This window comes from Podarcis bocagei (genome assembly GCF_964188305.1).
Source record: "Podarcis bocagei genome assembly, chromosome: 2".
Classification (NCBI taxonomy): Eukaryota; Metazoa; Chordata; class Lepidosauria; order Squamata; family Lacertidae; genus Podarcis; species Podarcis bocagei.
In genome coordinates this window covers 91,724,891-91,845,518 of record NC_138126.1, presented here as the reverse complement: position 1 = coordinate 91,845,518, position 120,628 = coordinate 91,724,891, and the positions used below count along the sequence as shown (strand labels likewise).

The 120,628-nt window shown below is 44.2% G+C and overlaps 4 protein-coding genes and 4 long non-coding RNA genes across 16 annotated transcripts; 6 read left to right on the top strand and 2 right to left on the bottom strand.

Moving 5' to 3' along the window:
• Positions 1 to 7,534: 7,534 nt before the first annotated feature.
• On the top strand, positions 7,535 to 43,701 carry PIK3R6 (phosphoinositide-3-kinase regulatory subunit 6). The gene is made up of 22 exons (XM_081184463.1): positions 7,535 to 8,226; positions 18,881 to 18,956; positions 19,803 to 19,979; positions 20,799 to 20,928; positions 21,757 to 21,840; positions 22,418 to 22,509; positions 23,299 to 23,367; positions 24,558 to 24,690; positions 25,599 to 25,668; positions 25,783 to 25,966; positions 27,667 to 27,814; positions 28,975 to 29,067; positions 29,845 to 30,304; positions 31,510 to 31,609; positions 31,724 to 31,846; positions 32,520 to 32,630; positions 32,766 to 32,856; positions 33,243 to 33,313; positions 33,783 to 33,873; positions 35,460 to 35,530; positions 37,759 to 37,871; positions 41,278 to 43,701. Exons 4-22 carry the CDS (start codon positions 20,916 to 20,918, stop codon positions 41,432 to 41,434), a joined length of 2,274 nt encoding a protein of 757 aa, XP_081040589.1. The 5' UTR covers positions 7,535 to 8,226; positions 18,881 to 18,956; positions 19,803 to 19,979; positions 20,799 to 20,915; the 3' UTR covers positions 41,435 to 43,701.
• On the bottom strand, positions 21,149 to 23,395 carry LOC308581807. The gene is made up of 3 exons (XR_014005294.1): positions 23,258 to 23,395; positions 22,898 to 22,986; positions 21,149 to 22,602 (listed from the first exon to the last, which is right to left on the bottom strand). It is a non-coding gene; the product is annotated as an uncharacterized lncRNA (long non-coding RNA).
• A 665-nt stretch (positions 43,702 to 44,366) lies between the features above and the next one.
• On the top strand, positions 44,367 to 53,495 carry MFSD6L (major facilitator superfamily domain containing 6 like). Of its 6 annotated transcripts, none has more exons than XM_081184468.1 (2): positions 44,367 to 44,473; positions 48,676 to 53,495. In XM_081184468.1, exon 2 carries the CDS (start codon positions 48,710 to 48,712, stop codon positions 50,654 to 50,656), a length of 1,947 nt encoding a protein of 648 aa, XP_081040594.1. In that variant the 5' UTR covers positions 44,367 to 44,473; positions 48,676 to 48,709; the 3' UTR covers positions 50,657 to 53,495. The 6 variants fall into 6 exon arrangements, with proteins under 6 accessions (XP_081040594.1, XP_081040590.1, XP_081040591.1 ...); XM_081184464.1 differs by lacking the exon at positions 44,367 to 44,473 and adding an exon at positions 45,767 to 46,317; XM_081184465.1 differs by lacking the exon at positions 44,367 to 44,473 and adding an exon at positions 46,328 to 46,507.
• Positions 53,496 to 58,686: 5,191 nt separating this feature from the next.
• LOC308581804 (bMERB domain-containing protein 1-like) lies at positions 58,687 to 80,535 on the top strand. Of its 2 annotated transcripts, XM_081184501.1 has the most exons (7): positions 58,702 to 58,772; positions 58,844 to 59,052; positions 64,266 to 64,386; positions 75,296 to 75,369; positions 77,378 to 77,492; positions 78,309 to 78,382; positions 79,523 to 80,535. In XM_081184501.1, the coding sequence occupies exons 2-7, from the start codon at positions 58,974 to 58,976 to the stop codon at positions 79,639 to 79,641; spliced, it is 582 nt and encodes a 193-aa protein (XP_081040627.1). In that variant the 5' UTR covers positions 58,702 to 58,772; positions 58,844 to 58,973; the 3' UTR covers positions 79,642 to 80,535. The 2 variants fall into 2 exon arrangements, with proteins under 2 accessions (XP_081040628.1, XP_081040627.1); XM_081184502.1 differs by lacking the exon at positions 58,844 to 59,052 and having other exon boundaries at positions 58,687 to 58,772.
• A 341-nt stretch (positions 80,536 to 80,876) lies between these two features.
• LOC308581816 lies at positions 80,877 to 85,825 on the top strand. Its single transcript, XR_014005305.1, has 2 exons — positions 80,877 to 82,006; positions 84,830 to 85,825. It is a non-coding gene; the product is annotated as an uncharacterized lncRNA (long non-coding RNA).
• A 2,856-nt stretch (positions 85,826 to 88,681) lies between these two features.
• LOC308581810 lies at positions 88,682 to 94,896 on the bottom strand. Of its 3 annotated transcripts, none has more exons than XR_014005297.1 (5): positions 94,835 to 94,896; positions 94,029 to 94,140; positions 91,889 to 91,959; positions 90,259 to 90,443; positions 88,682 to 89,643 (listed from the first exon to the last, which is right to left on the bottom strand). It is a non-coding gene; the product is annotated as an uncharacterized lncRNA (long non-coding RNA). The 3 variants fall into 3 exon arrangements; XR_014005298.1 differs by having other exon boundaries at positions 94,445 to 94,885; XR_014005299.1 differs by lacking the exon at positions 90,259 to 90,443 and having other exon boundaries at positions 94,445 to 94,885.
• Positions 94,897 to 94,944: 48 nt separating this feature from the next.
• On the top strand, positions 94,945 to 104,105 carry CCDC42 (coiled-coil domain containing 42). Its single transcript, XM_081184775.1, has 7 exons — positions 94,945 to 95,161; positions 97,219 to 97,324; positions 97,750 to 97,854; positions 98,884 to 99,081; positions 100,228 to 100,449; positions 102,151 to 102,309; positions 103,808 to 104,105. Exons 1-7 carry the CDS (start codon positions 95,085 to 95,087, stop codon positions 103,898 to 103,900), a joined length of 960 nt encoding a protein of 319 aa, XP_081040901.1. The 5' UTR covers positions 94,945 to 95,084; the 3' UTR covers positions 103,901 to 104,105.
• Positions 104,106 to 104,977: 872 nt separating this feature from the next.
• Positions 104,978 to 113,248, top strand: LOC308581981. The gene is made up of 3 exons (XR_014005429.1): positions 104,978 to 105,062; positions 107,990 to 108,080; positions 112,965 to 113,248. It is a non-coding gene; the product is annotated as an uncharacterized lncRNA (long non-coding RNA).
• The last annotated feature ends 7,380 nt before the right edge of the window (positions 113,249 to 120,628 follow it).

Here is a 120,628-nt window from a genome sequence, read left to right as displayed (position 1 = left end):
TTTTTAAACAGGATAGGAAAATCGGTTTCCAAGTGGAGAAATCAAAACTAGAGACCGAATTGCTAGAACCCAATACTAAGAATTTATCTAGAATGTATAACTTGCTGTTGAAATGGAACACACAGGATGAAACAGTTAAATCTGCTATGATTAAGTGGGCGCAGGATGTTGGACATAACATTATGTCAGATGACTGGGAATGGTTATGGAACACCGGTATCAAATTTACGGCATGTAATGCCTTAAAGGAAAACATTATGAAAATGGTATACAGGTGGTACATGACCCCAGTCAAGCTGGCAAAAATCTATCATTTGCCCGATAATAAATGTTGGAAATGTAAAGAGACTGAAGGTACTTTTTACCACCTTTGGTGGACATGCCCGAAGATAAAGGCCTTCTGGGAAATGATCTATAATGAAATGAAAAAGGTACTTAAATGTACATTTTCCAAAAAACCAGAGGCCTTTCTCTTGGGCATTGTCGGCCAATTGGTGACAAAGAAAGATAGAAATTTCTTTATGTATGCCACAACAGCAGCAAGAATACTCATCGCAAAGTATTGGAAGACACAAGATTTACCTACTCTGGAAGAATGGCAGATGAAAGTGATGGACTATATGACACTGGCTGAGATGACAGGCAGAATCCGTGACCAACGTAAAGAGATGGTGGAAGAAGAATGGAAAAAATTTAAGAGCTATCTTAAGGACTACTACAAACTCAACGAATGTTAAAATGTTGTGGTTGCTAGAAGTAACAGGGTACAGGGATACAAGGTTAGATAATAAAGGAGGACTAAGATGACAGAGATTAGAAAGTAACAACTGGGAGTTGCTAGTTCAAATATGGACACTGGGATGCAGAGAGGGGGGGTATGGGGAAGTCCAAGAAAAGAGGTTTATGAAAATATCTTTGAAAGTATTTTGTATGTTTGTTTTGTTTTGTGTTTGTTTGTTCTTTTTAAAAAAATGCTGTAAAACCAATAAAAATTTATTAAAAAAAAAAAAATGAATGCAGCTTTTGTGCTTATGCTTTGCTGCCATTCACAAATTGCAGGGATTGCGGTATGTTGCACCTTGGGTTTTTCTTTGTTAAAATTGCCTGGTGCTCAGTCTGTTAAGAGTCACCAGGAGCTGGAATTTGGAATTTGGTGGCCAGCAGGGGGTGGGCAGTGGCAGGAAGCGAGCAAAATGAATGAACATGCACTGAATGAAACTGAAGGGCAGATTGGAGCAGGGTGTGCTCTCAAATGGAACAGAATGGTTTGATGACAAATGTTAGATGAACCAGAGTGCTTCTCTGTAAAAATAAGATCGGAGAAGAAAACACTAATAGCCATCTATGGTTGTCAGTGGATGCCCTGCTTCTCTGCAGGAGAGCCTTTGGAGCAAACCTGTTCTATTTGCCTAACTTCCTACAGAATTGGATGGCTTTGAGCTGTTACTGGCAAGCAATGCTTTTATTCCAGGCATAGGAAGCCCATGTTCCTCCAGGTGGTGCTGGACTATGCCACCATCTTCAGCTGGGTATGGCCAGTAGTCAAGGATGATGGGAGTTGGGAGTTCAACAACATGCAGATGGGTACTTTTCCCCCATTCCTGGTATCGAGGAATGCAGGGTGTTATATGCTCTTGTGTTGCTCCAGATTTGCGACACCCAGGTGGAATCATTTTAGGAGGCACAATTGCAGAATTTATGAATGAGCGGTTGCTGTAGCAAAGAGGCAAAGAAGCCTCATAACAGAACTGGAAAAGAACTATCATGGTTTCTCTTGTTTTGTAGCAGGGATGGCCCTCTAGATGATGATGAACTCCCACCTTCCCTCGTCATTGCCCATGCTGGCTGGGGCTTGATGAGTGCTGGAGTCCAACAATATATGGAGGACCTCAGGTTCTCCATCCTTGGTATAGAGTGGGACTCCTTTCCCCCCTGAAGATGGAAACAAAATGTTAACCTGAGAAATGTAGGTAGCACTGAGGTCCATTTTAATTGCCTTCTTACTTGAATTAAGCCATTTTTACATGAAAGTTATAATAATAATACATGCTGTTTACTTGCTTGCTTTTGAGAGGAGAATGCAAATGGGTGAAACTGATTGTTGATAGTGGGAGGTGGTGACTAAAGGGGCATTTTGAACTCCCAGTTGCAGGGAGTGTCTGTGTGTGTGTTAGTGTCAGCAGAATGTGGAAAGGAAAAATCCAGGTGAACAGGGTCCTCCTACCTTCTCATTCCACTTTTTATTCTTATTGAACACACACACACACACACACACACACACACACACACACACACATATTTTGCATGGGCAATAGTTGCATATTCTTTTCTCAGGGAGAGGAACAACCTGGGGTCAGGTGCAATGCAGATTTCTCAAAGTATCAGCTAGTAGTTCAATGATCAAGAAACTGCTGGGTGAAGAATTGAGGACAAGGATGTCAAGTCTCAAATTCTTCCCTAGAAAGCTTCTGGAAAGGTGCACACACAGAAGCCATGGGATGCCACAAAGTGGTGCTTTTAACAGCTTTTGTATGCCCTGTTTTTTGTTTTTAAAGCACTGATTTTGTTCCTTAAAATGAGCTGTTTGCCCTTGGTTTCAAGTTGCAATCTTAACACCTTACCCTCTCAAGACCACTGCCACAGACCTGCCTGCAAAAGCAATTTGTGGCAATAAAGGCAGAGTGATGCGCTGTGGTTTTCAGAAGCTGTTTGTAAGAAGCTTTGGGAAGGGAGGGAGGGAGGGAGGGAGGGAGGGAGGGAGGGAGGAAGGAAGGAAGGAAGGAAGGAAGGAAGTGTGTACATTATAAATGCAAACTTTTCTACTGAAATTGAGTACCTTTTGTCTGTTGGCGCATTTCCTTAATAGATGCAGGAGTTGCTTGCTTTTGTACATAAACCCACTGTGTAAATTTTATATTGTGACCTAATTTTATAAAATATTGTTGAGATATTTTATTGTAAATTTATTTGAAATAAAGCCACATTTTCATAAATCAAGACTCTACATGTTTTAAAAACTGCTGCGTTGTTTTTAATATGCTTTCTCATTTGCTTCCTTCTAATATTAAGGCTGCTTTTTAGCCAAGGGAAGGCTGTTGCATAGTTGAACCACTGGATGGCACCAAAGAATCCTACACAATTAGCATCAATAAAGCCTTGTCCATCAGCAAAAAAGTGATTATTTGATCCTCCTGCACCTGCTCTGTGTGTCTTCTACGAAGTTCAATACAAAACCAAGGAGGCAGACTAGAACTTGGGTGACACAGGTTCAAATTCCCACTCAGACATGAATTTCACTGGCTAACCTACCTCACAGGGTTGTTGTGTGAATGAAATGGAAGGGGGACATCATATGGCAGGAGGGATGGGGTATATCAGGTCTGCCGCTAATTGTTTGACTCCAGCTTCTGTTATTTCTGACCATTGGCCACAGTGGCTGGGGCTGAAGGGAGGCAGAGTCAAACAACATTCCTGCAATACACACTGCCTGAGCAAAACCTCATTGAATATCACCCATCCCATCATGCCACAGAGTCTCCAATAATTGGACAGTGCTATTTGACTTTGTCATGTGAGTTCACTTTCAACCTGAAAATAATAATAATTAATAGTAGTAGTAGTAGTAGGAAATTGTGCAGAAAGAAGATTGCTCAAAGGTTCAGGGTGAGTAGCATTATCTTACACCAGTTGCAAACTTGCACTTTGGCGTGCTTTCAAACTGCTAGGTGGGCAGGAGCTGGGACCGAACGACGGGAGCTCACCCCGCCACGGGGATTCGAACCGCCGACCATACGATCGGCAAGTCCTAGGCGCTGAGGTTTTACCCACAGCGCCACCCGCGTCAGTGTACAGTACACTAAAACTAAAATATAATAAAAAACCACAAATTTGCAGACTTGGGCACCAAATTGGCTTATTTCGACAACTCTAGATGGCTAACATGCAATTTCAAAAAGCGATGAAGTAGACTGTTCAATAAAACCTGATGTTAAAAGAACTCCTTTGTATCTCTTGAGCCTAGTCAGTGTAAAGGTAAAGGTAAAGGTACCCCTGCCCATATGGGCCAGTCGTGACCGACTCTGGGGTTGCGCGCCCATCTCGCTTAAGAGGCCGGGGGCTAGTGCTCTCCGGAGACACTTCCGGGTCACGTGGCCAGCGTGACGAAGCTGCTGTGGTGAGCCTGCACCAGCGCAGCACACGGAAACGTCGTTTACCTTCCCGCTATAAAGCGGTACCTATTTATCTACTTGCACTTAGGAGTTTTTTCGAACTGCTAGGTGGGCAGGAGCTGGGACCGAACGACGGGAGCTCACCCCACCGCGGGGATTCGAACCGCCGACCATACGATCGGCAAGTACTAGGCGCTGAGGTTTTATCCACTGCGCCACCCGCATCAGTGTACAGTACACTAAAACTAAAATATAATACAAAACCACAAATTTGCAGACTTGGGCACCAAATTGGCTTAGACCCCAGCCTAGACCATCTTGCAGGTACCTGCAGTAACCAGCTGCACTTATTTCCAATAGCTTCACTTCATGTGTTTAAGGTTGTTTTTTCCAAACATGTGCAAAAACAATCTGTAGTAATCTAAATTGCTTCTGGCACTCATGTTTTCCTGTGCCACAGCTATCATTATATGTCCCTCTTTTCTCCCCCACCATGCAAAAAAAGTTGCTTGTTTAATGCTTTAAAAATCCTCCCTGCTCTTAGCATTCTCAAATGAAGAGTGAAAATTAAAATCTGAAGTCCTTTTGTGTGTTTATGGGCATTCAAACATCATCCAAACTATCCCCTGCTGGGCACATAGTGAATTCCTTTTGAAAGACTACAACTTTCACCCAGGAAACCCTTTAAGTCCGAAGCTGTTGTCTCGTGAGGAACCTTGCAGCTGAAATGTTCAAGTATTATTTGGTCTTTGGGGGAAGTTTTGGCCTTATATGGGGGGTTGAATGTTTCAGTTGTGAACTATTGGCTGTCAACAGGAATTCAGATGAGAAACTTCTGAGATGGTTGTTGACAATTCAGGATTTTCACTTTCTTACATTAAGGGAAGCGATAATGTCATTGTGTTTGTCACATTTATCACATCCCTATCCAGCTGATGAGTAAAATTAGCTTGTTTTTATCTGATTGCACCCTCATCTGACCACTGGTATGGTGTACGTGAGTTTAAAAATAAAGTTTGTCATGAGATCTACTTTAAGAGAAATGAAGGCAATGATTTGGATCAGCAAAATGGCGAGGGAGTGGTTAAGACACTGTTTCCCCACTATTATTAACCTAATCCAATTCTCTCCTCACCCTGCTCCCCAAAATCTAATCAACGAATATACTCAACATTTCATCTAGCTTCCTGCTTAAGGGTGGGTTGTGTGCAGAGTGGAGGCAACAGATGGGAGACAGCCAGCAAGCAGTTGGTCTCCCTGCCTTCTGCCCTACCAGCTCCATGGACACCTGCCACCACTGGATGATAATTTCCTGCAGAAATGGGAGTGAGATTGTGTAGTGTGTGTGCCAACCCATGTAGTGAAATTCATTGTCCTCATCTGTATGAATTATTTCTTGCATTTTAAACCAGTCTTCAATGATCTGCTGGATATTTATTTCTTTAACGCATTTCCCCCCCATACCCTTCAGCCAAAGCAGAAACACTGAGGTCCAGCGCTGAGGGCCTTCTGGCGGTTCCCTCACTGTGAGAAGCCAAGTTACAGGGAACCAAGCAGAGGGCCTTCTCGGTAGTGGCGCCCTCCCTGTGGAACGCCCTTCCACCAGATGTCAAAGAGAACAACAACTACCAGACTTTTAGAAGACATCTGAAGGCAGCCCTGTTTAGGGAAGCTTTTAATGTTTGATGCATTACTGTATTTTAATATTTTGTTGGAAGCCATCCAGAGTGGCTGGGGAAGCCCAGCCAGATGGGTGGGGTATAAGTAATAAATTATCTCTCCCAGATCAGCTTATAAATGTCAGGTGATCTGCCCTGAGGTTTACAGCACAAAAGGCACAGCACAAAAGGAAAAGGAATTGGGAAGGAGGAGGGGGAATAAATCAAGCTGCATGCATGAGTTCTTAGTTACAGAGTTTGTTTAACTTTTAGAAATCAGATACTGCAAGTACTCTCTTGAAAGGCTTCCTGCTTTGCATCTGCAGGAAAGTGCCTCTGGTAAACATTTAAACCCATGGGGGTTCAGATCTTCCCATATAAGGATCCTGTTGTCCCTGCACTTTTGCCATGTGCTTGCAACATGCTCTGTTAAATCAGGATGATTCTGTCACAGACCCCTGAACATATGATCTGGAATAAGGCTGCACATCTAAGAAGAGATGACCCTGAAGCCTCACTTGGACCTGAGCCTGGAGTGAACTGAGCCTCTGAGGAGCTGAGGAGCTGAGGAGCAGCTGTGCACAAAGGTCCTTGAGAGGGAGATTGGATCACTAAACCCAGGCTTCATACACATAGCCTATTCAAAGGACATTCTTTCTCAAATAATTGTGGGCACTGTCATTCACCCTCAATTCCCAAAAACCCTTAACACACCAATTATTGGGAAGAGGGGGGTGTTTTCTAATGTGCTTTAAAGGTATTGTGCGTTCTCAGCCTCAAAGATGGTGGAATTTGGAAACTGGAGCAGCTTCAGAGGTTGGAGAATCATTCTCTACTCCATGATCATGACCAGTTGTCTTTATTGAATGTTATTACATTTTTAAAAACCCCACTCCTCTTCAAAACAGCTCAGATGCCCCTCTTCAGAATAGAGTACTCTGTTCCCCTTTTAGATTCACAACAACCTTGCGAGATAGGTGAGGCTGAGAGGTGCCCACTGGCACAGGTCCCCCAATAAACTTCATGGCTGAGTGGAAATTTGAAACCAGATCTCCCCAGGATACGTCCTTACTACACCCTACGCCTACTACACTTGCGTTCAACAACCTTGAGTCGCCAAGTGGTGTTGGATTACAACTCCCACCATGCCCAGCCAGCTTAGCCAATGGGAATTGTAGTCCCACACTATCTGGTAGGGTGCAAACTTGAATAAAATATTGGGGGGGGGCAGGTAAGCCCTGCCCCACATAATCGATCACAAGACGTGGCACCCCCCCCCATTTGAATGACAAGGCCAATTAACTTGGGGGGCAGCTCCCTCAAATATTTTATTGGGGACCAAAGGGATATAGGTTCCTAGGAGTTGGCTCCTATGCTCTGGGAACCTTAGTTGAAAGAACCTCAACTCGCCTGCCCACGTTTGTTGTATGGATTGTCCATTGACTGATGGGCCTTTGGGATGAAGATTTGTTAGCACACTGCCCATCTTTGGTTTCTAGCTTGAGGAGTTGCTCGGAAGTGGTGTCAAAACAGAACTTTGGGGTTCAGCTGTGCGCCCCACAAAACAAGGATGTGCGTCTGTGGTTGTTGGTTAGTACATACAACTTCTTCTTCTTTCTTTCTTTTTTTAAAAAGTTTTTTTTTTTAAGTTTACCATTTCAGAAGGAGGAAACTGATGAACAGGAAACACGCAGAAATGCTGAAAGGGGGCCTGAGGACGAGTGATTGAGTGGGGCCGCCATGCGCTGTGCCCACGAGATCGAGATCTTTTTCTGCTGCCAAGAGATCTTGGGAGGCCGGCTCAGCTGCTCCCGCTGCCGGGAAGCCCTCGGAGCGGGGCAGCACCTGCCCGCTTTCCTCGTAGCAACCTTGTTTGTGTCCGTCTCTTTATTTAGCCGAGGCCTCTTCCTGTTGGAGGTGCCAGGGCAGAGGTGCCCAGCGCAGCCACCTCTCTCCTCGGACAGAGGCACCCACGCGCACATCTCCCGGACTGGGCAGGGCGCAGCGCGCCGGGCGAGTGAGTCAGGCGCTCCTTAGTGTAGCTGTTGGCAGCGGCTGCATCCGCCGCCGCCGCCGTCCCCACTTGACTTCTGGAGCTGGAGAGGTGGCGGCGAAGGCCAGCGAAAGGTTGCAGCTCTGCGATTCCTCGGCGCCGAGAAAAAAACCAAGCAGCAGACGCCGCGGAGGCGATCGGCGCGGTCGCCTTGCGGTTGGGCGAAAAAAGGAAGCTTCTTTTTCGTCCTATAGTAGGACGCGCCGTCGAGTTTTGCTGCGCACTCTGCTGAGCGAGCGAGCGAGCGAGCGCCCGGCGACTTCCTGAGCAGCCCGAGCCAAGGCGGCGAGCGGCGAGGAACCAGACGGCGCTAGACCTCCGGAAAGGAGCGAGCGAGCTCCCGGAGGTAAGCTGAGCTTGTCTTGAGACGGCGGTTGCCGCCACCACCACCGGCACCGCTGCGCTTCGGCTTTCGATACCTGTCTCTTTCCGGGTTTGTTTTCTTTTGATGTGCCTTAAGTAGATCTTTGAGCAATACGAGCCGAAATGGAAAGAGGTCCCGGGAGTTAAACAGCGTTCTTTGGAGGTTTGCGAGGAGATGTTGGAGGAACGTTTTATGAAACGTGGCTTTCAAAACGCGCCCTCCAACAAGCCCTGCTCTAGAGTCCGGGATCTGGGCAACCCTTTCCAAAATCTTTCCAGAGAGGGCCCTTGTGAAATTGCAGGAAAAGACCCTGGTAGTATATGGGGCTAGCAAGGGACAAATTAGTACATACTGTATTATGATGAGCAAGGAGAGGGGTGTGTGTGTGTGTGTGTGTGTGTGTGTGTGTGAGAGAGAGAGAGAGAGAGAGAGAGAGAGAGAGAGAGAGAGAGAGAGAGTTCTATTTCTGCCAAGAAACAACTTAGGAAGGAAGCTACTCCAACAGGATATCGATGCTTCCTTTTCCTAAGTCAATTTCATTTGCAAGGGAGATGGTGATTATTCTGGGAAGGGTGGGCCGGAGAAGGGCATCCGTGCAGAATGGATCCCATCAAAACAACTGCAGAGGAAGCCTTTAAGCCCAGATGCTATTCAACAGGTGTTCCCAAAAAGTTTCAGTGTGTCAACGCAGAGAGTCGTCTGGCCCCCTTCTGGCTTCCCAAGGGCAAGGAAGAGCTGTTTATCTCTCTTGATCTGCCCTCTTATATTGCTGGTAAAGACTTTACAGGCTTTGTCGTGGGAGAGGCACAATCTGGAAGAGAGGCGTGGGGAAGTTCGCAGATGCCTTTTGGGAACAAGCACTCCTCAAATACTTGCGCAAACCCTGTCTTGTGTTACAAGGAGGTTTTTCCCCCCTCTAAGCACATTTTGTTGGAATGTTGCCCTCTTGCAGCCATGCCCAGATTGGCAGCTGCTTGTCCTCCTGGCTCAGTGCTATTTATAATATATTATGGGCCTGTTTGCAAATGCACATCCATCACTTGATTGGGCAGCCCTTGATTCTTTGCAGGTGAATGTGTCAATAGAGTCCTTCCAACAGCCTGGTGTTGGAAGCGGTATAACAAAAATCTGTTTCTGGTACTTGATCTGTGACGGCTGATTCCCATGTGCATATTTAAGGCACACCCACACAATCCCGGGAACTGTAGTTTGTTAAGGGTGCTAGCAATTGTAGCTCTGTGAGGGATAAACTACAGTTTCCAGGGTTCTGTGGCAGGAAACCATGTGCATTAAATGTGCGTGATGTGGTTGTGACTATGGTTGGCTCCACAGCCTTCCACATGATCTAGAGCAGGGGTGAACGTACGTGTGGGCCAGCCAAAGTTGTTGAGCTTTTTTTTACAATCTTACCCCCAACTTCTTGAGGTTTTTAGGATTGAAGCTTTTAGGCTTGAAGTTGCTGAGCTTTTTTTTATAGGATTTTACCTCAGGACATATAATGCCACGGGGGCCAGATTAAATCAACTGGCGGGCCGAATTAGGCCCCCAAAACAGACTTTGGACATGCCTGATCTAGAGGAAGCACAGTAGTGCAAGATAAATGGAAGTATCCTAAAGCCCTTTCTGTTAGGATCCGATTCAGTGCATGAGAGCAGCCAGTGTCCAAGATGTACTAATGTACAAGGCATTCTTTCCCCATGGATAATTTCAGTGCAGAAAGGGCTCTGGGAGATCAACACATGATATCTAGCAACTGCAGGTTCCTTACACAGGACAAAGGTACTGAACAAGAGCTGTCTATAGCATGTGGTGAGAGATGGAGTGTGTGGCTTGGCTCCTTTATCATATTTTTTCATGTGCTGTCTCACTTAGTGTCTGCTTTTTCGATGAACAAATTTGGCAACAAGTGTAGGAATTTCCCGCCCCCGCCCCACCTCACCCCCAGGTTGTTTTTCTGAAACCACCGGTGGAAATGGGAGGGGAGATGCTAAAGTTTAACAGGCTGTTGCTTCCTGAGGGCCATTTTCTTTTTCCAAAAAGTAATTAAATATGACGTGCTGGAGGAACTCTCCAAAGAATCATTAACATCCAGGAACTGGTCTGCACATCCTCCTTCGGCTATAAGAAAGAGTCCTTGAAAAGCCTGTTTCGCAGACAGAGAGCTGGCCTTACATCTCTTTGAAAGTTCCACAAAGAAGGAAATTTCTTAAAATGCCAGTGCTCCTGGTATTAGAACTTGGTGCTCCCTTGATGCCTCCTCACCCACCTGGCAATGGATCTGCTGCTTCCTGCCAGCTCCCAGTGGGACTTCTTTCATCTCTTATTTAAAGGTTCATAGGTTCCGGCTGTCAGTCAGCTGCAGATTGAGCAGCTTCAGAGCCCAATAGGCTGTTTACTGGTTCTGTTCAGATACTGCCTCACTCCCTGCCACCCCCGCACCCCACCCTAGCTTCACAGCATGTCTTATGTCACTCTAGTTTGCCTCCTCAGCTCGAGAGAGCAAGGGAGGAACTGGCAGCAGACTGACACTAGCTTTTGGCAGTCCTACAATGAACCATTGTGCTTCAAATGTGGCATGTGGTCCTAAGGCAGGGCCCTGCATTGTGAGAAAGATTCCTGCATCGCAGGGGGTTGGACTAAATTACCCTCGTGGTCCTTTCCAACTATATGATTCTATTATTATTATGGTGTCCTCCATATGCTTTGGACTGCAGCTCTCTCGCCATCCCTGACCAAACTGGCTGATGGAGGAGGAGACCTAGGACAGGGTTTCCCAGACTTGGATCCAGTGCTGTCTTTAGCATATATGCTGCAGGGGTGCAAAGATCCACCCAGCTCTCCCAAATTTAGTTTAGCCCCCAAATTAACTTTTATTATGCTTATGTCAGCCACCACGCTTACGCCTTATCTCGTTTATGAAAGAAGGGAGGAAAAAGAAACAAACAAGAAACAGATAGCATAAGCATGTATTTCTGCCTTGTCCTTATTAATGTCATCACAGGAAAGAGAAAGTACAAGGCAGAATTAGTAGTGTACTGATTTTGCTTCTTTTGCTACAGCCAGGAATTATGCTTTGTTCTGGTTTCCTAATAAATCTTATGTCAGCCATTATAACCTGTTCTGCCACTGGATTTTGAACCATTTAAGGTTCACCTGCTCTGGTATTTTAGATTACTGTTACATGTACTATTGTTGCAGGGAATTGGGTCCTGGGAAGAAGGGAAAATTACCTGAGAAACAAACTCCCTTACAGCCTGGAGGGTTTTAATGTTGCTAGTTGGGCGGCTTTCATCATGATTAGAGTGAGCTTTTAGATAAAAGTAATTTTTTGTATCCAGTTACAGATGTACTTTGGAACTTTTGATCTTGTACAACCAGAGTGTACCTTTTTAAAAGGTTGGTTAAAGAACAACAACTCTCCTTTTGCCTCTTGTTTGTAACAGTTGTTGTGTTGGATATACTTTGATATTATAAAATATGTGTATGTCGCAACAATGAAACAGGGACTGGCGACACTTGTCTCCTGATGCATTTAGCACCATCTGCAAGAGTTCATCCAATTGCAGAGTCCCTTAGCTGAGCATTGTAAAATCAGTTAAGTTTAACCCCAAATTTCTTTTTAAAAATGTAGTCTTCAAAAATGAAATAAAAGCAACTCAATACATTACAATGGATGTGGGGAGCACTGTTTCTGACATTAAACATCTCTTGTGCACATAAATATGCGCAGATCTAGTTTATGTGCACTGGGTAAGTTAGGTTTCCTAAACACGTGTTCCCAGACATATTAATGTCTAAAGATACACAAAAACCACAGTAACACTTGTGGCACATTGACAAATTCATTATCACACGAGCATTCACATAGTGCGATCCATTCAATCAGATGAAATGTCCTAGGTTACTGCTGTGTGTGTGCATTACCCACTTGGGGTTGTAAACAGCAAGGTCAGAGAGAAATGAACTGCATAAAATACAGAGACAGCGATAATTACATAATTAACAGTGGTAATTCACAAAACACATGTTGATAACGTAGACATTAGGCCATTGGTAAGCCAATTAACATATGTAGTATAATAAAAATCCAATTCAATCCACAAGTGATAGCACTGACTCTCTTGATGATTTCACATTACAGTCTTTCTTTAAAGTTCCTTTGTTCAAGTACAGCCACTTACAGACTGTCCTGAGAGTCTGAGGGGTCCTGCCCCCCCCCCCGCTGATTTTTTGAATATTACCATTTGTCAGTTGCTTATGATGTTCACACATTGCAAGAGTGCTGCCGGAAACTCAGTGCTTACCGTATGTTTCTTTCAGCAACTGTAATGGGTAGAGCTGTTCTAAGATGGTGAGTAAAGAGCCGATCCCCTCCTTAGTTCAGAGATGGGAAACCTGTGGCTCTCCAGAAGTTGTAGGAGCACACTTCCCATCATCCCTGACCATGGGCCATGCTGAATGAGGCTCAGCCACCCCTCAACCTCATCCCTGCCACTGAAGTTCATTCTGGTTTGGCAATATAGCCATTCAACTATTGATTGACTGATTTTTTAAACCCCTCTAACCATCACAGTAAGTGGTAAGAAATATGAACTCAAAATGTACCTTTCATGAATTCCAAATGCACCAAAGAGCTCTATGGGCAGTGATGACTTGCATAACTGTCGCTGAGCAGAGCCATCTGAATGTTAAGATGGCAATTAGAATGTATTAAAAGAAGGGTAGTTTAGATGGTTCCTACTGGTCTTTAGGCAGTCTACAGAGAGTGTCCTGAAGTGGCCAAACAGAAGAACATTGCACTTGCGAGGAGCAACTGAAATGCACTGGCGTAAATTGCAAAATTGTACCATCACCTGTTGCTTATTCATCCACATAAAAATCAGCTAAGTTTTACAAATGACCATTGAAATGAGCTAGAAATGAGCTGGGATCTGGCACCCTCATCCACAGGCCTCAGAATAAAGCTTTTTCAAGAGACTTGCCATTCCGAATGACAGTGAGGGGGTGCCTTGAGAAGATTGCAGTATTCCTGAGGAATTGCCTACAAAATTTGCTGCCTGCTGCATCAACTGAATTCCCAAATGACCATCAAAATGCTGGGAGACTGTTTGGATCTTTCAAAATAGCCTGCAGGTTTTGCTGCCCGCCATGCCCATGAGCTGAGCTGCTGAATACACTGAAATGGCTGGGAGAGACTCAGCGACGCTTTGCATTGAATGTCAGGAACCCCAGTGCGTGTTGCAGATGCACATAGGCAGCCCCACCCATGCCCAAGACTTTCCTGTCACTGTTTTGGTACTACTTAGAATACCTTATTCAAACAGATCGTACAACAAGCCTGTGAGTCAGGCTGCATAGTTGCCTATTAGAAATATCAGTAGCTCTCCAAGGAGTCACCTTCAGAATGAGAATAGGAACCCCACTGCCACCCAGTAAAGCATGGGTAGGCAAACTAAGGCCCAGGGTCCGGATCCAGCCCAATCACCTTCTAAATCTGGCCCACGGACGGTCTGGGAATCAGCGTGTTTTTAGATAAGAAGAATGTGTCCTTTTATTTAAAATGCAACTCTGGGTTATTTGTGGGGCCTGCCTGGTGTTTTTACATGAGTATACTGTATCCTTTTATTTAAAATGCATCTCTCGGTTATTTGTGGGGCATAGGAATTTGTTCATCCCCCCAAAAAAAAAATATAGTCTGGCCCCACACAAGGTCTGAGGGGCAGTGGACCGGCCCCCGGCCCTCTCTCAGTCAATCTTTAAGAATTAGTTTGAACCTCCAGAATTTTGTGCTATTCTGGTCCAGACATAGATAAAAATGCTTCACCATGGAGTGTGAAGCCACATCTACTCATTGCATGTGCAAACTGCAATAATAATGAGTGAACATAAGAAACATGAGAATGCCCCCTCCCATGTATTTTCTGCATCTGTTTCTGGAGGCAGGATAACATAATTGAAGCCACACATTTGCACTTTCCTAGAACCTCATCTTTCCAACACACATTACATTAACATACACATTCTAACGGAAAATGCACATTTCTGTACTGAATATTGGAACAAACCATGAGCCGCTCCCTCAGGACAAAGGAAATTTTGCAAGTATACATCAGCACAGCAAAGGTTGCTAAAAGTTCCTGGCTGCACAGTGAAGGCCTACATGGTGCTGGTAATATAGTCATAGCAAGCCATTCTGTGGCCAGCCTGTCTTGGTTTTATGGATGATAGAGACCACATCCTCTTCCACACTGGGATATATGTCATGACAGGTTAGTTGGCAAAGGCTAAGCTCCCACAATTATCTGTCAAAACAATTATCACTTTATTTGGGGGCAACTATCGCAGAGTTTCCTACACTGTCTTCATGACTCTATATCATAATGCATTCCGTTGGGCACTTAGAAGGACATATATTTGCCTGGATTTATTCTGAAGTTGTAATTGCGGCCTTCCTCACAGGGTTGTTGTGAAGCCTATTCAAACAATGTATGCCAAGCAGCATCAAAATGGTGGTGTGGAGAGTGGAGTTGTATGCACCTTTGGGTTGGATAGGTCTTTTGTGTGCACGGCGGTGTTCCTGACATTTCATATCAGTCGCTGGCCAGCCTCCCACCTCAATGCATTTCTACAATCAGCCCCAATCCAGTTCATCAGCAGTAAAACCTGCTAGCGATGTAGCAGGATCCAACCTTTCCACAATAGCTTCTCTATGGTCTTTTAAGAAAACCAGTTGATTAGCACAGCAAGACAGCAAAGCCTTCAGACAATTTAGCAGGGACAAAGGTATCTCAGTACAAAGATACAACAGTAACTTTCTGTCATTTGGAATGGCAGGGGGCTTTATTATGAGGGCTGCAGCTCTAGGTACAAGCATGAAATCCAGAGCAAACGTTGTGCTAGCAGAAGCTGGTTGTACAACAGAAAGTATCAGGGCTACAGAGATCTGTTGAGCAACCAGCCATGAGAACCAGGCTGGATTCCTGCGCCTTTTCTTGCACAAGCCATTTCACTAGCGTAGCTAGTACAGTGCTAAGGGAGTTCAACTTAGCATTACATTGGATTCCTCCCTGTGTGTGTGTGCATGCACAGATGCGCAGACATATCCGTCTAAAGGATATCCCTTATTGGAGCCAATCAGCTATTAATATGGTAATAGGTAGAAGCAAATAGGGAATTGTTAAGTTTGCTTATTCATTTACACTCCCACCCCATTCATACGTTGATTATGGAACTACAGCCCCCTAGAGCTGTCTCCCCTCATTCCAAATTAAAACACAATCCAGAGATTTCTGATTTCCCTCCTATTCATTTTTCAACGACAAACTTTACAGGACCAAGTTTATTTTTCTTGGAATGCTTGGAAGATAGTTTGAACTTAGGTATCTCTCATTTCTTTTTGCCCTCCCATAATCGATTTCTGTGAAATATGCTGAGCTTTAGGGAAAGAGCTGGGAATCAGTTCCTGTTGCCTCATGCTTTCATGAGCACACATCCTATTTTTGTTTTGTTGAAGTTCTTTATTCTTCTATTTTTATTAGGAATAAATATGCCTAACTTAGGGGTTTGTTTAACCGTAGTGAAGCTCTACATTTCCCTCCACCCCTTTGTTTTGTAATGAATGTGTACTGTAGCACATAGGCTTGTCACCCAATCCTTATTTCAAGGAATGGTCCCTTACTTATGAGCCTTGTTTGTTTGTGAGATGCACCCTAACTGCAAAAAGCAACTTCAGTCTCATGTTACAAAGACAGTATATTCCAATGAAGTTCTGTTCTGACCCACAAAATGGATCACTTTCCTACGGTCTCACAATGCGTTCCTTATCTTTGAATTCTTCAGGTGGCAACGTTCAGGTGCAGACCGTGGCAAATAGAAATGTCTGCTTTTCAGTGGGCTGTTCTTTCTTTAAAAGAATTGTGTGAGAGCTAATTGTGGCTGAAATTGTCAGCTAGCTGTGTGCTATGCTGATGTATTCATGCCACTAAAATGGCTTCTCTGTGCCTCCTGAAAAGAATGACTTGAGCCCTTTTCTTCTTACTGTGACAGTGGTGCATCACAGATGTTTGTCTCGAAAAAGCAGGTCAATTGTAGTAAGTGGTGTAATGGGCAGGGCTGGATTAAGACATGCTGCGGCTATAAGCAAAATGGAGTTTAAGAAACCCCACAGCATTACTCCAAAATGTGTATTATTCTAAGCGAAAGAACAATGAAAACATAAATAAGAAGCTTTTATATTTGCATATATTCCCGTACGTAGGCGAGCATACAACTGACAATCTAATAGAAACACATATCTTGCAATAAGACAATTTGTATATGAAATACCTTTACATTAAAATACATTGTGATTTCTTACTTAAAGGTAAAGGTAAAGGGACCCCTGACCAATATAAAAACTATATTGTAGTTCATGCTACACAGTTTTATAAACAAAGGGTAACAAATAAGTGTGTGGCCATTAAGTACATTTTTGTCATACCGGAATGATAAAATCTGCTTTAGAGTCTACATCCCATTTCATTTATTTTTGATCAGCTATGTAAAACTTTAAATTGGTGTATTTAGAGCTCCCCCCCCCCCAGATCTGAGGCCCTAAACTGTAGTTTACTTAACTTGTGTATAAATCTGGCACTGGCGATGAAGAACCTGATTATTGTTGGACTGCTGTTCCCATCAGCTCTAGCCAACCAAATGGTTGGAGAAGCTGGGTGTTGCAGTCCAACACCTAGAGGCCCACAGGGACTTCTAGAACATTCTTCATTGTCGGAGGTCATATATATATATATATATATATATATATATATATATATATATATATATACCAAAATGTCGTATTTTCTATGAACTGAATGGCTTAGCTAAGAATAGGGTCCAATATGGCTTCCCTCACAACACATATAGTTCCCAGTGAATGCTGGGAAATGCTCTCCTCGCTGCTTTGTTGCTTGCTCTTTGACAGCACTATTCAGGCCTGATGGAGAATATGAAAAACCTGAGGCAGGTTAGCGTGACTCTTTGTTGTGACAGAGCTGAACAGCATGAGAGCCTTGTGGGTTGGGGTTCTTGTAAGCTCAGCCGTCACTGTAGGGAAGGTGTGAAGAGGAAGCTAGGCTGTCTGTAATCACTTCTGCCTGAACGGGGTCTTAAAAATAGAACGGCGGAAATGGCAAAGTGGCATAGGCCCCTTGGGGCTGCTTCTATGAATGACTGTGCCACTCTACAGTAATGACTGATGCTGACCATCTCTGATGGGAGAGAAAGCTTCAGGCTAGTAGGTGTTGACAGTACAAACAGGGGAGAACTGCTTTGAACATACATCAATGGTCAAAGGTGATCAGCCAATCCTGCAAACAGGTTTTATTTTTCAAACCTATTCAGTATTATGCACAAGTAGTCCAGTAATAATTTTAATGAACTGAATTCCTGAATGGAATTGGATAATTGAATGGAAAATGGGGGTGGGCAGGCTGAAGTCCCAGGTTCAATCCCTTGTGTGGAAATACTCCTGTCTGAAACCCTGGAGGGCCACTTTCAGTCAGTATTGACCGTACTGGGCTTGATGGATCCATGGTTTGTCTGATATAATTCCAAAAGAATGCTATTTTCTATTGGTTCAGAAATTCCAATTTAACAACTTGGCGCTGCTTGTATAATTGCAGGTGGGGTTAAAGGGTTTAATTATCTGGTGGAGCACTTCAAAGAGCTGTTTTTCTAAATCTGGATAAGAAAAATTTGGGTTTGTGAGTGAGTTGTGATGCAACTTTATCTCCTGGTGGGTAGCTTTTTGGTGGCATGTTACCCCAACAGCCTATCTATGTCTTCATACATCTGATGAAGATCCATCTAATGTCACAATAAATCTGTTAGTCTTTGAGGTGACCCAAGACACTCTGTTAAAGGGACACGGGTGGCGCTGTGGGTTAAACCACAGAGCCTAGAACTTGATGATCAGAAGGTCGGCGGTTTGAATCCCTGCCACAGGGTGAGCTCCCGTTGCTCAGTCCCTGCTCCTGCCAACCTAGCAGTTCGAAAGCACGTCAAAGTGCAAGTAGATAAATAGGTACTGCTCCGGCGGCAAGGTAAACGGCGTTTCCGTGCGCTGCTCTGGTTCGCCAGAAGCAGCTTAGTCATGCTGGCCACATGACCCGGAAGCTGTACGCCGGCTCCCTTGGCCAATAAAGTGAGATGAGCGCCGCAACCCCAGAGTCGGTCACAACTGGACCTAATGGTCAGGGGTCCCTTTAAGACACTCTGTTGTTTTTGCTGCAACAGACTAACATGAGCGACCGCTCTAGAACAAGAGAAGCCAAAGTGGTGAGACCTCCAAATGTTGTTGGACTCCAGTTCCCATCAGCTCCAGACAGAGTGGCCAATAGTCAGGGATAATGGATGTGGGCTGTTGTCTATCATCATCTGGAGAGCATCACATCATCCCCATGCTCTAGAAGTTGTTACTCCTATGCTTGTTCCTGAAGTGAGTCATTCCTCTGTGTACTTGGATGCAAGAGGGGGCAGGGGCTAGCATAACAACTACTGGTGTGACTCTACTCATGTTTCAAAGGCTGCAAAGATTACACTTCTGGTTCTGCTACTGAGGAGGAGAAACTAATCTTGTGTCTCTGGTTTTGCTCCTCAGCTTCCCTTTGAAGTGAGTCCTGGAGCACAACTGCTGGAATCTCTGCAGGGCAGCCTAGCCCATGTGCTCAGAGAAGGTGAGCATCATTTACTGCAGGGATAGACAAACTTCCAGCTTTTTGGAGCTAGTCTGTTGTTGTTGTTTTTACTAGAATCCCACAACGTACTAACTTGAGCCAGAAGCAAAGGACAAAAAGATTAGAATTTCAAAAAGCAGGGTGCCTCCGAGCACATTCTAGTTAGTTAGCTAGTTCCAGGACCAAAATGAGCTCACAGTTCTTTTGTGGGGGGTGAGGGAGCCCATTCCTGGTTTACTCAACCTTTCATAATTTCAGCAGTCTTAATTTAAGAGGGGAAAGAAGGCACCTTTTTGCTGCTGCCATTGTTAAATAATTGGGAGTCAGAAATCTTTGCCAGTCTACTGCAGATGACCCAGACACGCCAGTCAACTGTCTACTCACCTCAAAATAGTGCTGTGCAATGACCAAGCAATAAAGACATTTTATTATCTCGGCTTTGCACTAAACAGCATGGGCCAGTGGTCCTTTGATATCACCAGGAATCTCGGCAGAATATACAGGGGAGCTGGAACACAGAGGAAACGGAAGGCAGGTGAACCAAATAATATTGTGCCAGCCCACCTGAGCAGGATGCCTGTGGCTGCTGCTGCAGAATGTGTTATAACTGGCAGAGAGTACAATCAGAGAAAAGAGTTTCCTTTTAAGCCTTAGGAAATCACTTTGAAGAGAATAATGTTATCAGGGCAACTGTAAATACTAACAGAACTGTCCTTGTTTCCCTGGCTTTATCTGCAGCAAGTGAAACAAACGTGGTCATAGGCGATGGGGATCTATGGACAAAGAGGAGCCCACACATTCCTTTTTCTGATTTTCTTTCTCTCTCTCTCTCTCAAATATTTGCAGGTATTGGCTGGTACTGGTGAGGCAGGTAAAGCAAGTTTGTCTTGGGCGTGTTCCCACCTGACAGAGATTGGCAGCTTCCAAAGAAATCCGACAGCATCCCAGCAGGAGAGCCTGGGTGTGGTTGTAGAAATTGCTGTCTTGCCGCTGCCTGATGCCAAGGACGTTGTAGTATTCTGGGTAAGTGGACCTTCTTTATTTCTAGCAGAGTCATTGACATTCTGACCAAGCCCTTGTCCTGGGCATGTTTCCTGATGCTAATCATCTAGAAATTGATTTCCTATGTTGCCTTGGGGGGTGGGGGTGAAGATGAGATATAAATGTTACAAATATGTTGATCTGAGGATATATGTCCTTCTGGAAAGAGTTTGGCCAACTTCCTTAACAACCACACATGCCCTTCATCCAGCATGCACAATACCAGTAATTTATGGCAGCAGTTTCTCCAAGTTCTATGCCAGTATTGGGGAACCTGTGACATGCCAGATGTTGCTGACTACAACTCCCATCAGCCCCAGCTAAGATAGGTAATGGTCAGGGCTTATGGGAGTTGTAGTCAAACAAAAAATCTTCAGGGCCACAGCTTCCCCACCCATACTCTGTGCCATTGTGAATTATAACACTCATCTTCTAGATCCCTTTTCCCCACACCATCCAGTGGGGGCATGCTATAATGTAGCTTGTTGCTTCTTGAACAAGAGGTGCACACTGAATGTTGGAACTACAGTGTGAAAACCACGATGTCTCCTTCCCTCTTTTTTCATGGAGCCTTGTGCCCCTTGCACCAACAAATTTTGGGGTAAAATAAGCTTAGTGTGAAATAAGTGGGGCGTAATCTACAAAAGTGGATACAATAGCAAAACACATTAAGGTGCCATAAGTCTCTTTTTTGTTTTTGCCGCAACAAACTAACATGGCTACTTATCATTTCAGTGTCAGGTCCCTGGTATTAAACAGGGATTTCAAGCACACTCAACCGCCATCTTGTTTTTTTTGCAGAAGTGCTAGAGGATACTAGGTCATGCTCAGTGAAACTGGACCCTCTGGCCACCCAGTTCTCCCAGAAGTGCTGGAAAAGATAACCTCACGACCACCTGCTGTGACTTCCACCCAACCATGGATAACCCAGGTTACTGTTGTTATTATTATGATCATTAGTCTCATCTTCACAGAAGCATCTCAAAGTGCCTTATCGGCTTCTGCTTGCTCTCTGAGCATGAGGTGTTTAGGTGAAAAGAGTGGATTGTCTCCAGTTCCCCCACTGCACAGTTGAGAGAAAGAGATAAATAAAATTTGGAGGGGCAGCTATGTTAGTCTGATGCAGCAAACACACGAAAAGAGGCTCTTGATTGCTTTAAGTTGCACAGATTTATTGTAGTATAAGCCCATTTCATTAGATGGAATGTTAGACCTAGTAGGAACTTCAGTAGCTCATGGGTAAGGCAAGCTGTATTATTTATTATTCCAACAGGCAGACATAGACCTGATTAGCTTGTGCAACCCTACCATTGCCAGAATCCCACCTTCAGTAGGAGTATAACAACAATTACACACACCCCCTTCATCAGTTGTGTAAGCATTTACTGAGAGGTAATGGATGGGAATTATATATTATGGAAGCAAGTTTTTCACTGGTAATAACCAAAGGCAATGCCTATCTACACTCTCTTGTTTGGGAGAGTTAACATCAAAGCTGTTATAATACTAGTGATAACTGGTTGTATACAAGGAGACAGGGGTGCATGCACCTTTCGATCCATGAAAAGCTCATCCCTTATCTGCTGGCCATTATTCCTGTGCTACTTTATCATGTATTTGCTCAAAAAGGAGCTTGCAGCATTGATGGCAAACCACTAGCATTACCCTTTTGTTGGTAGGATTTGGTTTGTTAAGTACAAATAACAAGAAGACACTGAGTTATCTTGTTCTTCACACCCTGTTTTTCTCCTTTGTCAAGAGGTTGAGTCTGACTTCCTCCGAAGTGTGCATGCCCTCCTTCGTGAACTTGATGGCCACCACCCAGCCTTCCAGAGCGAGAGAGGTAAGAGCCAGTGACCCGTGTGCCCCAGCTCATCACTGAGCACTGAAGAGTTTTGCAGTGTGTCTGAGAACACCTCTCCCACAGCTAGAGAGAGCAAAAGGAAATGACTTTTTATGTTTGGCCAGCTGTGTTGGCATTTCCTGGGTTTTCTGGTCTTGTTGAGATACCTACCCATATGGATGCATATGACTGGGTGTGGGTACCTGGTTGATTCCAGACAAAATAATGTCACCAGTAAAACTCTTCCTTACTGGCAACAATTGTAGAGAGAAGGAGCCATAGCTTGGTGATAAAGAATATGTTTTCCAAGTACAAACTGCTGTAACCTGCCCTGGGACCTTAGGGCAAGTAAGAAATCAAATGAATGACCTAATAAATAATTAAATAAAATAATATGTGGAAACCTTGAGGGAAGAGCTGTTTTTGTTTATGGTTCAGTTCTGTCCGCTCCTCTTCTTCTATAAGTGCAACTCACTTTCCTTCTTTGCAATATTCTGCTCTTGTCTCTTGCTGATTCCTGACCCAGTGAAACATTGATAGCTGTTTTAACTTTGGTTCTCTTCCCACCTTCTTCCAGGGATGCTGAGATGGACTTTGCACAAGAAGATTGACAGGAATCCCAGCAATGGAGCCCTCTTGATCAAAATTCTGGTGAAAGAACTGGAAAGGGTAAGAATGTCCACAGAAGGAAACAAAGGGCTGGGAGTTGTCTTCACAGTCCACATGTAGCCTTTCTCATGAATATGAATCTATGGTTTATTGCTGTGGAAAAATGTGATTAAATTAATATACTGCTCTTCAAATTGAAGACACTTCCAAACATCAGATCCTCTATCAAGGCTCATTGGCTCAGTCATAAATTCAGGGTAGCCAATGCAGCCTGCTTCTGACATCACTCACAATCTCTCTAGTGTTTGTAGGGAACCAGCTGCCCCGGTGTTCCTTATTGTTTATCCTGCACCTTTCTGCCACTTCTGGTCCTTCTTACTCTCTCATTAGAAGCCATTCTTCCTGCAGAAAAACTGATCTTTAGGTTGGCTGAAGATAGTATACTTACAGAGCATTGGGAGGTCCATGATGTGTATGCTCATTCCACTATTTTTTCCCCTAAGCAGATGTTGCAGGATTTTGTAGTGTTCCAAAAACCTGCAAAATGCACATGACCAAAGATGTCACAGCTGCTTCAAGCTTTCCTCCTAGGCTTTATATTCATAGATTCCCCCCTCCCCCTCAAATCTCTCCTAAGCATGTCAAGGGTAAGTCTTTAACTGAACGCACAGTCCAGCTGAGGTCTGGCTGGTACCATGGCAATGTTCCACCTAGAGTTGTCTCTGCTATCAAATGCTCTGTTGTTCTAGCTGCCAGCCCTCCTCCCTCATGTGTTTTGTGACACCAGAGGATCCAAAATCAGCCTCACATTGTTGGAAAATCTTCAGCGTAACCGTTTGCTTTCTCTAGGCAGAAAGATGCAACTATCGGCAGTACATCATCCCTTTGCTTCACACGCTGATGTACACATTGATAAAGGTGAGAACTATAAATTCATGCGGCTGTGATAGCACAGGAATTCCATGCTGGGAGTTGATGTGAGGTGTCAGCTTGCACTATGGCCAACAGCTCTTTGGTTTCCATGGATACCACTCGAGATTCTATTTTGAATTCTAGGGATGTGTGAAATGTGCAAGAGAGGGTGCCTCTAAGCATGTGCAGCGTGTTTTTCCCTCCCTGCTGGGAAGACACAGCCACTTTGATACTTCTGGGGCTTTGGAGCAGAGTGTTTAAGGCAAAAATGGTCTGACTTCTAGTTAGATTTGAGCCCTAGCACCTCTCCCCTGTAAGAATGGGTAAGCACTGGATATTGTCAGAGTGTCAGACAACAGTCTGAAATGCATTTATGGATGTCCACGTTTTCTTGTGCTGCTCCATTCATAGTTTAAAAAGAAGTGACTCATTAAAATCAATGGTAAGAGGGGGGAAACACGACTCAACAACATCTCTGTGGTGGAATGCAGGTGATTAATGGTCTGTTTATAACCAGAGGTTCTCCAACTTTACCATATGCTGTCTGCATGCATAAAAGATGCATAATTCATGTGAATTGTGAAGCACATACATTAGCAGTGATGCTGTCCCTGCTTGCAGACACCTTGGGAGAGTTACATTTGCTCCCTGTGGAAAAATGGCGAAATACTAGCATAAAATCAGCTTAGCGAAAATTCTGGAGCAGAAAACACCCCCAGTTTTACTGAAAATGGAAGTCTGTAATAAGGAAATAGTGACAGTGAAAGACATTTTTATTTGAAGAAATGTTTAGTAGCTGTGGGCGTCTCAGGATAGCTGCATTTTCATACCCTGGAGAGTAAAACGACAGGGAAACATATGGTTATCTTAGACTTAGACACTGCTTTCTCCCCCCTCCCGTCTCCTTGTAATCATTCAAGATTCCCTGAGGTCACCAAATAAAGCAAAGAAAGTAACAGAAGCATTTATCCTTGTACAGCTACTCTGCAAAAGGAAACATATGAATCTTGATGAACTATCTTCTCAGTATAGTTGGAGTGCTCAGTCCAGATTCCACCAAACAGCAGATGCGAATAGGCCTGATTCCACTTATACCAGGGGTGAATTGGGCTGGTGATTGTCAGCCAGTGCTACAGGGTACTTCTCATATTTAAATAATTTTTACACCGAAGTTTGTTCTCCCATTGCTGCTCCAGACACCTTGCATCCCTGACGATTTGTATGAGAGAGTGTACGATTTCTGCAAGAAGTTACTAACTCTGCCCAAACCATACTGCACCATTGGCCTGGATTATGCTCGGCAGCTAAAACTAGAACGGACAATACCAGGTGTGCAATATTCCACACTCTTTTTGCTTTCTTTTGGTTTGTTTGTTGAGGAGCATTGGGGCGGTGGGGGGAAATTGGTCAAGCAGACGAAAAGCACTCATAATTGGGGTGGCAGGATGTGTTCATCCATCTGTCAGTTGGGTCCTGCTGCTGGTTCATTTCAGCAGGAAACCAATCAAAGTGGGATGCTCTTATCATGGTTCACACTTTCCTTGACACTGATAAGCTAACACTGGGCCAGAAACATTGCTTAGATTCCCCTGTTAGTGTGCTACCAAAACAGCTGTTCTTTCTGAAAGGCAACCTGCATTTCTTTTAACACACATTGCTTGAAGGCTGTGTAAAAACGCCCTGGCATGCTTCTTTGTGCAAAGGCTTATGTTCAGATACTGCAACCAACTTATTAATGAACAACTTTAATTGCTCAATAATGGATGACTACAGCTCACTTATCAGGTACCATAATAATGGATGACTACAGCTCACTTATCAGGTACCTACTTCATGAAGTAGAATGCTCCAAAGCTTTTTCGTAGCCAGGAGCCCATAGCAAAAAGCCACTTCAAATGTTCCAAATTTCCAGTTACTTTTGTAACACTTCCATGCAGGAAATTATATTATATTATATGTAGACTATTGCAAGAGATCTATTCATTGCATGTAAAAACTTTGGAAACTGCAGACAGAAGAAAAAGAAGCATTTGCCTTTCCACCTTTCTGTTGGGACTTCCTTGAAGATTTCTCTCCCCCCCCCCCCATTCATGCAGTTTGTAGTCTCACTTTTGGACTTGATTCCATTTCAAACCAATGTTATGACATCATTATCAATGGTGTGGTTAGTTATACCAAAACCAAACCACTGACCTTTAAACTTTGACTGATATTTAGATGCTTATTTTATTCATTAGGAGCATTATACCAAAGAATGGTTTCTGCAGAGCAAAGTCTCAAGAACGACTCATTCCCCTATCAGGAAAAGTAAGTATAGGGCCTCTCACCTGTCTTAAAGTGACATATTTATCACAAACACAAAAAAATAAATCTGCACTAATGTGTGGCTGTCTCTATATATGTTAACTCTTCATTCCCCAGGGTTTTCCTGTTTGTAGATCCAGAACTGCTGTCTGAAGCTGTATGCCGGGCACTCATTGATGAAATCAAGGCTGCTCAGATGTCCCAGTGTATGAAGTCCTGCATGCTCTGTGTGATAGAACGTGCCTTCCAAATGGTGCTGAAGGAACACGGTCACGTTAAGAACGTGCACAGCATTCTTCAGGTACCGTAAAGATTTCATTCAAATAAATGAAATTCCATAAGCAGAAATACCAGACATTCCCAGTCACTTGCCTCCCATCTGGAGGGCTGCCATTATACAGTTACTCCATAGACTATTATTCTCATACTGGGGATGGATGTGTGAGCAAAAGTTAGTGTTGCTTCAGATGAAAACTGCAGAAGGTAGAGATTTAAACAAAACAACTTGTGGGCTTAAGAACACCACTCCGTCCAGTACACTCTGGCATATATAGACAAAAAAAACACACACACAAACGGATCACCTTTTCCCCACTGTGTAAAAGGGTACATTAACTGATGGAAAGAAAGCAAATGAATCTTATGGTAAGTGGCTGATTCATGGGGTTTTGCTAGTCTTCTTGCAAAGCTATACATCCAGACAGAGACTTTGTTAATGCTGAGCCACAGACCTGATTAATTCCACCACCACCAAGACAGCCGTCTCTAGAATTTCTAAAGTTACCTGGGAGTGTGGCCAACTGAACTCATGGAAACGTATCAAAAAATAGGTTCCAAATTGTATAGAATGTTGCAAGTTTTTAATGAATGTTTCAGGCTCTGCATCCCCTCTAGCAATTGCCATGTTCTTGGTGACTTTGTCCATTAATAAGGGTTCCCAAAGCCTCTGAATTTGAACCCTAGCCTTGACAAATACACCAAACTTGACAGATACACCAAACATTTTCACTGATTGTAATTATTGCTCTTGCTGCTGCTGAGGAATGTGAAAACATTTTCTCATGTGTTGTAGACTATCAGTCCTTTGGAAAACAGTATTTCAAGTACTTGGAGACTTAAGGGTATTTTGTTTTAGTTATGTTATTAATTTTGTTTAAGATACTTCCCCAAATTTTCCTCCACTAGAGGATATGACCACCACAGGCAGGCAGATGTACCAGTTCCTTGACATCCTCTCCAACATTTATTTGAAGCTGTTTGACTATCTTTTGCTCCTTGACTTGGACTTTGTGCCAATGAGAAAGTCCTTAGAGGCTGCAGTCCATCCATTTACGTTGGAGAAAGCCCCATTGAACTCATTGGGACTTATGTCTAAGTAGACACATAGAGGGATTGTTCTATGAAAGTCAGTTCTCTTGCCTTTGGCGCTTATTGCCTTCCTTGAGCCAGAAATAAAACACTTATCCCAAATTGAATTGTCTGTTGGCATTTTAACAAGATTTGTTGGACTACAGATGGGGGAGAAGGGAAGCTTAGGAAACAGAAGGAAGGAAATTACTCCCAAAGTCTTAAAAGGTCAAGTTTTAATAAGAAATATTAGAAGCAAACAAAGTTTTAAGAATACTTTTAAGAAACCTGCTAGCTGTGCTGTCAGGTGCCGCATATCTACCCATTTCCCCATGTGCTCATACATGTCAATGACAAAATTGTTTTTGAGTTAGGGAGAGCTGAGTATTGTGAGTACCATACATGCGTAGAGTAATTTGCTATAAAGAAAAAAAGCTTGAATAGGTGTTTGCAGTCTGTGAACTTCATTCCAGCCAGGACTCCCCCCCCCCCAAGAAAAATAGGTGCCAGTACTCACCATGAAGTTGTTACAGTAAGTGCCCAACTTTTTAACAACAACAAAAAGAGGTGTTGGTACTGCGTACCCTTGAGTATCCCTTGAAAAAGAAAGCACTGATTCCAGCAATGATTCATTACTCCTTCCCTCTGTGACAGGCAAAGCCCTTAGATGTGACTGAGCACTATTTTCAGCAAGTGATGGCAGCCATTGAACATGCAGGAAGAGATATGAGTGCAGAATACAATCAATATGTTGAAGAATTGGGGAAAATCTACAGCACATTGATGAGCACTACAGAGAAAGGTAAGTGTGGCCCTACGAGGCTGGGATGTGAAAAAGATCCCCAGTCCCTGTGCTTCATCTGGGACTGAGTCCTGAGCCCTTATTGTAGTTGCTTTTGTGGGCTTAGCTTCCCACAGCACCCACAACAGTGTGAAAGGCAAAATCATTGATTTAGGTGCTGGAAGGACGGAAACTGATTTATGCATTCAAAGGGGATTGTGTCTTGTAGCTCTGTGCTTTGTTCAGGATCACCCCCTTGTATAGATATTTGCATGCAGTCCTCGGTACTCAAAAAAGACCAACTTCAAAGTGATTTCTGAGGAGAAGGAAATTTGTGTGTCTGTTCAGTAAGTGTGACCCTGTACTGGTCAGAGACAAGAAGGCTAAATGGGCAAAAGTGCCAAGTATAATTTGGGGGTCTGCTCAATGGTAAGAGGTGATATTACTGGTCACCCCAAATCAACGAAGAGGGATATCATAAGCTCCTGACACAATGCTTTATCTATTTATTATTGCATGTCTATGCCACCTTTCCTCCAAGGAGCTCAAGGTGGTACATTGTTCTCCCCTCCCCATTTTTCCTCACAACAGCCCCGTGAGGTAGGTTAAGGTAAGAGAGAGTGACTGACCCAAGGTCACCCAGTGAGCTTCATGGCTGAAGAGGGGTTTGAAACCCTGGTTTCTCAACTCCTAGTCTGACACTCTATCCATTACACATTGCATGTGAAACATCATTGATGTCATTTGACACTTTTAAATGTTAGTTATCACCCAGCAGGCAACTACACTAAATAAAACTTACACCTTTCCCCCACAACATGAAATATAATGGATAAACGTTTATTTCTAGCAATCACATGGCTTTTTCTGACTGTCTGGAATTGGTGCTGTTCATTGCCCTGAAGAAACTGCTATTTTGCCATGTATCAGCCTCTGGCTAGCTGCTTCACATTTTTCTACATTAGCTTAATTATAAGAAGGCTCTTCATCAGGCTAATGCAGGGCAAATGAGCCACAGTTTTGTTTTGTTTTTTAAAAAAGCCCATGGACTTCCACTTTCCCTTTACCATATGTTTCCCTCGACCTCTAGTGTAGTTCCTAGTCTCTGCTTTTACCCATCTGGCCTTCATTGTACTCCTTGAAATTGAAAGATTAACAAAAAAATTCTCTGTGTCCTACAGATGTGGAGGAGACAGGCGTAGAAAAAAGTTCAGGGATTCCTTTACCCAACCCTAACATCAGCTTCCACTTGTGGAGAGATGAAGACCAGCTTTGTGAGTGTCTGTTCTCATGGCCTGTATCTCACTTGGAAGCAGCTGTTGTTATCCTTTTTCACTCTGTGAGAGGGCAAGCAGGGCGGAGTCACTCCCGGGATGCAGTGTCCCTGTGGTCACTGCAAACAACGTGTCTTTGGCCCCTTCTGGTTTCCTTTTGGCTACCATTTATCCTCTGAGGTGTAGTTTACTGCAGACAGTTCTTTTGGGGGCCAATGGCAGCGAGGAGGGGCTGTTTCTCAGAAGAAAACCTGCACAAGGCCCTGATCCAGATTAGAAGCATATTCTACTTTGGGCGACCCTATGATTTCCCCCCTTTCTTTCAAAATAAAACTGACCAATTTAAGCATGCCTCTAAGTGTACTGATCATAACATGTGCTTATCCTTGCCATGCCTACTTTCTTTAAAATAAAGAAAGATAAGATAAATATAAGAGCTCTTATTTTCAACATGGGGAAACTACTCACCTGTATTCTGAAGTTGTAGAATCCCAGGAGGGAGGTAACATGTTTTTCCTCCTGAACATTTTGATTGGCTCTAACCATCTCAGGGAAAAGGTTTGGGAACCAATAAAGTAGTGTTTTCGTGTTAGGAGGCAGCCTACATTATATTAAAACATGTTGTGTATGTGCACATAGACTGAAGTAGTCTGGCCTATGAATGTGGGCAAGAAACTTTACTTTTGTAGTGTTGGGACAATGCCACACTGTGCCATGTGAAGATTCAAGAATTATGATGGCCTTCTAGGTATTTCACAAACCATCTCTTCATTTTAGGGAAGGAGTTGGTGCTATTCCTCCGTTCGCCAAGTCAATCCTGTGAACAGGATTCCCTGAGTCCAGAACTGGATATCTTTGAGTTTCAGGATATGGGGCCAGACTTTGACTGCTGTGAGCAGACACGTTTCTCTGTGCTCTCCAATGACAGCGGGATTGAGCGTGACCTGCCCAATCTGGGCGATGAAAATCAGTCTTCTTGCACTGCTGAGGCTGAGCACTCTCGGCTCCAGAGGAAAGGTTGCATGAAGAAGAAGGGGTCTCCTCTGGACAGCCTCGCTTTCCTACAGAGCGGCTCTAATGGGCAAGGAGCAAAGCCTGCTGGGAAGCTGCATCGGAAATCTGGGGGTAGCGTCATGGAGCCGGTGGCTCAGCTGAAACGGCTGCACACAGCTCGTGTCTTGGTACTGGGTGATGACAGAATTCTGGGGCGCCTAGCCCAGGCCTATTACTCCCTGAGGTAAGTGACTGTCATGATGACTTTGAGAAGAGGGAGAGTTTTGCTGTGTTTGGGACAGAGTTCCAGTTTCTGTGTGGTGGAGTTGCAGTATCTCCTTCTAGGCCAGGGAGGTCCAACTTTTCATAACAAGTGGGCTGCAAGAATACTTTGACATGGAACCCATGGGCCACACACTGCCCATACCCTCCAACATTTCTCTGAAGAAAATAGGGTCAGCCTATTCCATAATAATAATTTATACCCCACCCATCTGACTGGGTTTCCCCAGCCACCCTGGGTGGCTTCCAATATATATATTGTGTGTGTGTACACACACACACACACAACAAAACATTAAATATTAAGAAAACTTCCCTATACAAGGCTGCCTTCAGATGGCTCAGGGGTCGGATAAATCCATACCCTCCAATATTTTTCTGATTAAAATAGGGACATCCTAAGGAAGCACTGGACATCCCAAGATCAAACCGGAAACTGGGGCAGCTTCTGTAAAACCGGGGTGCCTTCTGTAAAACTGGGACTGTCCCTGGAAAATAAGGACACTTGGAGGGTCTGACACTGCCTTGTCGTGTCTGTGGGGGGGGGAGCAAGCCCAAAATTTGATGCTGCCCTCCCCCCAGCCCTCACACTGCCTTCCCAAAGTGAGGCACCAGGCTTTGGGAAAGGGGCATGAGGCTCTGGCAGGGTCCTAGAGCTCTCGCACCTCCTTCCCAAGCACTAACCAGGCTTTGGGGAGGAGCCTGGAGGAAGGGTGGTGCAAGGGCTGGGCCTGCAGGGGTGTCAAACATTGCCAAGGGCTTCCAGAAAGGTATTGAGGGCCACATTATGCCCTGGGGCCATGTGTTGGACCACCCTGTTCTCGGCACTGCTGATGTGAAAGCATGGTCATGATTAGGTGTTAGTACGAAAATGGCAAGGGCACAGGCAGGTCTCTTTAGGGTGCTCAGCATGACTTAATGGGAAGTTTTATGCTAGGCTAGGGACAGCGGGGGGAGGGGGGAGAGGGAGGAACATACCAAGGAGTTCCATGGGAAATAGTGGCAACCGTATTTTTCCTGGCTAGAGAATGACATGGATTCCTCCCCCTAATACCATTATTTGTGGCTATCAAAATACTATGTGTACAGGTCCACCTGTGTCCTCTCCACCACAAGAGATGAGATACTGGGATGACCTAAGAACAATTTTCCCTTCCTCATTTCCAGGAAGCGGGAGAGCAGACGTGCCTTTCTTACACCAAGGCTAAAAGTGCAATTTTACTATGTGCCTGTTGTGGAGGAACAACCCACATCTTCCCCCACCGAGGTGAGCAGCTCAGGGCCATGCAGAGGACGGCAGAGCTAAATTGTGGTCATCCCCTTCCTACCACGGTCCTATGCTCTTTGTACTGGTGAGCTTACTCTACTTCTTCTCTTCCAGGAAGCTGCTCTGCCTGACCAGACAGAGCCTTGTGAGTTGGCTGCTTACCTTGGAAGAGCTGATCCATGGTACGAGAGCAACATTAACACCCTCTGTCACATGATTCCGAAGCTGGCCACCATGGTAGGAGAGGAGCCCTTCCTTCTGCTTGTATTCCTTAGAACAGGGATAGGAACCCAAGGACTCCAACTCCCATCAGCCCCAGCCAGCAGGAGCAAATGGTCAGGGACTGTGGGAGTTGTAGTCCAGCAACATTTGCAGGCCCACAAGTTCCCCACTTCTGCCTTAGAAACAACAATGGGAATTTTTGGAATGTTCTTCAGATGGCAGAAGGAACTGTCACTGAGGTTGGTGCTCTGTCAGAAACAAGGGCCAAGTACTTCCAGATCTTACGTATACCTAGACCATGGGTAAACCTGAGGCTCCCATCAGGCTCAGCCAGCATGGTGAATCATCAGGAAATATATGCATTATAGTCCAACAGTTGGAGAACACCGTGTGGGCAACCCCTGATCTAGACTTACATCCATTTAGCATGCTGGCCAGTGAAAGGCTAGTTCTTCCTCTCCAACTTATAATAGAGGTAGAATAGAATGGCCAATTTTTAAAATTTATTTTTAGTATTTCACTTTCTTGGCTCTAGTGTTGTAGATACAACGTGAGTTGTGTGTATCATCCCTTGGCTGCCTAATTCACCAAGCAGGTGAAATATCAGGAATGATCAGGAAGCTAACAGAAATAGCAGGTAACTTGGCAGTTGGTTTGGACTGATGCAGTCATCTTTGATCCCACACAGCCCTCTTCTCCAAGCAAATCTACAGTCTCTGAGCTGTTCATCCTTGACGTGATTGCGTACTATGTGCGTCTGGGCTTGCAGCCAGTCTTCTTCCAGGTGTATGCAGTGAAGGTCAGTGCTCTCTTCCTGTTCTTTGAGCATTGTGAAGTTTACCACCAGGCTGCACAAAAATTATATTCATGCCACTTGTAACAGTTCACCCACTTGGAAGGAACCATGCTTTGAGAGCCTCTTTCTGCCTTTCAGCTTTTCTTCAGTAATACAGATTTGGAGCCTGTTGAGGACATTTTCTTGATTGAACTGAGTCTAATGCTTGAAGACTTCAACCCTTCCAGAGGTCTGTATCTCATGTCAGGGCTCCCTAGATATCGCAGAGCTCCTTTCAGATCTCTCCAGCTGGGGAAGCATTCGCTGGTCTTCAGCCAGGCTGTGTCTCAAGAAAATAAAAAGTTAAGAAAGGAGGCAGAAGGGTAACCGGTCATTGGGGAAAAAACACCAAGTTGTGTGTTCTTCTGTGATGCCATGAGTTGCAGAACTCATTGGCTCTTATTTTTCCTGTCACTTTTATACACATACTATTCCCACTCCAGCTGTACTTATAGGTCCTTATAAGGGAAAGTATGCCCCAATATTCATCCTCTCCCCTCCCCCTGTAAACTTAAATGGGAAGATAGCTGTGTCAGTATCCCAGCTAATTGAAATCTGTGGCTGTTTCTTTTGCAGACACTCTACCAACGAAAAAGAAGCTAGCAGTAGAAGTTCCTGGTGCAGATCTTACACTCATGTATAAGAAGGTGAGAACATTTATAAATAGTCGGCAAGAAGGGACAGGTACAGAGTCCTAGCAATCATCATGGCATCCTAGGCAAAATATTTCACCCACATTAATTATAACTGAGGCTATGAATGCTGGCAGAACCTGTAATTTGTTTTCATTAATGGTCCAGAAAATATGGATAGACTTCTAGAGAGAGAATTAACCTGCCCTGGTTTTTCTTCCTGCATATTTCATGCTTACCCAGAATGATAGGCTTCTTAGTTGCTGGATGGATGGGGGGCGTTCTCCACTGTTCTCTGTGCTGATTGCCTGACACATGACAAGCATAGGACAATGGTCTACTACAGTAAAAAGAAAAAAAGAGCATTGTTGCAAAATATAGAAACAGCAGTGGTTATACTGTATGGTTGAAATAATAACCCATTGTTTCCAATAAGGATTGATGCATTTTTTTTCACTGGGAAACAATGGTGATTTCTGTCTAGGTTTTGTTGAGCAACCGTGAGAAGGAGGAGACACTTTCACTGCGATCCACAGGCCTGGTTATTAAAGCCATTCCCTCAAATGAGACTGAAGGTAAAGGCATTGTATAGGTGGGGACAGCACACACTGGTTTTCTGGGCTTCCACTTTTCTGGATTCCTAGCTGGATTCCTGGGCGAGAGCTGGAGTTCTGCAGATGACAGGCACTCTTCTTCCAAAGTGAAGGAGCAGACTAAACTTGCTTCATGGTAGGTATACATTCTTTTTGCCAACTTGCTGCTGTCACAAAAAAATGAGGAGCGGTTAATATGTCCACTTCATTTCTGAAGAGAGGGACAGCTCAGAGTTAATCTAATGTATATTTTAGAAAGCTGTTTGTTCACTATGCATTTGGACTCTTCTTACAATATTGTAACCAAAGTATGCCTGATGGATCCTGAGATCAAACAGCAGGTTTTTGTCTATGTTTTGATACAGTTGGATACCATTTTGCACCAAGATGGTGGGCTGAAACTTTCAAAACTCTACTGATATTTTGGTTTCTTAGAATTCCTTAGCAACTCTAGGTATGAGGCTGCTAGTAATCAAATAAGAGAAACAAACAGGACCCACAGAATGCCAGCAAATTGGTTTGGGAGAGACACATTTAAGCAATCACATGGTGCCTGCCCGTCCCCCCCAAGAACCCAACAGTTGTTTTCTTATGCTAAAAAATGTTCTGTGAAATGAGTGCCTTAAGATGTTGCAGATACCCTATCAGTCATTGCTCTGCACAACTCCTTCTGCTTCAAATTTGATGAAGCTTGTTCCCCTCACCCCAGGCTCAGTCCTCAAAATGTTATGTAGGACAAACAATTAGTGAGGTTTCCAGAATCGTGTGACACCTGCTTTTATGCATGTCTGTTTTGTAGACACCCTGTTCCTGTGAGGGAGCAATCAGCTGCTAAATTACGGTTTTAAAAAAGAAATGATAACTGAATGGTGGGACTCGTGTTGGTTATCATCTGTGATGCTACATGCACCACCCAATAGGTGCCAATGAAACTCATACAACCACCTTCCATGCAGCAATGGAGGAGCTAAGCTGGGGAACAAATACACACATTTTCCCCAGCAATTTTGAACCTCGGGGAAATGTTTGTATCCCTTCAATATATCCTTTAAAGTCCTTCTTTAAGAAACACTTGGATCTTCCACAACAGGCATAGGCAAACTTGGCCCTCCAGATGTTTTGAGACAACAATTCCCATCATCCCTGACCACTGGTCCTGTTAGCTAGGGATGATGGGAGTTGTAGTCCCAAAACATCTGGAGGGCTGAGTTTGCCTATGCCTGTTGCACAAAAACAGAGTATGTTCATTGTAGCTGTATGTTCATTGTGTAGCCCCCCACCCTGCTCCCACAGCCCCCCGTATATCTTAAAAGGTCCTAGGAAGGGAGGACGAGGAGGAACTATAAAGTCTGAGTGAACTTCTCCATGCTGTTTCTCAGGGTAGGAGAAACAGTGTTCTGACTGTGTTCCAGAGCTCTCTTCTACTGCTGCATAGAACGATGTTAGTCATGGAGGAAATTTGGGCCAGTGCTAAACATGGCAGGGGATCATGCAAATGCATCAGTTGAGGCAAAAAGAAGGGGAAAGTCATGACCGATTCATCCATCTTTCTTCATTGTACTCTGCAGATCTGGTGTGCTTGAATGTGAATACTACTGAAGTTGTAAAAGTATCCAACCTCTCAGGACGATCATATTCTGTAAGTGACACTCTGATTCTTCAGAATTAGGAACCTAGTGGTGCTGCTTAGTATCTACAGGGGGTGGGATGTAGGATTTCCCACCTATTCTACAATACAAAGTAGGAGAAAATCATAAAAAATGTTACCCTCAATGGAACTTTATGAATCCACCTAGTATATAAGTTAAGTTTGCTCCAAACTTTTTCTGAAGCAAAAATCAGCAACCCTAGACCCATTAATGAATATTCATCATAGCTGAACATAAAAATTACAACCTCCTTTCCTCATTCTTCTGTTGACCATGTCTGCTGAGTCTCCATGGGCTTCTTTATTAACTACATCTTGCTAAAATCTCAAATTCCAACCAAAAAGACCCTGCGTATTTTTTTTGGAACGGAAACTTTCACACATAGCAGTTCTATGTCACTATGTCAGGTGCTGAAGCTATTCTGATACTTGAATCAGGATCCCTTCAAACTGTTTACTTGGGTTATTGAACCTTGTGCTTTCCCAATGAGGAATGCAAATCCTGCTTTCCCAGAAAAGAATGTTACATGAGTCCTTTGGGTTAGAAAGCAATCAGGTTTGCAAGAGTATGTGTGCACTTGGAATGGAAACTGTTAAGCTTCTTTGATGAGCCCCTTAGTAAATTGACTGCATGATGCTGACCTACATCTCAGATCACAGGATATGTGCAACACAAAGTGGCTTTGCCACAGGACAAACAGCTCGACAAGCATTTCATAATTTCAATTGCATAGTCAGCCTTGGTGTGATGCTGTCGCACAGATATTTTCTTCCTCTTTTCATCATGGCACTATTCTTCCAATATGTAGTTATTTACAATTTCATGTGGCTAAAATTGAAATGACAAAGAAATATCCATTTTCTTTCCAGAAGGATATATAAGTCACTAGGTTTGTAATCCAAAATATTAGATTCTAAATTACATTTATTCTTCAAAGGTTAATTTTATGCTGGAAGAAGTATTCTCCTGCACCTGTGAAAGAAAGGAAAAAGGGGTTCCATTTCAGGCTTATACATCGAATACACTTGCTTTTCACTTCAGATTCCCCCCCATTTCATCATCAATAATTCCTACTGAGCTGAAGATTTTTGAATAAAACAAACTTATATGCACAGTTGGAACAGCATTTCCATTGCAATTAGTATCAGTATCTGAAGTGAGAAATGAATTATCAATGATTTCTCCATTGCGTAATTTATCAAATAGGCTGATAACACCAGCAGTGAATATTTAAGTTTCCACTCTTGTCAATGTCAGAACCAAGCCACTATCTTGTAACCACTCACTTTGCAGGTTTCTAAATGTTTATTGGCAATACATAATTATCTTTTTCATTGGTGAACCTAAGAGCAACAGTAAAATGCCCAACAGTCATGATTAGAAACAGATTTTACCAAAATTATCTGTCACAGTACAAAGCTTGTGTAGCGATTTGCTTTGTGGAACCTGACACGGAAAATAAATGGCATTGCATTTTGGTTTGTTGAACGTGGTAATCAATGTTTTGTAAAAAAATGCTTTGCTAAACTTGTAGAAGGACTGATATCAGTAATGCAACCTTCAGAAGACTTATGGGTTGTACCTAACAAAGTTGTCCTGTTGTGCAAGGACTTGTGCAATAGAACTTACTCTCCCTGTGCCCCCTGCCCAAAAATCTGCTCTGGAATGTTGGGGTAACCTCCAGAACAGATCTGGGTGGGGTGCAGGGGGCTCCAGGAGAGAAAAGAAAAGTAAGACCCACTGTGCAGCCAGAGCTCCTTAGGCTAATGGGATGACTTCATTGGATACAACTGCATGTTTTTCCCACCAAGTAGCAAATAGGAGCTTTGAGAGAGTGGTGGGAAAGAGCACAGGGATAAGGGTTAACCCATCCTTCCCTAGTGCCACGGCCCCAGTCCAGTCTGCTCCCCTTGAGGCTGACATTGCTATTAAAGGCAGGAAATCCTATTCACAGATCTTCTGAATCATGTCTGGATGTGCCCTGAGAGACAGCTTGCTAGAGCAGGATTTGTTCTGTGCTTACCCACCCTTTGCACAATTCTATTGCCGGTTTTTGTTTTCTGTTGCTAAGGTAGAAACTTGAGATTCATGCCACAGAAAACAAAAAACTTGCTAATCCAGTAAGGCCATGTATTACATCACTTGTTTGCATTTGGCCTTGACAAAAAAAGCACCCACCCCCTGTTAAGCAGAGCATTTTGTTGCATTTTTGTTCCAGTTAGTGACAAACACTATTCGAACACGGAGCATCAAAATCAGAAGCACAGAACAAAGGACCTTCACTGTGTGCCTAGACAAGGACTCTAGGAGACTCTACAAGAATGTGACCAGGTAGGGCTCTCCAATAAACTGTATATTATTAACTTTTCACCCAGGTGTCCCTTCCCCATTCCTCAAAGTCAGTTCTTGAACATGGTGTGGGTGCTACTGATAAACACTGTCAACTCAAGAACTGCCTCCAGGTAAACTGAAATGGATCAGAAGCAGTGGAGGACTTTGGTCTTTCAGATTTCAGCAGTTTTATACTGCTTTATTTGTCATGGTCTGACATTGGGATATGCAATTTAAATCACTCTGAGGGCCACATGTATCTTGTTACTAACTCATGGTGGCTAGATGGAACCTACTGGGTGACAAATCAAGGCTTTAGTCCTTTACGGTATTTTAAAACTCTGTTGGTTTTTGGGCATACATCACTGTAAAATTTAGATGTTTGGGGCAGATATTTTCTCTCAGTAGTGGGGAAACTTTGGGGCCTGAGGACCAGAGCTTTATTTCCCTGCACCCCATGCATCAACTTTGACAGGTGAACGGGGCCACCCACCTGCCGATGATCTGATGCCATGATGACATTAGGTGCCTGATAGATGGGTATGGTGATAGTCTTGCTCACTGTCAAAATTGTTTGGAGGGTGGTGGTCTCCTTCCTCAGCATGTTCCCTAAGGGAAAGTAGCACCCAGCAGGATTGAACTTCCCATTCACCAGCTGATGAGTGCAGGGAAAGCACTGGTGAAGCAGCAGTCAGCAGGATTGAACCCCACTGCTCACCCATCAGCTGACATCACCTAGTGATGTCATCTGTCTAACATTGCATCCGCTAGCTCTCGCCCGGCACAACTTTTTAGAATAATTAGGTCAATAACGTCCTTAGGAGGACAACCAAATTTAAGCACAAATTCGACCCACAGCTGTGAGGCATTCGCGAGCTTTTTTGCGGAGAAAGTCCTGTTGCTCCGCCGTGACCTCCCTGCCAATTTAGATACAGTGACTGAACTGGAGGCCCCTCGACTGACTTCAGGTCCAGTGTTGGACCATTTCGATCGGATACTCCCTACTGATGTGGATAGATTCCTCCAAGTTGGTAGGCCCACCACCTGCCTCCTTGATCCGTGCCCGTCTTGGCTGATTAGGGAGTGTCCAGATGTTGCGCGGACCCCCCTGGTTGAAATTATCAATTTGTCCCTTGACACGGGGACATTCCCAGGGGAACTGAAGGAAGCAGTGGTGCGTCCACTCTTAAAGAAAACTTCATTAGATCCCTTAGACCTATCCAATTACCGCCCAGTTTCAAATCTTCCATACCTGGGTAAGGTAATTGAGAGAGCGGTTGCTGAACAGCTTGGTAGGTTTCTGGAGGAAACATCGGCATTAGATCCATTTCAGTCCGGTTTCCGTCCTGGTTTTGGGACGGAGACGGCTCTGGTTGCCCTAACAGATGATATCCGTAGACAACTGGATCGAGGCGGGTCAGGACTGCTGATCCTTTTAGATTTGTCAGCAGCCTTTGACATGGTCGATCATGATCTTCTGGACCATCGCCTTGCAGACGTGGGGATACAGGGCATAGCCCGTAACTGGTTGTGCTCTTTTATCTCTGGTCGGGGACAGAGGGTGGCACTGGGGAGGGAAATGTCGTCACGCCACTCCTTGGTGTGTGGAGTGCCGCAGGGCGCAATTCTCTCCCCAATGCTTTTTAACATCTTTATGCGCCCTCTTGCCCAGATTATCCGGAGCTTTGGGCTGGGCTGTCATCAATATGCTGATGACACTCAGCTCTATCTACTGATGGATGGCCACACCAACTCGGCCCCTTACACACTGACCAGATGCTTGGAAGCTGTGGCTGGATGGTTTCGTGGGAGCCGATTGAAACTAAATCCTTCGAAGACAGAGGTCCTATGGCTAGGTCGGGATAGCATGGGGATGAGGGACCAACTCCCTTCTCTTGCGGGGGCCCAATTAGTGCCATTGCCTTCCGTTAAGAGTTTGGGTGTAATCCTTGACGCCTCCCTTTCCATGGAGGCGCAAGTCACAGCAACAGCCAAGGCGACATTTTTCCACCTTCGCCGCATCAAGCAGTTGGTCCCTTACCTTTCCCGCCCCGACCTGGCCACAGTGATCCATGCGACAGTCATCTCCAGGCTTGACTACTGTAACTCGCTCTACGCGGGGCTGCCCTTGAAGCTGTCCCAGAAACTCCAGCGGGTACAGAATGCTGCAGCGAGGCTCCTCACAGGGTCTCTGCCATGGGAGCATATTCATCCAGTGCTTTTCAAGCTGCACTGGCTCCCGGTAGAGTACAGGGTCAGATTTAAGGTGCTGCTTTTGACCTTTAAAGCCCTTCACGGCCTAGGACCCTCGTACCTACGGGACCGCCTCGCCTGGTATGCCCCACGGAGAGCCTCAAGGTCCATAAATAACAACACCCTAGTGGTCCCAGGCCCTAAGGAAGTTAGATTGGCTTCAACCAGAGCCAGGGCCTTTTCAGCACTGGCCCCAACTTGGTGGAACGCTCTGTCTCATGAGACCAGGGCCCTGCAGGATCTGATCTCTTTCGGCAGGGCCTGTAAGACAGAGTTGTTCCGCCTGGCCTTTGGCTTGGAGCCAATTTGATTCCCTCCGCCCCCTTTTTCTTTTTTCTTTTCCTTCTCCTGCAATGAGGCTCCACTTTAATATTTTAATGTTCCATTATTTTAATGTTGTATTTTATTTTTGTTTTTAAGTTGTAATCACTCATCTTGTTTTTATTATTGCTTGTAAGCCGCTCTGAGCCCGGCCTTGGCTGGGGAGGGCGGGGTATAAATAAAAAATTATTATTATTATTATTATTAAGTGAGTGAGATTTGGAGAAAATGGCCTCATGCGCCAGAAGTCCCCTAACCCTTTTCTCTCTGGACTGCAGGATTCAGCACTGAAGAGTTCTCATTTTAACATACACCACACTCCTTGTCACAGCCTAAATTTGCCATACAAAGCTATTATAGCATTTTTAGCCACCTTAAAGGTACTGGGTGATATTCAACTAACATATTCCATTAGAGCAAGGATTTACACTTGTGCAATTGAATGACTCCACCACCACCTCCTGTGTGTGCCCTGAAGGTTGGGGGCACCCCTAGAATATATTTAGGGGGTGTGCAGGAAGGTGGGAGTTCCATTGTGCAAGCAGAAATCATTATGCTGATGGGATGTGTTAGCTGCACACCAGCCATCTTATTCTTCTCAGACTAATCAGCCTCAGTGATGGTCAATGATAATGTCAATTATTGGTGTGCATTCAAAATATATGCAAAGGGTTTGCAAATTATATGCACCTCATTGCCTGAGGTTCAAATACCCACAAACAGGTTTTCCAATAAAAGGACTTCGTATCAGAATTGGGTGAACACCAGATCAGATTCTGACCAATAGCTTGTGTATTTAGCAAATGGAACAACATCTTTTGTTTTCTTGCAGTATTGAAGTTTTCCCATGCCTAGAACCCAGCTACTGCTTACAAAAGACAAGAACCAGACGGTCTAGCCTTGAGGAAGAGGAAGATGTGGGACTGGCCAAATACTTACCTAAATCTTTATTGCTACCTATCAACACTTTTGCAGGCATTGTTCAGTGAAAAAGTTGATAGCCACAGCTATTTCATCTTTTACTGCGTCTGATTAGGGAATATCTAGTGATTGTGTTCCTACTGTGAAGCAGTTTGCGGAAGAAAGGAAAAAGCAAGGAGAACCACAAGGAGAACAAGCAAGGAGACCAGAACAACAGCTCAGGTCTGCAGCTGGAGATGAATCCCAGCCCAGTACAGAGAAGCTGTGTCCTCTTATAAGTCACAGATAAAACTGTGGCAGGGGGCATGTACAAAACAAAACAGAGTATGAGAGTTTCAGACTTCAGTGCCATGCTTTCCTTATATTCATCTTCCATTGGGCAAGGAGAAAATAATTTTATTTCACCAGGACACAACAAATGAAATGGTGGTAATTAATGCTAAATATACTTTCCTTTGAACCCTAGTTGTGATCACTGCTCTGCTTAGTCAGGTGTTGCTGGACTGTGGTATAGATATGGTTATTCTGTAGAACTACCACAGACAGGTAAGCAACTGTTCTGAATTTAGGGATTTGGATTTAATGAAACAGTATGCAATTTTCATTGCTGTTGTTAGCAGAATCTTGGGATAAAGGGTGTCCATGTTACCCATCAAAGGAATTGGGGGGGGGGGTATTAGTGGCTTTAGAAACGTTTGAACAGGCACATATGTGGTGGTGACTATGTGGAATAGCACAAAATATGTACCACGGGCAAGGCAAAATGTTATGCAGACAGAGGTCAAGCATTTTCCCATGAGAACTGGGCTCCTGCTACCTTACAGAGTGCTTTAGCCATGAAGTGATGCATGGGTAATAAACCTCCAGCACTGGTGACATGGAGGAAGGACTTTGTGGTGGTGCTGTACAGGTGCACAAGAAGATTAGTGGGCCTTATTGTGGCAGAGTCAGGTCAACGCTACTTCCTGCCTTCAGTATTTTTATTTATTTATTAATGAAAATATTTATATTTTGTCATTTGGTCCCTCCCCAGTTCGCAATAAAATTGCAGCTAAATACAATATAAATAGTAAAATGGAAATGGAGACCTAAAAAACCAGGTGTTAAAACATGCAAAAGGAGGGGGCACAAACTGATAAACTTGCTGTGCTCCAAGGTGTCATGAAACTTGGCTTGCTGCTACAGTTTACTCTTTTACATCATGCTCTTCTAGATCTTACACAGCAAGGCATTTGGACTTTTCAGCAGGGGTGTTGCTAGGTTCTTTAAAAGTGTGGGGCAGAGGTCCATAGAAACAAATTTGCATAGCAGATTTATATGTATAAGCACAGATTTATGATATAAATATCACAGAAGGCAAGCCAATTCATTTCCCTTCCAAATCATCCAGATAAATTCTTCAGTTAATTTGCACCCCACCCCCAGATCATCCCAGATTAGCTCCTCTTCCTTTCATTTACCCCCCAATTAATCTCTCAACAGATCTTGTAGAAATCACGTCAGATCCCCTTCACTTACCCTCATTTATTACTCCCATGCCCTGAGCAAGATTAAGAGGTCCTAAACCTCTATTCAAAATAAAAGCTAAAGGGTAAAATAAAATTTTATTTTCTGAAATGACACAAAGCATGTCATGTGCAGCACAAGACAGGACCTTTGCACTGTTTTGATTTACATTATTAGGACGCCCCCTGGTGTAGGTGGGGATAAGTAATAAAAAGAACACACAGTGTAATTTTGCTTGAATTCATTACCCACCCAGAGCACGTAGGACAAGATTTGGGGTCTATGCTCTGTGAGTTCACCTCTAGCAGTGCCCCTGATTCTTTGCCTAAACAACAGTATGTTTCTACTTCAGTTGCTTCATGTCTGAATGTAAGACTTTTAAAGTAATTGATAAACAATGCCGTAAGGATTATTGCAAGGGGAGAAGGCACTAAAAGTAGACATATGCTAGAATGTGGAAAGAAGGATAAATTTCCTAGAGGGAAAAATAATAAAAATGTAGGTCAAATAGCAGCTGATGGAACCACATGTAGCAATGATACTCCCGTGAGTTGTTAAGGACAGTGACTTTAAACAAGCAAGAAAAGATTTCAAAATGTTTGCAGTCTTAAGCATTTTTTTAATTGGTTCTCTTAAGTATGGTGCTGTGGCTACATGTTTACAAACCAGAAGGTTACATGATGGATTGCTTTGAATTTTGTGATGGAGATATCTGTATTAACTAAGAATGTATATTATGTAAATTAATTATAAATTATTTGTACAGATGTAATACACTTTGTATATTCAAAAGTGGAATCCTTTAATTTCATTAAATAACTTCCAAGGATGTTTGATGTCATGTGTTCATTTGACAGTTGGCAGCAGAGGTAAGATATCCTGTGGAGGTTAGTTATATCAACATGATCTTTGTGTCCCCTGTTCAATTGCACATTCTGATTCCATTGGAAGACTGTATGGTGTGGAGAACCTTTAGTCAGTGGCCAGGGATGATGGGAGTTTTAGTCCAACAACATCTGGAGGCCCAAAGGTCCCCACAGATGCTGTTTTCTACAGTGGCACTTCATTTGTGTGATAAGCTGTACAATATGCACCTCTGTATTGTAAGTGCAACACAGTGGATATATGTGTGTTTGTAACTGCAGTTTTAACAGGTATTGCAGCCTCGGTTCCAATAAATCATCTAATGTTAGGAAAACCCATCGTTTCCAGTAGAAAATTGGACAGGGATGTTGTGGTTCTGGAGATGATATTCCAAAAAAAGGGGGGGAAACACCCCAACCCAAGTGGGGCATTATATATGATTGCTTCCGGAGTATAGAAGAATGATTTCAATTGAAAGCTTTTAAACATTCAGTCATAGCAACACTGCAAAGGTACAAAGGGGTTGGGTGGTTTCTTTATATCTTTTAAAGATGTTTTATGCTCAACCCAAAGTCTCTTGTAATCCTGATGCAGTATTCTGCTTTCCTTCTTACCTGCTGGCAGGCTACAACAATATGGCTTTGCAAACAGTAACACCTGAAGAGCTAAATAGTTCTGTGTCTGGATGGATCTGAACTGCTTTCAGCTCCCACATCAATTAAATTTGAAATACATCTGTGAGTATCTGATGCCACGCTGCTGAAGCGGGGCAAATATATATTTAGTCAAAGAGCATCAAAATTGCATAGGTTTATCTTTTAAGATTATCCGATTGTATTCCTTGTAGCTTTACACCCCAGTCCTAACAATAGTTATTCAAAAGTCAGCATTAGTTTTAATGGAGTTATTGCCTCCAAGTAAATATGCTTGTGACTGTAGTGTAATTCCACATAAGTGAGATATTAAAATAAGCTAGGTACATTGAAACTTTATACTATTCCTTTACTTTTACCTACTGTTCCAGAGAAGTCCATTTGTGTATCATTTTACTTTCATGTGTTTCACCAAGGACTATTTAAATACCAAGTAGATTGAACTGGAAACTAAATAAAACCTAGTTCAAGACAAACCACCTGTACAATTCTTTACCAGTAAATAATTAATTCGTCTCTGAAAAAGAATACCTCTCATTTACAGGGAAGCCAACTTGTAGACAGCAGAACCAGAGACTCTGAAAATACATTTTAAATGTCTCATATATGAGAGAAAACCTCAGCTGTCTTGGTGGTTTTCATCAGCATAATGACAGCAAATAACATGATAGTAAGTATCAGTGTCAATGGACCTCGACTTGGGGATCCAGCAGGGATCTTTCCTGGAAAAGATTTCCATTGCAAAGGAGAGGACATAGATTTCTTTAGCAAAGCTAAGAAGAGTCATATAATTATGCAGTATAAGTAATACAGCCACATGGTATTTATAGGGTTTTTATTTTTTGGCCAGTTGTAGTAACAGGTACAAAAAACAAATGCTACTTGTGATTAGTTTGTGGATAAATCCCCAAGTTATTTGGGCTCTAGGAACTTTTATCCTAGGATTACAAGAACCATTTTGATAGAAAGGCCTATGTTCTCTTAGTAGCTGATTCTAAATCTGGCTTTTAAAAGATTTGTCCCAAGCACCACCATTTGCTGCAGTTATATCAATGAAGCAAGAGGCAAAACCACAAAAAGACTTAAGTCCCTTGAATTCATGGTGAGCTGAAGGAAAACAATCAGAATTAAACACAGCTTCTTTTTGTATCCCAGCAAAACTATCTCAAATGCTGTTTCACCCACAATTCTCTGGCCCGTCGGAATATGAGTTCCAGTGATGCAGATCGTACATTTGAGTGTCCCCATCTTTTGAAAGAGGGTGAAGAGACTGTCTTTTCTGCGAGAAGACCTTTTATTTTTCTCAGTGTTTTAAAACCCCTGTGACCTTCCCCACTGTTATTTTCTCTGCCTCCGTCGTTTTATGTACTGTTCATTTTAATTGGGTTAATTATTTGATTGACTCTAGTGTAGGGTTGTTGTTTTTTGGCTTTTTAATTTTAGCTCCCCAGGGAACATGGTGTGCTGAAGGGTGGGATGGGGGGATATAAATAACATGAAACAGAATATCGGAATAAGGGACAAAACTTGAGAAGAAAATCCTATTCTAACAGGTATGGCTAGAAGTAGAAACCGAGGAGTGGGAGAGAGGGCGCCCAGAGGAGGGGTTCCACGGATGAAGTCCTATTATATATCCAATTACTCGGGAGTAAGTCCCACTGAAGTGAATGGGGCTCACTTCTAAGAAGACATATGCTAGACCTGCACCGCAACAGCTCGGAAATGTCAATGTGCGAACCGCACAGGATAAGAATTCACCCTCATCATCATCATCTCCAAGGCCACCCGCCGTACCCTAGCAACCGCTTGCCCCGCCCCCCTGAGGCGCCCCCGCCGAGCCCACTTTCGCCCTCGAGGAGGAGATCGAGAGCAGCGAGCGAAGCCGGGAGGGGCCCCTCGGGAGTTCTCCGAAGGGCAAAGGCCAGCAGGTGAAGAGAGGGGCGGGGCTTGAGCAGCTCGCTCGCGCTCTCTCTCGCGGCGGACAGGTGCGCCGCGGCGCATGCGCCGCGAGAGTGCTTCCCCGCTGACAGCAGGCCGAGGCCGCTGTCCTCGTGGAACAACGGAAGAAGCGGCGTCTCGCCTTCCCCCGCCCCCGCGCCCCCCACGCCCTCCTCTCAGGTATGGGAGGCTCCGCGCGCGCCTTGTAAGAGGCAGTTCGGCACGAGAGGGGCGGGCGCTGGCGACGGTTGCCATGGCAACCCGCGCGAGGTGCGGGGGAGAGGGGTGGGAGGCTGGGGAAGTTCCCCAGGCCCCACTTGCTCTGGGAAGGAGTGGGCGGGGTGTCTGCCTGGGTTGGCACGGGGCAGCTTGCGCCCCACTGAACGGGGGGGGGGGGAATGAGTGGCTACGGGGGACCATGAGGAGCGTTACCCACAGGGACTGACAGGGGCTTGTTTTTAAGTAGTCGCCCGTGTGGGTGGCAGGTGAGGGGATGGAGGGCCGCCACCTCAGGAACTCTTCCGACGTTCTCGGTGTGGAAAAGCGAGGGAGGGATCCAGGGCCTTGCTGGCAGGCAGCCATGCTTTTGCAGGCAAACATGTACCGCTTCCATCGCTTTTAATGGACAGTCGAGTAACAGGTCGCTGAAAACTAATGGTCAGCAGCAGAACATGTTTTTGCCTGTTTATTTTACACAGCCGCTTCAGTTGGCAGAGTGGTCTTAGCAAGTAAAATGACACACAGTGCATCATGCTTCTACGAAACACCTTCACTTTTCTCTTTAAAGGCTAGTTAAAAATCCTGGATTGCATTCTGCTCTGTTGCACGGCAGTGCTGCTGGTCTTTGACATTTCCCCATAGACCTGAAGTATAAAGCGAAAACGATGCCACCCCACCTGGACTCATTCTGAAATAACACAGAGACTGGTAGCAATCTGGTAGCAACCCAAAGCAAATGTTTCCTGTTCCTTGAAATACTACACCACACACACACCCTTACACAGAGACCTGTTTTATGTGTCTGGCATTCAGTCAGTTCCTTTTGCTAACTATAATAACTTGGTGCTGTTCACTGCCCAGTGAACCTGGGAATCCTCACAAAATTCACTGTAGTAGGCTATCACTGATTGTATGAAGATTATCTTCAGCAATGCCCTGCTATATACTTTGAGAACTCTTATTTATAAGAGTCTTTCTGGTCGTTTTATTTCATAACGCAACGTAAATGCACACATTTCCTCACTTGTTGAACTTTATTCAAGGAAACACAGCTATTGTAATGATGTAGCATTTTCCCAGCACTCGATCTGCAATATTTTGTCTCTAGAAAAAGTATGATTCATCCCTTATTTGCATATTCATTTTTATGGGATAGAACAGGAAGTTTGTTGCACAAGTCAAATTACCAAAGACATCACTCTCTCTCTCCATTATGTTTGATTTAAAATCTGCTTTATGGTAGGCTTGCTAGAACTTTTGTGAATTTTAAAAAGGTTTGGGCTGCAATTTTGCATGTGAGTTGTTTAAATCCCATTGGATTTTTCTTTTTTAAAAAAGTTAATAAATTACAAAACCCTTTTAAAAGTCCTTTCATTGTGTAGGAAAGGGGTGCCATGCAACTGGCACTGGATAGGGCTTAATATGAGGATAGAGCTTTAAAAAATGCTTTTCATAGTAATCTGTAAAGGCTCTAATGGCACACGCATAAACATCCCAAGGTTTGATCTGAATACACATGAGGCTACCAGTTTGCTGAAGCTAAGCAGGTCTTGGTCTGGCCAGTGCCTGTATAGCTGGTTGCCTGGGAACCACATGCCATGGGTTGCATGGGTGCCATGACAGAAGAAAAGTGGAATATCAGTGTAAGAAATTATTCAAAAATAATAAAAAAAACTTTACTCAGAAACGAATCCCACTGAGTTAAATGGATAAACATAGTAAACATGCATAAGATTGCAATCTAATATCTGTTCTGGCAAGTAAAGAAGGATTTGTACAAGTCAGGTTGATTTTGCTTTTTTCATGAACTCCTAAAAGCTGCATCTTATATGGAATGTTTCTATGGCTGAAACCAAGCACAGTAACTATTGTTGTAGTGTTTGTTTGTTTGTTTGTTTGTTTGTTTGTTTGTTTGTTTGAAAATTTGTAACTGAACTTCTGATTTGATTACCAATATAACTTTTTGCAGTGCTAGAAAAAGAATTTTTCGTTTTCATTTTCTTACAATGGTCTCATGCTGACAACAAGACTTCAAGGTGGCTGACAATAAGTGAAAATGTTCCTTGTTGGCATTTCTAATTTGTTATTCGATACTGACAAGTCTTTCTTTTTCTTTTATTAATTTGCAGGACAAAATTGGGAGCCAAGCCTGCACCTGAAGCCATGAATACAAACAACCAGTGGGATGTGAACAAAGCACTAACTCTTGCTAGCCTCTTCCATTTTCTTTATGGTGCAGGAAATGCCTGTGCAATTCCGTTTTTAACTCTGTACTTTCGGCAGCTTGGACTGACTGCACCATTAGTAGGGATTATAATAGGATTAAAGCACTTAGTCACTTCTCTTTGGGCTCCACTGTGCTCCTATTTAGCAAAAACTCACAATAAGAGAAAAGTTCTCATCAGTGGATCGCTACTGTGTTCAGTTGGAGCAAGTTTGCTTCTTACTCTTGTCCCACCACCGAGCAAGGACATTGTCTATAGGTATTGTAATGTGAGCCAGCATCCAAATAAATTACTGACAGCAAACCAGGTGTCTGATGTAAATGTGAACAATCCAAGTACAATGAATGTTAACTCTGCCTCTGATGACAAAACACTATCTACTGAATCATTTGGAATAATCTCTAAGGACTTGATTACTACTGGAAAGCCAATAGTAACAAATGCACCATTCAAAATTTATTCCACTATTAATATTCCTTCTGTGATCAACAGTGGTGTCAACGATGGTGATACAAGTACCCAGCAATTCACTGATGTTCCGTATGGTGTGATATATGGTACTTCTGGGAAAGAAGTTTCCCCAGAAGCACAAACGTTGGAGACACTGACCATAAACAGGCCTGTGAAGGCAACTAGTAGCCCACCTGCTGATATGAATATTGAAGAAAAATTTGTGGAAAATGACTCTTCAGAAAGAAATGCTAACTTTTCATTTTACACACCCTCCGTACCTCTTAAAAAGACACAATATATATTCAAAAACTTGTCAGGTCGCTGGGAAAGAGCACAGGATATGAGCTCTTGGTTACTACAAGGTACTGACTTCCTGGACAGTGAGCACCAGGCCTTTCTTATGGTGCTAGGTGCTGTTGTTCTTTGGGAGCTCCTGGCTGCACCTCTTGGATGGATGGTTGAGGACAGCCTCTATGAGTACCTTGATTTTGTTGATGCAGCAGACAAATATGGAAATCTTTGGATTTGGAGTTACTTAGGAGCATCTATGGGTGTCTGTGGTGTAACAATATTTGTGGATCAGCTGAGTTGCTTCTTGAGCACGAATATCCCACGTTTTGCAGTGCATTTTTATGGCTATGCCATGTTGCTAACTTTAACGCTGGCTGTCAGTGTCTTCTTTCCCATTCATGTGTCCAAAAAAAGTGAACATGTAAACAAAACAGTCAAAGCTTTAAACCTGATTGGGAGCGACGGCAGAACCATCCTGTGTGCAGTAACTGTCTTCCTCACGGGTGCCATTGGGTCAACTGTGCAGAATTTTCTTTTCTGGCAAATGCAAGACCAAGGCAGCAGTGAATTATACATGGGTCTCTCAGTGGCCATTGGACTGATAGCCGAAATCCTGCTCTACATCTTCAAAAGCAAGTTACTAAGGACTCTCTCAGCTGGTGGCACAGTTGCCTTGAGTTTAAGCTGCCTTGCAGCACAGCTGCTCTACTATTCCTTCCTATGGAACACCTGGTCTGTGCTGCCAATCCAGATCTTCTGTGCCTTCAGCAACGGTGCCTTGTGGTGGGCTGTGAACATGCTGGCAGATGACATTGCCACTCCTGGCACAGAAAGGTCTCTCCACCTTGTCCTACAGGGCCTCTCTTGTGGCTGTGGAGCCAGTCTGGGAAGTTTTGCAGGAGGGTTTGTTGTGAGCAGCTTTGGCCTAGCAGTGCTCTATCGAGCATGTTCCATTACTTTAATACTCTGGTTAATCTTGTTCTTGATTGTCCAATCCAAGTTGCCACGTCAAAAAAGAATTAATTACTCCCGACTCCTGGCTGCAGATTCTAGTGATATGAGTGACTCTGATGATGATGATAAGGAAAGGGACTGGCTGGTGAAAGCTATGAAAGACGAGAACTTCACTAGGAATTGGTAAAAGTCTTGCATTTCATCAGTCTGTCAGGCAAAGAACAGACTTCGGAGGAATAGGGTGATGCTATTAGAAATGATGCACATGGAATCTGTAAGAAGCCATTCTACTAGCAGTGGGATTTTATGATGTACATATTTATAAAGAAAGCAATTATAAAGATTTTATAAAGATTTTATTTTCCTAAGATTAATTTATTGCAAAAACTTGTAGCATTTTATTTGCTTTTCTAAGATTTAAGTTTTCATAATCCAAGGAAATGGGACTTTTAGTTTCTGCTGAAATTAATAGTTTTTCAGCTTCAATAGTGACAAAAATTGGTTATCTTTAGAGACCCAGCTGGCCATATAGGAGGTTGTAATTCATAGCAATTTAATATTTTTTCACTACTAGTTAATTCCTAGTAGATAACATGCTGTCTCTTTCAATTTTGTCCTCAATTGGGCACAAACTGCTGTAGAAACAAATATGCTTGTTCTTTATTTTTATGGATCCAACATCTTTCTGGAAACTAGCACTTTAAATAAGTGGGCCTCAATACTGGAATAAAATTGTCTAGTGGTTATGTAGATTTTATTGCTGGCAAAGTATGTGGCTTCCTTTGGTCAGTATTATACTGAAAGAAAATATTCTTTTAGAATATCTCTCATCTCCAGAATGGGAACTTCCATACAGTAAAAACATTTCTTTTTAAACATCTTTCATCTGTAATGTGAATATAAAATCTACATTGGTTAGAATGCACATACAGTTCACAAATCTCTTGTCTACTTTCTATCCTGTATTAATAGCATATGTGGAAATACTGAGTTGTGCAAGTTAACTCCGGGCCCCTTAACATTCGACCCAATGGATGAGGAAGCAAAGTTTCTAGGATGTAAGGCTTTGCCCCTCTTAGGTGATGGATATTAAGAATCATTTTTTAGTACTCATAGGGCTTTGTTTAAACACTGTGAGAGGAATTCAGTGTCAAGCTCTTATAATTGTTCCATCAGCATAAGCATTTCTGCTTGGCAGATGGAACAATCCTCCCTCTCCTAAGTCCTCCCCAGAGCCAATGAGGGGCAGGCACAGAGGGAGAAGAGGGAGGGAAATAGCCATTGTGCTAGCAGGACTCATTGCGTTGGCTCATTCTAGCGCAACAGTTTAGTTGAATCCAGCCCTCAGCCATAATCTAGTTTGACTGATTCAGTTTACTCAGGCAAGGGAACAAGTTAACCAATGCAGAGGGCTACAAATTCCTCATGTTTGCCTGAGAGAATATACACTTTCAGCTTTATACGTGTGTGTTGGAGAAGAGCTATATCTTTATTTCATAGGGGAATCATGATTCAGAAGGATGTTAGAAGCATCATGGGAAGTTGGAAGGTGGCCTTTCAAATGCACACTACAGAAAAATCCACCTTTTACTTTAAATTGTCACACATTTCAAGCTATTGGAAAATTTCCTTTCATTTCTCCAGTGCAAACTGTGCTGCTGCTAACAAGTTGTCTTTGATGGGAGGAAGCTTGAATAGGATGTTTTACTGTTCTGCAGAGCTTGTCCTCATGCTACAGCCTTGATCCCAATCATCTTTCTATAGGAGAGGGCAATCTACAGGCAAAGGTTTTATGCCCAAATTTTCCCCTTCCACAGCTAATAGCAACTTCATGAAGCAGGAACACTAAACTGGTGAATCACCACATGAGCAAAGGGTGTCCCTTGCCCAGCTACTTTTTGAAAAGAAAAAAGATGTTGGGAGTTCAAGTCATGAAACTCCCATAGTCGAAATTGTCTGAATTTATCAAGTTGCTTTTCATGTGTTTTGCATGAATGCTAGGCATGTTGCTCTGAATGTTGTTGCCCTTTGGCTAAGAAAATAGTATTGACCACACCCTATGTTTACATATTGGTAGTTATGGGTATGGAAAAGTGTGTGGTGTTGTAAGTAAATACCAACTTGCATCAAGAATTAACAATATAAACTGTCCTTACAGATAACTTTATTTACTAAGTATTTGATGTAGTAGTAATTTTCCCTAGCAAGTTTTCACTTAGCAGAGGCTGATAGGCAGAACAGTATTACGAAAATATGGTGCTTTGAGAAGCAAGTTTTACCATTCATCAGTAAGAAGGTTTGTTACTCATTCTAGATTGCATATTTAACAGCTCGCTCTGGTGCAAATCTGTTTTTGTGACCCAGTGTGATCTGGTAAAACTGCTCAGTGAAATTATTTGTCCTAGTGCCACAATCCCAAGCCAGTGCAAATAAGGACATGGTTTGAGGTGGAAGCCCTGATTGCTCTCTGTGAAAAGTTTTGCCTTTCTCAGCTATGTCCCAGAATGCTGCTGGTTTGCTTTGTCCATAGAACTCAATGGAAGCCAAGCCATTGGAAACAAAATCTGTCCCTGTCCATATAGACCAATCCTTCATTGGCATAACTCTAGCCCAGGTTCTCTTTCTCGGGTTGATAAAAATAGAACCCAGTAGCTTTGTTGTAAGTACATTTGGCATTACTTTGGGAGTGGGGTCAATATATATGAGGATATTTATGTATATATATTGTACAAATTGTACAAATTGATTAATATTCAAGAAGTTAATGAATAAGATAAGCAAAAATAACCATACCTATATCTAATGAGCTGAATGTTTTTTCATAAAAGTGTCAAATAGATGTTCTCATAAAATACTATAATTACTCAAATTTTCATAAATATATTCCATAAGAAAATATTGTTATATTAATACTGCAGCTACTAAAGGATTACAAAGAGATCCTATAAATGCAAATCTGACTGGGTCTTCTTATATTATAAAAAGTCATGTTTTCTGTATTTCCCCAAATAAAAAGCTTTGATTGATTTCATTTCATACTTCGTTATTCCAGTAAAGGACAGACTGACACAATTTTTCAATAAACATGTAATCATGTTGTCTGCTTTCCTTCCCACTGATTATATTTGTCAGTTTCCTCACATAAGCTGTGTGTGAGGATATTTTATGGGAATATGACATCTGCACACAGTGTTCTTTAATGTGCATGAGGTCGATCCTGAATTGTTACATGCAGCTGTAGAAATAATTTCAAAATCCATTTTTAGATGTCAGTGTTACGTTAGCAAGTGATGACTGGCAGTATTAATGTTAATTACATAGCTTTAGTAATGAGTAGCATTAAAGACTAACTTTTAAGTAAATAAACATTTTTAATTGTCATCTTTTCAAACTGCCTGGTATCTGGAAACTAAGCTGTGTGTGTTTGGTTTTCATTTCAAATTGCAAAATTGCAACCTCTGTTGAATGTTTTTAGAGTTCAGGTCAAATAACATATAATAAGGTGTGCTGATTGCATCACCTTCTACCAAGACATGCTTTTATCTTTGTAACCATAGAAATTTCCTTCTGTAACACCTCTCAGTGTTTGCCTTCTCCCGAAACCTTTTCCAAGCACTAGGTGTTGGTTGTAACTTGATAAGGCTGAATGTGTTGTTAGAAGACTTGCAATTATTTCCACTGGATGTGATTTCTTGCAGGAATTCAAATTTTCTGTGACTTGTATAGAGTCTCACAGATTGCCTCAGTGCCATGTCTCCAAAGAGATGCATTGACAGGAGTATAAGCTGAGAGAAATTTTCGATTTCTGTGTATTTGTTATGTACAACTCATTCCAGGTTCTTCAAAAGATTCTGCATAATCAGCAAACATTCTCACAAAAGACATGCAGTGAGGAATTTACAGTCAAGTTTGAGATCTGGTATGTTTAAGGCATAAAAATTCATGTTTTATAATTCCTCGTAAGAAAAGGGAAAAGTTGACAGCTATGCTTTAAGTAGCGTTTACTTAGCTTTTAGAAAATTGGTCTCATTTTGCCCTTTTCTGTCAGATAGCTAAAAGCAGCTAGTTACAGGTCTGCTGTAGTCAAAACAAAATAAAAAAATTCCTTCCAGTAGCACCTTAGAGACCAACTAAGTTTGTCATTGGTATGAGCTTTCGTGTGCATGCACGAAAATTCATTTTAAAAGCAGCTGTGTAATTTCTTCATCTCTCCCCGCCCCATCAATACATTATGAGGCAATTCAAAAACTGAATCTCTTTGATGGAACATGTGTTGATCTTCTATTCAAGTAACTTCATTTATTTTGCTACTATATTATAATACTGCTCTTCATTTTTCCAGTATGTAAAATGCCTATTGTGATGAGAACCACTGGAATTAAATTTTGTCTTGGCTATTCATGAGGAACTATTACTACTTGATAATGCAACGATTAGGAATTTGACTTTCTTTTATAGATCGTTGGGGTTCCTTATATGTTTCCTGATAAACTGAAGGCATTGATATATTTTTACTGCTAAACTGAGATATGAATAAATATTGATTGATACAGAAGTCAAAGGCAAATATTTACCTGGTTGGTATGAGAAATATGATGTCAAGTGTATAAGAGAAATTTACTTGTGAATTGAACTTTCTTATTTGCTTCTACCAGTTCCGCCCAGCACCTTTTGTTTGATACTGACAGCATACTCAGTAATCTACAGACTCATAAACTCAGGCCTAGCTCTCACAAATATTATGAGTTTAAATTCTCATACTTGTAAATTGCCTGGAATAAATCTCTAAAAGTTGCTATACATACCTTCATTTTTGCTCTTGGTTATATTCATTCCAGGAAAGGGGACTGCCTCTTTAGCCTTCAAATATCTTCTTAATTTAACTGTTGCTCTGTGCTCTTTCCATGCAAAGTTGAACAGTCCAAACAAATCTGAGATGACACACACTGAGAGCTCCATGTGATGCTTCATTTAGTGAGATGAGTCATTTTCATTGGCTAAGCCTCCTAGCTTTTATGTATGTAATTAAGATGCAATAATAAGCTTGCAGGTGTTTCTACTTTAACAGGAAACAGCCAATATGTTTCTCTATGGAGGTTTGCCATATCTTCCTACTATCTGACAAGTAGTCTGCATTCGCACCAAAAAATGATACAGCATCTGAGGACACTGTGCTCAGGAGGAAGATGTTCAAAAGGCTAGCTCATGAAAACATAAAGCCAAATATTTTAAAATCCACTACCCATAGGCCAGAAAGTGGCATTTCTCCCCAGTATGGTCAGCTGTGTTTGGTTTTTAAAACTAAATAGCTGGATTTATAGGGAGGATATTGTTTCGACATTTATTTAGAAACAGACTGATTTGATGACTCTTTACAATTTGCTGCCTCTCTGCAACTAGAGTATCCAGACCTATCCTAGCCTACACTACCTTTTGCGTAGGAATCTAAATCCATGTCAGCATTTCTGTTTACTTGAGGGGCCTATGTTAATGTGCATTTGTGTGCTTTGTCACCAGAATGGCACCAAGCTCTCTGGAAAGATTTACAGTTGCTGTGCTGCATTTGAACTCTGCTCTTAGTTAACTCTGAGAGTCACTCAAAAGCTTGTTGTCTCAGTAATCCCTGAGCCTTCTTATCCCATGACTTCTAACTTTACTCAGGGGCCTTTGATTTGGGACAAGCATTTTGAGGTTGAAAATGTCTACACCTCGATCCATATGCTTGAACCACATCATCATCATCATCATCATTTATTATTTATACCCCACCCATCTGGCTGGGTTTCCCCAGCCACATGAAAGTCAAGACTTTATACCAGCGATTACCTGGCAGAACCTCCTGTGAAACTGGTGGAAAGGTGGACCTAAGAGGGTGGAATTTCAACAAGCAGTGCCTAAGGCAGCCCAATGTTAAAGTGAACACACATACACATTAAAATGAGCTCTCAAGGCCCTGTGAATGAGTGGTTGTAACAAGAAAGAAAGCATAGTGTGTATGCTAATAGTTGACACACTATGCTGTATCTTTAATTCAGGATGCTGTATGTTCAAGTCTAGGTAGGCAGCAGGCTGGAACATGTAGTCTAGACAGCCTACTATCAACAAGAAAGACAATGGACACACTCTCTCCTACTCCAATCTGTCTGTAAAGCAACTTCAGAAAGCCACATGACTGAGTAACCAAGACATTTCAAGTAGTGAAAATGCTGGGCTTCCCGGAGGCTTCTGTTGTGCCATTGTGGGATACAGGAAGCTGGACAAAATAGATATTTGATCTGATTTAGTGAGACTCTTACATTCTAATGACTAAATACTTTTGAGGCATTAAATAAAGGAACTTGCAGGGCTTTGGTGAAAAGCAGAAATCCGTAATAGCTCTCAATCAATGTAAATAGCTCTTCGCTTGCATATTTTATGGCAGGTGAGTCATTACAAGTCACACTCAAAGGAAGTACTGTACAAATAAAAGAGGAAGATGAAACTTGACTATTTGTTGTTTCCACCAATGTCGCATTAGAAGAAAGCCAAAGGGAAGAGAGATTTAAGCCAGTTGCTGTGGTAGCTGGAAGCAGGGAAATAGACACAAGAAGGCTGATGGTTTGGGGTAGGAGGCCAGGTGTGGTGATAACAAAAGCCTCACCTGTTGAATTCCTACTTATGCAGCTAATAAAGCTTCAGGAGGAACCTGGCCTAAAGAAAGCAACCCAAAGGCAAAGGTGCATTCATTTTGGAGACTGAGCTTATAGAAGTGTTGTCAGAGGAAGAGAGAATTCTTGCTACCTTCTTCCTTAGCGACATGCGGAAGAGATGAATAGAGGGTATAAAAAACACAAATGAGTCTGTAACTTATCTGATACTTTGCTCCATGGTATCTAGGGGAAGGTTTCGAACACAGCCAAATTGCAACTTAGATCAGGGATCCGTTTGAAAAGCGCCAATCAGCTGAGTTTACTCAGAAGCATAAGAAGACGCCTGCAGGATCAGACCAAAGACCTGACTAGTCCAGTATCTTATTCTCACACTGACCAGATGCCTATGAGAAGCCCACAAGAAGGGTATGAGTACAATGTCACTCTCACTCTCAAGATTCCCAGCCATGGGCATATATAGCCCATATATAGCCTTTTCCTCCACGAATTTGGGTTGTTTTATCGCTTCATCTGTGAGAGTTTTTAGAAATGTTGGTGTAGGATTTATGATTTTAATTGTATTTTACTGGTTGATTATTTAATGTTTGCAAACTACTCTGGAATCTATTTACAAGAAGGTCAGTTTAGAAGCTCCATAGCTAAATGAAACATTTGCATCTTAGCTGCCTTGATTTTAAGGAACCACTTCTAAAGCCCTGTACTCAAAGTGCCTTTTGAATGGTTTGCTTATTAATGTCCTCATTGTGGGATGTGAAACACAGAGCAGTCAAATACAACATTTCTAGAGTGGACATAAAAGGGGGTGTCTGGACCAGCCAGTTAGAACTTCCTGTTTCCTCCTGGGCTGGGACAGACTTCCTCTACATGTGACCAGAGATGGGTGTGACCTCACCTATACAGGTAACAAAACAGCACAGGGGATGCAGACATCTCTCTCTCTGACTCCATTCCTGGAAGAAGCAACATCTTCTTAGCCTGAGATGCTCTCTTGGCTTGCAGCCAAGAGAGGACAAAGGAGCTATCTGCTTATGGGATAGATTCCAAGTGTATATATTTTGTAGCTTATGTCTGCCTTCTGGGATCCATCTGTGAACAGAATGTGTGTGAATAAACTGTGTCGTGTCTAATCTTTTATGAGGGAATAAAGGGGAATTACCAGGAAACTTATTTTAGAGGCTTAAACGAGCCTGGCAAAGACGTTATCCTCTGTACAAGTTAGAAAGGAGAATGTTACTCTGCTAAATTATAGAACTAGTGTTAACTAGTTGGGAAGGATATAATTAAACAATATATCCTCTCCTGTCTCCCTGAACATTCCCACACTCATAACTGGGCTTAATTTCATTCATTTGCTTTAAAAAGTAGTGCCCTTCTCTCCTCCTGAAAAAAAAGTCCTCAGTGCTGCCCAATATACGTTTCCCCACTGACACAACATTCATCTCACTCCTTTTAAAGCCATCTAAGTTGGTGCCTATATCACAACATCTTGTGTTTTGCTGATGAGTAGTTTGCACTTATTTCCACCAGAGGGCGGCTCTTGGTGTCATAACAGAGCCACATCTAGGCTCCTGCAGCCTCTGATTCTATTTCATCTTTCAGCAGCTGTGCTAAAGCATCTCGGTGTAGAACTAGCAGGCAGCAGCTGCTGGGCAGGTACCAGGCTTGGCTGTATTCTGTGCTCCTTTGGTTTTGCTTCTCTCTCTATTTAATCATCCCTTTTCCAGAGGATGGGCTCTGACTTCCCTGCAACGTGTGCTCTTTAGAAGTCCTTCTCCCTAAGGAATCATGCTCATTTAAACAAACAAAGAAAAGAAGATTAGAGGGGGGAAAACATCCCACAAGCAAGAGACAAGGATGGAGAAAGAAACCAAGGCATCCACCCAGTACGGATCCCTGGAGTCAACCAAGTGGAAAGCAGCAGATGCAGGCAAAGGTGAGATTAGTTTGCACACCTGGGGCACAGCAGCGAAGTACCAACTCCCTCCCTGTTACTCACTGCACCCCCTGAAGTGGGGCTTAAATCCTTGCAGATCTGCATGATGCGTGTGTATGTGTGCCAGTATAACATTTGCCTGCTGGGTGTCTGCTATTTTCTGTCTTCCTTGAAAGTTTTGCAGCAGTGGAGATGGAGATGGATGTCTCGTTCAAATCCCACCCCCCTAAAACCCCCACTCCTGGTGATGTTATTGTTGTGTGTATGTGTATGTATATATATATATATATATATATATATATATATATATATATATATGAATGAGACCCCACCTGTCTGTCTCACTGGCAGTGGAAACGAAGCAAGTTTGCATTGAGTAGTGGCAGGCAGTGGGGAAAACATGAGTAGAGAAACCTGGCCGAGGACCAGACACTCTAGTCTCTGTTCATTCACAAAAAGAGCCTCTGGCGTGGACGGAGTTTGACTGCTGGGCGCACTCTAGTAGCTTGGGGGATGCCTCAGTGCATGTGTGGGCATTACAGAACTGGCCAAAACGAGAAATGCACATGATTTGGGGTTTCCAGGAAAGGCCACGTCCCCAAGGGTGAAGCTGAGGGGCATTGAGGCTTTTAGCAATACCCCATGAAGGCACCCAGGTAAGGATTTACTCCTTCTCTACTCAGCTATATACCATCTGTGTCAGCTCCCCATTTTTGTGAATGGGCATAACCGGGCAAGCGACAGGCAGGAAGGAGTTAATGCCAAAACTTCCCATTCAAGAATTCAGCTATCTCCTTCTGTTGCTTAGAGAAGCAGACACACCTTACCAGTACAAATGCCTTTATGAGATCCTCATTACAGTGTAGACTAGTGGCTAAAGCAGCATGCAGGACAAGGATGTTGCAGTTCCTTCCCCTTCATCCGCTGCTGGTGGGTGGGTGTTTATTATGTATATACAGTGGTGCCTCGGGTTAAGTACTTAATTCGTTCTGGAGGTCCGTTCTTAACCTGAAACTGTTCTTAACCTGAAGCACCACTTTAGCTAATGGGGCCTCCAGCTGCCGCCGCGCCGCCGGAGCACGATTTCTGTTCTCATCCTGAAGCAAAGTTCTTAACCTGAGGTACTATTTCTGAGTTAGCAGAGTATGTATCCTGAAGCGCCTGTAACCTGAAGCGTATGTAACCCACTGTATATGATACACAGAAGCATATTGGCGTCAGGAGAATAGCACATTTGACCTGCTGCCCAAGTCTGCCTGTTTCAGCCAGGTTGCATGGCAAAGAAGACCCTGTTGCTTGAAACAGTGGGTCTGGGCACTTGGCTGAGTTAGGTGGGTCACCAAGTGCGAAACCAGTTCAATTCCCCCGGCAGATGAGGCAAATTATGCAAGGTGGCTCGGCTCAGGTCTGGAAACAGCATACCAGCTTGGGCTCCTATGGTACTTCCCACACAAGCTGAGAGTACATCGTGTGGATGGGTGTGCCTTCTCTCAATCCCCAGAGCCTTCAGCTGGCTCCAGCCAAGAGCTACTCACCCTGGAGGCTAGAGACAGCATGGGGTTGGCAGCCAGTGGTTTAATCACTCCCACCACAGCAGGTAAAGTTAATAGCTCAGTTCCAGACAAGAATACAGTGGTACCTCAGGTTACAGACTCCGCTAACCCAGAAATAGTACCTCGGGTTAAGAACTTTGCTTCAGGATGAGAACAGAAATCGTGCTCCGGTGGCGCAGTGGCAGCGGGAGGCCCCATTAACTAAAGTGGTGCTTCAGGTTAAGAACAGTTTCAGGTTAAGAACAGACCTCCAGAAAGAATTAAGTTCTTAACCCGAGGTACCACTGTATAGCATTTTGTTTGTGAGTTCTCTTAGCATAAACTATGGGATTTTCTGTTATAGCTTTTAGGATGGACTGGTAGTGCAATGGGAGAGGGGGTGCATTTAGTGTGTGTGTGTGTGTGTGTGTGTGTGTGTGTGTGTGTGTGTGTGTGTGTCATCTGCCTTGAAGTGAAGGGTCTTTCATCTGTATTAAGTTTCCGTAAGACCTGATGAAGTTCTTAGCATCTTATACGACTCAGCCTAAAATGCTTGGACTGTAATTGGTCATTTGGGTTAGGGGCCACCATCAACATATTTGCTGGAGATGGCTGTGGTGCTAGTCTCCTAGCCAGCAGCTGCTTCCTCCAAAGTCACGGGAGGCAGATGTTTAAACTTCCATCTTCTTCATTCATTCTCTCTTCCCAGGTAATGATCACAGCATTGTTTAGCTCATAGGTTTTCAACCTTTTTGATTCCACGGCTGCCTTGACCCAACTACATTCTTCCTGCGGCACCCCTGTGGGGCTCAGGAGCCCAGTTATGTCACCCCTTGCCTGCAGAGCTGGCAGCCTCTCACCCTTTTTCAAACACCCTCCCTTGTGGAGTGCTTCCTCAGCCTCCTCTCCTCTCCCTTCTCCTTGGGAGTGCTTTGGGCAGCTGCCATCCCTGGTCTCTGAGCTGCCCCCTCTGACCCAAAGAGAGGTGCCTCCTCCCACTGCCTCGCAGGGGCCTCAGAAGTACCCCCTGGCCAGCCCCAGAGACACCAGCTTGTAGCCAGAGCTGCTGCAACAAGCAGCTGTTCAAGCCTTTGGGAGGCAGAGACGCAAGAGGGTATCAGGGGAGGGAAGGAAAGAGGGACAGAGGCCAGAGGCTGGCTTTTTCCTCTGACTTGACTCACTGGCACAGGCCAGTGTTGGGAGGTTATTTGGCTCCAGTAATGAAGTATTGATCTCATCACTTGGCTCTGCTAGTGCGTGCCAAGGAAGCTGGAGATGGCCTTTATACACTTTGTATAATGCAGCTGCATGTCTGTCCCTAAATCCAAAGGAATAATATTCTTCAGGATTGACTGGTCCAGTTAGTGCAAAATACAGAGCACGAGAGATGATGCTGGGGTTCAGACTTGATTGCATGCCAACTAATTCTTCCTATTTGTGTGTGTGAGGGAGGAGCAATTTTGCAGGAGACTTTCGCTGCAGGTAGATGCTCCATTCATTCAGGTAGTTCCATGTTTTTTTCATTTTATTTTCCATTTTATTAAACGTTTATTTCCATTCATCCAAACCCATTCCAGGGTGGTTTGTAAGAATATCCATAGCAGTACTGGCACATGGTAGGGGAAAAGGACAGAGGTACAGGAAGCTTCCTTAAATCACATCAGACCATTGGTCCACCTGTAGCTCAGTATTGCCAATACAGACTGGCAGTGGTTTTCCAGGTTTTCTGACTGGGGCCTTTCCCAGACCTACTTAGAGATGACCGAGATGGAACCTGGACCTTCCACATGCAAGTCAGGTGCACAGTCCTTCCCCAGAAAGCAGAGGGTACAAGACTCGGCAATAGAAACTTTTTTCATATTGTAAACTGCCCTGTGATCCTCAGGTGAAGGATGGTAAAGAAATTTAACAACAACAAGAACAACTATTCAACTCTGAAATGGGGCTACTTCCTAACATCTGTGAGGGTGGGAAGAGAATGTGTTTCAAGCCTGCCCTTGGCTTAGTTGGGGTGGTAACGATTCATTATGCATTTGAGATCAAATGCACTTCAAATGCAGGAAGTGCCCTAATCCAATCAGGATGAATTCTGAGCCTGGCATTATGCAAAGAGCCAGTCTTTATGTTTGTTAATGGCTCTTCTTATGGTTGATTGTAAAAAAAACAACAACCTCAAAGCAGTTTAAAGGTAAAGAGACCCCTGACCATTAGGTCCAGTCGTGACCGACTTTGGGGTTGCAGCGCTCATCTCACTTTATTGGCCGAGGGAGCCGGCGTCCAGCTTCCGGGTCACGTGGCCAGCATGACTAAGCCGCTTCTGGCGAACCAGAGCAGAACACGGAAACGCCGTTTACCTTCCCGCCAGAGCAGTACCTATTTATCTACTTGCACTTTGACGTGCTTTTGAACTGCTAGGTTGTTCATGAAGGTAAAACAAGAAAATCAAGAAAAAACTCTCAACTTTGAAACAATGAAGGTTCCTAGGACTTTTGCAGTCCATTTCTGTGTCTGCAAGAAATGTACGCAGGGGTTGCATGTTTGCTGAAGCAATGTATTATTTTAGCCAAAACTGTACACAGCAATATTTTGTTACTGTAGTAAATAACTATTTTTCATCCCTCGTTCCTAGAATCACAATTGCTGAGTCCGTTCTTATTTGGGGAGCAGTTGTTTGAATGTCATGAGCACCTACTGGACAGTGCCCGTGACATGCAGGAGAACAGGAGCCACTTAACTGTTCACCCTGCCCACTTGTGCCTATTGAAGGACCTGTGGAGTCGTCGTCCCATCCCCCCCCCCCCACAAAGTCTTTGCTTGAGTTCTTTGCTTGGTGTAGGTGAGAGAGCAACTTTTCCACCAAGAGAGCCTCTCTCCTTCCATAGTCAAAATGGCAGGCCAGTCCTAACTGCTACTCCCTGGTGGGTCTTCTCTAGAGCAGAAGCTTTTGTTCTTTGGACCTTTGACACAATAATAATAGCACAGTGCCATTCCCCCTACACTGAAAGGAAAAGGCATGCACAGATAATTCGGTCTCCATCAAAGCTGGTTTCGTTTCAGAGATTCCACAAGGGATTATAATAAAAAAAAACTAAGATGAGCACATTCCCTGTAATCTTAGTATAAGAGTGCAGACTCTGAAATTGCTGCCAGACTCTTGACAACTATGTCAAGAAGATAGGAGGGGAAATGTGCTTCTCTAGAGGTATAAAGAGAGAAATGAGCCCCCCAGGCACTGCTGTGAAAGGAATATGTCTGCCTCAGGGGAGTTTGGAAGAAGGAGTGGAGGAGCAGCTGCCGTCTATGGAACTAATTCTCTGCAGTCCCCCCTCCATTTCCTCAGTGATATTTTCATGTCATTTTATCAGCTGCTCTTAGATCCTGTTGAAGGCAATGATATGAGACTGAACTGTGGCTCTCCAGAGGTTGTTGGACCACAACTCCCATCATGCCTCATTCTATACTGTGCTGGCTGAGGCTGATGGGAGTCGGAGTCCAACAGTGTTGGGGAGGGGCACAGGTCCCACATAGGCCATATAAGGCAGCCTGACAGAAATCAGAACCTCTTAGCCATGTGGCCATAAATTGGAAGCGATTCCAGTCCAATCACTGATGGCATTGCTTGCTTTCCTGTCCACCCCCATCCCATCTGCTAACTGAGTTCCTTTTCCCTTTTGCCCTCAGAGGATGAGATAGTGTCCATGGCCGACTCCACAACGACCATTGATGACATTGAAGGGGAGCTCTTCAAAATTGAGAGGATCCGGGAAGTTCTGGTGCGGAGGGAGTCGGAGCTCAGATACATGTGAGTTGGGAAACTGGAGAGCGGGATGCCCGTGGGAGGGCGCTCAGCAAGGTGCAAAGTCTCCATGGGCAGGATCCTGTCTCTTTCCACCACCTGTAAGGAGGCAAGAGGCAGCTGGTCCTGGGTGCTCCTCTTCATCTCTCCCTCTCTCTGTCTAGATCTGCTCAGTTTCCCTCTCCCTGCTTTGAGTTCACAGTTCAGTCTCTCTCACTCAGAAGAGTCCACAAGAGTATCAGGCCTCTCTTTCAGCCTGCCTGGGTGGGCGGGATCCCATGTTATCTCAAGCTGCGTATGCCAACTTCAGGAAAGGTCAAATAGCTAGTCTGGCCCTCTGCATCATGGAACATCCCCCCCCCCTCCCTGAAGTGTGCAAGGGTTTCTCAGCAGATAGAAACCCTGATTGGGAAGTGGCTCATGGGAGCGTGGGTGTTTTGAAAAGAGCTGCTGTATAGGATGTGTTATTAGCCCAATGCTGCCGACTAAGTTCTGTGGATAGTGAAAATATGAGGTGGGCTGCCTCCAGCCTCTTCACCTAAACCTCTTCACCAAGCCTACATGTGCAGATGTTGTACACATGTACATGCTGTACACAGAATCTGTACAGCAACCGCTTCACAATTTCTCCATTTTTGAACCAATGGAAAGGGACTACTGCGTGACCATGAAAACATTTCATGGATTAATCGTTCTGGTATCACAGGACACTGTTATCTCGCTGAGGTAAAACCAGGTCAGGAGAGAGCTATGGATTAAAAATTCAGGAGCTCCTCCTGACCATTCATAGATGCACCAAGAGTGGGGACCTTGTGTTTATTCAGACATTGTTGGACTGCAACTCCCATCAGCCCCAGCCAGCACAGTACAGCCATCTCTCTCTCTCTCTCTCTCTCTCTCTCTCTCTCTCTCTCTGTGTGTGTGTGTGTGTACATTGGTACCTCGGGTTAAGTACTTAATTCGTTCCGGAGGTCGTTCTTAACCTGAAACTGTTCTTAACCTGAAGCACCACTTTAGCTAATGGGGCCTCCTCCTGCTGCCGCGCCGCTGGAGCACGATTTCTGTTCTCATCCTGAAGCAAAGTTCTTAACCCGAGGTACTATTTCTGGGTTAGCAGAGTCTGTAACCTGAAGCGTATGTAACCCGAGGTACCACTGTATATCTATCTATCATCTATCTATCTATCTATCTATCTATCTATCTATCTATCAATCATCTATCTCTCCCTGCTGAATTGGGTTGGGAGGTAAAGGGTGTAGCACACTGTTACTGGACATAGAAGTTTGGTTTTACTGTCACAGCCAATAGCCATTGACACTGTATGTGGTCCAAAGCCTCAAGGGACCACCACCTTGAAGGTCTGATCAGTGCCTGGACAGGAGGCAGCCTGAGAACCTTGGGTTCCATTATGGAAGAAAGGCAGGATGCTGTTGTAAGGAAAATAAACAATAAGTGCCTAATCCTTTGAAAAGCCACCCAAGCTAGCAACCGGTGACACATCTTATGGTACAATTTTTCTTCTCAGTCCTGAGCCTACCACAGCCCCTGCCCCTGCCCCTGCCATGTCAATGAGAATGAGATGTAGCATCGCACTATTTAGAAAATGCAAAAAGAAACTCATCTTCCCTTTGATGACTTCCAGCATCTGGTACTGCAGAGACTGACTGTAGCTAGCCTAATCTGTGCCAACCCTTCTGCAGCTAAGAATGACTCAGCTAAGCAAAGCTTCTGCGATCCAGCTGTACTTACCCCAAAGCCATAGGGATTGGTCCTCATCAAAGGCTGGGCTGCTGTTAGGAACCTATGTATCCCTTGGGGCATCCATGGATCTTTGGATGTACCTTGAACACAGGGCTGGCTAACCTGTGGCCCTCCAGATGTTGTGGGACTCCAGTTCCCATCAGCCCCACCCAGCATACTCAATTGTCAGGAAAGGGTGGGAAGTGTGGTCTGGCAATGCCTGGAGGACATGGCTGCTTTAGTGGTACTGTGCATCCTCCTAAGAAACCCCCTTGACAAATGCATCTCATTTTTACGTGATGCATCCTGGCATATATTTCAGACTCAGCCAAAGGGAAGTGCCATAAGGACCCCAGGGATGCATCCATTGTCCTTTATGCAGCATTATTCTGGAACACAGGAAACTGCCTGAGCCAGATCATTGGTCCCTTTTGCTCAGGGACTGGCAGTGGCTATCCAGAGTTTGAGGCAAAGGTCTTTTGTGGTTTGACTTGGAGACGCTGGGGATTGAACCCAGGACCTCCTGTATGCAAAGCAGATGCTCTACCACTTCTTCTGGTTCCTGTCCAACAGAAAGCATATTCTTGGTGCTGCAATGAACCCCAAATAGAGGCTGTTAGAGAAGAAGCACCCCCAAATATGTCTGCATTGCAGATTTGGAAGCCCTGGGCTTTCAAGGAACAGCCTTACAGGCTTCTGCAACCTGTATACACATAGAGAGAGATCTAAAACTGAAGTCAGAGGTGAGTCATCATTCATCAACATTAGCCTAAACCTGACTGCGATGTCAACACCGTGCCTCTCTCCTAGGGGTGGAAAGCCCTCCCATTTGCTGTGTTACAGCATGGCCTTTTCCTTCTTGAGTCAGCAGTGAAAGCTGACTTTTTCAAGGCAGCGGAAGGAGGGAGAAATTTCTATAGCTCTGATTTCCATGCTAGAGCAGCCTTTGTTTGTTTTCTTCAATCTCTGAATCACTCCGTGGAAGAAGCAGCCAAGCTGCAGGTGTCAATATCCACCCTACAGCACACAAGGCAGGTTTGCCAAGGACATGCTCTGCATAGACTGTGGGTTCCACAGAGCAGGGCTAATTTTTGCCCCTGAAAGATATCAACAGGGACAGGAATTTGCAAGGGCAGACAAAAGCCTTTTTCTAGATCCAGATTTATTTTCAGCTGTCCACCCCCAAATTGGCTTAGCCCTTAAACCAGAGATAGGGACCTGTCACCTTCTATACATTGTTGGACTACAGCTTCCATCAGCCCCAGCCGGCATGGCCAATGGTCAGGGATGGTGATGTTGTATCCAGAATCATCTGCAGGGCACCAGGTTGCCCTAGAAGTCCTATTTATATATATACCAGTCTTCCATAGAGATGAAAAGTATATAGATGAAAACAGCAGCAACAGCAGCAACAAAATCCAACTATCTAAGCTAGCCAGGCATAGAAGAACATCAACCAGAAGTGAACCAGAAGAAACTGGTCTTGCAGTCACTATGAAAAGAGAGCAAAAAGGTGGCTTGCTGTTGTAGCTTACTGTAAAACAGCACACAGGTAGAGTTTTCTGGCAGGACCACAGCAAGCAAGTGGGCTCCAGAGATGGTCTTTGGAGCATGATGTTCCTACACCAAGTCAGTGGCTTTAACCTTTAAAGTGTAGCCTGAACAGGACCCAGAAGTGATTTGACAATCCTTGCAACTGGCCTGACACAGAGCGGGTTGGAAATGATTGTGCCTTCCAACACCTGTCAGAAGGACTGCACTTAGGCTGAAACTTCTGTAGCATCTTCAAGGGCAGCTCTATTTAGTGTGCATTGCCATAATCAAGCATGGAAGTTACAGAACTGTGAATCAACGTAGAAAAAGGAAAGTTCTCCCCATTAGCTGAAAGTGGGGGGAAAGGTGCTCCTGGCAACCTGCCTTTTGAAAAGCAGTGCCAGGTCAATGAGTATACCTAGGGCAGCCATCCCCAACTGGTGTCCTCCAGGTGGACTACAACTCCAATCAGCTCCAGCAGCATGGGATGATGTGATTATAGTCCAAGACATCTGGAAGGCCATTAGGGGGTTGGGGAAGGCTTAACCTGAACAGAGAAGGTGGTAGAAACCCCATCAATGACAGTTTTGGTACTCCCTTCCAAACAAATATAAGGGTTGCTTTCTGCCCACTTCAGAGTTGTTATAGACTTAGCCCAAAGTCTTCACCAAATGTTGCTGCTACTGCTGCTGTGATGCAGACTTGCTGGCTGCTAATTGCCTTTTTCTCCCAAGTACCGCTGATTATCTAATGAATTCTCCCACGCAGCCACCCACACTGGTGGCTCTTGATATGACCTCCATGCAATTCTCTCTTCTAGCCCAGGCATCCCCTTCAAAGTGGTCTAGCCTTGTCCTCCTACTTAAGGGGGGGGGGGCGTACATCAATAGATCCTTGTCTCCCTCAGCCAAAAGCTCTTTTTATTCATATTCGTCTACAAGAAGCAGGACTCTTGGAACAGTATAACTGAGTGGCAGTGTTGTGGGACTAAACTCTCCTTTCTCAGGTGGTTATGTCCCCTGGCTAGTTGCTCAAATGGTAACATATCTTGCAGAGGAAGGTAACAGCCATGAGGCTGCTAGAACGTGTGTGTGTGTGTGTGTGTGCATGTGCGTGTGTGTGTTCATGTTCCTTTGCTTCAAGGAGCTGTAGCATAAGCATAAATAAGAGTAGAGTATTGAAGTGGGGTCTAATTGGAGCCTGGATATGCGTCATGTGTTGCCATATCCAGGACTGTGAGTTAGATTTGAGAAGCCAACGCCTGCATTACATTTTGGAGAATTCTTATTTTAGAGTGGAGCCGTTGTAACACTGAGGCTCCTAAGATAGTGGATTCTCTGGTATGTGTTTCTTTCACAATTTTTATCCAGAAACACAGGAAGCTGCCCTAGACTGAGTGACACCCATATTTTCTGCGCTAACAGTGGCTCTCTTGAGTTTTAGACAGGGGATATTCCCAACCTTACCTGGAAATTCTAGCGGCTACACCTGCAAGCCTTCTGCACGCAAAGCAGATGTTCTACCACTGAGCTAAGGTGCCTTCTCACCCTGCCAGATCTGTTTTCTGTGAAACAGAAGCACAAATGTTCCTGACACTTTATTTTGATATGACTGGCAAAAGGCAGAAACATGTGAACAGCAAAAAGACATCATAAGCCTGTGAAAGTGACTTGGAAACTACAACTAACCCAGAATTCAGCTGCCTGATTGCTGACTGGGGGTACAGAAGATAATTAAACTTGCTGCTTCCACTACAGCAGCTTAAGAGGTAGCTAGCTGACTGATTAGGCAATATGTGAAATAGTCTTTTAGTTAGCAAGAAAATTGGTTTAAGTTAAGACTATTTCTTCAAGTGATGCTAAAAAGGCCTTTCCCCCCAGAAAGCATCACTTGTGAGAGCAGTTAATGCAGCAGAGTGTATTTTTAAATGGTGTCCAATCTTGCCAATTTAGGTTTTACTTTCAAACTACAGGTGGTAGGTAGTACAAAACCTAGTTTAAGTGTGAACGGGGCCTTATAGTTTTTCAGTGGTGAGTTGCAGTGCCTGAAAGAGCTACAATCAGATTCCATGCCCAGGTCTTCTAAGGTAGAGGGGCCCAATTTTTTCTCAAAGAGGGCCAGATTTGATGAAGTGAACATGCATGGGGGCCAACCAAAGTTGTCAGGATTTTTTTTAGGATTGAAATTGTCGAGTTTTTTTATGATTTTACCCCAGAATTCAACTTGTTGAGCTTTTTTAAGGATTTGGCTCCAGTAAATAAACTGCCATAGAGGCCAGATGAGGCCCCCATGACGAACTTTGGATATGCCTGTTCTAAGGGCTGTCAGAAGACAGAACCACGGATAGCTCCCTCTGTCTGCTTAGTGTGCCCCCCAGCCCCCCCATAAAATAATAAACCACATGCCTCTATTAGTTTGTTACGTATGCAAAAACAAGAGTTCTGACATCAGCAGCAAAATACATTTTCCTCATACGGTAGAAGAGGAGTAGCAGTTGCTGTGCTTTGAAAGAGCAATTCTTTGGGTTTGTGTAGGTGGTTTAGCTGCCTTATCCAATGCCCTGCTGAGTTCTGCAGGCAGCTTGGCATGAAGAAAGTGGAAAAGCTCTTCTCCCTCTTTCATGATACTAGAACACAGGTGCATCTGATAAAGCTAAACATTGGAAGAGTTATAATAGACAAAATACAGTACTTCTTCTCACAGTGTATTATTAAACTATGAAATTCACTACTACTACAAGAAGAAGAGGAGTTTGGATTTGATATCCTGCTTTATCGCTACCCGAAGGAGTCTCAAAGCGGCTAACATTCTCCTTTCCCTTCCTCCCCCACAACAAACACTCTGTGAGGTGAGTGGGGCTGAGAGACTTCAGAGAAGTGTGACTGGCCCAAGGTCACCCAGCAGCTGCATGTGGAGGAGCGGAGACGCGAAGACGGTTCACCAGATTACGAGACTACCGCTCTTAACCACTACACCACACTGGGATTACTACCAACTCTGGGACAGTGTTAAGAGATGATCCACCAAATTCACTGAGGATAAGGCTATCTCTGGCTCTAGCCACAAGGGCTATGCTCTGCCTCCACAGACAGTGGTAGTATACTTCTGAATACCAGGTCTGGAAACTACAGGAGGGGAAGAGTGCTGTTGTGCCAAGATCCTGCTTGCAGGCCTCTCATAGGGGTCTGGTTGGCTACTATGAGAACAGGATGCTGGGCTAGATTGGCCACTGGCCTGCTTTAGTGGGGGGCTCTTTAAGTAAAAGGTGGAGGAATGGCCTGTCCATTTCTGGCCTTTCATGTTTGTTTGTTTTTTTAACTTTTCATTTTCTCACTCATTGGAATCTTAGAATTGTAGAATTAGAAGGGATTCCAAGGGCCTTCTAGTCTACAATAAAAGCTCAACTTTTAGGAAGTAAAAACTGTGGAATTGGTTTTCTGGAGCAGATATTAAAACCTTAATGTAATCACCATGGAATATGCAGCAGGGAAAGATCCACGATATAAGATGATAAACATTTGTTACCTTGACGTAACAGTTTGCTTTCCCAAGAAACCCGTACAGCAGGTTGTAGGCACTCTGCACTGACTTCTCAATACTTCCAGAATAGCTAGCCTTTTAGTTAAACTTTGAGCCAACAATACATCCATGACAGTGATGATGTCAGCTGCAAGGGTGCAGAAACTCTAGATCAGGGGTCAGCAAACTTTTTCAGCATGGGTCCACTGTCCCTCAGACCGTGTGGGGGGACGGACTGTATTTTGAAGAAAAAAAATAACAAATTCCAATGCCCCACATATAACCCAAGATGCATTTTAAATAAAAGCACACATTCTACTCATGTAAAAAACATGCCCCACAAATAACCCAGAAATGCATTTTAAATAAAAGGGGGCCAGATTTAGAAGGCAATTGGGCTGGATCTGGCCCCTGGGCCTTAGTTTGCCTACCCATGTTCTAACGCATTAAGCCAAGAAGGGCTATCCTGTATTCTCAGGTCTCAAGAGCAAAAAGAAAGATATAACAAAAGGTGGAAATGTCTATTGCTTAAAACCTACTGTGCATTCTGATGCATGTTTACTCAGAGGCAAGCCCCACTACATTCAGTGGGGCTTACTTCCAAGAAAGCATGCATAGAATTGTGATCTTACCAACTCTCCCTAATCTCACCCCCCCACCCCCAATTTCTTTACATGTGAAATTGTAGGTTATCAATTTACTATGATTCGAATTGGTCGGTCCTTCCAGGGTTAGGAGAAATTGTACTGGAGGTTGGACCTAGACCCCAGGTTGTCAGCTGGCCATACCTGCATTCTGCCATTCTTAATGGAATATGGTTCATAATGCGGAATCTGGTGCTCCTGGAGATTTCCTGCTATACAGAAGTATGCCTGTAGCCCTCGTGTCTGCAGGGAAGGGGCAATTATTATAACGAGAGTAGCTGCTACAAAGGGTTTAGGAATCAAATGGTACCTAGGTGGGGCCTTCACTCATCATTTAGGACCATTTTTCTTTTCACTTATTAAAGACAGGCTGAGCAAGGCTGCATGGATTAATTAGCACATCAGAAGACCTCTGTGAAAATGGAAAACTCAAGAAAAAAGAGAGATTGCCAGGATGGTTACATAATGTAATGCAATTAGATGCACTGTTCTGATGAATGTAACCCATGTATATTATGCACATAATTCTTCTGCTGCAGGGATGTCCTATAGGAAGTAAAATTACACAGACATACACAAAAGGTAGCCAACCCAAATTCGCTGATGGATAATACAACAATCTCTATTGTGGAACTGTAAAGACAATTAGATAATAAAATTTCATTAATTTTAGCCAGCTTTCTTTTGTTGTCAGATAAAATGTATTTGTTTAAGCCAATGGGTCTCAATAAATCATTACAGAATTACTTAGTAATTCACATTCAATTTAAAAATAAGGCATGAAATGGGAGTAAAATACCAATGTTGTTGTTTTTTTTTAAAAAAGAATCCCAGTTCTTAAATTGTATCTATCTCCTTGCAATGCAGTTGAACAGCTCCTAATTTCTGCTTTACTGTGCATGGCTCTTTGAGTCACTGCAGACATAATATAATTCTATCTGCACATATTGGAGCACCCACAATACGACAGTACTGCACAGCAAAGTTTATTATACATCTGTTTATTTCAGTACAATCATATCCCACCTTTCTTCTTTCAAGCATCTCAAGATGACATACTCAAAGTGGTTCCCAGAAGATCTCCCATGCAGAAAATGACCAGACCCAGACCTGCTTAGCAGCAGCATGGTGACTGCATCATGTGCCCCCAGACCATGCCCTGGACTAAGGGGAACTAGATCAATGAGACACAGCTGACATGGCATACAAGGACTACCTATAGGAGTTGCTGCTATACTGTTTCTGGGACTTTTCCTTGTGCTGTTGTTGTTGCTATACCCCACCCATATGATTGGGTTGCCTCAGCCACTCTGGGTGGCTTTCAACAAATATAAAAGCATAATAAAACACTAAACATTTAAAACTTCCCTATACAGGGCTGCCTTCAGGTGTCTTCTAAAAGTGAGGCAATTGTTTATTTCTTTGACGTCTGATGGTAGGGTGTACCACAGGGTGGTTGCCACTACTGAGAAGGCCCTCTGCCTGGTTCCCTGTAATTTCACTTCTTAACTTCTTACAGTGAGGAAACCACCAGAAGGCCCTTGGAGGAGAACCTCGGTGTCTGGGCTGAGCGATGAAGGTGGAGACGCTCCTTCAGGGCTGAAACCATTTAGGGCTTTAAAGGTCAGCACCATATGCTCCAAGTACACAGCCATTAAATCCTCTCCATTTTCCATGGCTTGCTAGCCATAGATGGTATCAAGCATCACTTCAAGCTAGCGAGCATGGATCAATATAGATAACTTTTGCTCCCAGCAGCCCCAAGTTAAATCTAGCTAGGAATTCGATTTCTAACCCTTAATGATTCTAAGAGTGATTTGGCACCCAAGGCTACAGATAATTTGCAAACCACAGGTGCAGTTTCTTCTGACTATCACTAAGTTGTCCTCAGAAAGGTGAATTAGTATCTCACTGCCGCCTAATTCTTGAACTCTGTTTCCCCTCCTCTGTCTCAGTCCTGTCCAAGTTATGATTCCTGTATGTGTGCGTTTGTGTTTCCTGAAAAAGAGCATTCCAGGTTGTCAGATTATCTTAGAAGAAGCCCTCCACCCAAAGATGCTTCTTGTAATCCTAAAAGCATCACATTATAAAACCAAAATGCCGTCTAAACTGAAGAAGAATGGAGAGAAGAAACAGCTGGCATGTGGGGAGGAAACCTGAATAATGTCTTCTGTATAAAATTATTTCTTGGCTTTGAATGGGTATCAACACATTTGGCTGTATTCTCATAGGGTTTCTCCGGTGACCAAGATAAATCATAGGGTTGCCTATTTAGAGAACAGTATCCTCTGGAATTATTCAGCTTGTAACTGAGTCATTAGAGGAGCAACATTGATTCAAATCCATTTGCTGGGATGCAGATCTATAGTTTATTATTTCTGTCGCACTCCTCAGTGTACAGATTTCTCCTCTTATTCCTGAAGACAGATTAGGCTGAAAGGCAGTGACTTGCCTGAAGGGCATCTACAGGTAAGTCAGTTTCATGGCTGAGAGAAGATTGTAGACTGGATCATCTTTGCTCAAAGCTCTCATAGCAGGCTGCCCTTGAGTTTTTGCAATAGGTTCTGTGTTCCTGGGGAAATCTCTCCCTCTAGTGCCACCACTTGGTCCCTGCCATTGGTTCATGATACCTTGCTACAATGTTGGAGCTTGATCTCCCTCGTAGTCTACTATAAGCCCAATCACTACAAATGCCTATTCAGAAGAAAGGGCAAACCCATACAAGCAGTTCATTTGCACAATATTTGGTCATTATTCCACACATTCTAATGCAATTTTCTGGTCGTGTTTCATTGTCACAAGGGTGAAAAAGTGCTTTAATCCACTTTAGATATGTGAACACAAGTTCAGGTACGCGATGTAATAATACTGACAAATCTGGAGGTGTCCAGAGGTATCCTGGGATGTCCAAATATCCAAGACAATCCCAGAGGCTTTGGAAGCAGCCTGATTCAGTCTGTGACCTTGCATTGGACACCTGCCTTAGAAGAGCCCCAGTTCTCTTCAAATCTCCCTGATTTGGCTCAGGATTCAAGGTTTGTCTGAAGCAAATGTGCACACCCCTAGTGTAAACCCTCCTTCCAAGATGGGTTGTCTTCTACAGCTCCTTAAATGATCCCTTATTGCATTCTGCATGTAGAAACACATGCTGCTTCACTTATCTGTCTCATGTAGCAATTTACTAATTTGGAAGAAAGGTTGTGGAGCAGCTAGAGAGTTTTAAAGTGTAAAATGCAGGTGATGGATTAGAAAGTGGAAAACGATAAACAAGAAATATTCCACATATAATCTGTTGCAAGGTGGTATCAAAGGCCCCAAGCGACTGGTTTCAGCCAAATGTGTCCAACCCAGCTTGGAGTTCTTCCCAGCAGCATGTTGAAAGGTAAATGATTGGGATTTGCAGCAAGGGATGCTCAAGTGACTTGTCTCTGTGGTCTCATGTGGACAAGGGATTGAGGCTCCCTCCCTTGTCTTTTCAGGATGGATGACATCCAGCTTTGTAAGGAAATCACCAGATTGAAAAAGGAGTTGCAGAAGCTGATTGCAGTGCCAGGTAAGGCCCAAACCCATGGCAACTCTCCCAGGGAGTGAGTTTTCTTAGCATCTTGTTTTCCATAAAGCTTTGATGGTGCCATCCCCATGTACTGAGGTATGAGGAGCTTGCGACCTCCAGCTATTGCTCAAATACAACTCCCATCACCCCTGTCCACTGGCCATGTTGGATGGGGCTGATGGAAGTTGGAGTCCAATAACATCTGGAGGGTTGTGGATTACCCACCCCTACCCTATTCACCAGTGGGGTTTGCCATTTACAGGATCTCTTGGCCTCCAATGTCACTAAGCTAGGAGAGGATGTTGAAAAGGAATGTGAATTAAACAGGCCAATGCAAAGTTATCCTAAGACTTTTCTTGTCTCAGAGATGCTTGGCTAGCTTTGGAATCTGAATTTTTAAATGTTAAGCAAGGCAGGAGGAGATCCCAGGCATCTCAGAACAGGTGAAACTTACTAAAGAGGTATAAAACACATTCTGCCACAACTATCACAGGGGGAAATAATAGTTTTATAAATAGGTACTGCCCATAGCATTGTCTGTCACACCCAGTCCCAGTTAAGGGGTGCTATCATTAAGAAGGGAATAAAGGTTAGAAAAAATGTAGAAGAACCTTCATGAAAAGTTTGGGAGGATGAAAGAGCCTGTGGGGAGGAACAAAGATTTACAACCACCCATAAGAGGTCACAATGGAAACTACCACTATGTTTGGTTGGAGATGTTTAGATAGAGGACTGCAAGGTGGTCCTGAAAGTCATTGTCTGGAATCCTTGTATCCTAAACCACAGCCCAAATGTTTAAATACAGTAAAGTTTCTCAAGTCCAAAGTGCATCCTCCTTTTCTTCATGGTGCAGCTTGATCAGTACCAACTCACTCTCTGTCTGTACTACAGTGCCCTACAAGATGGGTCTTCATCCTCCAGGTCTTGTCCACTGCATAGCACTGAGACTTTCAGCCCTGCCACTCTGCTTCTCCTGCCCCTCAACCACCTCCACCTCCACCAGCAAGCCAAGTTGTCCTTGTGGAGGGGCTACTCAAATGCTGCTTATCCATTGCTGGGGAACAGTTGGGTGCATACTTTATATTTATTTATTATCTATGCATTTTAAACTGTGTGGATGGGTTTTTGGAAGACGCCTGTGCATGAATTTGTTCTATGTGTGGAGATCAGTGCATGCTGATCAATGCATGGTCTTTGCAGTCAGGCTCTATTCCGAGGTCATGAGTTTCATGACGATCAGTAGTTTCTTATCTGCCGTAGTCCTCGTCCTCCTTCACAGCCATTGTAACATAACAACATTGTTGTGTTCCACCTCTTCTGCACTTGAGGACTTCTTGGATCATTCTTTGTCTAGCTTCTCCCCTTTGACCTTATCGCCTTGGCTGACCCTACTGGGAGTATGAGACTCCTGACGGCTTTGCTCACAAGGAACATAGGAATGTGCAAGCACATTCACCACAACAAGGTGATGATCCTGTGAGTGAGATCTGGCCTGCAAGCGCTCCAATTGGAGAATAGCCTCTACCAAGGGGATCATGTACTTTGAAGAAGCATGGACTCAGGAAGATAGGGAGAAACGAACTCCAACTCTACAGTTCTACAGTTCTATGAATCAGTTGATTACAGAGCAGTCTAAAGTCAAGGAAGAGTGGAGAGGCCGATCCACTGTCACATTTCGACCTCTACAAGCTTCAGAATTTGTCTTTCCTTTTTGCTAGTTCAGCTACAGGTTGAAGTAGCTCCACTGAGCTTTTGATTCAGCAACACAAGAAACACATTAACATTGTGTATAAGATGCTTAGGAAAACAAAATCAAAAAGGTATTTGTCTGGCATTGATAGGACAGTAAGGTAAGCGCCAGGCAAACCTTTCTGAGGAAAGTGTTCCATCACTAGGATGCCACTACTGAGAGGGCCCTGTGTCAGGCAGGGGACACCCACATATCTCCATTTGTTGTTATTCCTCTGCCATTAACCTATTGCTTTGTGGATTTCCCCCTATTTTCCAGAAAATAAAAAATCTAAAGAAGACAAGCAGCAGGAGGAGGAGCTAGTGCAGCAGATTCACAAACTTGTGGAGACTCGAGATTTCCTGGTAGATGACGTGGAGTTTGAAAGGCTCAGGTACACATGGATACCAGCAGCTGTGCCAGTTTCCTAGCCCCAACTCAGTGTTGGCATGCACCCAATGCTGTTCATATATGTTTTCCACCTTTCCTCCAAGAAGCCCAGGTCAGCATACCCAGGGGTTATCCCATTTTATCCCCACAACAACACTGTGAAGTAGGTGAGACTGAGTGAAGGTAGCTGGCCTGGAGTCACCTCGAGTATTTGAAGCCAATTTTATCCACTAGACTATTTGGTTGGGGTACGGAGGCAGACTTTGCTTCTGTTGCCTCCTCAGTTCCACACAGGGCAATTGTAAATGTGTGTGCTGTTAAATTCATTGTCACATATTGTTGTTGTTTTTTTAAAGGGACTTTTCCAAAGGTAAGGTGCAAAGGTGGAGGCAGGGCTTACTCTACATCACTCACCAAAAACTCAAATCATTGTCTCCAGGGATGATCAACCTTTTTGATCTGTAGATTTATACCATTGCTTCTGGACAGTATTGCAATACTGGAGTCTAGGCAGATTTTAAAATGTTTTTTTAATAAAGGGCAAGAAACAAAGGCTTGGGGTACTGGTACAAGCAGGGGAAAGGAGCTGTGCATGTCAGTGAAGCACCACTCTTTCTGAAAGCAAATATTCCCTGGAGCCAAGAAAGAACAAAAAAGCAGCCTTGTCCTTCACCGAGATCTGAAGAACAGTAATTCAGGATACCTTGACTCTAACCTATCTGGATTATAGCCATACCTTCACACACACCAAGCAATGGTTGCTTATTGCTGGGATGCAAATCTCATCCACAGAATAGTAACCAATTTCCTCCTTCCACAGAGAACGAGAAGAAGACAAAGAAATGGCAGAGTTTTTGAAGACCAGGATTTCCAAAACCTGCCTTCCGAAAACAAGTAGGTACTTGGGAGTGAGCAGCCTCCCTTTCCACTGCTGTGTGTATGTAGGAACAGGATTGTGTTTCCTCCATGCTATATCTCAATCTCTATCATCTTGTTCTCTATCTCTATTGCACCAAGAAAAGTTGAACCTGTGTAACCTGTGTAAATAATGCAAATTTGCATAATTTAGATTAGGTGTTATGATTCTGCACTGTTTGCTCTTTTGCATTCATAGATCTGGGTTTTGCTATCTTGCATGGCTGAATCCATTGTGCATAGATGCTGCTCCAGAAGGGAAGCCATTTGTGTGAAGAGGTTCCCGTGCAGTCTGGATAATGTCCATCAGCCAGGACACACACACACCCTGCCCAAAAGGAGGAAGAGAAGTTGTTTGCAACTGGAAAATAGCTAACCTATGTAGGAAGCAGCTGCTTATATGATTTGTGTATATTATTTTTATTTCTTGCTTCTTAATCAAAAAGATCCTGAATTATCTATTTTTTTTAATGAGTGGCCCACTATTTTTACTAGTATATCTTATTAAAGTCCAGTGTAAATGTGACAAGTTTATGTTTGAAAATGCAAATATGCACGCACAGATACTTATCAGCGCTGGCAGCTGTTCCCACTGAGTGTAGTTTGGAGTGGAGGGTTGGTGCCTTTGTGATTTGCTGCTGCCACCCAATATACAAATATACACATGACTTGGTTACAGTGGTGGCTTGCACTTATTGGAACTAGCAAGGCAGAAGGCAGGGAGGTCAACAGTAGGTGGAGCCAGAGCCAATGGCAACTCGAGTCAACAAATTCTAGTTTTGTCTCCACTCTCCTCCCTGCCAAGTTCTAGAAGGGCAACACTGAGACTAAGGAAGATAAAACTTACAGCCAGTGTCACGTCCTGGACTGGCTGTAAGGAAGCAGACAGGTGGAGGTCTGGTTGAGGGCAGACAGAGGTTGGTGGGGCAGTGCCCCATTTGCTCATATGAACAATCCTCCACTGGTTGGTTATGGGCGAGCTTTAAAGCTCACACCTTCCATATGAGTTGTGTGGATCCCAGATGCAGACACCTGCTTACCTCAGGCAGATTGGTGGCTATCATAGGGCCTGAGCATGAGCCCCTGTTCCCATAGCAGTAACTGTTTGTTCCTTCACAGCTCCAGTAAAAGAAAAGAGGATGACCTCAAGAGGACAGCAAACCTCTACACCATATGTAACAAAGACAGGCCTCACCCTCCTGAAGGAATGCTGTGGCTTCACCTGCTCGGTCATGTAGGCTGGGGCTGTTGTCCATATTGCCCACCCCACCCACCCCAAAACGCAAAATACATTCATGGGCAAACCCTGCCCGCCCACACCCTGGTCAACTGGATCCATTCAACTCACACAGAGTCACAAGCTTGAGGAGCAGGGACAAGGGATTCTTTTGCAGATGACATGGACCTTGCAAGCACATGTGGAAACTGCCTGGGGCCCAAAGGCAGGGCCGGCATCCACCCACCTGCCGACCAAAACCAACCCACACAGTCAGGGTGGGCATCATAAGCAGAGAGCCAGCATGCGTGCTGCCAAATGGGAGGGCCAAACCACAGACAAATATTTCAGCCTGCTGCCTTTTTCCTACCCTTTAACAGGGCAGGCAGGGGGGAAACAGGAGCCCCCAGTCAGGATACTGTTTGCAGGCTGGCTACAGGGTGGTGAACCAAAAGTTTCAGGCAGCAAAATATTGTTGCCAAGTGCACACAAACAAATGCACACAAGCACACACATGCAGACGCAAACAATATGGAAGGACCGAGCCCTTCTGATAGTTTAAAAGCAAGCAGAATCAGTAGGACTAATACAACACACTCCCCCCCCCCGTCTCTCTCACACACAACCCCGGCCTCTCAGTAATGTGGATGTTGCTCCTCTTCATTCCTTCTCTGATTAGCAGGTTACATCGAAACCGCCATGAAGTTACCTAGCAACTGTGGGGCACTGAGCCTTTCACCATGTCATCTCTGTGGCCGCTTCCATGTGCAGAATGACAGCAATCTGTTTAAGTTTATTCTTAAATTACCGCCCAGCAGCAATCTTATTCAGAGCAATCATCAGCTCTTCATTCTTCATTCTGTTCAGCGCAAAGACGGGTGGCTAATTAAATGCTGCTTCAAACAGTGTGTGAAAATGGGTGTAAGGAGTATGTGCAGAGGAGAGACTACCATGTGTGAATGCACATATGCCTGTTTTGCTGTCAGCTACACCTTCTGGGAAAATAGGTGCTAGCATGGTCTTCACATAGGATGGTGTGCAGAGATATTGACATGCATACTTCCCCCATCCCTATAAGGGAAAAGACACATATTAAGCAGCCCAGAGAGTCCCAGAAACAATGGATTCCTAAACCATCCCTAGCAGGACATCCAGTGTCCTCCTTTAAATTTCTAGGGGTGGTTTCTACAGCAGCATCTACTGTATGTTCCCAATCTTTTTAAAAAATAAAAATAACGAGAAAGCCATCCATAAAAATGAACCTTCACCTGCTGCTTCTTGTCTTTTCCCTTAGTTGCAAACTTGCACTCTTCCTCTGTTTTATGGCAGCCATTTATATATTTGGAAAGTGCTCTTGTGCCCTCTGCTTCTTGCCTTGAACTCTGCGGCCCTTCCTCTTGAGATGCCTCATTCTACCGCCAATTGGTCAAACTGGAGCACTTTCACACTTCAAATCTAGGAGATGGGATGTAGCTCACTGGTAGAATATCTGCTTACCATGCAGAAGGTCTCAGCTTCAATCCCTCCAGGGAGGGTTAGGAGAGACTCCTTGACCGATGCCCTAGAGAGCCACTGCTGGTCAATGTAGATACTAATGAGCTAAGTGGACCAAGAGTCTGACTTGCTATAAAGCAACATCCTATGTATCTAAACAGGCTGTCCAGAGCATTCTCTTCTCCAGGTCACTTTCCCACAGGTCTCCAGGAAATTGCCAAGGCATCCCTGAGAGCTTCAGCCTTCCTCTCTACTGCTCATGCTTCTGGCACCAAGGCAAGTGGTGAGCACTTCTCTCGGGGGCAGAAAAAGCCAAAAGCTTGGTCTTCCAAGCTGTCATCTTTATGACACTGAATGCCACTTGTGTTAGAGGGACCGGGCCATGAATTGGAATTGAGGAGGTCTGTTGGCTGTCAAATTGAAGTGAAGCCCAGCTGCAGAATCTCTGTGCATTCATGTCTATGTTTGAAGTGCTGCAGCTGGACAGAGTAGCACAGGGATCTCTGCCGTAGCATTATGTCCTCCTTTGATTTCCTATTTCCCACCTTGGCAGAATAGCTTCTGGGGGGTATCCAGGATTGTTTCTCACATGCTTGGAGTTAGGGTGGCCCGCACCTACTTTTTGAAGGCCTATCAGAGGACAGCCCTCTATTTGAAAGCATCCTCTATATCTGGTGTGGAAGAACTTTCACCTCTCCAGAATCTGCTGACCTACAACTCCCATCAGCCCAACCAGCATGACCAATGACCAGGGATGATGAGAGCTACAGTTCAGCAACATCTAGAAGGCTGTCTGGTCCAAGTTAGGTTTAAAGATAAAGAACTCCAAGAACAAGGAATGCCTGGGCAGCAAAATGGGCACAGGTCATCTCGCCACAGTCTTCCCTGCTATGGTGAGATGTATTGTATTTCTATTTAAATAACAGTAATTATTTCTAAGCTTTCATCTATACATATAAATGATCATATGCACATTTTATGCAAATCTGTGTTCTCTTTTCTCCTTTTTGATGGTGCATTTTGGGATGCTTAAATGGCCACCCTATCTGGCAATGGTTAAGAGATCAAACCCCAAAGGTCAGAGGTCAAGGCTGGGAGGGAAGTGGGTGTCCCATGAGCTCGGTAAGCAATGGCTAATGGGTGTAGTATGCACCCTTTTGTAAACACTACTTTCTTCACAAAATGAATTCAAGCTCAGGGGGCTAATGTGGATCAAAGGCTCAGATCAGAAACCTGTGCTAATGGCTTTGTGCTCCAGCTAGGAAGGAAAATGAAAATCGCAGCTGCAAGAAGTGAATAGCATAGTGTCCAAATGAGATGAATTGGAAGTGATTAGGATGAGATGAGGGGAGAAGAAGAAAGGCTACTTTTCGGAATGGCTAAGGCACACAGGATGCTATCTTCATAAGGGATGGCCACACATGGGCATGTATCAGTTATATGTGCCTGCCTGTCTTATATATACACTTATTCTAAGTCCTGGCAGGTCTCTTTCAGAGAAGGCTTGTCCAGAACCTTGATTTGGCTGTGGCTTTGCCACAAACCATAAAATCATAGAACTGTAGAGTTGGAAGGGACCCCAAGGGTCATCTAGTCCAACCCCCTGCAATGCAGGAACCTATTTAGTGAATCCTTCAGAATAAACAGAAACCACCCCTTTCCCCACCTCACAAGGGAAAAGACACAAATGCCTTGAGTTTCTCTGACCCCATAAATGTGAATTCATCCGCAGTGCTGAGTTGCAGTTTTTTTGGACTGGCATCTTTTCAAATGCACACCTTGTACTGCTTTATCTTTTGTGCAGCGACATGCAGCTTTGAATGAATTGAGGCCTGGGGGTAGGAATGGGGAAATGGAAGGTGCGGGTTTGATCCCTGAACTCACCTAGCTTAAGGGCATCATATTTGGTTGCTCTCCAAATGGCTATGTATGAGTGGGAAAAGTAAGGCTCCCCAATTGTGAGAACAGGAATTTCTGAGGTATGCTCGTTCATAGTATCAGTTCATTTTGAAAGATGGGCACACACCTACTTTAAAGAAAGAGGGGAAGCCTTACAAAACAGAATTTGCAGTGCCAGGAAGCACAAAGAGCAGTGCAGTAGTTCTACACTAGCAAAGCCCCTCATAAGAATGTATTTCCTAGTGGAATTGTACACTGCAGCCTACTTTCACACACATCTGGCTCACATCTAGGTTGATAGATAGATAGATAAACTTTATTCGCATTAGCCAATGGCCATAGCAACATAAAACAAGCAATACATACAATTAAAAAGACAACAATGGGTAAAAAGGGCATTCAAATTACCAAGATTATCGTTCAGATAGTGGCCCTTAATCTCATTACACCCTCGATAAACCATTATCACATCTAGGTTTATAATGAGATACTGTACCAGCTTCTGGGACCTGTTTGTATCAAGTTGCACTGCTGTCAGCTCCCTTTGACGGAGGCCCAATTTAAGAACCTCATTAAAAGCTATGAGTTGCACTTGCCTGTCTGCATGGAGGTGTCTGGAATCATTAACTTCTCCTTACTTCTTTGTGAAACCCATTTGCTAATGGTGAAATAAGCTTCTTGTTCATGGGTCCCTTTTTATTATAGCAGAGGCTATAATGGCTTTTCCATGGCTACATCCAAGGGTTTCGTTAGCTAGTGGATGGGCCACAGGGCTCAAAACCTGGTTCTTTTGCCCCAAACCCTGGGTCTCTTTCCCATTCCTCTGATGGATCTCTCTCTCTCTCTCTCTCTCTCTCTCTCTCTCTCTGTGTGTGTGTGTGTGTGTGTGTATGCATATGCAAATTTATGTAAATTTGTTGCATAGACATATGCCCTGAGTCCTTTAAAGAAGCTACCACTGCTGTAACATTGTACAGCTCTGCACCATGTGGGCAGGGCCAGTTGCTCCTGTCCTTCCTATGCAGTAATTGGCTTCCAGCGTAGTACGGTAATTAGAACTGAGGGCAGAGAGGGAAGAAGCCACATGGTCTCAGCCAGGCCATGAATGATGCCACAGGGAAGCAGTTCCCCTCCTGCTGCTATAACACACAGAAAGCCCCACAACAGGCTGTGTTTCTGTGTGCAGTCAGGACACTCTGCCAATATGGTGGTCGTTGTGAACACAGACAAGTGAAGAACTGTGGAATGTGCAGGTGTGTGTGGGGACCCCGTCCTAAGCTCTGAGCTATTCTGATGGCTCAGCAGGGAGAGGTTAAGAGATTTGACCCCACCCTTAGCCTTGTCTCTGCAAGAACTGCTACAGGCTTGAGTGTGCATAAGGGGTGCACAGGCTGTCAAGATGGCAGGCATCAAAGAGCTGCTTGATGGGAAATCACTGAAAACACCTTTGAGCTTACCCTCTCCATGAACCTAATGGGCAAGCGTGGTTCTTTCCATCAGATGAGGGTATGTCAAGTTTGATATGTGGGGAACCACTTTTGTTCAGTGGATGTAAGTGAAACAGCACCATGATCCCCATCCCTGCTCCCCATTCCCATCACCACTCACTAGACACCTAAAATAAAATAATCTGCAAAACAATAAAATCTCCCACACATCCCCAGATATACCTCCATACCCCTTAAAAGACAAGAGGTTAGAAAATATTACTTTCAGATACCTTCCAGTTAATTTGATCTATTATTGTGTATAATTGTTCTATCAGTTAATAGCAGACACAATCATTTCTTCCCTTTCCTCCTCCTATCTTGGTATAGACAGACATGATTTCATCTACAACAATATCAGTTCATCCATGCCACTTTCTCTCGCCACAGGCTCATAGCTCAGTTCCCTTAAATGACTGAGTCATTCATCCCGCCCACCCCACAGAAGCATTTGTTTATTTTTAAATCAATTTTTTAGCAGTATCAGTTCACCTCTTCCACACCATCAGTTTGAAAATGAGAAGGATCTCTCTGAGTGGTTCAAAGTGACTGAAAGTGATTGCAGCTATGGAAGGGGAGGAACTTCAATGGATACAACTCAGCGGCTACAGAGGCACTAGTTAAAAGGTTCAGGGCTCTGAGTGTGCTGCTGAAGAGCAGGAGACCATCATGCTTGAGACTGTCAGAGAGGGGCTCCCAGAAAAACCGCCTGTACCATCAGGGCCAGAGCCAGGACCCTCACCTGAGTGTGAGGTACCAAATGCTTCCCCCCAGAACCTCACCACTCCAGCAGGGCAGGGCACACAGCAGGGGAGAGGCTATGGAACAGAGGGGGACTACCCATCTTCAGGCCAGAGAGCTGGCCTTTTAAGAACCTGAATAGAGCAGTAATGGGGAAGCTGTGGCATTCAGTATGTTGTTGTTTGACATCTCCCATCACCCTTGTTCATTGAACATGCTAATGGTAGTTGTAGTTCAGCAACACCTGGAAAGTCAATGTTCCTAACTTATGTGGTAGAGCCTAGAAAAGCTAGTCTGGCTTTCAAGGCCTCTGTGTGCTTTAGGTCTAGGACGGTGAAGCAAGTTGCTCACTTGGAGCTATCCGTGGTCCTGAAACTTCTGGCCTGCCTTGCTGCTTTCTCTATGGGGATTCCTTATCAAACCACAGCACAACAGCCTTCAGCAATCTGCCATGTGTATCTCCAGCTGCCAGAAAATATATATTAATTTCCATTCCATCACTCCACAAGCTAATATAACAACAAAAGGTTTTGGAATTAGTGTCGACATGTTCCTGATGTAGTCAATAAATCACATTTCAAAATATTGCAATTTGTGAGGCCTTCTGTAAGTGTGAGGCAAACTGTGGATGTATTTTAGCTTCCACCCACACTCCGTCTTTCTCTGCCATTTTTTTTTTTTTTAGCAATCTATTCAAACTCCAGATTTTGAAGGGTGCCCAAGCAAAGTTACTCCCAGGCTATTGTCACCATGGTGTCAGGACTAAGATATTATTTTGCTTACCCATGATAGTGCATCCAAGATTCCTTTATCATTATAGAAGGGATGTGATTTCACAAGGGATCCATTGCCGCCACCCCTTTTAGGAGGATGAAAAGCTGGACAACTGCATTGCAGAACTTTGACATTTTCAGACAAAAAGTGAAATGTCAAAATGATCTTCCCACGTATGCTTACGTTTAAATGACACACAGAGATGGAGAGTGAATGCAGGCAAATGCTTCACATTGCATTGAGTAAGGCTGAACTTCTAAGCTCCATCCAGCATCTTATTATTTTAGAATGCTCATCGCAATAAGATTTTGGACATGTGTGAAGAATTAGAATTACCAAACTAATAAGAAAATTTTGTTTATGTATTATCCTGCTTTCTCTATTAAAAAACAACAACACACCACAGCAGTTTATGTAATAATCTTTAAAATGCAGAACAATAAACCTCCCATAGTTAGAGATGTAAGGTTTTCTGCAGGGCCTAGAGTCTGGCGTATGTAGACTGCAAAATAAAATGCAACCTGAAACATAACAGGGGGGAAATGACTTCACAGCATTTAAAGCCATTCATGTGTACACAGCCTTAGACTGCAACCCTGTGCACATGTACTTTGGAGAAAACCCAATTAAACACACTGGGATTTACTTTGGAGTAAAGATGCGCACAGTCAGGTTGCATGTTGCATGAAGGAATAGGCTGGTCATAAGATCAGTGAGCTGGATCAGATTCAATAGTCAAATATTCCCTTCTCAGTTCATCGAAATTCCCATAACAAATAAATTACTACACCAGCCACATGAAGTGCTTCTTTGTGAACTCAGTCCTGCAAGGAAATGGGATTTGGGGGCTGTTGGTGCCAAAGGCGGCTGGTGCCAAAGCCTGTTGAGGGAAGTGACGGCAGGAAGGATCAGCTTAATCAATCAAGAGACCTGTGAATCTGTGTGAGAATGTACAGCCTGATAAGCAATGATGACACTGCAGCTATCACCCTCCATAAGCTCAAAGTTGCAAACCCTCTTGTCTAAAGCATCCTCACAGATGAGTCACCACAAGTCACTGGGTGCCTGTCATTGTCAGTGGGCAGACAGCATCACTATCACTGCTGTGGCTATTAAAGGGGTCCTATTTTAGCTCTTTGTAGAAGAAACACAACCCAGGTAAGCTGATATACTTTATTAAACCAACTTGTTTGTTTAAGGCTGAACTGAGATTTGGTGTGGGTGGGTGTTCAATGCTCTGAACTACGCTACTGTAGCAATCACTACCTGGTACAAAACAGTGACTGCTATTTCATAGATCAGGTGTGCACACTGTCCTGACAGTCCACATATTCCCAGGACTTTAGCCCGTTGTGGTCTCCTGCCGTCACCCCAAGGATCTTCAGTATGAAATATATCTCATGAGAAAATATATCTCATTTTGGAGGGGCAGAAGAAGGAGCACAGGAAGCTGATTTATCTACCTTAGTATGGTCTACAGCAGCCTTCCTTGAAGGCTTCCACCAAGATGTCTCCAAGTGCCAAGGTTGCAGTAGTAGTGGCATACATTTCCCAGCAGATGCTGGCTTGCTTGAGGAATTCTGTGAGTCAATCCAGACCCTGCACCAGAGAATCATAGAACTGTAGGGTTGGTTGGACCTCAAGGGCCATCTCATCCAATCCTCTCCAATGCAGGAATCAAAGCTAAATCATACTGCTGGTGATAGGAGCTACTCTGAGGAGATGTTGCCCAACAATGACTCTGCAGTCGGGCCTAAGGTAATCAGTTTGTTTAACTCTACCGCAGGCTCCCGATGAGGAGTTTTTCATGGTTTTGAGGCTGCTTCTGCTCCTATTCAGTGGCCTCCTCCATCATCACCTCCAGAAAATGGAAGTCCATCTTCTGCCATCATATTTGGCAGCCAATGTGGTCTCTGCTCACTTTGCCTAAGTAGATCTAGGCCCTTCCAAATGCTTCCAGGGATGTGCAGCCAGGCCAGATGCAGAGCCTAGGTGAACAATTCCACAATGAGCGGGAGTAGCAGTGGTAGCAGTCTTTAGACCCCTGCTGCTGAATCTGTTTTCCAAACAAAGATGAACTATTACCTTCCCTCTTTCTCTTTGAATGCACCCTCCATGAGCCACTGACAACCCAATCTGTACCTATACCTGAGCGAAACCCATTGACTATAACAGAGATAAGCTGATTTACACCAACAAGACCCTAGCCCCCTGTACCTGCTCCGAAGCAATTCTTCAGAAAAGTGGCTTTCCATTAGCTGACGCAGTGGCTTGTCCCAGGCTCTTTTAAGTCCAGTTGATAAGTGGCACCATCAGAAGGGATACAAAGGGGCGAGCGCTGCTGTTAATGTCAGTGTCGTTACAAAGGATGTTCAGCAGCAAGAATATAGTGCTGCCAGCAACTCTGCTATCTGCCACTGGAAGGAGTCCGAATGAGAACGACGCAGGGGTAATTGTGCTCCTAAAAGCCACAAGTCTTGCAGTGTTGTGCAAAAAGCTTAAGTGCTTTATCAGAAGAAAGCAAATCACAAATGCAAACTCCTGAATATTCAGGTCCCCCCACCACACTGTAGCAGCATAACAGGCATCAGTGGGTGCTCCCCTTTCATTGCTCTGTTCTTCTGATGTTGTGAGCTGAGTTGTGCTTTAATTAAAGCAATACAGGAATGTTTACCAGGAATTTTATTCTTGGCAGCAGTTTCCTCCTCTACAGCTGTGTCTTGCATATTCCTAACTCTCTGGAGAAAGGGCTATATTTCAGAATCTACATCCAGGGCATATTCTACACTGTGTGTACACAACAAGCTCAAAAAGGTCCCTGGTTCAACCCTCCCAGCATCTCCAGCTAGGGCTGGGAATGTCCCCTGCCTGAAATCTTGGAGGGCTGCTGCCAGTCAGTGCATGCAATACTAAACTAGATGGACCAGTGGTCTGACTTGGTAGAAGGCAGTTTTTTTGTGTTTCATGCTGTTAAGATGGGGGGGGGAGGAATAGGATTTAACAAAGAGAGGAGAGGAAGGATGAATTGGCACATTTCTCAAGATTCCAACTAGCAGCTGGCAATCATTCATAGTTTTCAGACTGACAATTGCTGTATGGATTTGGGGGGGGGGGAGTGCCAGGGAGAGCCGGTGTTTAAAAAGACTTGGGAAATCAAAGACATGCAGGCCGCTGCTGTGGCAAGTTCCAGTCCAGTCTCCCCAAAGAGTCAGTGAGGTTTCTCTATAAAACCTGCACTGATTCAAAACAGGAGTAGCTATCTTTCCTGCATTTACCTAGCTGGAACTCTGTGGTCGCCAGTTGATTAAGCATATAGTATACAGCAGAGGTAGCCAACATGGTACCCTTCAGATGTTCTTGGACTCTGAATCCCATCCGTCCCGGTCAGCATAGCCAATGGATAGAATGGTGGGAGCTGAAGTCCACCAACAGGTTCCTCATACTTGGGCTTGTCCTTCCTAGCAAAAACACAAGAAACAGCATTTTCTGCCCCTGTTCTTGACTTCAGGAATCTTGAGTTGGAGAATAATTCCAGGCTTGATCTGTATGGATGGTCAGGGCCTTGATACTGTGGGTCCAACCTCCAAGACAGAAGAAACCCACCTTCGACATGAAATGTTATCTAGGAACTGTTGGAGAGAGAGAGAAATCAGACACCATTTCTGGTGTTTGTTTCTGGTATGACAAGTGTGGGAACTTCTTAGCAACTCACTCCACCTTTCTCTCCCTCCCAGTTCTATTCTGTTCTGTTCTGGCATCCATTCCAAAGAAAAGCCCTTTCTCCTTCCTTCTTGACATTCTAGTATAAGAGGATCATTCTCTATTCCTTCATACACACCTTCTCCTGGCTTCTGCTCCTACAATAGCTGAGTTAGGCTTATACAGAGCTCAAAAATAGCAAATTTCAAGAGTAAGACCTTGAAGCAGCCTCTTGCCAACAACACATCCACAACAACAACCCTGCTCAGTATTTATTGAGCAATAAATAAATAAATCTTACAAATATATTCCAGCCAAGGCAAGGATGCCTTGCAACAGCCCCACCATGTGGCATTTTGCAGATGGAACAGAACTGAGGGAGTCTTTACCTTGGGGTGTTTTTAATCTCTAGTGTAGATAGAACCATGCTAGGGATGAACTGAGTGGTCTCCAGCCAGAGCCTGCTTGCACAAAAACGTTATAAGACCTAATTGTCTACCTATGAAAATTCAGCCTCTTGAGTTTAATCTGTTTCTTTCACCTACTTTGAATGAACCACCAGACAATGTCACAAATGGAAAGGAAGGTGTAATGTCAGGGGTGGGGAACCTGTGGCCTCCTAGATGTGGTTGGGTTCCAAATCCCATCAGCCTCATCTAGCATCACCAATAGCCAAGGAATGATGGAAGTTGCCATGTTGGCTACCCATGATGTGCAGAATGGTTGCAATCTGCAAAAAAAAAAATTAAAAAAAATAAATCATCCTCTTTCTGGAATGGAAATGCTCTTCTAAACTGGGAGGTAGTATGGTGGTGATGTCAATAATAAACTTAGTTCAACTGCTCTATTGCTATCCACAGCCTTTTTCTTTCCTACTTTTGTGTGTTCCCTGATTTGTGTATTATATAATTATGGTAGGAACAAGGGGAGCTATTTTTTGTATTTGTTTTTGTGACATGTGCGGTACTTCAGTTCCCTGCTTTATCTGTTTGAGTTAATATAAAATTCAGAATTATTATTAATAAAAATAGTAAACCCCACCTAGGTTACAGGGTATTTCAAAGGCATCATTTATAACTGTACAAAATTGTATGGAATATAACCTGGAGCAAAGAGGGGGGGATATAAGCCTGCAGGGGTGAAACATTTTGGCTGAAACACAAGAGAATGTTTTGATAGGACTGCACACTTGGTAAGTTGAAGGAGATAGGAGTCAAATGCCTTGGTATTCTTACCACTATTGTTATTTTATTGAATTTTAATCTCTCGCAAAGGTCACAGAATCCAGCTTTTTGCCTCTCACCAGTTTGTTTGATCACAGATGCGAAAAGCCATTAAGGTTCAGTAATTAATCACAGATGGAGAAATTTGAACTAAAAGCTGCACATGACAATGGGAGACTGTTTCGGATTTTAAAGGTAAAGGTAAAGGGACCCCTGATCATTAGGTCCAGTCGTGACCAACTCTGGGGTTGTGGTGGCGCTCAAATTCAGAGGCTACCCTCTTCTGGTTTCAAATGGCCCTCTTAGTTACTTGTAGTCTTGTAGACAGTAGTCTTGTAGAGTGTTGGAGGGTGTGATTAGCTACAACTGAGGTGGGGACTCAGCTGGTGAGGCTTATGCATTTTGTTCCCTACATAATGGGAGCACTGGTTTTAAGTGCAAAGTGTATGCACAGGTTGGAGATGAGCCGTCCCCAAACTCACCTCCCGGCAGCCCTCTCCCAGGTATGTGAGCTGGCTTCTGGCATCAGAGGCCAGTTTTGGGGTGGGAGATGGCAATGAATTGTTGGGAGTTATGCTGCAGGGAGATTCAACTCTCCTTACCCATTGCAACCTTAAAATTAGACCCTAGCTCTCACTTAGTAGCAACAGGACAGACAGTTTAAACAAATTAGTCTGCCACTGTGATGACTGCAACAACTCAGAATGCACAATATGACACACAATACCTCCCAAGCAAACAATTCCACTGAGTTGCTGAAGTGCTTCTATTGCAACATTTAACCGCAGCATTCTTCCCCCAATTTTCTCCTCCTGACATTCTGGACTTTTAGCTCACAACAGGCTGACAACTGTCAAATGGGACAGTTCTCTGTGCAGAGTTCCAATCTTTCATTTGTAGTCAACACCGATTAACCTGGAATCCTGACACTAGAGAAAGCACACCTACTTACACACAGGTCTCTCAATTGATTAATGTACAATCAATTAAAAATAAGGCTGTTCCTTCCCACAGGCTTGCAATCTAAAATATATGACACAAAAGAAAAATGGGATGGGGAGGATGCTGTTGCTATACCCCACCCATATGACTAGATTGCCCCAGCCACTCTGGGCGGCTTCCAACATATATAAAAACATCATGAAACATGAAAACACTCCCCTATACAGGGCTGCCTTCAGATGTCTTCTAAAGTTTGTATAGTTACTTATGTCCTTGGCTCGGGGGTCACATAAATCCATGCCCTCCAACATTTCTCTGAAGAAAATAGGGATGTCCTAAGGAAAAGCGGGACATTCCAGGATCAAGCGAGAAACTGGGACTGCTTCTGTAAATTCAGGACAGTCGCTGGAAAATAGGAACACTTGAAGGGCCTGATATTATGATTGTTCCATCAGCACAAACATTTCTGCTTGCATGACAAAACGATCTCCCCTCTGCAATGATTGTGGCAGGACAACACTTAGGAGGAATAAAGATGAGACTAACTGAGAACTGCAGGATGCGTATGTGGGTGATGGAGGGGAGGTTAATTCAAGAGCCGTAGAGGACTAGGTTTAAGAAAAGGGTTGTAGGCATGCAAGCCAACCCACAGTGTCTGTTCCCTACCATGGCAGTCTCCACACTAAGGCCAGGACAGGAAACTCTCACCCCCCTTTGAAGTCACCCATGGCCTGGAGAGGGACATTCTGCTCACCCCAAGGCAAATTGTCTGGCTGACTTTCTCTTCACACAGAGAACTGGGCAGACAGAAGAATGAAGGAAGAGACAAAAGGCCCCATCAGAAAGACATGACTCAGAAATGGCATTTTCTCTATTCTAATAAGCGATGTTGTGTCAGAGAGGTAATTTATTCATGGGGTGCTGATGCAGTTGCCATGGAGAACCTAAGAAAAAGAAGCTGAGCTTTTAAAGCACACACTGTATCCAAGAGCCGAGCGCTCAGTCAGGGAGAAGATGTAAAGACACTGGGAGAGAAGGGTGAAGCACAAGACAATTAAAGCTAACCCATTGTGGCTTCCACTCCATCGTGAGGTAATGCTCCAAAACTTTTCCATTACTGACTTCAGGAGAATTCAGGCTCAGCCCCAGTGTAAAGGCATTTGCTGCAGCCCACGTGAAAACACAAGGACGGCATGACTGGATCAGCCCTGAGGAATACTTATTATGATTATTTATTTTATTTGGAGCATTTGGAGCTCACTCTTTGGTCTAAAAGGCTCCCAGAGTGCCTTAAGGTAAAGGTAAAGGGACCCCTGACTATTAGGTCCAGTCATGACTGACTCTGGGGTTGCGGTGCTCATTTCTCTTTATTGGCTTCCGAGTCATGTGGCCAGCATGACTAAGCAGCTTCTGGCAAACCAGAGCAGCACACAGAAACGCCGTTTACCTTCCCGCTGGAGTGGTACCTATTTATCTACTTGCACTTTGGCATGCTTTCAAACTGCTAGGTTGGTAGGAGCAGGGACCGAGCAATGGGAGCTCACACCGTCATGGGGATTCAAACCACAATCTTCTGATCAGCAAGTCCTAGGCTCTGTGGTTTAACATGCAGTTCATTGAAACAGGTCACTGCCTACAGGCTTACAATGGTTAAGGGGGGGGAAATGACACACAAGGGGGAAAGGACAGGGAGGGAAGAGGAAAATAAAAATCAAACTCAGGCACCAATTCTTAAACAGCTGTCACAGTTCAGGGTTAGGAGGTGCCTGGCGGAGTTTGGTTTTCAACAAAGCTGATGGAAAGAGCCATGCTTCTAATCTCTTGCTATGGTAGCCTGATGGAATGGCTGGCCCCACCCGACAGCTGAGGGGAGGGGAGGCCTGATGAAGCTGGACTGCCACACACAGCAGAGCTGATGGAATGATCAAGACTTCCACCACAGACAGTGCCCAATCCACAATGGGTTGGGGTGAAGGATGCAAATACGCAATAACATTTGCTCAGCCAAATCTTGGGCACTCTCGTGCTGTTCATGCTTCCAGTGAGGGAGGGGCACATTTCTGTGGTGACAAGATCCCAGGATTTGCTGAAAAGCACCCACACAATGTCGGTGGTTAGCTGGCATTTCTGCAGCATGATCAGCCACACACCTCAAGGAAGTCGGCGTAGGAGCCTTGCATATGCATTCCACTCTCCAGGAAACCTTTTGGAGCTTCAGGGCTTGATGGAGCTTGCGAGTCCCAGTCTCAAATATTTTCGCACCTGAAGTTGCCACCATGGTAATCACTCTTGCTTATCTGCACAAAAGCCCAGACGTGTATGTAGTATCAACCTATCAATCTGGTTGTCACCATCAAAGTTTTCATTTTTGCCATAGCAGCTGTGAGACAATAGGGTGGATGGAACCGAACACAACAACCTTGAACAGGGGTAACCAATCTCTTTGGGCCAGTGGGCACATTTTGAACTTTGAGAATATATTTTGCCTAGTATAATGAATTTGCATGATGTTTTCACTAATATATGCATACCTGTACACACTTTATACCAATGTTTGCACACACACCCCGCCCCATCGCTCAGCTGGAGAACTGCATTACAAAATTTGGAGTTGCGTGAATTTTAAAGGCTGTTTGTGTTTCGGTTCACATATTGTTTCAGAAAGTGAGGATAGGATAAAGTGAATCTAATTTCTTTTCAGCTCTAATCAGAACTCATGCTGTGCCACAATGTTGTTTCAAAGAGCATTATGTGTGTTTTGATTCCGTAATGCTCTCCTCCATCTAGTAGAAGAGGTTAATTTGACCATCCTTCTAAATGACAGCTCCTTCCTGTTATCCTGACCACTCTGAAACCACTGGCTGATAAAAGTATATGCTTGCTACTTCACACAATCTCCCTGGCCAGTTCAGTCCTTCTCCAAGGGGGAATGATGGGTTGTGGCATTTATTGGTACCCTTCACACGAGAAGAGAACAATAGCCTCACATAGGACCCTACATCATTCCCAGTGCAAAACAGCCCTGTGGTTGCTAAGCAACCCTTCTGCATCTTCCGGAAGGTTCTGTGACCCCAACTGTAACAGACTCTCTTTGCCTGATTCCTCCCAAGGCATTAGGAGAGGTGGAAAGTGGTGTCTCTAGCTCTGCTTAGAGTGTTGGGTTTAAAAGGGCTTGGGGTGCATTGCCTAGCCAGTGAGCAGTCATCATGACCACCATGGATGAAGAGGATCTGAGCGAGTATTTCCGCATACAGTATGGACAGAAGTTGCTGAAACTTCTGATGTGAGTTAAATGCCACATCTCTTCCAGAAAGAACTTTCCTCTGGGCTCCTCTCTATTCTACCTTTTACTCTCCATGGTCTTCTTCGCTCTCCCATGTTTTTGGTATCTTCTTCTTTCTTTTCCCTTCTAGGTTCTCCTGCTTCTCCCCCCCCCCCCCCACTTTTTATAAAAGGGTCCAGGATCTTACCAGCATCCTGGTTCCAGCAACAGCAGGCCAGGTGCATCTGGAAAGTCTACATCAGGGACTGGACTGAGGAGGAATGGTGGGGGCTGCCTTCCCTCCTCTTGAACCTTCCCAAGAACAGGAGGACAGTATAGATTTAGAACAGTGGTTTGCAAAAGGCCATAGTTCAGAGGCTGCAGAGGGGGAAAGCTGGGAAATATTGGGAGAAGAAGAGCAGGAAGAAGTCTCAGAGTCTTTGGAAAGCTTTCCTGAGCCACCCTCTCCCAGGACTAGGAGTAGTAGAATAGACATTGCGAGTAGTAGAATAGAAAGCTCAGAGGCAGAAAGCTCAGATCAGCTGGCGCAGGGATGACATAGGAGTGACAGAGGGGGTTGGAATTTATTCAGAGCAACGCCATTATTTAATAAAGACTGCATTCATTTGTGTATCTGTAAATACTGAATAAATTACGTGGTAAGAACTCTTCTTGTTTATCTGTTTTTTGGCTGCCACCGGGGGAGGGATTGGATTCCCTGAAGCCTACACAAACTAGACATGAAGGTAACAGCTCCCTATACTGGAAAATTGAATGAGGAGGATTTTAACTTCACCTCCAGTGCTATGGTCCTGATTGTAACATCGATCTGCTGCCATTAACTTTTTTAAAAAAAAATGTAGGCGATACTGAACATAAATCTCTATGCCACATGTAGTTTGATCCTTTGGATCCTTTGATGAGGGACTTTGTAAAGCACTTTTGTCTTTTCAAATATATAGCATCTACTGGATTATCACTATTTATACACTTGTTGGCATGCTCAAATAATCCTAATTCTAATTGTTGCAAGATACTTCCCTGGATGGTGCTGTACCCCTGTTCCCAAGTGGTTCGGCAACTAATCAGACCACCCAGTACTAAAACAAGCATAGCTTCCTCTCTTCTTGGCTCCATGATTAGCCGTTCACTTTTCCTTTCCAACATCCTTCTTCGTCTGTCTCATGTTCCTTTCACTGCTTTCATTTCCCTTTCTTCCACCATTGCCACTGAAGTTTCATTTCCTTCCTCCAAACCCCTTTCTCTTGCTGGGTATCTAAATTGAATCCAAGCCTCATTTTCTTGCTGCTCCTTGTAGACCTTGTAGTTTGGAACCCTTGTCTGTTTTCTGACTGAAACTCATCTCTGGGCTTGATCCAGGCACCTTTGAACAAACAGGATATTCTATTATTCTGACCCTTCATTGTGAGGAAATTTCACCCCTCCCATATCCAAGAATCTCCTGAGGAGTCTGCTGATTCTCCAGAGAGGAGGAGGCGTGTTCTGCTCTCTACTTATTCTGCTCCAGCACCACATCAAAGAGTCAGTCAGTCAGTGTGTCGGAGAGAGAGGGTGTTAGAGAGAGATTGTGTGTTTAGATAAGGTTGCTGCTAAGAGCAGCTGCAGACACTCAGTGCGGTTCAGCATTCATTTATGCTTAGACCTATTTAGCTCTGTATATAGTTGTATTATAGTTGTAGTTATAGAATAAAGTATAAAGAAGATATTCTACAGAGCTGCTCTCCGAGTTGTTTATATACTCTGCTAGACTCTGCTGTGCTCTGCTGTGCGACGACTGTCTTCTTGTGGGAGTGAATCCGGTGCTCACAACTCTAAGCTGTGAGTCCACAGCACTTTGACCTGTTCCTGTGCAGAAGGTGGTCTCTGGAAGTGCTACCCAGCTCGCCTATCCCAGTCGGGGCTGAAGTGGATGAGTCCAGTTAGTGGCACTGGCTCAAGGGCGATGCTGACACATTGTAAGGTGTGTGAGCTGCACAAAACCTACCTGGCTCACAGGTCCTATGACTTAGAAATATCTCTGCACTCTTCATGGGAAAATTCTTTTTCCCTTTTATTAGGAAATTCCCAGTATCTGAGGAGGAGTCCCCATCTCCCTCCATTCGGCTCCTGGAGAAGAAAAAAGAAGCCAAATTGGTGCACCAGGCCATGGAGGCACAAAAGGAGGTGAGGAGATGCCCTGCTTTACTGCCTCTGTATCCCTGATGACCAGCTCTACCTTCATTTGTCACCAGCCACATCAAAACCACAGAACTACATGGCTTATTGGCAGCAAATTGCACATGTTTTCCCTATCAAAACATCTTCTGATCCACTTGGCCAGGATGCTAATTTCTTTGAAGTTTTGGGCTTTCTGTAACTTGAGAGAAAAGCAGGAGGCAACACAGTCTTCCAACACCTAACAGAACAAGAAGACTACTGCAGCCTTCCCTGACCAGGTGTCCTCCAAATATTTTGGACTTTAGCTTCCATCAGCATCAGAATGGTTAATAGGGACAGTGTGAGCTGTAGTCCAAAATATCTCAAAGGCACCAGTCTGATCTACTGGAATCAGATGTCCTACTGGTCTCTTCCCTCTGTGAACCTTTCAGGCATTCAAGACAAGGATGGAAGCCCTGAACAATCGATGGGAGGAACTTGGTTCTAAGGAGATTCAGTTGAAAGCATATATTCGGAAATTCGAGCAATTCATACAGGTATTTGCTTTTTGCATTTCTCTGGCTCTTACATTATAAGACCTCCACCCTATTTAAGCACAGCACAGGCATGATTGTGATATGCCTGAAGCTACACATATGTACACAGGCTAGTTGCTCTCCACCCAATAGTAGGATCATAGAATTGTAGAGCTTGAAGGGACCACGAAAGCCATCTGGTCCAACTTCCTGCAATGCAGGAATCTTTTGCCTAACGTAGGACTCAGACCCACGACCCTGAGATTAAGAGTCTCATGCCCAACCGATTGAGCTATCCTAGCTGAAACAATCCCAGTTTAACTTAGATGGAGTGATAGGGGGTCTCTGCCCCTAGGGCATAACCTAGGCAAGGGCATAAAATATACAAGATTCATTTAATACAATCACCAGGTTTTTAAATCACATCGTGTTTTATTTTCAACATTGAATTAGTGAGCTTGTCTTCCAGATGTAGAGGACAGTCTAGATATCAGCTTGTGGAAGATTACCAGAGACTCAATAAATGCAGCAGGCTATGCAAAGTGCCATAGCTGAGGCTTCTGCAGGCTAAGCCAAGCAAACCATATTCCGGCATTGACTACTGCTAGCAGTGGAGAAGATCAATCCACATTGGCTCCATCAGCCAGCTGCATTTTTGCACACCAGATGCTGAGTAGACTCAGTTTGAATGCCAAGAATTTCAGCAGTGGTACCTTTAAAGCAGTACCTCCATTTCCTAGCTCAATTCAGTGCTGGTTCAGATGGAGACATGGTGTCAGGAGAGATCATAGCTCAGTGGTAGAGCACACAGTTTGTGTGCATGAGGTCTCATGTTCAATTCCAGCCTTGGGCAAAGAAATGGCTAGTTAGTTATAGCACTGCCTCTGCCTCCAGAACAGTAGTTGCAGGTATTACTGGGCTAGATGGGCAAATATCCTGACAGGGTACAGGGCAACTTCCTGTGCACTTCTGACAGCCTTGTAGACTCTGACTCTTGTCTTGATTCCGTTTCAATGGTATGTGGGGTGGGGTCCAACATGGGGCCATTAGGAGAACGACCAGAAACGGATCAGAGCCCTGAAGAAAGCCAACAAGGAGCGGGAACTGAAGAAGCAGCGAGTGAAAGAGCTGGCCAAGGCCAAGATAGAGATGGCAGCTCTGAAGCAGCAGCACCAGAAGCTCTACAACAAGCTACAGCAATACTCCATCTTCAACAAGTACCTGGAGAAAGTGGTTGAGGTCTCTGAGGTACGTATGGCTGCTAAGAAGGGAGGCAAAGTCTGAGGGTGGAGCTCAAGAGCAGATGTCCAGTTCTTTGGTGTGTAGCCTGTGTGCAGAACCAGAGAAACAGGCGGGGGGACAAAGGACCAACACTTGAGGTGGGGAGTGGCAGAAACCTCAGTTACCTTATTGTGGTTCTGTCTGTGCCACCAGAAATCTGCAGATCAGATTTAGGTAAAGGTACCCCTGATGTTAGGTCCAGTAGCGGATGACTCTGGGATTGCAGTGCTCATCTCGCTCTATAGGCCGAGGAGCCAGCGTTTGTCCACAGACAGCTTCTGGGTCATGTGGCCAGCATGACTAAACCCCTTCTAGCAAACCAGAACAGTGCACAGAAACGCCATTTACCTTTCTGCCGGAGTGGTACCTATTTATCTAGTTGCACTTTGACTTGCTTTAGAGCTGCTAGGTTGGTAGGAACAGGGACTGAGCAACGGGAGCTCACCCCCTCGTGGGGATTCGAACCGCTGACTGTCTGGTCGGCAAGCCCTAGGTTCTGTGGTTTAGCCAGTGCTTTTTTCTTTTTTAAAAAAAAGTTTATGGTTATTCTCATTTTCCTACTCATATTGAAATACTGCCCCTCAATGAGGCCAAACTTAGATTCACAAAATGTTTAGAGGTATGCGTACCCCTGCATCCGCCCAGAAAAAAAGCACTGGGTTTAACACTGGCTCTACAGCTGATGCTAAACCAAGTTCTAGAATCTGAAGTTTCTACAGTTGATGCTAAACTAAGTTCTAGAATCTGAAGTTTAGAACAACTGGATCATTGGTGCAACTGCTATTCAAGCATCTACACAGTTTCATGAACAATGGTGGTGACTTTGTATCGTGAGCATTTGTCCCCCTATTTGCTGCCTTTAAGCTGTAGTTCTGGACAGTGCAGTACAGCCTTGGTCAAATACCCATTGTATAATAATAGCTGGCTTCCTGAACCAGTATATTGGCTGGCTGCGCTATGGTGCCAGGCACCTATCTGTTCCTGCATGTCCAAGGATCTGTCATGGGGAGGAGATGATGTGATCCTTGAGGGTTACTATTTGGAATTGACTATTGGCTAAGGGAAGATTGGTATCTTAGGGTTCAGGAAAGTAATGCAAGGCATTTCCTGTAGTTTGAGGAGATCCGGGAGGTCATCGGTCGCTACAAGACCCTCGTAGGGATGCACCGGGACCTCGTACAGTCGGCACAGGAGGGGATGGAGATGATTGAGCAAGCTAAAGTCCGCCTGGCGCGCTACAAGGAGGAAAAAGATGATGAGATGCTGCAGCACAACAATGAGCTAGCCCGCCTACAGCTGCGTTTCGACCATGCCCGCAGCGATGTCATCGTCTGGGTAAGGAGTAGGGGTGGGGAAATGCATGGAGGGCTTTGACCCAGTAATACGATGGCAAGCCTGAAACCAGTCTGGACGGATCAGAATCTTTGTCTCTTCCTGAACTATCTGCATATCCTAAGAGGCTTACTCTCATCCCAGACCTCAGTGTAATCTTAACTTAAAATCTGCTGCCATGAACCCATACCCTGGACTAGGTAAAGTAAAGGGACCCCTGACCATTAGGTCCAGCCGTGGCCGACTCTAGGGTTACGGCGCTCATCTCGTTTTATTGGCCAAGGGAGCCAGCATACAGCTTCCGGGTTATGTGGCCAGCATGACTAAGCTTCTGGCGAACCAGAGCAGTGCACGGAAACGCCGTTTACCTTCCCACTGGAGTGGTACCTATTTATCTACTTGCACTTTGACATGCTTTCGAACTGCTAGGTTGGCAGGAGCAGGGACCGAGCAACAGGAGCTCACCCCATTGTGGGGATTTGAACCACCGACCTCCTGATCGGCAGGTCCTAGGCTCTGTGGTTTAACCCACAGCGCCACTCGCGTCCCTCGGTGTAATCTTAACTTAAAATCTGCTGCCATGAATCCATACCCTTGACTAGCTGCAGACAAACCCTGGCTCAGTGAACACTTAAGCCAGAGATGATGGCAAGAATGGTCAGCAATCCACTGGGCATCACTGGGAGCCATTTACATGTTTGGCAGTGGGCAGGGCATCATTTTGGCTAGCACACGGCACTTTAAGTATCACTCAAAATCAAGGATAGGGAATCTGAGGCCTGGAGCCAAAATCTGCTCACAGAGCTACAGTTCTCTAAGTGGTTTAATAGTCAATCCCTTGTCTTGAGGAACTTTGGGAACTGTGAGTGGAATAGGGGTCTCCTAACAACTCTCAGCAACTATAACAAACTACAGTTCCCATGATTCTTTTGGGAAGCCATGGTTGCTTAAAGTGGCATGATACTGCTTTCAAAACATAGTGCAAATGGGGCTGGAGTATTCAGAGAATCACAGCATTGGAAGGGACCCTGAGGATCATCTAGTCCAAACCCCACCCCACCCCCGAACGCAGGAATATGCAGCAGTCCCTTACCAGGATCGAACCTGCAAACTTGGCATCATCAACACCACACTCTAACCAGCTGAGCTATTAGGGAGTCTCAGGAGCCATTCCAGACCACCATAAGTGTTCTTTATCAGGAAGAAATGACAGAAGGAGGGAGCTGCTTCCTTTTTAAACCTCATTAGTGGTAGCCAGAGAACGTTTACCACCATCTTTGGCAATGGTGAATATCTTACAGTTTAGGGAAGGAAAAGAAAGATGCTGAGCTTGTGTTTGAACAACTAACTACAGCAGGACAAGGCAGGATGATGCCATGAACCCTAGTTGGGGCTGCCCCTTTCTGCCTAGTAACAAACTTCTTAGCATTTGAACCAACATTCCATGGGGGGGGGGAGGCAGACAGGCAGACAATAACACAGAACATTTTGCTGAAAAGGCTTTGTGTGTGGCAGATCAGATTGCACAATGGAAGTGCAAAACATAAGAGAGGCATCTTAGGCTGGTTGCTATGCAAGTTGTTTTGAGTCCTGTCCCCGCCATCTCCCCCAAATGAAGTTCGGGGCACTTTTAACATGGAAAGTAGCAGCATACTAGTCACGTCCATCGAAACCTCATTTTTGATGCCTCTGCCTTCTCCACAGGAGTCACGTTGGGCCCATATCCAGAATACGGCCGCAAAGAAAACATTGATGCTGGGTACCATCAAGATGGCCACTTTGAATCTCTTCCAGAGTGTAGCCAAGCAGATGAAGGAGGCTTTAATGGTGCCCGTGGAGGACACACATAAGCAGCTGGATATGGTACACGTGTCCTCAGTTCTCCACCTCTCCCCACCAGGGTCTGGCAGTGCTTTTAAGTCTATACCCAAAGGCCTCAGGGTGGTTCACAGAACAAAATCAATATACAAAACCACAAAATACACATGGGGTTGAGTGCCCTGAGGGGGCACCGTCTCTTGCATTTCTGCCCTCTGAGATGGTTGCTTCACCCCACCTCGTGAGTGGGCCATTTCTGTTTGCAAGCTGAGCACAAAGTCTTCAGTCCTTCATTGTTTGAGGCCCATCAAGCCATGTTGTGGCAAGGAGATACAATTGGGAGGGCTTATATCTGATTCGTCCAGAATGTATCTGGAAATGAAACACAGTGAGCTGGGACCTGTGGTGAATTGATGGCTCTTGTGCTATAGCATGTTCTCTCTCCAGTGTAGTTTGGACATTGCTTCCCCCCACCAGCCCCATAGTCCATACTTCTACCAAGAGTTCTATCCTTCAGACCAGCAGCCCCAATTAAATCCCAAAGTAGCTTTCTTTTCTTTTAAAAGAAGGGGAAGTAAAATCGGTTACGGTTCAGTGGGCGAAGGACATTAGGTACAATATACAGGCGGCAGAATGGGAAAATTTAAGGAGAAATGAACTGAAATTTATGGCTTGCTTTACTATAAAGGAAAACTTTATGGAGATGCTATACAGATGGTACATCACACCCAGCAAATTGGCTAAAATGTACAAAACCAAGTCAAATTTATGCTGGAGGTGTAGAGAACTAGAGGGAACAATGGTAACATATGTGGTGGGGTTGTAAAAAAAATAAAGAGCGTTTGGGAACTTAAATACCATGAACTAAAAAAATTGTTCAAAATAACATTTATCAAAAAACCTGAAGCCTTCCTCTTAGGCATTATGGCACCAGACATTCTGAGAGACAAAAGGAGGATTTTTATGTACACAACAACTGCAGTGAGAATGCTGATAGCCAAGGGACGGAAAGGAGATAAAATTCCAACAAAAGAAGAGTGACAGGTTAAACTGTTTGAATATATGGAATTAGCAAATATGAAGGAGAAGATCTGGTATCCATCGACCCAAAAGTTCAAAAAGGAATGGGAGATTTATAGACAATATTTAAAAGAACATTGCCCCCCCCATTAAAACTTTAGGATGCTTTGAATAACTCTCAGAATAACATAAGGTAAAAAGAACACAGATACTGTAAGATTTAATACAGGTTGAGTTTATTGAAAAATAGAGGCAAGTAATAAGGAAACAAAGAACCCACACTAAGGAGGGTGAAAGTCAGTGGCTGAAATATTTTTGTGTTTCCATGTTGTATTTTTTTTTTCCTTTTTATTTGTGAGTTATGTTTTGTGGCTTTTGTGTGTGTGTGTCATTTATAAACTAATAAAGACTGAAATAAGAAAAATAATAAAAATCCCAAAGTAGCCCCCAGTTCCAGCCTATGCTGTTGTGATGGCTCCCCCTCTGCTTGTATTAATCGGATGTTCATCCTCTTTGTTCTCAGATCCAGCAGTTTATCCAGGACCTGTCTGACATCTGGTCAGAGGTGAAGAAGAAAGAGCAAAACAGATCGCTAACAGGAATGAACAAGGAGTGACCCGGGAGGCGTTGGAAAAAGAATATAATGTTCCCCACTTCTCTTCTCTCAGAAAACCCCCTCAGCTGTGCTTTGCTTGTCCTTTGGAATGGTTGATGCCCCACGACTGCATTTTAATCAATATCCTTCCCACCCTTTACTTTCCCTTCACTGGAAACAAAACATAGTCTGTATGGTATATAAAGAGAATATTTTAGTTAGTGGAGCCTTGGCTTCTCATCTGCCTTTGTTTCCATGTGGATAAAATGAGTCCTGTGCCACGGACCCACCGTTGGCAGCCTGTCGATGAGTTGTTTGGAACTGGGTGGCCTGCCAAACATGCGCTCTTTGCGGGAAGTATTCTACAATCCCAATGCATTTGTGGTGGATTTATACTGACCTGCCCACACATCACTCCTCTTGATGAGTTGATTTTTGCCAAAGCTATTGCCTTACTGGCATCAGGGTTTGAATGGATGCACAATAGCACAACGAGAGCAAGACCAGCCCCTGCCCTCCAAATATTTGTACAGGGTTTCAGCAGGAAGTCACAGGACATGCAGTGATTGGAAACAAAGCAGGATGCCCACCCTGAAACCTTTTCAGGAACAAACAGTGTTGAAAGTGGGATCGTGCAAATGTGCCCCACCCTGATAGTACCATATGCACAAATCATCACCATGAATGCACAGCACCAATGAAAGGAGATGAACTAGGCAGGCATCACTCCCAGGAGAGAAACATGAGGCCCCCCGGTAAGTGCCGCCGCCCCCGGTGTGGTGCCCAATGTGCCCTGCCCCCCCGCCACTCCTCTGGACACTAGCCAACGAAGCCCAACCTCCTAAACATGATTAGTCTTGAAGGCTGAATTATGCTTGCCCTGGTATGTTCGTCTTGAGAGGAGGGGTCTACATTCCAAAATTAAGATAAGAGTGGTACCTCGAGTTAAGTACTTAATTCATTCCGGAGGTCCGTTCTTAACCTGAAACTGTTCTTAACCTGAAGCACCACTTTAGCTAATGGGGCCTCCTGCTGCCACCGCGCCACCGGAGCACGATTTCTTTTCTTATCCTGAAGCAAAGTTCTTAACCTGAAGCACTATTTCTGGGTTAGCGGAATGTGTAACCTGAAGCGTATGTAACCCGAGGTACCACTGTATGAGAATTTAAGGGCACCAGGCTAGGTAAGTTCACCCAGATGTTCCAAAGGCCTGAAGGATCTCTGTCTCTTCTGGAGGCAGAAGGAATGCCAAGCAGTTGCTTAAGTAAGGTGCTTGTATTACATCTAGATATGAACTTCATGAATTAACTCCTTGGCCAGCAGCAGTGGAGAAGAAAATGATCACTGGAGCCAGGAGCTCTTTATAGCGCTGGGCTGGCTGTCGCTCCTCCCTGGGAAGCAGAGCTACTGCGGCTTGCTGAGGAGCGCTCTGAGTACAGCTACCTGTGCTGCAACAGGCAGCTGATTGTTGCACAGGAACAGACAACCAAGCGCAGAGCTGCCACGCTCGCCTCCCTGTCGCTAGAATGACAATTAGCATTCCGCACTCGGGAGTCTTCCATTCAGCAAAGAGCGCGACGGTTATTAGAGCGAGAGCAGCGCAGATCCCGGAAGCTCATCCCGTCCATTCAGCAGGCGGCAGCAAAGGAGCTGAGCCTCAGACAGCAGCCATTGCCGAGAGTGCCCCGGTGCTGGCGTCATCGCTTGGCTCTGCAGTGCAGTCAGGTGGAGCTGATGACGCAAATGCAACCGGGATGAGTTGGGAGCGGGGGAAATGTCTCGTATTGGGAGGCCACGATGACTCATCCTGCCAGGGGGCTGAGGTGCCTCCACACACTTTGCGGCATGTTCAGGGAGTGAGGTGGGGGGGACCCAGTGGGCTCTGACCCTGAAACCCGAAGGCACTGATAGAAGAAAGGGATCTCGGAGAAAAATGGATTAATACCTCCCACTCCTACGGAGTTCTAAAAGTGCGGAGTGGCATGTTCACTTAGGAGAGAGGATTTGGGCTTTTCAACAGACATTAGGTCTGAGCATCAGTACGGACACAAGTCAGCGCCACTGATCACCTGCTTTTCATGCAGGAAGTCTCAGGTTCATTCTCTGATATCTCCAGATATGAGTGTCCTCTGCCTGAAACCCTGGATAGTCGCTGACAGTCTGCAGAAAGTGCAGTGGGACCTCAGGTTTTAGACGCTTCAGGTTACAGACGCTTCAGGTTACAGACTCCGCTAACCCAGAAATAGTACCTTGGGTTAAGAACTTTGCTTCAGGATGAGAACAGAAATTGCACGGCGGCAGTGGGAGGCCCCATTAGCTAAAGTGGTCCTCAGGTTAAGAACATTTTCAGGTTAAGAACGGATCTCCAGAACGAATTAAGTTCTTAATCCGAGGCACCACTGTACTGTACTGCACTAAATGAAGCGGCTTCCTATTTTCTTAACATCCTATGTTACCAGCACTATAACATCACCACCCCAGGCATTTTGTTTCTCAACAGCTAGCTAATATTGAACCCTTTTGTGTGACAATTCCTTTGTGCATGCCCACATTATAAACTGACCCTCTATCTTATACTAGTTGCACTGTCACAGCTTCCTCAAAGGAATCATGAGAATTGTAACTTGTTGGAGGTGCCAAGGTTTCCCTCTGACAGCACACATGCACACAGACTCTTCACAGAACTGCCCTTTCCCAGGGAATTGCTGTTGAAAAAGCTGAAGTGTGGAGTGTATAGATAAACCGCAAATCACTTTTGTGATCATTGGCTCAGCAGGGATAACAAAAGTCAAAAGGCCAGCAAAAATGCAGCTCCACGTTTGCATGTTGGAAGTTGGACAGCTTTACTTCCTAAAACCACTGCTTTCGCCCTTACAAATCTGCGATCCAAAGGAGATCTGACGATATGGCTTCCATTCAGTTTCCAAATGAAAGGCTTTGTCAAGACAGTTTGAACTAAAAGGACAGACAACGTTGCCCCTCAAAGGCAGCCTGACAAAGGGTGTGACCTGCTACAGCACACTTGTACACAGTTTAAGCATGCTTCTAAACTGGAGCAAACAAGATTTCATTGCAACAACCGATAGAATTAGCTGCATTAAGGCTGAAAATAGGACAAGTTATGAGTTTCATTTAATTGTGGTGCAACATGAACTGTTAAGAAAATGAGGAAATTAGTCAGTCATCATTGATTAATGTCCTGCAGTGGTGATGGCAACACAGTGTGACATGAATTAGGGCTGGATCCTTCCCTCGTGTAAATCTAGGGCAATTCTGCTGTAAATCATTGGCTTCATCTTAAACAGAGAAAGGTTCGTTCACACTAGATGAGAATCTCTCTGTTGGAAACCAATGAGAGAGGCATAGCTATTGGTTTAGACAGAGTGTATCATACATCATCAGCTTGAATGAAATAAGTGGTCTTTTCCAGCTAAAGATGTTAACACCAGGATCACGCAGTGAACTTGAAAGCCATTGCAAAGCAATTAATAATGTCAGTATCGCAACTAGTTGTGAGCCAAAAATATAACAACTTAAGTGTCTTTAAGGGGTGAATTTGTTTGATCTGATGGACAAAGAGAAAAGTTGGTTTTCTCTTTAGAGATACTAAAACTGTTCAGTTAACAGCATGAGAGCAAGGTTTGGGCTCGGTTAATGAAGCTCATGGAAAGTCATGCTGAGACTTGAAATTTGTTAAGCACCAGCAACAATTGCTAACGATTTATGCTAAAATGAAATGTGCCAAGGAATATTTATAGGATATGTACCTCCCAGAAAGCGTACACTCAGGTTGGTGCATGAGAAATATCTTCAGTGGAAATAATTAGAATCCCATAAGGATAGATTATATAGTAAAAACACTGGGCATTACCCAGTGAGCAGAGGGAGCAATCAGGGAAATTGGACAGCCAAAGTTAAGTGGGTGAGGGCTTGTCCACTGCCTGGATTGGATAACTCTGGAAGCCCCATGTAAGACACTCTGAGGGCTTTTCAAAGGATGAACTGGGTATAAGCAAAATGGGTTTTAAAGAGAGCAATATCAAAGTGTACAGAACAGCAAAGGTCCACACTGAAATGCCATAATGCCCACTACATGCAATGTGCTTTCAGATGGTGATGGACCTGAAAACTAAGGACGGGGAGGATTTCAGTTCAAGTCACATTTTAATATAAATCTATTTAATTCACACTTCCTGAAACAGTATGTGAACCGATCTGCAGCTGTCCTTCAAAATTCACACTTGCCTGATTTTTTCAATGCAGTTGTCCCACCAAAGAAAGTGTACTAAAATGTGTATATTCTGGAAGGGTGTGCATAAAAAAGCACATGTCAGTGCAGGTATCACACAATAATGCATTATATAGGGAAAACATATATGCAAAATAGGCAACACTGCATACCTAAATGTCCTTGTTAAGAGAAACAAGTGCTTAAATGCTGGCAAATTTCCACGAGGACTTTAAAAAAGAAACCAATGAGGAAATGCAATGAACCAGATTTAAAATTGGAAAAATGAGAAACAGAAAGAAATAGAAACAGACAAATTTGCCCATCTGTACCCAATATTCCCAACCAAAGAGCTGTATTCCCATGTGGGTAACCTGGGCCATGCTTGCTTGGGGCTGATGAGAGTTGTAACTCAGTAGCATCTGAAGGGCCAAAGGTCCTCACATCTGCTCTACAAGTGCTGCTGTACTACCTTCTCACCTGTACAGGAGGATTGGTCCAACCATTTGAGCCCCAACCTGGGCCTGATGGCAGAAAGGAAAACATGGCAGTCCCTGCTGTGCCATTAATTCCTCATAGGAAAGGGTGAATATGCTAAACAACACTCATTATCTTTCTGTTGAAAGCCCATCAGTCCTACATTCAAAAGGCGGTTGCTCTATGTGCAAGAGGATGACTCGATAACCAGTGCAGTTAAGTAATCTCAGACTTAATAGTCTTCTCCTCTCTTTAAATGGTAATAAGCATGGGGGGCTTCCTTGCTCACTCTACTGCCCCAAAGTTCTTCCCTGGCACCACCACTGCTAGCACAAGTAAGGCAGAAAGAAGTCGCTCTGTGATGACTCCTTATGAGTGAATAAGCCATTTATTCATTTGGTTTGGCCAGTCTTTAGCTGGCTCCTGGCTCCTTTTGGACAGTGAAACTGTGCTAGAGATTCTGCTTGTAGAGTTTTCATCGCAGCAGGCAAAATAAAGTTGATGCTCTCATCCCCCAGAATGCCAAGAGAAAAAGTATTGCTCTTATCTCTCCCTTGCAAAATAACCTGTCAAAATATGAGTTCCAAGAGGGATTTCTCCTGCATGCCTTTAAGTCAGAATGACAGCCTTGACTGGTTCCAACAATATACAAAGGCTGTGTTGTTTCCTCCCCATTGGCTCCCAAACATGGGGGAAAGGACTTGAACTCCTGCATATCACAAACGCTGGACATATGGGGAGAAGTTAACTGAAAGAAAAGCCCTCCGAAAAGGAAAAGAAAAGGCTTGGCGCCTGATCATACAATTTCCCTTGGTTTTTCCAAGCACCAAGTGAGAGGCTCATGTTCTCACAACCAGAATCCCATGCTAATGGAGTCAGTATGGGATCCCACCACTCCAAATGGGTCCCAGCTACATTAGAGCTAGCAACCACACCACATATACAAGGGTGTGCCCTGTTGCAAGTTCTGACATGCAGTATGCACGACTCTGCATGGCTTTGGCTATGTTAGAAAAGACGATGTTGATGTGTTGTAGCTGGATTCCTCTTGCAGATTGGGATGAACCAAGGAGGCAAGCATGAAGTCAGTGGTGTGAGCCTGGGTCCACAAAGGCAACAAAACAACCCCCTGCACAAAAAAGGCTACAACCAGGCTTATGTTCAGCATCCAGATGTTTTCTGTTTCTATGAAAGGCCTCATCCAGACTTAGTCTTGTCCTGCCTGCCGCTTGTCCTCCAGGAAAACTTGATCTTTACCACTGAGTCAGAGCAAACATCTGTTGGGTTTTTCTGGGGATTGATATTTGCTCCAATTCTGTGCTAGAGAGTGGGCTTTCCTGGAGAAAACCACTTGGACCTGTGCTTTCTAGGCACGGGACAAGTGGGAGTGTGGATGAGCAAGGTTGAGCTTATTTTCCCAGGCTAGTGTCCCTCTATCATGGTCCCTAACACTGCCCCTCCAACTGAAGTGGTGGCAAAGGGTGGCAAATGATCTGTGATGTTAAATGGGTGGTGGAATGCCACCAGTACCAAAAGATCAGCTCCTAGCAGGCATAGGCAACAATTCCTAAGAAGAGAGTCATTGCAGTGGCTTGGTCCCTGTTCACTTTTCCTGGCTAGAGCCCATAAGTGGAAGGGCAGATGCTAAGAAGATGTAGCAGGAAACAAATGCAAGAGATTTGGACAGTGCCAATCTTACTCAGCAGCACATTGTTCAAATGCTTCCAGAATCAGTTGCTATATGCTTTGGAGCAGGGGTCAGCAAGCTTTTTCAGCCATGGGCTGGCCCACCGTCCCTCAGACCATGTGGTGGGCAGGACTATATTTTTTGGGGGGAGGATGAACTAATTCCTACGCCCCACAAATAACCCAGAGATGCATTTTAAATAAAAGCACACATTCTAATCATGTAAAAACACCAGGCAAGCCCCACAATAACCCAGAGATACATATTAAATAAAAGGACACATTCCACTCATGTAAAAACATGCTGATTCCCAGACTGTCTGCGGGCTGGATTGAGAAGGTGATTGGGCCGCATCCGGCCCCCGGGCCTTAGGTTGCCTACCCCTGCTTTGGAGTTTCATCTCCCTGCGCTGCCACTTTATAAGCCAATGTACCTGCTGTGCTTCTTAGAGAGCAGTGCCTGTGCTGCCCTCTATTGGTCGCTTAGCAGTAGGGAACATTTCATATATTGCAAATCTGGGATCCCACCACCCACCCGCTGCATGAAGCCCACAGTCACAGAAAGGATGGAATCTCATCTCACTAATTGCAGGACAGTCTGCTTGCCTATCAGGCCTGGTTATACTAAAGGCGCTTCATCGTATTTTCTGATTCAGTGGGATTGCCAGCTTCGCGACCTGCTTCTGTGCCTTTAACAGAGGAATTAGCAGGCGATAGCATTTACTGGCATGCTGTGAGAAGCTTTCCCCCAGCGGAATCCCTGTTTGAATAAGCTGCTGCTAAAGGCACAGTGGCAGAGGCTCATTAAAATGCTAGCAGTCTTGTGCTTCAGGAGCTGCTCCTGCTGGTGACATCCTTGTGAGAACTACAGCCTACACAAACAGTGTGACATTCCCCTAATGAGAGTCCTATACATTTCAGCATCCAAGCTAAAATGTTGCTTGTTGTTTGAACATTGATATCCTGCATTTCTGCGATGAAATACTCTGGGCAGCTTATAGATAAAAATGCAAAATGCAACACAATTAAAAGAAGTCCTAACCATAAAGTGAAATAAACAAACAGCAGTGAAACATCACCTTAAAAATTGTATCAGCAGTAGCACACTAAAAAAAATACAACTGAAGATTTTGACTTAAAAGAGCCCCCAGAATAGAGCAATCTTCACGGCCCATTTAAAAGTGGGGGTCAGGGCCTATAAAGGGCTAGCCCAGGCATAGGCAAACTTGGCCCTCCAGATGTTTTGAGACTACAATTCCCATCATCTGTGACCACTGGTCCTGTTAGCTAGGGATGATGGGAATTGTAGTTCCAAAACATCTGGAGGGCCGAGTTTGCCTATGCCTGGGCTAGCCTAATAATACAATCCCTTTTCAGCTCTGTCCCCTGCAACCTGTCCTAAAAAACCCAAAAAATTCACTTAGACATGTGTAGTTCCTGGGTGGCTTAGAATAAATTGTTAGCTTTCAGGCTTCATTTCCCATGCAGGATTTTTATTTTTGTTTTAATAATTGTTAAAGGCAACTTTGCAGGGCTGATGACTAAGAAGAGTTGTATAGTACAGGATATGCAAGAAACGGAATGGAAACACATAATAAATACATTTTCAGCACAGGTGAGGCTCCTTAAGAGCTCCAAGTTAAAAGCAGCCCATCCATTAGAAACAACTGAAATTGAGAAGGTTTTGACAGATCTGAAATTATTTATGAGCATCTATGAGTGGCACCCCATAGAGTGATTCCAAGCAGGAAGTATGTTTAGAAAATATTCTGTCGCTGAAGCCAATTCAGATTAATCATGCAAATAAGTGTATCCCTTCTGACAACATCTGTGGCTGGACTTAGGGCTGGGCTATCATCAAATTTGGTATGAACCACCCAACTCAAAGTCTTGGGTGTCTAAATAATGCTGACTCAAGGCTTCGAAGGCCATTCTTCCCAGTTGTGATGCACTGGGCAACAGGCTGGTTGCAAAGGACACAGAACTTGGTTGGACCTCGGGGAAAGAACTTGTGAAGCAGATGAAACGCAATGTGTTTGCTGCATAAAGGATATGTAAGTTACCCATGTTGTCAGTATCAAATCACTGCTTTGAATGAGCAGAGCAACTTTTTTGAGGGAAAGAGTATGCAGGATGCACAAAGCTTTTGCATTTCTGTTACTTTTGCAAGCATGGAAGAGGAAATGTATATGCGCCCATTGTGTGTACTTATATTTCCAGATCAGGGATTGTGTGAGTATTCCAATCTAAGAGTGAATCAAACATTTTAAAGCAGGAGGATACACTAACCACAGGGGCAGCTTTGGGGCTGAGCTATGTTTGTAGCCTGCTTTTGTCTCCATTCATTAGTACCTTGCTGATTAGCTCAGTTGGTTAGAGTGTGGTACTGATAATGCCAAGGTCGTTGCTTTGAACACTGTATGCCTTTGCATATTCCTGCATTGCAGGGGGTTGGGCTAGATGATTTATTTATTTATTATTATTTTCATTTCTATACCACTTTATGTTTTCAAGAAAAATCTCAAAGCAGTTTACAGCATATTAAGCATCAATAAAACAATCCAGAATCAAACACTTCTCAAGAAAGTCAAATATAAGGTATACAGTCAAAGCAACTTAATTAACAGGAAACTAAAATATTATCTGAAATATATCTTTAAAATATGATTCTATGATTTTTACTCCTTCGCTCAGAGCTACCACAAGTTGCTGAAGGAATTCCTGAACCATATTGAAAGAAAACCCTTCTGCTATTTTTCTCTTGGACATCCTGCAGGTGGCGCTGTGAAGCTTTCCCAAGGCATATCAAACTCGATGCAACTCAAAGGTTACCCTGATTCCGTTTGTGTCTTGCAGCAAAAGTCCTGTGTGATATCCTCGGAAGCGACAGACTTTACGGCACAATCTTTCATGGACTCAAGCCTATCTGACAAAGTGGCCACAAAAACTTATGACATAATAAATCCGTTGGTCTTTAAGGTGTCACAAAACTTTTGTATTTTTTTTAAATTCAGCTCAGAGCCTATAGACTTGACAAAGTGCTATTGTCAAAGTAAAAAAAAAAACAGATTCCTTTCAATACCAACATCCCACAAGGGATCTATAAGATGAAACAGATGTCCCCTGTACATCATGGGTGGGCAGACATCAGGCTTTCAGGATCCATTTTATTTTTTACTAGAATCCTGAGGTCCACCAACTAGAGCCAGGTGCAAAACAGCAGCTCAGCCTGGCAGATGCATGTTGAGAAATGAGGCCTGGGATTCCACTGAACAGATGCTTAGGCCAGCAATTTGAGATCAGTACCAGAACCAAGCTCTCAAGGCCTTTCACAGTCCATGCCTGATTTTCCCCACAAGCATTCTGTTTCAGCAGTCTAATTGAGAGGTTGTTGCTATTGTTAGACAACTAGCCATCAGGAACTTTTGCAGATCTACCACAAAGGACCCATATACAGTGGTACCTCTGGTTAAGAACTAAATTCATTCTGGAGGTCCGTTCTTAACCTGAAACTGTTCTTAACCTGAGATACCACTTTAGCTAATGGGGCCTCCCGCTGCTGCCGTGCAATTTCTGTTCTCATCCTGAAGCAAAGTTCTTAACCCGAGGTACTACTCCCGGGTTAGCAGAGTCTGTAACCTGAAGCGTCTGTAACCCGAGGTACCACTGTAACTACCACTAGATCCCTGTCTACCTTCCAGCTTCTACTTGTACTCCTGCTTGTACCACAATGCAGCAAGACAGCAATCCGATATCTGCTGTAATAGGCACATTTGACTCCCATCATTGGGGTTCATTGTCATCTGTCCTGGCAATTCATGGCACATTGAGAAAGGCAAGGTGCATGGCTTGTTGCTAACTGCTTAACCTAGTCTCTTTCCCCCAATTTTGCAAGTTGTTTTAATAACAAAAACTTCACTGCACTCTAAGGCGGTAATGCGAACTCATCCTAAGTCTCTCCCATCATATTATATCTTCTACAGCACCATTTCACCACTGCCTTAACCTTCAACTACAAGCTTGCCACCTCCCTAATGGTTACACATTTTCAGCCTGGATTCCACTTATTCCTAGTGTGGATCCAAAAGGAGACTTATGTCTGGCCTACAGTATCAGTCTGCTTCCTGTTTCTACACCCCAGCTAACATGCATCCTCCAAGAAGATTGGTATAAGGAATTACCCCCCTCCCCAAAGCCAGCAAACAGCATAGCTCAGATGAATCAAGGCAGGAAACACCTGGGTTATCCAAAGCTAGCAAGCCTTCTCCAGACACAGGATGCAATCCCCCAAACAGTGGGCTTCCTGCCTTCCCGTGGAAGTGGGAGAAGGAAGCCCAGTGTCCCAGAGGTCAGAGCAGAATGCTAATGAAAGGGAACAGCATAAACACACTCACGGGAAGAGTGTAACTGGAAGACAGCGCAGAATAGGATAGATCTGCCATTGCAAGAAAATGTCTCGTCTACACTTCTGCTTGACCCATGTCTAGAAAGCATGGGTCTGAGCAGTTTTCCACTTGTCCTGTGCTTTCTAGGCATGCGTTTGAGCATTTCTGCATTGGCCCTACAGCTTCCCCCCCCCCCCCCGAAAAACATATTCTTTACTGCTGAATCGGAACAAACAGCAATCCACAGAGAGCGCAGTTGCTGTTTGGTCCAATTCAGCAGTAAAATGTGGGTTTCCCCAGGGGGAAATGGTGGGGCAAACAGAGGTGTGGATGGGCCCCAAATTCTGCCACTCTCTTAGGCACGTTGGGTGGGGATGAGGGAGAGGGCTTACACAGTGTCTGCTCCCAAACTTTGCAGCTCCTTCTCTAGAGAGGTTACACTGACTTCCTCCTTGTTGTTCTTTTGTTGGAACTGACTGTTTTTGAGGAAAGGGCTTCTACTAGAGCTATGCTGTTTTTACTGTCTCTATTTTTTTATTGTTTTAATTCTATTATAGTAAAATTACTGTGGCCTTCCGAATACAGCTGGATTCCAACTCAGGCCCAGCCAGCTTGGCAAAATGGCCAGGGATGATGGGAGTTGTGGTCAAACAACATCTGGAAGACCAAAGGTTAGCCCCTGTTTTAATGCGTTGGCTATTTTAATGTGTTTTGAACATTTCACTGTAAGCCTTCCTGAAAACGAATATCTAGAGTGGGGTATAAATCTCAATAATAAATTATTACTTAAAAATAATAAAGAAGGAAAGAAGCCATGGGGTAAAGTGCACAGAGCTGAGGACATAACAGTTTAGTTAATTGGTTTTAAATGTTTTATTGATTTTATCTTTATTTTTAATGATGGCTTGAGGGAGGCCTATTTGTTTTTAATCTCTTTGTATATTTTAGTTGTGATTAATAAACAGTGGTACCTCGGTTCTCGAATGTAATCCATTCTGGAAGTCTGTTTGAGTTCTGAAACGTTCGAAAACCAAAAACCGAAAGCTATATGGAAAACTCAGAATGGAAGCCGCATTTCCTGTTCGACCTCCAAGGCACATTTGAAAGTTGAGGCATTTACTTCTGGGTTTTCGGTGTTTGAGTTCCAAAACGTTCAATTACGGAGGTGTTCGAAAACCAAAGTACCACTGTATAACTAAATTTGTTCACCGCCTGGAGAATTCCCCCCCCCCCTTTAAGACAAGTATGAAATAATGAATAAATCAATAAAGACACTGAATTATCTAGAAATATAGGAAGCTATGTTAGCCAAGTCACATTTTGGGTTCTTCTAGCTCAGCGTTGTCTACACACTGTCTGGCAGCAGCACTTGGGAATTTCAGACAGCAGCTTTTCCAGGCTGTAGCTGGAGAAGTTGAGGGTTATATCTGGGATCTTCTGCACTGAAAACGTGTGCTCTACCACTAAGCCACAGCTCTTATGGCTACCTATCCTTGTTTATTGCCCAGGGGGTTCTGTTGTACACTGGAGATACTTTCTATTAGCATGATGGCAGGTAAGTGGAATTCACCCTGTTTCCTGTAAACACAGGTGGAGCACAATGCATAGCCAGCCCAGGTCATTCTTCTCTCTCAGGTGAAGGACAAGATGGTGCCACCGACCCATTCCAAAAGCCAGTTGGACTGGCAGCTGAATATTACTTCAATACAGACAACAGGATAGTGTCCTTTACTGCACCTGAGGCTGGTTACCTCAAGGACCGCCTCTTTCCATATGAACCTACCCGGACCCTGAGATCATCTTGTGAGGCCCTCCTTCATGTGCCTCCTCCTTGAGAGGTCCAGAGGGTGGCAACATGAGAACGGACCTCCTCTGCAGTGGCTCCCTGTCTGTGGAATGCTCTCCCCAGGGAGGTTCGCCTGGCACCTTCATTATACACCTTTAAAGGTAAAGGGACTCCTGACCATTAGGTCCAGTCGCGGATAACACTGGGGTTGCGGCGCTCATCTCGCTTTATTGGCCAAGGGAGCCGGTGTGCAACTTCTGGGTCATGTGGCCAGCATGACTAAGCCGCTTCTGGCAAACCAGAGCAGTGCACAGAAACGCCGTTATACACCTTTAGGCGCCAGGCAAAAACGTTCCTCTTTAACTAGGCCTTTGGTTGATCTGATTTACATCCTATGCCCTTTTAAACTGTGGCTCTTTTGGGGGGGGGGGGGTAATGGGTTGCTGTTTTCATTTTCATTATGTATTTTGTGGTTTCATATCTTGATTTTATTCTGTGAAAGACCCTGAGACCCACCGGTATAGGGCGGTATATAAATTCTAATAATAATAATAATAATAATAATAGTTATGGGGGTGCAGATCAAGTGGCACACACAGCTCTCCAGCTCCTCCAACAGGAGGGTACAGTCAAGGGGGCCAAAAGGAGGAGGAGCTAGATAGGGAGGGGGACTACCACTGCTGCTCCCTAGCATCTGCCACCTGAGGCAGTCATCTCACACTGTCTCATGGTAGGGCTGGCCCTGAAAACATGCTATGAGGAGCCAGGAAGTCTCACAAACAGAGACCTGTTATCATTGCCAGTTCAGACAATGGAGCTAGGGTGGAGGCAAGCTTTAGAGTTCACATTGTATCTGTGATTGCTCTCTGCAGTTCAGGAGGACTTCCAGTCTCTTGGCAAGACTGTGGGTTTCTAAAAGACAAAGACACTGTCAGATTTGATCTATGCTTGCCAGGCGTGAAGGGAACGGCAAGTGGGTGACCTTGGTGAGATGTTGGATGGTGCTTGGTGGCTGCTGGCAATCATTGCAGAATGTCTGTGCTGCACAGAGCCAGTCTGTGTTCTGTCTCAGAGAAGGAAGTGTCAATGCAATAAGGGCCAGGAAGCAAGCAGAATGGTGAGAAGACTCAGAAATTAAACCCAAAAGAGGTCCAGCAGTGAGAGCTGAGGGCCACTCCCATCCACACACTGCATCTTTAAGTGTACACTTAAAACATCGGGGAATGTGTTGAAGGCCAGTGTGTAAATCTCTAAAATGAATGAATCAATGAATAAAGTGTACACCTAAACTTGTAAAACATGAATGTGACAAATTCATGCATCATCCAAGTACATGCATTGGAACTTTTTTAAAATGTTTGGTTTTAGAATAGTTTTAATACGTTGCTTCTTCCATTGCAGCCTCATTGTGCTGCACGGTAGAGCTCTTCTGGGTAGTGTGGGGCCTCTTACACTCTGGCCCGAAGGTGGCAGAATTGACAGTAGCTATCTGAGACTTGTTTGCAAAGCATTTTGAAGATGAAATTGCTTACATGCACTGGGATCTTGTCTCTGCTGTTAACAGCAGATGAACCTCTAGTGCTGTTGTGTTGGGTGAGTTTCACTTGTTGTAATTTAGTCATTTAGTCGTGTCCGACTCTTCATGACCCCATGGACCAGAGCACGCCAGGCCCTCCTGTCTTCCACTGCCTCCCGCAGTTTGGTCAAACTCATGCTGGTAGCTTCGAGAACACTGTCCAACCATCTCGTCCTCTGTCGTCCCCTTCTCCTTGTGCCCTCAATCTTTCCCAACATCAGGGTCTTTTCCAGGGAGTCTTCTCTTCTCATGAGGTGGCCAAAATATTGGAGCCTCAGCTTCACGATCTGTCCTTCCAGTGAGCACTCAGGGCTGATTTCCTTAAGAATGGATAGGTCTGATCTTCTTGCAGTCCATGGGACTCTCAAGAGTTTCCTCCAGCACTACTGGGAAAACCATAGCTTTAACTATACATACCTTTGTTGGCAAGGTGATGTCTCTGCTTTTTAAGATGTTGTCTAGGTTTGTCATCGCTTTTCTCCCAAGAAGCAAGCGTCTTTTAATTTCGTGACTGCTGTCACCAGCAGTCTCAAAGATGCAGAGAAGTAAAAGATGTGGATAAGGTGCTTAGATCAGTCAGGGCAACCACTTGCACTCTGCACACTCCCCCCCCCCCAGCTAATAAAAACTAGCAGGGAGGGGACAGGTGATTAATGGCTCCTTGCGAGATGGGTGGTCCCTGCTTGCTTGAAAGAGGTAGTGGTTAAACCACTCCTCAAGAAACCCTTCCTGGATTTGGAAAATCAAGGAACTACAAGCCAGCAGCCAATCTCCCCTTCTTGGGCAAGTTTCTTGAGTGGGTGGTCATGGACCAGATCCTTGTGCTCTTGGGGGAAACTGATTTCTAGAGCCATTTGATTCAGAATTTAGGCCCTGTTATGGCACAGAAATTGCTTTAGTCGCCCTGTATAATGACTTCTTCTAGGATAGAAACAGGGGGAATGTGTCCATGTTGATTCTCCTTGACCTCTCTGTGGTTTTCAATACTATTGACCATGGTATCCTTCCAGAGTGGCTGTCCAAGTTGGGGTGGATGGTACCATTTTGCAATGGTTCTGCTCCTACTTGGATGGCTATTTCCAGAGGGTGATGCTTGGGGAGTGCTCTCTGGCTTCATGGAGCATTCAACCTCAGGGTTCAATTTTATTTCCCATGCTGTTTAGCATCTACATGAAACTGCTGAATGGAGTTATCTGGAGTTTTGGAGTACATTGTCAACAAATATGCTAACGACACACAACTCTACTTCTCCTTTAAATCTGCAGCTGTGGCAGTAAGATATGCTGGATCATTGTCTTGCCTCAGTGGACTGGATGAGAGCCACCTGAAACCCATCTGAAACCCTGGAGAGCCGTTGCTATTCAATCAGTACTGTCAACAATACTGAGCAATGGTCTGACTCTGTATGAGGTAGCTTCCTGCACTGCAAGGTAACTTCTTATAATCCGCTGTGTCCCATTGGTGTCCCCTTGCCCTTCTTCTGATAGGAAATGCTCTATGGAGAGGAGGGGACCAAAAAGGAGGAGTCAAGGAGGAACAGTTGCGGTGGGGAGTGAGCAAGGCCCCGATTTTCACCTGAGGAATGTTGGAGGGTATGTACACATGTAACTGAGGGACAGAGTTAAGGATATTTGGGCACCGTGGTTCAATATTACCATACTTTCCTTGTTTTTAATTTGAATTCTCCTAGCTTTTAGTGTTTACCTAGTGCATTCCCAGCACTAGGTTTTGTTAAACTCTTTAAAGCATGTTGCTGTTAACGTCTGGATGTGCACAAACACCACAATGGAGCCTCCAATCAGGAATTCTCCCTTGCTGTTTCTGTGATGGACTCTGATTGGGGAATGCTCTGTTATACAAGAAGATTCTCCTTGCTTCAAAGCTCTCTGTAGTCCATTGATTTATGGCAGTAGAGTCAGCAAGGCCAGGCATATTCTGCTTTACAAGCGCTGGAACTGCTTCCCTAGTGTGGGTTTATGAGTGACTGACACATAAGAGAGGCTCCAGCAAATGAGGGGGAGGGAGGGGCTGCACTGGAAGCAGAAGTTAAAGTTTCACACAGTCAGTAAACAGAATTCCACCATGAGGCTGCAGACAAGCCCTTGGCTGGGCCCAAGCAGTGATGTCACAACAGGCAGAGGTCTGGCTGGCCTTCCACGTATCTAATTTTCCCATATATGGGCAGGGAGAACAATCGGACTTCTGGCAAGCAAATCAATAGAACCAGATGGTGGGCTCCCAATTAGAGATTAGGCACATTCCAATCCAGCACAAATAGACCATCAATCATACAGGAAGGAGGTATTTATAGTCCCTATCACATTCCTTAATTAATTCAAAATGGCCAGGGCAGAAAACACAATCACAAAGGGGCGATTTCATTCTGAACTCCTGCCTTTCTTCGGCAAAGCAGCATTCCTTGCTCAGAGGGAGAGGAATTGGGAAGCCACAAGACAGATGTTGGCTGCATCGCTCCGTGCTATTTGGGGGTAAAAAGAGAACTGTGCAGCAGAGAAGCAGAGTGATTCTAGCTACATTAGCATGTTGGTTGGTCCAGAATGTGAGTCTGCATATATCCAAGCTTCCCAAATGGGATTAGGTAAAGCCTTTC

What these genes read in the sequence shown, in the direction of transcription:
- PIK3R6 (XM_081184463.1), top strand. An exon ending in TCATTCCCCTATCAGGAAAA is followed by an intron (nt 25,669 to 25,782) that starts GTAAGTATAGGG and finishes TTCATTCCCCAG; the next exon opens with GGTTTTCCTGTTTGTAGATC. An exon ending in TTCCGAAGCTGGCCACCATG is followed by an intron (nt 31,847 to 32,519) that starts GTAGGAGAGGAG and finishes GATCCCACACAG; the next exon opens with CCCTCTTCTCCAAGCAAATC.
- MFSD6L (XM_081184464.1), top strand. Translation starts at nt 46,082, where the DNA reads ATGCTAGACCTGCACCGCAACAGCTCGGAAATGTCAATGTGCGAACCG. An exon ending in CGAAGGGCAAAGGCCAGCAG is followed by an intron (nt 46,318 to 48,675) that starts GTGAAGAGAGGG and finishes ATTAATTTGCAG; the next exon opens with GACAAAATTGGGAGCCAAGC.
- LOC308581804 (XM_081184501.1), top strand. Translation starts at nt 58,974, where the DNA reads ATGGAGAAAGAAACCAAGGCATCCACCCAGTACGGATCCCTGGAGTCA. An exon ending in AGCAGCAGATGCAGGCAAAG is followed by an intron (nt 59,053 to 64,265) that starts GTGAGATTAGTT and finishes TTTTGCCCTCAG; the next exon opens with AGGATGAGATAGTGTCCATG. An exon ending in GAGTCGGAGCTCAGATACAT is followed by an intron (nt 64,387 to 75,295) that starts GTGAGTTGGGAA and finishes TTGTCTTTTCAG; the next exon opens with GATGGATGACATCCAGCTTT.
- CCDC42 (XM_081184775.1), top strand. Translation starts at nt 95,085, where the DNA reads ATGACCACCATGGATGAAGAGGATCTGAGCGAGTATTTCCGCATACAG. An exon ending in AAGTTGCTGAAACTTCTGAT is followed by an intron (nt 95,162 to 97,218) that starts GTGAGTTAAATG and finishes CCCTTTTATTAG; the next exon opens with GAAATTCCCAGTATCTGAGG. An exon ending in CACATAAGCAGCTGGATATG is followed by an intron (nt 102,310 to 103,807) that starts GTACACGTGTCC and finishes CTTTGTTCTCAG; the next exon opens with ATCCAGCAGTTTATCCAGGA.